General features: G+C 53.8%; 6 protein-coding genes and 1 non-coding gene across 16 annotated transcripts in view; 1 reads left to right on the top strand and 6 right to left on the bottom strand.

Annotated features, from left to right (window-relative positions):
• The window catches only part of IL12RB1 (interleukin 12 receptor subunit beta 1), a 15,289-nt gene extending 697 nt beyond the window's left edge, over nt 1-14,592 (top strand). Inside the window, exons 2-16 of the mRNA XM_036032564.1 lie at nt 248-310; nt 1,190-1,316; nt 1,732-1,904; nt 3,333-3,472; nt 6,232-6,265; nt 6,774-6,902; nt 7,653-7,735; nt 8,591-8,828; nt 10,102-10,269; nt 10,971-11,108; nt 11,461-11,616; nt 11,965-12,099; nt 12,934-13,045; nt 13,351-13,432; nt 14,141-14,592. Of these exons, the coding sequence (XP_035888457.1) occupies nt 248-310; nt 1,190-1,316; nt 1,732-1,904; nt 3,333-3,472; nt 6,232-6,265; nt 6,774-6,902; nt 7,653-7,735; nt 8,591-8,828; nt 10,102-10,269; nt 10,971-11,108; nt 11,461-11,616; nt 11,965-12,099; nt 12,934-13,045; nt 13,351-13,432; nt 14,141-14,479 (2,117 nt within the window). The 3' untranslated portion in view covers nt 14,480-14,592. The remainder of the gene's footprint in view (nt 1-247; nt 311-1,189; nt 1,317-1,731; nt 1,905-3,332; nt 3,473-6,231; nt 6,266-6,773; nt 6,903-7,652; nt 7,736-8,590; nt 8,829-10,101; nt 10,270-10,970; nt 11,109-11,460; nt 11,617-11,964; nt 12,100-12,933; nt 13,046-13,350; nt 13,433-14,140) is intronic.
• A 25,134-nt stretch (nt 14,593-39,726) lies between these two features.
• Nucleotides 39,727-46,520, bottom strand: ARRDC2 (arrestin domain containing 2). Of its 2 annotated transcripts, XM_036032562.1 has the most exons (9): nt 46,030-46,112; nt 43,238-43,550; nt 43,079-43,145; nt 42,719-42,866; nt 42,123-42,225; nt 41,768-42,024; nt 41,458-41,620; nt 41,030-41,184; nt 39,727-40,800 (listed from the first exon to the last, which is right to left on the bottom strand). In XM_036032562.1, exons 2-9 carry the CDS (start codon nt 43,509-43,511, stop codon nt 40,747-40,749), a joined length of 1,221 nt encoding a protein of 406 aa, XP_035888455.1. In that variant the 5' UTR covers nt 43,512-43,550; nt 46,030-46,112; the 3' UTR covers nt 39,727-40,746. The 2 variants fall into 2 exon arrangements, with proteins under 2 accessions (XP_035888455.1, XP_035888456.1); XM_036032563.1 differs by lacking the exon at nt 43,238-43,550 and having other exon boundaries at nt 46,030-46,520.
• A 380-nt stretch (nt 46,521-46,900) lies between these two features.
• On the bottom strand, nt 46,901-74,368 carry KCNN1 (potassium calcium-activated channel subfamily N member 1). 5 transcript variants are annotated; one of them, XR_003685092.2, is made up of 10 exons: nt 70,521-70,713; nt 65,774-66,256; nt 64,957-65,052; nt 62,151-62,569; nt 59,101-59,242; nt 56,927-57,037; nt 56,461-56,563; nt 51,988-51,996; nt 51,557-51,626; nt 46,901-48,634 (listed from the first exon to the last, which is right to left on the bottom strand). XR_003685092.2 is itself a non-coding variant. In XM_028520341.2 (10 exons), the coding sequence occupies exons 2-10, from the start codon at nt 66,173-66,175 to the stop codon at nt 48,386-48,388; spliced, it is 1,626 nt and encodes a 541-aa protein (XP_028376142.1). In that variant the 5' UTR covers nt 66,176-66,256; nt 74,304-74,368; the 3' UTR covers nt 46,901-48,385. The 5 variants fall into 5 exon arrangements, 3 of the variants coding, with proteins under 3 accessions (XP_028376142.1, XP_035888453.1, XP_035888454.1); XM_028520341.2 differs by lacking the exon at nt 70,521-70,713 and adding an exon at nt 74,304-74,368 and having other exon boundaries at nt 56,436-56,563; XM_036032560.1 differs by having other exon boundaries at nt 56,436-56,563.
• Nucleotides 74,369-82,697: 8,329 nt separating this feature from the next.
• Nucleotides 82,698-90,414, bottom strand: CCDC124 (coiled-coil domain containing 124). 2 transcript variants are annotated; one of them, XM_028519638.2, is made up of 5 exons: nt 90,259-90,414; nt 86,191-86,360; nt 83,944-84,128; nt 83,345-83,464; nt 82,698-83,153 (listed from the first exon to the last, which is right to left on the bottom strand). In XM_028519638.2, the coding sequence occupies exons 2-5, from the start codon at nt 86,347-86,349 to the stop codon at nt 82,946-82,948; spliced, it is 672 nt and encodes a 223-aa protein (XP_028375439.1). In that variant the 5' UTR covers nt 86,350-86,360; nt 90,259-90,414; the 3' UTR covers nt 82,698-82,945. The 2 variants fall into 2 exon arrangements, with proteins under 2 accessions (XP_028375439.1, XP_028375440.1); XM_028519639.2 differs by having other exon boundaries at nt 83,345-83,459; nt 83,939-84,128; nt 90,259-90,413.
• A 16,527-nt stretch (nt 90,415-106,941) lies between these two features.
• SLC5A5 (solute carrier family 5 member 5) lies at nt 106,942-118,332 on the bottom strand. 4 transcript variants are annotated; one of them, XM_036032556.1, is made up of 16 exons: nt 117,612-118,332; nt 116,804-116,869; nt 116,525-116,576; nt 116,264-116,331; nt 115,231-115,385; nt 114,634-114,774; nt 114,422-114,551; nt 113,438-113,526; nt 112,620-112,732; nt 112,476-112,546; nt 111,970-112,056; nt 111,683-111,882; nt 109,837-109,955; nt 109,065-109,180; nt 107,762-107,967; nt 106,942-107,277 (listed from the first exon to the last, which is right to left on the bottom strand). In XM_036032556.1, exons 1-15 carry the CDS (start codon nt 117,966-117,968, stop codon nt 107,800-107,802), a joined length of 1,932 nt encoding a protein of 643 aa, XP_035888449.1. In that variant the 5' UTR covers nt 117,969-118,332; the 3' UTR covers nt 106,942-107,277; nt 107,762-107,799. The 4 variants fall into 4 exon arrangements, with proteins under 4 accessions (XP_035888449.1, XP_035888450.1, XP_035888451.1 ...); XM_036032557.1 differs by having other exon boundaries at nt 106,942-107,171; XM_036032558.1 differs by having other exon boundaries at nt 107,762-107,886; nt 117,612-117,968.
• A 4,675-nt stretch (nt 118,333-123,007) lies between these two features.
• RPL18A (ribosomal protein L18a) lies at nt 123,008-126,501 on the bottom strand. Its single transcript, XM_028519714.2, has 5 exons — nt 126,387-126,501; nt 124,928-125,107; nt 124,215-124,344; nt 123,325-123,434; nt 123,008-123,166 (listed from the first exon to the last, which is right to left on the bottom strand). Exons 1-5 carry the CDS (start codon nt 126,402-126,404, stop codon nt 123,074-123,076), a joined length of 531 nt encoding a protein of 176 aa, XP_028375515.1. The 5' UTR covers nt 126,405-126,501; the 3' UTR covers nt 123,008-123,073.
• LOC114504391 lies at nt 123,532-123,663 on the bottom strand. The gene has a single exon (XR_003685166.1). It is a non-coding gene; the product is annotated as a small nucleolar RNA SNORA68 (small nucleolar RNA).
• Nucleotides 126,502-137,544: the final 11,043 nt, after the last annotated feature.

Genomic DNA, 137,544 nt, shown 5'->3' with positions numbered 1-137,544 from the left:
CAGAGGACCCTGGATTTCTCTGGAGGAACAGCCTGAGAAGTTGATGGGTGGATGGGTTGGAGGGTAGGGAGTCAGATGGATGGATGGATGGATAGAAGGATGGGAGGATGAGTGGGAGGGAGGGTGGGTACATAGATGGAAAAGTGGGTAAGAGGGTGGATGGCCACTAGGCCGGCCCCCAGGCTGAGCCCCTCTCCCCATGCAGTGCCAGGTCAGCACTGTCATCATCTCTTTGTTGCCTTCACAGCTGAATCCTGTGGTACCACCAGGTGCTGTTTTCAGGACCCGCCCTATCCGAACGCAGACTCAGGTTGGGCAGTTTCCCATTGGGGTCCTGCCGGGCTCTGTCCACGGAATCCCTAGCAGCCCCTTCCTCAGCTCCCTCCTGCCCAGCCAAAGGACTCTGGCCCACTGGGGTCTCGGGAGCTCCTACCTGACAGTCTGCCGCATGAGCTCCCCAAGCTTGGATGTCTTGAAGCAGTTACATTCTCTGAGCCTCGCCTCCTCCCTAACGGGGTTGCAGGGCTGATGTCTGCATCTTTTCAGACCTGTCAGCATGTGGGGCTAAGCAGCTGCTAAATATTTTGAATTTTTAATCCCTCTACCCTGGCAGACATTGCCAGGACACTTAGGCTTATAATGCACCTTACTTAGATCCTGCCACTGAGCAGGTGCATCATCCATTCTTTTGCTTGAGAAATATTTATTGAGCACTTACTATGTGCACATGCAGTCCTAGTCATGAGGGAATCAGCTGCAAGCCCAGCTGTCCTCCTGGGGTCACAGCCTTGTGCAGGAGGTAGACAACAGATCAATAAATGCTTATATTGCTTACAATGATGTGCGCAGAGCAGGCTGAGGGATGGAGAGGGAGGGGCTGCTTTTGGTTGGCTGGTTGTGGAGGAGGTGACAGGGAAGGAAAATCTGGAATGTCAAGATCTAAGGAAGAGGGCACAGCACGTGCAAAGGCCCTGAGGTGGGAGTGAGCCTGCTGTGTTTGTGGGTCCACGAGGAGGCTGGAGCAGGGAGAGCAGGGGTGGTGGCGGGGGACAGGTGGGAAGGGCACCGAAGGGTGCCAGGAGCCGTTCAGACTGTGGAAGTGCCGAATTACATAGCGTCACAAAGATTTGCCCTGAAGGTGCCAGCACAGCGACCCCTCCTCTACTCTGGTCTGCTCTCAAACCTCCAGGATCTCCTCCAGCCTCAGCCTCAGGCCCCAGGGACCTGAACTGCTACCGGATATTTGGGGCTGGTTACGAATGCTCCTGGGAGTATGAGGGTCCCATGGCTGGGGTCAGCCACTTCCTGAGGTGCTGGTGAGGACCACTCCCCAAGACCCCAAACCCTCACCTACCATCCTGCCCTTGGCCCTGACCCGGTGCCCCTGCCTTTCACTGTATGATTGCAGCCCAGGGCTGGTCCCTGTCTCTCCCTGGGCATCAGTTTCCCCTGTGAGCAGGGAGGGTGGAGGCTCTGTCGTGAGGGGGCAGGTGGGTGGGCGCCCTGACCGGGCAGCAATCAGGGCTCCGCTAGTCCTTCCTTCATCCTCACCGGGCCCTCGATCCCAGGCTGACCCCCGAGGAAGCCCCAGGCTGGGGAGGGGAGTTGGGCGGGGGGGGGGGGGGTGCAGAGGGAGATGAAGGGAGGTGCTGCACACTGTCTGCTGTGGCTGAGTCACTTCTGGAGTCCACTCGGACCCCGGAGTCAGCACCAACACCCTCTTTCCTGCAGCCTCAGTCCCGGGCGCTGCTGCTACTTCTCCGCGGGCTCGGCCACCAAGCTGCAGTTCTCTGACCAGGATGGCATACCCGTGCTCTCCGACGTCACTCTCTGGGTGGAATCCCGGACCACCAACAGGACGGAGAAGTCGCCCAAGCTTACCCTGAAGCTACACTATAGCTCTGGTCAGCACCCTGTTCTCCTCCTCCTCCTCCTCACTGCCCTTCCCTCAGACCCAGAGATGCGTCTGATCACCAGGCCTAGACCTGGGGAGATTCTGGGCCCCTGGCAAGGGGCTTGAAAATTCCAGCCATTCATGCGGCAAACATTGCGTGTGACTCGGCAGAGACAGGCACGGCTCCCTTCCCCATGCCCACTGCTGGACACTCAGGTGTCCCTGGTTTCTCCCTGACGCTGTAATGGTGCCGGGCCCTGCTGCTTTTTCCAGCTGTTTTTATGAGTCAACAACATGCATTTAGCATATAGTTTTCAAGCTGCTACTGTGTGCCACACTGAGCCATAGGGACCCTGGGCAAGGCCAGCGGAAGTTGGAGGTTGCATCCCAGTGCTTGGGACTAGGACGAGGTGAGCCAGGCAGCATTTAAATTTTAAGGAGCCGCCAAAAAACCCCTCAGTTAGTTAATAGAAACAACATTGTAACACAGTATTTTTAAAAATCAAAAATAGCCCTGGCTGGTGTGGCTCGGTGGATTGAGCGCTGGCCTGTGAACTGAAAGGTCTCTGGTTTGATTCCCAGTCAGGGCACATGCCTGGGGTGCAGGCCAGGTCCCCAGCTAGGGGTGTGTGAGAGGCAACCAACCGGTTGATATTTCTCTCCCTCTTTTTCTCCCTGCCTTCCCCTTCTCTCTAAAAATAAATAAATAAAATCCTTTTTTAAAAATTACATGTAAAAAATCCATGACAAATAAAATATCAAAATTTTAAGTACAGACAGGATCCCACCCCCCTATTTGTACAACTGTGCCTCACTCACCTCGCCCCAGCTCTGGCCCCGCCTCTGCCTTCGCAGAGCCCGGGTTCAAGTGGGGGCCCCGGGCCAGGTGGGGCCACTGCACGTGAGGAGATGCCGCTGAGAGGTCGAGGGAGGCCTCCAGCTCAGCTGCGTTCTGAAGGGTAAAATGAATCCAGCGGGAAGAAAGGCGGGATGCGTGTCCCGGTGGAGGCGTGCGTGCCGCCGCAGGTTCAAAGGCCCTGAGGTAGAACTGGGTATGACAAGATGATAGAGGTCAGGCTCCTTGAAGCAGGTCTCAGAAATTAGTTTTCCTAGTAGTCCTCCAGAAAAATAGAACCTATCAGTTGTCCTCTGGTCGGCAGCTGGCACAAGTGGCTGTCTCTTCACACCCTTGTCAGCAACGGGTGTTAATATTCTAGCGGTCTCTTCACTAACAGGACCCTGTGTATACATTCTGACTCTTTGACCCGTGGAACCCCAGACTTGGGTGGGAACTGCGAGGGCGTCCCTGATTCACATGTGGGGGAGTTGGTGAGCTACCCTGGGCTGGGTAAGGCATGGGCAGAGTTTCTGGAATTTTTGGAACCAACCACTCACACCAATGCCGCTTCCCCTCTCCAACCTCCTCCTCTGCTTCCAGTTCAGTACGACCCTCCACCAGGAGACATCCAGGTGTCGGGGGGAGCAGGGCAGCTGTACATGAAGTGGGAGACTCCAGCCGGCCAGGAAGGTGCCGAGGTCCAGTTCCGGCGCCGGACACCTCGCAGCCCGTGGAAGTTGGTGAGTTTGTTCCTCAGGTCAGGGGTGGGCACAGGCCTCTCCCAGGGCACTTTCTCCCCTAAATCAGTGTCACCACCCCTACATCTGCTACCCGTCCCGCCTGGCCTCACTCTTGCCCCCATCAAGCCTCTGAGGTCTCTCTGACATGCAGCTCTGACTGTGACCTCCCTGTTCACACACCCTCCGTGGCTCCCTGTTGCCCCCAGAAGGGCACCCTTGTCCTCAGCCAGACCTCACTTGCCTCGTGCTTCCTCTGGTGCCCTCCTGAACAGCCACGATTCTCCGCCCATGCCCTGGATCTCCAGCCTCCTTGCCTTTGTGCATGAAGTTCCCTCCACCTGCTTGCCCCCTCTCCATGTGAGCACATGTGAGTCCAGCCCACCCTCAGAATCCAGCTCAAGGGCCACCTCTTCCAGGAAGCTGTTCTTCCACCCATTCCTTCCTTCCTTTTTTTTTAAAAAAAAATAACATATAGCCCTGGCTAGTGTGTTTCAGTGGATTGATTGCCAGACTGAGAAGCAAAGAGGCGCTGGTTTGATTCCTGGTCAGGGCACATGCCAGGGTTGTGGGCCAGGTCCCCAGTAGAGGGCGTTCAAGAGGCAACACACATTGATGTTTCTCTCCCTGTCTTTCTCTCTCCCTTTCCCTCTCTCTAAAAATAAATAAATAAAATCATTTAAAAATTAATATAAATTGACATACAGCCTTATATTAGTTTTAGGAGTATAACATAATTCAATATTTGTGCATATTGCAGAATGATCACCACAATAAGTCTAGTTACCTTGCGACACCGCACATAATTACAGATGTTCTGTTTCCCGTGGTGAGACCTTTTAAGGTTTACTCTCTTAGCAACTTCCAAGCATGCAGTGCAGTATTATTGTCCGTAGTCACCATGCTGTGCACTGCATCCCCATAACTTATTTTATAACTGGAAGTTTGTAGCTTTTGACCACCTTTAACCATTTTGCCCCTCATCCCCAACTCCCTGCCTCTGGCAACCACTGATCTGTTCTTGGTATCCATGAATTCAGTTTTCTGGTTTTGTTTTAGATTCCACATAGAAGTGAGATCATACGGTATTTGTCTTTCTCTAACTTACCTCACTTCTTAGTACAGAGCTCTCAAGTCTCAACCCTGTTGTTACAAGTGGCAAGATTTCCTTCTCTCTCTCTCTCTTTTTTTTTTTGTGGCTGAATAACATCCCATTTTTCACACACATACCACATTTTCTCTTACCATTCATCCATTCAGTGGTTTCCATGTCTTGGTTACTGCGAATAATGCTGCAATGAACATAGAGGTGCATATGGATTTTTGAGTTAGTGTTTTGTTTTCTTCAGATAAATAGCCAGAAGTAGAATTGCTGGATCATATGATAGTTCTATTTTTAATTTAAAGCTTTTTTCTATTTATTGATTTTTAGAAAGAGAGAGGAAGTGGTGAGGTGGGGGTGGGGGGGAGAGAGCCAGAGAAACATTGACTTGTTGTTCCACTTGCTTACGCATTCACTGGCGGATCCTTGTAGGTGCCCTGACTGGCAACCTGGGTGTATGGAGACGATGCTCCAACCACCTGAGATACCTATCCAGGGCTATTTTTAATTCTTTGATGAACTTCCACACTGCTTTCCATCACGGCTGCTTTAGCTCACAGCCCCACCAGCGGCACACAACCATCCCTGATGCCCACACCCTCACCAGCGGTTGTTACCTCTTATCTCTTCGGTGACACTCATTTTAACAGGTGTGAGGTGGTGTCCAGTGTGGTTTTGATCTGTATGTCCCTCGTGATTGGTGGTATTGGGCACACTTGCATGTAGCTGTTGGCCATCTGTATGTCTTCTTTGTACCTTCACTCACTCTTTGGCTCCTGCCTATCCCCTGCTCTGCACTCCCGCTGCTCCAGCCAGACCAGCCTGTGCCTGCCAGAAGCCTCAGCCCAGACCCAGCTGCCAAGGAGCCTCCGGCCTGAGGGAGACAGAGGCCCCCAGCCTGAGCGTTGCGGCCGGTCTCCTTCTCCCTCTGGCTGGGCACACTCGAGGGCAGGGAGTTGCCTCAGCTTCAGCCCCATCTTCCCCCCAAATGTGTGCCCCACGCTGAGCCTCAGTCTCCCCACTGGGTGGCCAGGTTTGGATCAGTCAGCAGCAGGTGACATGGGGCCCTGATGGGCAGGGACCTCTCTGTGTTTCGTGTCCAGCCCTCTAAGCACATTCTGCAGCAGACCCCCTCAGGTCGCTTTGTAGGTGAGGAAGCCGAGGCGCAGGGTGTCAGGGACCTCTTAGGGTGACACGGGGAGGGGGCAGGGCTCTCCTGATGCCCAGCACTGAGGGCTGACCGGCTTTGCCTCCTAAAATAATCTTCCAGGAAATTATAAATTGTGTCTCCTAAAAGAATTCTTTTAAAAATGTTTAATCTCAGAATAATCTTAGGTTTTCAGAAAATTTACGAAGAAATACAAAGAGCTCCCACAGAGCTTTGCCTGGTTCCCCTCTTGCTAACGCCTTCGCCCCTGACTGGGATGCACGGAGCACCTTGCCCCGGACTGCACTCCAGAGGGGGTTGGGTGTTACCCATATTCTAAGGATGTCTTCCTTTTGCTCTTAGGTCTAGTCCAGGGTTCCACATCGCACTCAGAAAATAATATTTTTAGATAAAATGCTAATAAAAAAGAATAATATTTTTACTTATAATATTAGAACTAATATTTTTCAATGCCAAAATGTCAGACAACAGATAAATGTGGTTTCATTCCAGGGTGACTGTGGACATCGGGGAGATGCTGGCTTCGGTGAGAACAGCAACAGCAGCAGCAACAGCTGCAACACATTAGCGTGAATCAAGTCCCTACTATGTGCCAGGCCAGGGCTAAGTGCTTTGTGCACCTGTTGGACTGCCCTGTGGTTCTGTATTGGACTATTTCCATTTGAGAAATGAGGAAACAAAGACTGGCGGGTGGCAGGGTGAGAGCCCAGCAGCCAAAGTCACATTTCAAGGGGTGACCCTGTTGGGACTTGAACCAGGGACAGTGAAAGAAGTAGATCATCCTGGAAGCCCAAAGAGGACAGGCCCTGGCCTGTTCCTGCCATGTCCTTGGGGCCTGACACACAGTTGGCTCTCAGTAACAATACTATATAGTATAATTGTGTAGTTGCATGTATACAATTGGCACCCAGTATGTGCATGTACACCGTTGGCATTCCGTAAGTGCACAATGGATAAGTGACCAGCGCCATGCCCCCAGCACCCCCGGGTGTGGGACAGCCCCTTGGCCTGACATTTGCCCTGTTTTCCCCCAGAGTCATGCTTCTGCCCGCTGGAGGTAAACGAAACCCAGGAATTCCAGCTAAGGCGGCGGCGGCAGCTTGGGCCAGGGGCCCCGGGAGGTCCCTGGAGCAGCTGGAGCAGCCCCGTGTGTGTCCCTTCTGGTGAGAGTGCCCAGAACCACAGGAATAAGGGCAGGAATAATGGCAGGCACTAGAAATATGGCAGTGGGTATCAGAACTAAGGCGGCAAGTGTTAGCAACAAGGTGACAGGCTTTCGAAATAAGGCAGCAGGAGAAATTGGTGAAAATTATTAACAAGTGGAACTTTAGAGATTGTGGTGAATCCATAATCTAAAAAGAAAACATCTGTCAGTCTTCCTCTCCTTCCAATTCGTTTGGTCGGTTTTGTTCTTTTAAAGTAGCACAAGGAGCTGACAGGTGGAGGTGGCTGTGTCAGGAAGATATTTTCCCAAATCACACAGGAAGCTGGAGCCTGGGCAGCTGGGGAGTGGACATGTGGCCCTGGGGCAGGGGTGGGGGGGCAGCAATGAGGTGACTGTCAACATTTGTCACCAGCACCACCAGCTGAGGTCCCCTCCTGTCCAGTGGCACATCTCCTGGGAAATAACTCTGAGTTGTTTTCAAATTTGTCCTCAAATTGGAAAAGAACACATAACATAAAATGCACCATTTTACACATTTTTAAGCGTCTAGTTCTATTGTATTAAGTACATTTGCGTTGCGGAATATATCTCTATGTTTTCAGATTTGGAAAGGTATTTAAGAACCCATGGGATCCTGTGTTTCATGGGAGGGGAGAAAAAGGTCCCAGGCCCCCGTCCAAGGTCTGCAGGGGGCTGTGAGAAAGGGCAACACCCCCTTCAGTGCCACTGTCTTGTTGTCTCATGGCAGAAACCCCCCCACAGCCCAAGGTGTTGTTCTTGGTGGAGCCACTTGGCCGGGATGGGCGGAGGCGCGTGACCCGGAAGGGGCAGGTAAGGAGGGCTGTCGCAGGGCTGCGTGTACAGTGGCCCGGGGAGAAAAAGACAAAAGACTGGGGATAAGGGGCAGTGTGCAAGTGGAAGATGGAGGGAGACAAGACACGGAGGTGGTAGGAACTGGGAGGACCATGGGTTTAACTCTGAAGATACTGGGGAGCCATGGAAGGTATGTAAGCAGAGGAGAGACTTGGCTGGACTCAGGTGCTCTCTGGCTCCCTCTGGTGGCCACCAGGGGAATATATTGCGGGGGGGCTCTAGTGGACGCTGGAAGGCCTGGGAGGGGTCAATAGTGTTGGTCTGGACGGAAGATGATTTAAGTCTCTGAATCAACCCATTTAGTACAGTCTAATTAGCCCCATTTTACAGAGAAGGAAACTGAGGCACAGAGCGAAAATCTTTTGCTTGGGTCAGGGGCAAAAACCATGACAAATTTCACCATTACTGGCTCAACGCAGTCCCCAGCGGGCCATCACAATAAGCCTACAGAGAAGTTCCTTTGTTTCCAGGGTTTCCTCTCATTTTGATTCCTTTTCTTAGGAAAAATTTCCAGAGTTGAGGTCACTGGGTCCAAAAATGGAAACTTTTACCCTGGCTGTCAGCGGGCTTTGCCTAATTACTCTCCCCACCAAAAAACAAAACAAAACACAACCCCAACACACACTGGATGTGAATGTCAGTCTCCCAGCAGCCTTGCTAGCATCAGGGTTTATTGCTTTTCAAATGTCTGGCACATGTCGTAGGCTGTGGGCTGCGGATGAGCCTGTGTTCATGGGCTGTGCCCTGACGTCAGCCCACGAGGACAGTGAACGTGTCCAGGTCCCAACAAGCCGTCTCTCCCGCCCACGACAGCTACCTCAGCTCCAGCTCCCAGAAGGCTGCCGTGGGCCTCAGTCTGGCGCGAGAGTGACCTACCGCCTGCACCTGCACATGCTGTCCTGTCCCTGTAAGGCCCAGGCCACCAAGACCCTGAGCCTGAGGACAACATTCAACCTCTCAGGCGCTGCCTACGACCTGGCTGTCATCTCTGAGAATCGCTTCGGCCCCGGCCCCAACCAGTCGTGGCACATTCCTGCCCACACACACACAGGTGGCTCCCAGGGCGGGGGTGGGGGGTGGGGGCTGCCGAGGCGGGGCCCTGGGACCTGGGCATCTCTCAGCTAGACTAGGGTGAGGTTGGTGAGGCTCAAATTTCTAAGAGGGTGTCTAATTTAGGGCTGTGCCAAACAGTCATCAAGATACATAATGTTATAATGCAATATTTTTTAAAATTCTCACCAGCTAACTACAGTTCGGGCCAACTGTCTCTTCTGTAAATAAAGTTTTTGGGGACAAGGGCTGGAGGATCAGGGTGTGGTGAGTGAGTCAAGGTCATGCAAGTACAGGGTTGATGCTCTGTTCATTTAAAGATTTTATTGTTATTTATTTTTAGAGAGAGGGGAAGGGAAAGAGAAAGACAGGGGGAGAAACATCAATGTGTGGTTGTCTCTCACGCACTCCCTACTGGGCTGCAACCCAGGCACGTGCTCTGACTGGGAATTGAACTGGCAACCCTTTGGTTCAAAGGCCAGTGTTCAATCCAGAGTCACACCAGGCAGGGCTCTACTTTCATTTAAAATCTTGATAGTCTCTTCAATTTTTTTTATATATATGTGTGTGTATGTGTGTGTATAAAATTACATATATTTTATATAAATTACTATATAGTATTTAAAATAAGTTATATATTTATTATATATAATATATGTTTATACACGAATATGGTTTGGGCCACGCCTCCCTGTGTATCCTTGGGCTGGTGGCTCCCTCTCTGGGCCTCAGCTGCTAGATCACTGGGGTGATCGTGGTTTCACTGTGTAGCAGAGTGGTGTCTGCGCAGCATGGGGCACTGGTCTGGGGCCCAGAATCGGTGCCTGGAAGCAGCCCCCACCTCACCTCTCTGAGGTTGCTGCAGACGCCCTTAATCCAGGGAGTGGGAGAGTTGCACCCAGGGGACTCAGTGGGTGGGTGTGTCCTGGGCCTCTGAGCTCCGGTCACACCCAACCCACCGCTGAAGCAGGAGATGCCCCCCCCACCCCCCACTGGTGCAGGGAGTGTCAGTCCAGGGAGCAACGATGGGGGTGTCCTGGCAAGGAACCCTTGGGCAGGCTGTGGGAGGACTCAACTCATTTAAACAGCCTCTTTGTCCCCTCTGTGCCCAGTCTCCTACCTGGCCACTGCCACTGTGGGGAGACAGAGATACTGACACGCTGGGCCTTGTGGGGGACAGCTGGGCCAGAGGGTGGGGAGGGGCAGCAGAAGCCTCGGTAAGGGTGGGGGTGGACCAAAGCAGCTGTCCTGACCTGCCTCCTGTCTTCTTCCAGAACCAGGAGCTCTGAATTTCAGTGCTGGAGCCAATGGGACCACTATGAGTTGGCCGGGCTGGGCCCCAGGCCTGACGTACTGCATTGAGTGGCAGCCCCAGGACCAGAATGCGAGTGCTGCCACCTGCGCCCTGACTGCACCCAAAGACCAGGATCCTGCTGGAACTGGTACCATGATGGCAGCGGCCGCTGCCTGCCTCTGCAGCCTCCCTTAGAGCTCCGCCAGCTCAGACCTGCAGGGACTGTACACGTAGGGTGTCTGAGGCCCAGAGAGGTCTTGCCACTTGCTTGAATCACGCAGACCGGGGAACAGGCTGAGACTCACCCCTCACACACACGCATGCTGGAGCCTCCTGCTGGGAACCTGGAGTGTCAGGGCTCAGCCCTGGGCGGATGGCACCCAGGCGGGTAATGAGTCTCACATTCCATGGTGTTTCTTAAACATTCACCCTCATCGAGGAAGGTGGCAGGTAGCAAGATGTGCTGGTGGCAAATTAATGAGGCTTCTGGAGGGAAAGATTGGGCGCCAAGTAGCCCGGGCAGCTTTCACTCTCCTGCTCCAGCTCCTGCCCTGGGCCCGGTCGAGGCCCCGGGAAGCCTTAGCTTTGACCTGTCCCTCCAAGAGCTCTGCCTGGGAAGAAAGAGCTGGATATGGATACCCCGCCCATGGAGTGATGGCTGGGCTGGAGGGTTATGAGTGGGTTGAGGGGCACAGGGAGGGGATCCTAGAGGAGGGGACACTGGTGCAAGGGCTTTGAAGTATGAGCAGGAGTGCTCTAGGCATTCCTTGCTGATGGCACAGCCAATGCAAAGGTGCTAAGATGGGAACACAAACTATTCACTGGCCTGGTCCTTGCTAATCCTTCCAGCAACCCACCTCTGGAGCCGAGTGTCTGGGGCACTGGAGCAGAAGGTGTGTTACCGCATCGCCATTTTTGCCTCTGCACAGCCGAACAAGCCCAACTCATGGTCCTCGGTTTTGTCTACCTACCACTTTGGGGACAATGGTGAGTGGCCCAGACTTGCCGGGTGGTCTCCCTGGAATACTCCTCAGTGGCCGTGGGAGTCAGGAGGAAGCAGTAAGTGTTATTTTAGAGCAACCTACTGCACGTTGGGTCCTGGCCACAGGTTGGGCATGTAGAGTGAGCTCAGTCCACCCTTAAGACACCCTGAGGGGCGTTGCCCATTTTATAGATGAGAAGTGAGGGGAGGCTCGGGGAAGGGAGGTGACAGCACGTGAGTGGTGGGGCCAGGAGTTCTGAGGCAAGGTTACCTGGACAGTACTGGGCTGGACGTGTTTGGCTAGATGTGCTTGGCTAGCGCCCTTGGAGTTGACCATGGCAACGACTCTGGTTGCAGCCTCAGTGATTGGGGTCCCCCAGCACGTGTTGGTGAAGACGCTCAGCCCAGACTCGGTGTCGGTGGACTGGACGCCGTCTCTGCTGAGCACCTGCCCCGGCGTCCTAAAGAAGTACGTCGTACGCTGGTGGGACGAGGACAGCAACCAGGTGTCTGGTACGTGGGGTGGCACAGGTCTGCCGGGGGCCAAAGGAGTCTGGGCTTGAGACCTGCCTTGCTGGGTGACCCTGGCCCCTCACTGTCCCTCTCTGGGCCTTGGTTACCCATAACCCAAGACAACTGGAGTCAAGGGTTTTGACCACCCCTTCTAAACCCGAGAGGACCTGGTGGGCCCTGGCAGAGCGCACACGACATGCCAGGTGTGTGGATGGCAAGCCCTCGCTCGTGTCAGCAACTCCACTCCCATGGTGTGACGCCCAGCTGTGGGGGCCGGGGACATCCCACGGCCTGAGCCCAGCCTGGGAGTAAAGGGGTCTGTGGACGCTTGGTTGCCTCCCCATGCAGAGCTGCCCGTGAACCCCACAGAGACCCAGGTCACCCTTGGGGGCCTGCGGGCCGGCGCAGCGTACAGCGTGCAGGTGCGAGCAGACACGGAGACACTGAGGGGTGCCTGGAGCCAGCCCCGGCACTTCCATGCGGGCTCAGGTATTCACCCAGCATGCGCTGCCCCTCCTGCCTGAGCCTGAAAGCATCCGTGCATCGCCTTCAGGAGAAAGGCCCAGCCTGACCTGCTCCCACCTCCTCCACCAACCTCATCCTGCACCTTCTCCTTTGAACCTTCTCTCACACCCCTGTGGCCTTACCTCTGCCAGGAATGTTGGTTCTCCCTGTTTTCAAACTCCTATTCATCCTTCAAATCTTAGCGTGAAAGCTTCCTCCTCGAGCAAGCCTTCTGTGCTTCCCTCTGGGCACCCTCCAGCTGTGACTGCCCCTCTTCCCCACAGAATACCTTGGGAATGGGTGGGGTGTCTGTGTCTGGCTCTGCCTCCCCCAGCTGGTGCCTCCTGGAGAGAAAGAGGGAGCAGGGGGACTGTTTATCGAGGAAATGAATGAATGCGTGTGCACGAATGACTGTTTCTCATCACAAAGTTAAGGAGGTGGGCTCCGTTGTCTTGAGGTGTGTGGCTGTGAGGCATCTGAAGACTCAGTGGTCCCTGTTCCTGCTGTGCTTCCTGCCTGTTGTCCTTGCAGTGAAATCAGGAACCAACAGTCAGGCTAGGTGTGGTGGGGCGGCTCTGGGTCTAGGGCAGCTACAGAGTCCTGAGCGCTTCCTGTGTGCCAGGCTTCTCAGTCCCATGGGTCAGGTGGGTCCCCCAGTCCTCCAGTTCACAGATGAGGAAACTGAGGCACAGTCGGGGCCCGTGGTGTGCCAGGGTGAACAGGGAGTCGATGGAGGGCCTGGCCCACCCAGCTCCCTCCCTGACCACAGGCAGGAGGTATCCCTCCCCCAACCCAAGCTCTCCTACTCCCAAGAAATCCAACCCAAGCTTCAGGAGGCATCTGACTTGGCCATCATCCTCACGTCTCTGGGGAGCTTCCTGAGCATTCTCCTCCTGGGTGTCCTAGGGTACTTCGGCCTGAACAGGTAACTCATCACCTCTCCCTGACATGAGCCCCCAACAACAGCTACAGTAACAGCAATAACAATAGTAAAAACCACTCACATCTAGTAGGGATTTGTGCTAAGGTAGTCAGGGCATCCAGCAGTGGGGGCTGAGCTGGGATGTGACCCCGGGGCTACAGTCTCCTGTACTGCCTTTCCCAGCACACATCCTCACTCCCTTTACAACCTGGTGAAGATAAAAAAAAAAAAGAAGAAGAAGAAGAACCACGAAACAGTAAGAATAGCCTGAAGCACTGCTCCTCTGACTGGCTCCCCTCCCCCTCCAGGGCCTTGCCGCACCTGTGCCCGCCCCTGCCCACACCATGCGCCAGCACTGCAGTGGAGTTCCCAGGCAGCCAAGGGAAGCAGGTAAGGGCTCTATGTATAATTCCAAGCCCTGATTATTGGGTCCACACTCTGGGCCAGGGCTCTGCTGAGTATTCTACCCTAACTCATTAAAGCAGAGGCTCAAAAAAACCTATCCTATTTTAATGAACTATAGAAATTATCCCTGAAAGTATAGTCTTAAAACCTGTCCTGTTTTATAGATGGGCAAGCAGAGGCCCAAAGAGAAACTTCCTGTGGGCCATTTCCTAGCAGCAGAAACAACTTAAAGTGTCTTTAAAAGGGAAACTGATAGGAAAAACCAAAAAACCCAAGGTGGTGGGCTTCAGGCATGGCTGGATCCAGGAACTACAGATCCATGTTTCTGTGCTGCTGTCCTCCCTACAGGATTCTCTTTCAGGCAGGTTCAGCCTTCCCCTATGGAAGAGAATGTCCATTTCCCCCATTAACTAGAGCAAAATTCTCAGGGTCACATGCCCATTCCTGGGCCTATGGCAGGATTCAAGGGGCTGGGGTGCTCCAGTTGGTGGGGCCAGGGTCACATGCCTAATCCCATTAGCTAGAGAAAAGCAGGTGCAATTTCCCAAAGAGAAATGGAGGTCCTTCCAGTGGATCCTCACATTGGTCTCAAGATGTTAGAGAATTTAGCTAGTAGGGACCAGGTCCACCCCATCCTTACGTAAATGGGAAATAGGGCCCTGCCCACAGTCTCACCCTGTCCTTCCTCTCCAGGCCTGGCAGTGGACCAGCACGGCAGACTTCCTGCAGGAGGAGGAAGAGTCCCTGAAAGAGGCCCTGGTGGTGACCATGCCCTGCGAAAAAGACGACAAGGCTGACTTGGATGCACCCAGCCCTCCCAAGGCCAAGACAGAGCTGCCTCAGGACGCCCCCGAGCCAGCCCCAGACACAGAGCTGCCCTTGGAAGACAGGAGACAGGTGCAAGGACATCCTGAGGCAGGGGCCCTGGGGCCCAGTGGGCAGGACAGGCTGGAGGGCAGCCCTGTCCAGGCATCTGAACTGTCCCTGCTCCTGGGAGAACAAATGCAGAGCCCCAGGCACGATGGCACTTGACACAGGGGCCTGGAGGCCTGAGGGAAAAGCAGGACTGTCTACCTCATCTTATAGACGGGAAGACTGATGTTGAAATCACAGCAGCTGGTTAGTAAATGCTTATTGCATCCCCAGCCTGTTTCATTCAGATACTCGCATGATGCCTGAGGTGCATCACTGTCCTATTTCACTAGTTTACAGATGTGACCACTGAGGCACAGAGAGGGCCGTGGCTCTCCTGCAGCCACACAGCATGGGCAGGAGTCAAACTCCAGCCAAGGGACCCATACCCCATTTCCAGATTCTGCCACCACTGCTCTCTCCCTAGTCCTGTGAGGGGAGCCCTAAGAACCCCATGAAACAGAAGCTGCTACACGAGACCAGGCCTGACCTCAGTGGGGCAGGGACAGGGACAGGCACTGTCACTGGCCTGTTTGGGCGGGATAATACACTGGCCGGTGGCCTAAAGGAGCCTAAACTGAGCCCAGGGCCCTGTGCTGGGCATCCTGTCCCAGGAGCCCAGGAGCACTGCATGGGGAGTCTGGACTCTCAGCACCCCTCCCCTGCTCCCCCCGCCCACCATGCAGGGTCTCCAGGCTCAGAGGGTCTAGGTGAGGGGAAAGGAAGGGGGCCTCTAACCTTCTGGGGGAGATGAAGGCAGTTTTCTGGCTTCAGTCTCCACCCTGTAAGATGGGAGTGGTGATGACATGGACCTCGCAGAGCTGTTGGGGGCGTCTAAGCCTCAATACACGAGCCTTCCCTTGGGTGTCTTTCCCCTGGCTGAAGCCTGAATTTCTGCTCAAAATCCCCAAATAGGAATCCAAGAATTCATTTAGTCATTCATTCATTCATTTCACATGCATCTATTAATCTTTCTTTCTGGGTTCTCCCAAAGCACTCAGTCGGGAGGAGACACAGCTGGATGATCACTCTTCAAAGTCAGGACTGGGCAGGGTGAGGGATGGCCCAAGGGGGACTGGAACAAAACAGGAACCTTGGTTCACCCCAGTACCTGCCCCTGCCCTTCCAGGAGCTGGTCGGCCCTCAGACCCCGGCTCAGGCCAGGCCCTGGAGTCTCTCCCTCCTCCTCACAACCAAAGAGCCTCAGGAAGCCCAGTGCCTCGGGCTCTTGTGCACACTCTGGACTCGCAGTTTCCAGACCCTTCCCGGCCCTACCTCCCCCTCAATTTTGAGTTGTCGCACATTCCCATATGGCCAGCAGGTGGCAGTAGCAGCCCATGTCTCCCCTGCCAGGGCTGGCCCGCCCCTCTCCTCGCCTCTCCCACGGAGTTTACAAAACAAATTTTCAGGTTTAATTAAAAAACGAGGTCGGGGGGGGGGGGGCAGAGATTAAAACTCAGAACCACTGAGTTTTATGGCGAAGCGAGATGAGGTCAGTGGGTGAGGGAGGTCAGACACCCGGTAAGACTGCGAGGCAAGAGGTTTAGGCCTTGCCCGTTTGGGGGAAGGGGGTTCAGTTTCCTATCTATGCGTCTAGGTGGGGCTCCAGCCTGAGGAGGTGGCCCAGACAGTGGTACGGCCAGATGGACAGACAGGAGAGGATGCTGGGTCAACAGCTTCATCCCCTCCATTGCCACCCCCCACAGTGGAGCCTTCGGGGAGCTCCATGCCCCTGTGTCCACAGTGCCAGTCTTGGGCCCACCCAGTAGCACAGGACCCAGTTTGGCAGAAAACTTACCCCCAGGCACAACTGTCTGGAGCCGAGGAGTAGGAGTTAGACCTGTGTCAAGCACTGCCTAGAACTTGCTGACGTGGATGGGAAAAGGGACACCATACTTCCATAGGGGAAAGGCTGAGCTTTCCCTGGAGAGAAGCCTGCAGGGAGGACGGCAGTACGGAAAAATGGATCCTTAGTCCCTGGAGCTAGCCATGCCTGAAGCCTACAGCCCTAACATTTCTTTTTTAAATCAGGTTCCCTTTTTGTTGAAGCCACTTTGAGTTCTGTTTCTCCTGTGAAGATATGAGCCACAGGAGATTCCTCCCTGTGCATCTGCTTGCCTGTCTGTGTGATAGGAAGGAGTTCAGAGCACTGGCTGGAGCCCCTAACTCAATGGGTTGGGCAACCCTGCTTAGCAGAGTCCTGGCCCAATGCTTACGGAGTGTCTGCCCTGGGCTCCTCTGAGTGGTGATCCTTCAGCTCCTCCCAGTAACTCCAGGAGTCAAGACTGTGGTAGACAACATCTCCTAGCTTCATTCATTCATTGATTCAGGAAGTCAATGTTGAGCACCTACTGTATACCAAGTCTTGTCTTGCATAGTTCCCATCATGAGGGGCTCCTGGTCCGGTGTAGAACACAGATGTTAATCTAATCATCATGCAGAGTTAAAATAAACCTTAGAAGAGTGACAAGTTAAAGCATGAAGAATGGGGGTGAAGGAAGACTTCCTGGAGGAGGTGGCACTAGGGTCAAGACGGTGAAGAGAGGCCGGAAGTGCAAAATCAAAGGTCCTGAGATAGGTGTGGCTGATAAAAATGTGTGAGAGGAGGAGATAGAGGTCACAGCTCAAGGGTGGTGGGGGAGGGGTGCTAAGGGTTTACTCTTAGGCCAAGGGTGGGAATGTCCTGGAGCAATGGAGTAGAGACCAGATTTGTGACTTGTCCATATTCTTCCTGCTGTGGTTCATTCCGAAGCAGCTGACTCAGCTTTGCTGGCCTTGGTGTTCTGGCTGTAAAATGGGTAAGGAGAACACAGCAGACCCTTACCCCCTTCTCACCTCCTCTGCTCTCTCTCTGTCTGTCTGGGCTGACTCCCTTTCATCACGGTTCCCACTGGGAGCCAGGAAGCTTGTCCCCATCAGGGAGACAGGCTGCCCTAGTCTACCTCCCAGACACCTCCCCACTCCGTCTCTCTGGTGGCTTCTGGGTTTGGTCAGGAAGAGAGGTTGTCTCTGCCACTGCCCTCGAGCTGGGACGGGGCTGGGCGTCAGAGGCCTCTGGGGCGGTGGGCTATGGGAGGTGACCTAGAGCAGCCCTGGCCTGTCCTCTCACACTTGGTGGCCTGCATCCCCCAGGTGCCAGGAATGCTCTGCCCTCAACTGGGAGCCTTTGCCCATTCCTCCTTTTTTTTTTTTTTTTTAATATATATATTCACACACCACACAAATCATCCTTTTAAAATAAACACCTCAGTGGCACTTAGCACATTCACGATGTTGCACAACCAGCATCTCCATCTAGTTCTAGAACATTCCATCACCCCAAAGGAGACCCCAATCCCATGAGCAGTCACTCCCCCTCCGGCTGCCCCTGACAACCACCAGTCTGCATTCTGTCTCTAGGACCCAGAGACAGCTATTCCGGAACAGACAGCCATTCTGTTCCAGCCATTTCATACACATGGAACCACACACTGTGGACCCTCTGTGTCTTATTTTGTGAAAGAAACGCGGCAGGATGTTCTCCAGGCTTGTCCATGTTGCAGCATGTGCCAGAGCCCCATTCCTCGTGTGGCTGAGTGGCATTCCACTGTGTAGATGTGTTGCTGTGTGTTTATCCGTCATCGGTTGATAGGCATTTGGGTTATTTCCACCTTTAGGCGAGTGTGACCAGTGCTGCTGTGAACACGGTGTACAAGTTTTGGGGTGAATGGGGTTTTGTTTCTGTTGGTCTGTACCTAGGAGTGGATTGCTGGGTCGTGTGGTGAATATTAGTTTAACTCATTAGGGAACCGCCAGGTTTTTCCGAAGCAGCTGCACGTATACATTCGTGCCGTCGGCTGTGGACAAGGGAATTCCCGTCCACAGCCGTCCTCGTCAATGCCCCGGTTGCCCGTTTGCTCAGAGTCTAGCCATTGTGGTGCGAGCGAGGCAGGTGCTGCTGTGGTTCGATTTCCCTGATGACTGATGGGGTGCTGGGCGTGTTGGTGTGGTTTGATCTGCATGCCCCTGACGGCTAATGACTTGAGCACCTTTCCAGGTGCACACCTGCCATTTGCATATTCTCTGGATAAATGTCTATTAGAATCCTTTGCTCACTTTTCATTGGGTTATATATCTCTTTATTGAGTTATAAGAGCTCTTTATTCTAGATAATAGTTCCTTGTTGGATACATGATTTGCAAATATTTTTTCCCATTCTGTGGTTGTCTTTTCATTCCCTTAAGAGTGTCTTTTGCCCTGGCTGGTGTGGCTCAGTGGATTGAGTGCTGGCCTGCGAACCAAAGGGTCATGGGTTCGATTTCCAGTCAGAGCACGTGCCTGGGTTTCGGACCAGGTCTCCAGAGGAGGGTGCATAAGAGAAAACCACACCTTGATGTTTCCGTCCCTCTCTTTCTCCTCCCCTTCCTCTCTCTCTAAAAATAAATAAATAAAATCTTTTTTTAAAAAAGCGTCTTCCGTCGTAGAAATGTTGTAAGTTTGATGGAGTCTGATTTATGTGTTTTTCTCTGGTCACTTGTCCTTTTGGTGTTATAGCTAAGAATTCTGGTCTCTGCAGGCACCTGTCCCTGTCCTTCTGTCAACCACATGCCCCCCAGCTGGCCCTGAACCGTTCCCACTGAGGTTGGGGTGACTGCCTCCAACTCCGTCCTGCCACTCAGAGGTTCTAGGGCAGCCACAAGCAGCCTCCATCAATGTTTAATAACGGAGAACACAGGAGCTTGGCAGGGACCAGGGAAACCACACCTGGAGCCGTCTGCCCCTTGGCTGCCATCAGCGATGGGCCTCCAATGGCTACAAGTAGGGGCCACACCCTCACAGGGCCCCACTTTCCAGGTGGGGAAACCGAGGCACAGGGTGGCAGTGGGGGTGAAGTTAGGGAGGTAGGAGGGGACCTCCTCGGTCTGGATTGGGATGGAGGTTGCCGTCCCCACCCTGGCTGGGAGCCGCTCCTGGTTCCGGTTCAGTCCTGGGCCGACCCTGCTTGCTCCTGTTCCGGCAGGCGGTTCCTGCTGAAACCAAAACACCCGAGAGGAGGGAAGGAAAACCCTCCCCTAGGCGGCCGAGGCTAGGGGTGGGGGAGGTGTGTGGAGGGCAGGTTTGTCTCTGCAAGTCATCCTGTGCTCAGGGCTGAGGGACTGGGGAGGTCACAGCAAGTTGACAAGTGTCTAGCAGCTTTGGGGCGGGTCCTGGCTCTGCCTTCAGGCAGCCGTGCAGTTTCCGAGATTCGGTTTCCTTGTGGGGGAAATGAGGGTAACTGACCCTCCTTGAGGGTTGTGAGAGGTGAGAGGGAGCCAGGCCCCGGGGTGTGCCACCCTAGGAAGCCGTGGTTAATATTATCCATGATATGAGAGCCATGGTTTGTTCAGGGGGACAGTCATTCCACTTAGGGCCTCCCTGGTCCAGCCTGCCAGGATCTGGTCCTGCACCCTCAGATTTGCTAGGGTAGGGCCTGGGTCTCCCTTAAGTGACCCCCTCCCTGTCCTGTCTTTCTCTCTGTCTCTCTGTCTCTCTCTGTCTTTGTCCTTCTGTCTCTCCCAGTCCCTCTGTGTGTGTCTCTGTCTCATCTTTCTCCCCATCTCTCTTTGTCTCTCTGTCTTTCTCTGTGTCTCTGTTTCTCACTGCCTCTGTCTCTCCCTCAGCCCTGCTCCCAGACTAGACCCCCGCCAGCCAGGTCAGCTGAGGCCTGGCCAATGTCCTCGGGCCAGGCCTCCTGCAACAAACCCAGTTTCGAATCTGCCCCCAGCCTCCCCTGTGGAGCCAGTTCCTGGTCTCTTGGGACCCTCACTTGCTGCCTAGAGAACCTTTCCAACCCTGGAAGCCCAGCAGCTCAACACCCAGTCTTGAGACACAGGCCCCCCCAACTCTACAGCTTTGAGATGGGGAAACCGAGGCCTGTATAAGGAAGACCCGTCCCTGGTCGCCCTGGTCCAGCTGCCAAACTCTGAGGTTCTCGGCTCCCTTCCCGCCTCCTGCCCCTGAGCAGTCAGTGCAGATGTTTCTGCAAGGGCGGGCTGGGCAGTGACAGCCCCTCAGCCTGGAGTCGCTTTCCCAGCGGCCAGTCTGGCAGTGGGCCCGGCCGTGTCCCAGTGGTATTGGTGGCTGTCTGCTACCAGCCGGAAACCAGGACCGGCGGGTGAGGTCCAAGGCAGGGCCAAGGAGACGCTGGGGTCAGGAAGTCCCACAGTATCCCCACCCTCCCTGCCTCTTATCATGGCCTGGGGCCAAGGGGCAGAGAGGGAGCCTCAGGGATTCTCCCACTGAGGGTCCCTTCTTGAGAAAGCCTCCCACACTCCTGGGGACCCCCAGCGCTGCGTGCCTCCCTCTGCCCTGGCCTTGACTCCGCAGAACCCCCCAGCTGAGACACCAACCCGCAGAAGGCAGGCCCTGAAAGCGACAGGGAACAGAATCAACAAATGAACTTACAAATGCATGACATGCAAAAATGTAAGGTCATAAAAACCCAAACCAGAATTCTTCACTTGCCTGGAGGCTCCGTCCCCACCCCCCTCTGAGGCTGGAGACTGAGCAGTGCATTCCAGGGTGGGACATTCAATGGCCTGAGTCCCCCCAGGCACAGCACAGGCCGTGAGCCTGATATTCAGGGCTCTAATCCCTCCTCTACCATCTGCCGACCTGGATGACTGCTTTATCTCCCCAAGCCTCAGTTTTCCCATCTGTACAACAGGCATGGCACCCGTGTCTCAGGATTGCTAGGGATGTAAATGATTCTGTGTGAAACCAGGTCATGCCTATTGTCAACTGTGAGTGGTAAGCCTCCTCCGTCCGACAGGGATTGAAATTACAAAGATAAAATAATAGAGAGGGACAGAAGGACAGAGGCTGCGTCAGGGGAAAGCTGATGGCCCTGGGGACTCGGGGGTGGTGGGGGCCTGAGGCTCCCTCCCTGATCTTGGCCATCTTGGCCACCTGTTCCTTTTAGCCTCCCCTTGACCCAGATCCCCAGAGCCTCCGTTTTCCCTGTGAAATAGGACCAAATGGGTGTCCTTGACTCTCTTCTGCCTTCCGGCCCCGTCCACCAGTGAAATTGTTTCCAAATCCAACCCCCTTTTATCACCTGGCCCAGCCCCGTCACCCTCCCTGGTCTCCTTGCTTCTGTTCTCAGCCCGCAGACTCTTCTCTCCACGGTGGCTGCAGTCGGACTCGTCCTTCCCCTCTGCAGAGCCGCTGTGGCCCCCACCTCCATCAGGGTGAAAGCCAGAGTCCTCCCCTCGGCCACAGGCTCTGCTGGTCTTGCTGCCCCTGCTTCCTCCCCCGCCCCTTGCTCTGCTCAGGCCTCCTTGAAGCTCCTTGAACCAGTCAGACACTCTCCTGCCGCAGGGCCTTTGCACAGGCTGTGACTCTTCCCCGAGCCTTTTCCACCAAATGCCCAGACAGCTCTCCCACCTCCTTCAAGTCTCAGCTCAGATGTCCCCCCTGCCCACCAGCCCTTTCTCCCTCTCCTGCCATCAGGGGTCTATATTTTGTCCTAAGCAGTGTCAAATCAATGTACTCAACACGATCACACTGATAATAAGAGTCATTTACCAGGTGCCTCCTGGGCCTGGGGCTGGGGACACAACTGGGGACAGTTGAGATACACCTCTGCTGTTGTGGGGGTTGTGGTCTGGGGTGGGGAGGGAGTCAGACAGTGTGAATAACATGGGGCACATGGCCAGATGCGGGGGGTGTCTTTCTAGACATGCAGCCACTGAAGGCCTCCTGGAAGAGGTGGAGTGGGGCCGAGGCCCTGAGGAGGCAGCAGAGGGAGATAAGGTAGGTGGGCTGCAGGGCTGGACCTCGTGGGGCCTTGGGGGGCCCTGGGGAGAGCCTTGGTCTTCACCTTAAGAGCAGTAGGTCAGCCCTGGCTGGTGTGGCCCAGTGGATTGAGTGCCGGTCTGAGAACCAAAGGGTTGCCTATTTGATTCCCGGTCGGGGCACATGCCTGGGCTACAGGCCAGGTCACCGGTGGAGGGCGTGTGAGAGGCAACCACACACAGATGTTTCTGTCCCTCTCTCTCTCCCTTCCCCTTTGTCAAAAATGAATAAATGGAATCATTAAGAAAAATAAATAAATAGTAGTAGGTCACCTGGGATGCTCTCAAGAAGGGCGATCAGGTTCGATATGTATCTCTCAAAGGAAAGACGTGACCCCATGTGGCCAGTCTGGGGGCTGTGTGCTTCCCACCAGTTCCTGGGTGGGGAAACGGAGGCTCAGAGAACTGAAGTCACTGACACAGCCAGGAGCCTGTGACTTTCTCCCCCCACTCCCATGTGGCCCAGTTACAGATGGGGAAACTGAGGTAGAGTTTTCTCAGGTATCACCAGGTGCTGTCTCTCCTCAGGTCCCCTTGGGATGGAGTCAGACCTCCTCCACCCGCCCTCTGTGACTCCCGGTCACGTGTCCCGTGTTATCCACACTGTGCAGGGTGTCCCTCCCTCGCTGAGGGACTTTCTCACAGGGAGGAAATAGCAGAGCCAGTTTCGCAAGCCGGTGACCAAAGCCACAGGCCCTGGTTTCAGTTTGCAAATAGCATCTGCCTCCAACTGCCTGCCGCAGCCGGTTTGCTGGGCCGCTGTCCGAGGCTGGTTGTATCGTAAGAGGAACTGGCCAAGATCCTGCTGTCTGGGCTGGGGGGGCACCTAAGCCCGGGGGCACACGGGATCTGGGGCAAGAAGTGCCCTTGTCCTGACTCAGCCTTGTCACTTCTGTCCACAGTTGGTGCTTACTTCATGCTTTGCTGAAGTAGCACATTTGATTCTCCCAGTGGGCATACATTATGCACCTATTATGTGCTAGTTTGCATACCAGGTTGCATCCCTCATTTAATCATCCCAATAGTCCTATTAGTCAATAAGTGAGTTTTCCTGGGGCTGCTGTAAAAATGACTGTAACCTGGTACTTAAAACAACAAAAAAGGCCTGGCTGGTGTGGCTCAGTGGATCGAGTGCTGGCCTAAGAACCAAAGGATTGCTGGTTCAATTCCCAGTCAGGGCACAGGCCTGGGTTGTGGGCCAGGTCCCCAGTAGGGGGCACACGAGAGGCAACCACACAGGGATGTTTCTCTCCCTCTTTCTCCCTCCGTCCCCCTCTCTAAAAATAAATAAATAAAATCTTTAATTAAAACAACAAGTTCTCTCTTCTAGTTCAGGGGGCCAGAAGCCTGGAATCAAGGTGCTGGCTCCCTGAGGCTCTGAGGGAGAGTGTGTCCCAGGCCGCTCTCCCAGTTTCTAGGGGCTGCTGGCAACCCTGGGCTTGTAGCCACACAACTCCGACCTCCGCCTCTGTCTCCAAATGGCCTCCTTCCTGTCTTTCTTCATCTCCTTTGCTCCCCCTTATGTTGTAAGAATAGCTGTCACTGGACTTAGGGTCACCATACTCCTGGATGATCTTTTCTCAAGATCTGTAGCCAGTTACACCTGCTGTGACCCTTTAAGCTCATGTTCTAAGTTTCCGGGCAGGCGTATCTCTGAGGGGCCACAGTGCAGCCCTCCCCTGGCAGATGTTATCAGCTCTACTTTCCAGGCCAGGAAACAGAGGCACCGAGAGGTCAAGTAACCGATCTGGAGGACTAGGACCTGGACCCCGGCCGTCCGGAGCCTGGACACCGCTCCAGCTGTGTGCCGGGTCCCTGGGACGCAGAGGGGAGACCAGAGCGGCAGCATCAGGGATGCTCCATGGGTTAGAGTGTGACCTTAGGATCCAGGGTCCCCCTGCAGAGGGCTGCGTGGTGTCCTCCAAAAGACATGTCCACCTGAACCTGTGACCATGACCTTATTTGGAAACAGGGTCTTTGCAGGTAAAGATCTTGAGGTAAGATCCTCACGGATGCAGAGCCCTACGTCCCTGACAAGTTCCATTAAGAGAAAGGAAAGGGAGAGCGAGACTCAGGAGACGGCCAGGTGACGGAGGCCGGGGTGGAGTGGCTGCACTACAGCCAGACACACTAAGATTCCCCAGAAGCCGGAGGAGGCTCCTGGCACGGACTCTCCCTCAGAGCCTCCGGAAGGAGCCGGCCCTGTTTACACCATGATCTCAGACTTCTGGCCTCCAGAGCTGCAAGAGAATAAACTTTTGTTGTTTTGAGGCACCCAGTTTGTGGAACATTGTTTTTGGGGCCCCCAGGACACTTCTGCACTTTTCCCATCCCAGACGATGGCCGCTCTGCCCTCCCACGGCGCCCCAGCCGCACGGGGCGGCGCCTGCTTGCCGCGCTCTGGCCACGAGGAGGAGGCCGTTCATTTCTCTTTTGGGTATTTCAGGGGGTGTGGGCCGTGGACTCTGATGCGATCAGAAACCCCAGACGCTTTTCTGAAGCGCAGAAACTGTCCGCCCGTCCCCAGGCTGTGTGAATTTCTTGTGACTCTGTGACTTGGAAAACACTGGTGTTGTTGGCTTTTGTAGCTTTTGCCAATCAAATGGCATCTGATTGGGGTTTCGATCTGTATCTCCCTCATTTCTAATTAAAGCTAGACATCTCGCCACACGCACTTCCTTCTCTGGGGTCTTCACAATGAGTTAGAGGAGCTCTTTATATATGCTCGATACAATTCCTCCATCAGTCTAGTATATTGCAAATACCTTCCCCTAGTTTTTGTTTTTTTAGTTTGTTTTTGTGTCTTTCCATAGTTTGTAACTTGCCTTTAACTTTCAAGGTGACTTTTGATGAACAAAAAGTCCTAATTTTAGTATCTGCAGATTGATCAATGTTTCCTTATACAGATAACACACACCTCTTTGCCCTTGTCCGGGATCTTGTTGTCTGACCCCCGGACTGCCTGCGATGTCTACCGAGACATCCAAGCTTTATTTTATGCTATTTTTGCATGTAACCCCTTCACCCATTTGAAACTGAGTTTTGTGGATGACATGACACAGTTTCCAATTTCATTGTTTCAAGGTGGACTCTCGCTTCCCAGACCCTTTTATGGAACGGTCTCCCGTCCCCACCGCTGGGGCAGGCCCTCTGCATCCAGGGCCAGACTCCTTACCTGCATCCGTGTCTGGAGGCATTTCATTCCTGCCCACTGGTCTGTGAGTCCGTCCCTGTGCCAGCATCCCTCTTACTCAATGACAGGCTTTGTAATGGGTGCCGGTATCCGGTAGGACAGGTGACACCACCCTACTCTGCAGAAGTGTCTTGACTTTCACAACCCCCTGCTCTTCCGTGTAAATTTTGGGATCTTTTATCAAGTGAGTCATTTTATTAAGAAAAAAAAAACAACCTTCTTGTAACTTCGGGATTGTGTAAAGACATCAGATGGGGAGGCTCAGCATCTCTCAGTCTCCACCCGCCTGTCCACGCATACAGCACCTGCACCACCTCCGTGCTCCCCGAGTATCTCCAAATACAGCTGTGTCTGGGCTCAGAGCTCCCCCTGGCTCGTTCCTTCCCCCTTCTCCATGCAGTGGAGCCTCCACCTGATCTTTGGTTTCAGCAGCTCCTTCTTTTCCCATCGGTGCCTTATTCCGCCGTGAGGTTTTTCCTGAGGTTTTCAGATGCTCTCACTTCCACACAGCTTCCACCTCCCCCTGCCTGTTTGGGGCCATGTGTCAAGTTCGATTTAAGCTCCTGGCCTATCTGTCCTCCTATTCCTGCTTCTGATAGAAGCTGTGGGCCAGTGATTTTTCCTGGTGAAGTGATGTATTTCTCCAGATCTGATCACTTGGCCCATTTCCACAGGGACATCAATGACAAGGCCAGTCCCAGTCCCCGGTCTCGGGGAATGGAGTGAGACCCCGGTTGCCCTAAAACCTCAGGCTACCACTTTTCTCACCCCGAGTTCCAGCTTCCCCCAGCATCTCCAGGGAAGGCGGCCCCTGTGTACCAGTTCCCCTCCCAGAGGTGAGAAGGGGTGGCCCCTGCTCTGGTCATTCCAACCTGGGTGCCAGCAGGTGTGGGGGATACAGTGCATTCCCACAACGGCATGGGGTGCCAGGAGCAGAATTCCCAGCCACCTCCTCGAGGCCGCTGGCACCTTCTCAGGCCCCAGACATTCTCGGAGTTTTCTTGGGATTCCCCATTCTGGGCCGGCCTCCAGAAGGAGCTGAGATTTTCCTTCATTCTGGACACCCGGGCCTGGGATCAGCCCCGGGTGCCCAGAGGTCATTTTAAAACACTGCGTGTCATGGAAAATTTCAAATGTGCCTTGCAGTCGAGAACACACAGTGATTGGTGGACTGTCCCCAATGCTCAGGACCCAGGTGGCACTGGCCTTGTTTCCACAACACCCTTCCTCTTTGACCTTATTAGGTTCTTGCTAACCCCAGGGTCAACCCAGGGTCAACCGAGACCCAAGTTGCTCCTCACAGGACAAGCCAGCTCCAAGACCCAAACCACCTCTGAGGCCCATAGGGCAGTGAGGTCTCCTTTATTCCTCAACACCCCTTCCCCAGCCTTTAGGGTCCTGCGTGTTCCTTCCCATCCTCAGGGTCCCACTGGTGTCATGGTCTTCGAAGCTGCAGGTTGGCTGTTCTGGGCCTTGGTTTCCCCACCAGTATGCAAGACAGGACTCTGTCTGAATGGGGGCCAGAAGGGAGTCCGTGGCCAGATTTGGGGGTTGGGACTGGCAGCCCAGGAATCTCTCTCTGCCTCCCCACCGCCTGTGCTCTCCTGTTGTCTCCCTATCTCCCTGTCCCTCTCTCTGTGTCTGTCTCCTTCTCTGTCTCTGCACTGTCCTTCTGTTTCCTTCTCCTCCCTGTCTCTGTCTCTCTCCTGTTTCTCTCCCTTTCTCTGTGTGTGTGTGTGTCTCTCTCTGTCTCTCCGCTTTTCTCTGTGCCTCCCTCTGTCTCCCACCGTCTGTCCCACAGGTCGACTGGGTCTCCTGTCTGGCCTTCGCACCGACCTCTAGGCCTCCAGCCTGAGCGGGCTGAACCACCTTGGAACGTCTGGAGAACGGTCGATGCACCTGACATTCAGACGAGGCCTGGGCTCCTCGACCCTGTTCACCCCCACCCCCCTGCCCGAGGGCCATATTGCTCCCCAAAGTGGTGTTCCCAGGTCCTCTTGCTGGGCCATAAGTGTCCCCATTGGCCACCCTGAGTCCAACGTCTATAACCAAGGACTATAGGATGTCAAGACACTGGCCTGGGTTTTTCACCACCACCAAGGTTGTTCTAGAACAGTAACCGCAGGCCTGGACCTTGGCCAAGAGGCAGCCACGCACTGAAGCCTGGCCTGGACAGTGCTCCTAGGGTGGCCCTGTAAGTCAACAACCCCAGCATTTTAACTGGAGTAAAACAAACAAACACAGCTGAGAGTCAAAAGATACCAAATCAACCTCAGGATTTACTTATTCCAGTGCGATAGCACCTCCGGTTCTACCAGGTCCCTACCCCAGGCCTCAGCAGGGGGTAGTCACCCCCATGTACAGACAGGGAAACTGAGGCAGTGCCTGCATGCGAAGCTGGGACAGCTATAATACCTCCACTTCTAAATTGACTGCTTTTACCTTTTTTCTTTGTTTATATAATGCTTTATATATTAATATTTATAAAAATGTTTATCCTCACCCAAGGATATGTTTATTGATCTGAGAGAGAGAGGAAAGGAGACAGACAGACAGAGAAACATCAGTGTGAGAGAGTAACATCGATCCGTGGCCTCCTGTACGGGCCCTGATGGGGGATCGAACCTGCAACCTAGTATGTGCCCTGACCTGGGAGCGAACCCACTATCTTTTGGTGTACGGGACGACGCTCCAACCAGCTGAGCCACCTACCCAAGGCAATATTTACACAATTTAAAATGTAGATGTGTTTTCTTTTGAAGTGAGAAAAAGAACATTTACGGGCAGTCTGGACGTCAGGGTATAGAGTGTGAGATCCCTTTTCATCTCTCCAGAGCTACGGTCAGAGCAGGAGGCTCTAAAACAGAAGACTATGTACAAAGCATGTAGGTTTTGCTCTTATGTTGCCTTTTTCCCACAGGCTCAAAATAAAATATCAAGGAACAATGATGTCAAACAGGTATGCTGCAAGAATTTTTAAAACATGCAATACCTGACTATTTAGTCAGGGGCTCTGACCTCTTTTCCCTTAGACTGTCAAATTAAAAAAAAATGACAACAGCCAACACAACAATTGCAGTCTGGTGTGAATGAATCAAAAGTATATCTAATTTTTTAAATCAGCTCGGCAAAAAATATATTTCTTGCTGTGCCGCAGAATTTTAGTAATTAGTTTATGTGTGCCAAGAGATAGAAAAGTAAGGTTGAAAATCGCTGTCCTAGAACTCTCTTTGTTCCTTTATCCTCACCAAAGGACATTTTTTAAATTGCCTTTAGAGAGAGAGGAAGGGAGAGAAAGAGAGAGAGAAACATTGACTGGTTGCCCTCTCATGTGTGCCCTGACTGGAAGTCAAACCTGCCACCTTTCGGTTTATGGGATGAGCTCCAACCAGCTGAGCCACACGGGCCAGGGCTGGAACTCTTTTAAGGTCAGGTCGTTGGGGGTGCAACTCACATCCAGTAGAGTAAGTACATTTGGATGCATTCGGACAAATGCACCCAGTCCCAGAATTATCAGCCCAGATCTAATGCTTCCATGGTCCAGGAAGTCCCCCCAGGCCCCTGTGCAGCCTGCGCTCCCTCACCCCAAGTCTGCAGTGATCGGCACTGGAGAGCCTGCTTGTCTTTGCCGACCAGGTACAGCAAGCCACACATTCTATGGGCAGGGAGCTGGGACTCCACCTTCCCCCCAGGGGCCTGGGGACAGATGGTCATAGTGCCATTGACAGGTAGCGCTACAGTGGTCAGGGAGAAGTGGGCCAGTAGGTTCAGCGGCCCCCTGAATGGCCCTGGACACTGGGCTCCATGTCACCTCAAAAGTGAAAGGATGGTGGGTATTTTTATAGACGAAATGTTTGTGCCTCCCTGAATTTCATAACCTGAACTCCCGATCCCAGCGTGGTGGTGTTCGGAGGTGGGCCTCTGGGGCGGGATGAGGCCATGAGGGTGAAGCCCCAGGAGGGGATTAGGGCCCCAGCAGAGAGACCCCAGAGAGCGCCCTGGCCCTGCCTGTTGGGTGGAGACGTAGCGAGAGGACGGTCACCTGGCCTGCAGGGCCTGGCCCTCGACGCCCAGCCCCCAGAACTGAGAAGCAAACGTCTGTTGGTTAGGCCACGCAGCCTTCGGTATTTTCGTCACGGTGGCCTGAACCGAGACCCCCCCCCCCCCCCCCGCATCCTGGGGCCACCGCAAGTCCTCAATCAGCAGCTGCACTTCCCTGACCTCAGTTTCCCTAAGATGCTTACGGAACCAGCCTGTGAGGCTTTCGTGGCATTTCAGTCGGAGCTCTCCCAGCAGGTCTCGCTGGGCACTCTCGGGCATCAGTGGCCATTATCACGTGGTTGCTCCTGTGCCCACCCCAGCCCTGGCTCTCGGCCCGAGAGTTTCCAGCCGGGCGTCCCAAAGCTCTCCTCTCTGCCTCCTGACGCAGCCGCCCGGAGCCTGCAGCCACGCTTCCTGCCTTCTGCTCCGAATGCCTGAGCTGGCCACGGCACCACGGCCTGGAGGGTGCACTGGGCAGGCAGGCAACTTGGGAAATTCCGGCGCAGAAGTGGTGCAAGGTGCTGTTTGCCTGGCTCCCCGCCTGGGCCAGGGATGTGCGAGGGGGCTTTCATCCTGCCCCTGCAGGCGACGGCAGACGCCTCGACTGCCTGACTCGCCGGGCGACCCTGGCCGTCCAGACTCAGCCTCGTCAGCTCCCTGCTGGGGCCCCCAAACTATCCAAGGGAGCTGGGGTGGCACAGAGATGGCCCCTGAAACCATGTTCCCTCCCACCCCGGGACCGTTGCATGTGCTGCGCCCTCAGTCTGGTGCTTGCTGACCCTCTTTGCACCTACAAATCTCCTCTTCCAGGTCTCTGACAGATGTCACCTGCTCCAGAAAGCCCTCCAGGACCCCATGCAGGGGTCCTAGCACTGGCTGTCCACCTTTGGCAGGTCTTGTCCAAGTTATAATTTTGTATTTATGGTGATACTGGACGAATATCCAGTATTCAAGGGAGACTATCCATCTCCCTTGCTGATGGGGAGCTGTGGGCAGGCAGGGGCAGAGGGCCCTGGCTCACAGTAAGTATTCAATAAAGAGTGGTAGCGTTAGCCATTGAATTCAATAACTATTTATTGAATCCCGTCTTTCATTCATTCAGCAGCTCTTGACTGAGCTGTGTAGGCCCCGGCTGGGCTCTGGGTGCTGGGGACATGCTGTGATGAAGGCACCTGGCCTCCTGCCCTCCTGTGGGGTCTCTGTTACCCCGAGGTTCTTGCTGATGTTCCAGTGAAATTCCTGAATGACGCTGCCGTTCTTGTCACACCAGCCCTGTGCCTGTTCACCAGAGACAGATGGTGCGTCTGTGCGCCAATCGTCAGACCTCACATGGACCCAGTTTCCCCAGCCTGGCGGAGGCGAGGCTGATGCACCTCAGGGCTACGAGTCACCAGGTACTTTCTCTGAGTCTGGTCGGGGTCCCCTCAGGATCTGCACAGGCTGCTGCGGGGGGCTTCATCCTAGGCCAGGTCAGAATTAGCAAATAGACACCTAGGCTCCCAGCTAACTTTAAATATCATGTAATCAACCAATACGTTTTTTAAGCATAAGTATATCCCAAATGTTGCATGAGCTATACTAAAACAATTTTTCCCCTGAAATTCAAAGATAACTGAGTATCTTGTATTTTGTCTGGCAACCCTAATATGTCATCATGCCCACTTTACAGATAAGGAAGCGGAGGCCCAGAGAGGTTAACTGATGTGCCCCGGGTGGCACAGCCGGGATGAGCACAGGGAGGAGAGAAGCCAGCCCAGGGGACCCAATGCCTTTAGCACTCAACTTCTGCCTTTGAATCGCCTAAGACTGAGTATGGGGGTCCCAAGTGAGCAACAGCCCCACGCTGCCTCAGTCAGGAGCCCCTTTCTCCTTCCCACCCCGGTGCTGGAGGCTGCCTTGGGGTGGGGGTGGGGCAGGTTCCAGGACCAGGGCCCCTGGGAACACCTGCAGGGGGTGCGCCCCATGGGCCTTCTGGACTCTGGCACCTGGCAGCAGGGTGGCTGGTCCCCTGTAAACAGCTGATCTCATGTCACTGTAAACAGCTGGTGTCTAAAGCTGTCACAGTGCCCAAGTCTAGGTGTGACTGCCCTGCGACTCGATACCCCGCCACCTGATACTCGGTAAACAGCACTCGGAGAACAGGGAGCAGCGGCCTGCCCGGCGGTGAGGTGTGGGGCCAGGGGCCATCCGACTCCCGCCCAGGTCCTGACCCTCGGCAGTCAATGCCCGCTTTGTTCGGATGCTAAAAATAAACATCAGTCCAGCTACCTGTTACTTGTCAGCGGCCCCTCTTAGTCATCATCCTGCCCTGATACCTCTCGGCTGGTGAGCTGGAAGGTCTTAACAGTGTTCCGATTCTTTGTAACCACGAATCCCGATACAGTTACCTCAGCCAGGGGCGGCCAAGTACAGCTCCATTCGTGACCTAGAAATGGCTCTTACACTTTTAAAGGACTGAGAAAACACCAGGAGACAATATATTGTGCCACAGGAAGCCACGTGAAACAGTTCAGCATCCACAAATAACGTGTCTCTGGGATCCAGTCACACCTGCTCACTTGTGCGTTGTTCGGGGCTGTTTCCAAGTGGGCAGAGCTGAATAGCTGCATGGCTGGTGAAGCCCCCAAAGTTAATGATGTGGCTGCTTATAAAAAAAGTTTGCTGATTCCTGTTCTAAGGTCTCGGGCAGTCCCCATCCCCTGCACCATCAGCACCCTACCGGTGATCGGTGGTCCTTGGCGTTCATACACGGTGCAAACAGCGAGTCCTTTGACTTTGTAAGAGTCACATTCAGTCCCATATGCTGACATGCTTGGTGCAGTGACTATTTGGTCTCCGACAGCAGTTAATATGTTTTGAGACTGTGTGAACAGCCAATACCGGGAAACCAACCAAGGCAAGACGCAAAGGATAACAGAATTGGGCAGAAGGGAATGGAAGGAGAGAGGAAGGAACTCTGAGCCCCAGAGATGGACTTTCCTCCCAAAGGTGACGGCCGGAGTGGGAGAGGGGCATAAATACAGGGGCAGAGTCTCTTGTGACCTTGGACTCCCGTCCATGCTGTGAGATGAGGTGGCCAGAATTCGGGCCTGTCTGGGCCTGGAGTCTGGAAGAACTGGTGCTCGGGTTGTGATGGAGCGTTTCATGGGAGAGGCCAGTGCACCGGGGACGGAACAGCGCCTCCCGTCCTCCTACCGCTGTCCCCAGCACCGAGCAGGCTCCGGGGAGGGAGAGAGCACGGATTTGGGGGCCAGGGGTGGGGTCGGGACGCTCTGCTGCGTCGGGAGGACGTGCTCTGGGTTCCTGCAGTCTCACTGAGTCCTGCGGCTCCAACCTCCTCCCCCAAGCTCCCATTACTGAGGGAGGCAGAGGACAGCAGTGAACCCACAAATACATTCTAATTAGGGGTTCTAGAAGCTCCAGGGAAGAGCTGAGAGAGGAAATGGGGCAGCTTTGGTCAGGGAGGCCGATGGGCCTCTGAGGAGAGGGCGTTTGGACTTGGACCTGCAGGAGGGACGGAGGCCTTGTGGGGAGGGAGGGACTGTCTGGGCAGGAGGAGCGGCACGTGCAAAGGCCCTGAGGTGGGATGGAGGCTGTGGGGCTGGGCCGCGTGGGGCCTCACAGACTTCGGGGAGGCTGTGTGAGGGTCTGAGCCTTGTTTCACGGCCCCCGTGGCGGCCCTGGGTTGGGGCGCTGAGACACCCACCAGAAACTTCCACTTCACTGCTTGGACCTTAGAATGTCTCTGGTCCATTCCACAGGTAAAGCAGCCTGATATGGAGCTGATGTGAGCTGAGGCCGGAAGGGCCACTGGCCTGGGCAGGGAGGTTCCCAGAACACATGGGCCTCATGGGCCACATGGATCAAGTGAAATGTCTCGTCTGCCCTTCTAAACCACAGAGCTTGGCAGGTCCTGAGTGCGATATACCAGCAGGAGGCATCTGCTGGGGATTAAACCTGGCAAGGGAACCAGGGCCAGCTCCAGAACCTCAGCATGTGGGAAGCATGGTCTCCTGTTTCCAGCTGGGTGTTGCTGGGCTCCTGAGAGGCCTCAGTCCTGGCAGCCAGAAACAGATGTCCTCAGCCTGTGGGGTCAGGACTGGGTCAGAGGACAAGGGGTATTGGAGCTGAGGTTTTGAAGGAGGAGTAGAAGTTTGCCAGTATGAGAAAGGCGTGCGGGAACGTGACATGTAGGAGGCCCCAGTTTGGCTTCATTTGGCCTCCAAGGCTGAGTGACCCTTGACTGTTCCTGACCTTCAAGTGTTTCTTCCACTTGATGGGACAAGACAAATTGTCAGGGATCAGAGCAGTCCATGTTTGAATGCAGGTTTTTCCACTTCCTGAGTGACTCTGGGCAGGTGAGGCCACACCAAAATTTGTCCCAGGTTACAGGAGAATAAACTGAGACTTATGGAGGGAGGCCACCCATCTTAGGGTTCAGACAGAAGTGGTCACAGACAGAGCTGTGGTCCAGACTAGGGGCAGGGAAGGGGCCAAGGATCAGGGGGCAGGCGAGTCATGCAAGGCTATTATCCTGAGGCCTGAGAGAGGGAGAAGAGGGGAGGGAAAAGCAGCCTGGCCAGGGAGCATAGCAGGTGCAAAGGCCCTGAGGTAGGAACCTGTTTGGCAGCCTTCAGGGACAGCACAGAGGCAGTGGGCTGGAGGCTGATGAGAGAGGAGCAGACGGACCGATGGAAGGACAGGAGAATGGGGCCATCTCAGGGGCCATGGTGGGTTTGCAGCAGGGGAGAGATGGAATTTACAGTGGCCACAGGCAGCTGAATCAGGGTGGACCTGGGGACTCGGAGGCCTGGGGATGGCCGCTCGGGCTCCCATCGGCCAGCACCTGGCAGCACACACCAGCCCGTCAGCACAGGCCTGAACAGTGGACCAGCACATGGCACCGTCTGCCGGTGACAGACGCCCACGCCAACACCTACCCGGACGGGCTGCGCACGGAGCAGCACATGACTGGTTCCCACACCGGCTGAGATGCTCGACCCCCGGGCGAGGTACGTGGGACTCGTGTGCACACACCTCTGGGTGGCTCCGCCAGCCAGCGGGGCTGACACGGAAACACAAAGGCACACATTGTTGGCACCATGTCTTTCCAGGCCGCCAGCAAACAGCGCCCCACCCCCGACCCACGCCGGGAGGAGGCTCAGGAAGCTCTGCTGGGGGCTCCCTCGAGAGCTAGCTTCCTGTTTTCAAAGCGGCTGGGAACTGCTGACAGAATGTTCTGGAGGCCTGCTCCTCCCCACTGCCTCAGTGCCCCACCCCCCATCCAGGGCCACAAACCTTGCCCCCTCTCTGTGCTCAGCACTGACCCTGTCCTACAGTGAGGCCACTTTCCAGAAGAGGAAACTGAGGCCCAGAGAGGTGTTGCCAGAAGCCCAGGGTCACACAGGAAGGAAGAGGTGGTGCCCGGAGTCCAGGCCCGGGGCTCTAATCTGCCTCCCCCAGGAGCACCGTGCGGAGGTCAGGGATTTGCGGAGTGGGATGGCCCCTCTGGCCTGCACTGTGGCTCCCAAGCTCCAGGGGTCACCCTCAGCAGCCACAGGCTTTCCTGACTGGTGGGTGCAACCTCCCCCATTCACCATCCCCCACCCCCGTGCATCTGACACAGGAGGGCTGCCTACGTCACAAGCATTAATGGAGTGTCAGCCGCAAACAAAACAGACTCAGTCCCACCCTTCGGGGCTGGTGGCCAGGGTGAGGAACACCCAGCCTCCGAGGAAAATAAACAGACACGGCTGCAACTGCCCCCTCTGTGCTCCCACCCAGCCAGCTCTGTCTCGCCTGCTGTGGTTGCACAGGCTATTCCCTCTGCCTGGAATGCCTAGCTCCCTGGTGAACTCCTCTTCATCCATCAAAGCCCCAACCCCAATGTCTTCTCCTCTTGGAAGCCGTTCTAGGACCCACCAGTCCTTATCCCCATGACTCCATGGGGCTGGATGTATCTGCATTCCACAATAATGTCCTAGGGACTCTGCTCTGCTGTCCTTGTCATGGTGGCAAGATGGCCTGTATCATTGCCTCCAGGCCTATCATCACCATCAGGGAGCCCCCAAACTCTCCGGATGATTGACTCAGCCGGAGTCCCATGGCCATCCCTGAGCCAGTCCCTGCATCTCTGGTGACAAAAGGCTCTAATTGACCAGCTTTGGACGCATGTCCACATCTGAAGCTGGGAAGTGGACCTGCCCCCCTTTGCTCACTAAAGGGGGAGAGTAGATACCCCCAAGACTTGGAGGTCCCTGCCTGCCCCATCCTGGCTGGGGGGCCTTGGGCGAGTCACCGGCTCCCAGACTGTTTTCTCCCCCCCGTGTGTCTGGCTCAGCGGGGCTGAGGTGCTGGAGCACAGAGGGGTCCTGCCCTCCCCCACATGCTGTGGGGGCTGGGCCCAGTTTACCCCTCGGCCCCCTCCTTCACTGTTGCCCTCTGTGAGTCCCCCTCAGTGTGGCCCGCACTGGTGTCCACCTACTGAGTTGCCAGCTCCTCCTGGGTCCCTTGCCCAGCCTGGTGGTTTCTGGGGACTTTCCTGGCCTTCCCTGAACCTGAACATCAAAAACAAGGTGGGAAGATGAGGACCGAGGCCGTGTTGACAGGCCTGCGCACGCCCTGGCACAGGTTCCATCCCACGTCCTTTCCCTCCTGTAACAGGGAGGCCCCGACCGCTTCTACTGGAGTGGGGCCTGCTGCTCGTGAGCAGCCTGCAGACCCTCAGCCGGGCCTGTGGGCGCCCAGAGCTGAGGTAAGCACGGTCATTACTGCTGCACCTGCTTTGACAGGTGTTAGCCTGCGTGATGCACATGTGCCCGAGCTCCCTGGCCCGTTTCTGTGTCTCTGCCTACATGTGTGTATGTGTGTGTGTTTCTGTATGTGTGTGCACCAGGGTTGCCCTGCTTGCGGAGCCCTGCGGACCTAGGAGACAGAGAGACCCAACCCCTTGTTGGAAAAGGTGCACCTGGTGGAGGAAACTCCGTGGGCAAAGGTGGGAGGGCTGGGAGATTGTCGGGTGCAGGCAACAGCAGGAGGCTGCAGGGAACAGTACAGGGGTGTAGGGAACAGCAGGGGCACCAGAGCAGGCAGCCTGAGGGGGAGGAGGAGCCGTGTGAGAGAGCCTGGGCAGCTTCGGTAGAGCTGAGCTTTCGGAGGAAGTGATGTCAGTTCTGAACTATTCACTGAACACCTACTCTGGGTGCCCAGAGCTGGGGACACAGAGGGACTCCAGGGTGCCAGAAACCATGATGACAAACAAGTAAATACATAACTGTGGGGGCAGGGGAAGATCAGGAAGCACAATGCATCAGGCAGGGGCAGGGGATCCCAGGGGTGCTCTGACCTAGAGACAAGAAGGGTGTCCTGAGGAGGTGATGAAGGAGAGAAGGTCCTGGGCAGATCTGGGGAGAGGAAGCCCCAGGTGAAAGGCAGGTGCAAAGGCCCTGAGGTGGGGATAAGCTGGCAGAGGGGCCCCATTCAGGAAGATCTAAGCCCGGAGCAAGGAGGGGAGGCATCAGGAGGCAGCCCTGGTGGGAGAGCAGGGCCACCAGGACAGGCTGTCCTGTAACTGGAGTCCAGCAGGAACTTGTCCCCCCTCTTGTCCACACTCAGCACAACCTCCTCAGGACAGAATGTGCTGGGAGGAGAGGCTGGTGGTGGCTTGTGTCTGGTGGCTGGAGCGGGGTAGCAGGAGGATTCCTGAACAATGGCCAGACTAGGCCTCCTGCCAGCGAGGGCGGGAAAACAAGCAGTAGACGCCCTGCCTCCTTGTCACCCCGAGACCTGGGCCAGGCCCAGCCAGGGAAGAAGACAGAGATGGTGAAAGTGTCAGGGACTGACAGAGACAGAGAGATGGTGACCAAGAGAGAAGGCGAGCCGGAGCCCGAGCCAGAGAGGCAGTGAGTGGGAGAGACACAGACAGCAGTGAGAGATGCTGACGGGCTCTCCGGCTGGATGCCCGGTCTGACAGGGCGGGGGCCCTGGGAGCGAGTGCAAGGCAGCGATGCTCCCCCCCTACCAGAAACCGTGTGCACCGGAGCAGGGAGGGAGTCCCCTCCAGTCACTCACCAGCGACCCCCTTCACACCCGCTATGTACTGGGGGCAGGCACACAGCCCTAATCCAGCCCTGCCCTCAAAGGCTCAGACAAACAAGTGAATGTCTAAATAGGAATGCCAGAGACTGATGAGGGCTATGAAGACCATAGGACAGCAAGGTGGGAGAGCGAGTGAAAGGGGGGTGGTTGGCAACTTTAGCCAGGAGGTTGGTGCACCCCTGAAAAGATGAGGCTGGGGATGAAGGGGAACCAGCCTTAGGGACGGGCCTTCAGCACAGGGAGCCATATGCACACGTGCAAAGGCTCTGTGGTGGGAACCAGCCTGGGCTGCTGGAACAGCAGCCCAGGCTGGAAAAGGAGCTGGAAGAAGCAGGTGGGAGGTCTTAGGAGCCTGGGGAGGGTGAGATTGTATCTTAGGAGAAGAATATTTGGCAACTGTCCTCTATGCCCTATGGGCCCCTCACCGTGTTCAGGGAGTTCCCTGGACTCTGGACGGCCTGTGCCAGCTGCATCTGGTTGTCATTGACCTGAACCAGGAATCCATTTCTTTCAGGGACCAGGTTCCCGGGGCCACAGATGCGGGAGTCCCGGGGCCCTGGGGCAGCTTGCCCCCTCATGCCTGCCGGGGGGAGCCGTTGGGGAGCTGCACCATGTCGCTGTTGCAGCATACACCCTGGGCTCATCTCAGTCCGGGGAGCTGAGGTGCTGCATCTTGCACACCCTGGAAAACAGGGAACTCATCCTCTCCTGAGGCTGACTGTGCCGTGGACACCTCTTCTCTGGTCTCAGTCCTGGGGACCTCCCAGTCTGCCCCACACAGAACCAGATGCCAGGTCAGCTGCCCAGAGCAGACGCTGCTGGACAGGGAGTGTTGGGTGCATCCCAGAAGCAGGGGCAGCTAGAAATCAGAGCCCAGACTCTGACCAGGGAAGGGGGCGATGGAGGCTGTGGAAGTGTCCCAGAGTCTCAGTTGGGGAAACTGAGGCTCAGAAGCAAGTGCCCTGCCCATGATCACACAGAGAGCAAAAGCTCAGTCCAGATCTCCCAGTGTCCACTCCCTAGGTTACCCCCTCACCCTAAGTCCTCATCCCTGCCCCTCAACCCCGCCAATGGCCATCCTGAGCTGCCAGTTAATTTTCATAGCACAGCCTAGGGTTCAGACCAGGGTTTTAATTGGGCCTCGCCCCAAGGGGCAGGGGGGCCTCAGAGTCAGAGGTGAAGCCTGAGCAGCTGGAGCTGAGGGAGCAGCAAGTGGGGCATCACATGGGCTGTGGGGCACAGCCTTCGAAATTCCAGGGGCCATTCTGAATGGCGGCTCTGTCAGTCCTTGCTGTGGGGCCCTGGGCTGTGGGCTGTGGGACCCTGGGTGAGCCCCCTCACTCTGTTGGACTCTCTTCCCCCACCACCCGAGCTGCCTCAACTCCCAGTGAGCATTGCAACAAACCCCGTATGTGCTGGTCCACCCACGCCTAATCACACGTGGAGCCAAAACGTGGGAAGGACTCGAGTGCCCAGAAACTCAAAGGGCCGCCAGCTGGGGAATGGATGCGCAAAACGCAGTCCGTCCACAGTGCCACCTCACACTCAGCTGCGAAGCGGAGTGAGGCACTGACACAGGCTGCCGCGGGGATGAGCCGTGACAACAGGCCCAGCGACAGCAGTCGGATCCACAAGGCCCCGAGGTGTGTGACCTCAGGGTGTACAACACCCAGAACAGCCAAGTCCCTAGAGACAGACAGCAGATCCGCAGGTGCCAGTGGCTGGTAGATAGGGGTGGGGGTCACTGCTCTCGGGGATGGGGTCTCCCTTTGGGGTGATGGCATGTTCTGGAACTAGGCAAAGGTAATGGTTGCACATTGTGAATGTGCTAAACACTACAGAAGTGTTTACTTTAAAATGGTTCATTTCATGGTATGTGGATTGTACCTCCGTGAAAACAAACAAAAAGCCCAGACTCAGAGTCAGGATCCCCCCGCAACACAGAGCCCCGTCCAGCCCGGGTCCCTGCTCTCCCCTTGCCGAGGACGGGGGCGGGGGGGGGGGGGCACTATTCCTCCTCCCAGCACCTGCCACTGCCCAGGGGGAGGGGTGGGGGTGGGGGTGGGCTCCAACCAGAGCTCAGCCTCCCTATGTGTCCCTGGGCCTCAGTTTTCTCTTCTGGACAATGGGCCCCTCGTCCCTCTTTGGCCTGGAATTCCCGGGATGGTGGTCAAGGCCACTCCCCCTTCCTGGGCAGCTGGGGAAAGAGAAACCAATAACCCTAGTCTCTTCCTCCACAATTTTATTTTTTAAAAATTGTACAAAACAGAACAATTTAAGGCTTATCAGAAATGCTGAGACCCAAGCCAGACACAGGGGTCTCCAGAGGCACACTGGCCCTGCTGTGTCACCCCGGGGTGACCTCTGTCCCCAAGGTCTGGTTGAATGCTCTGCTGTCATTATCTTGAAATTCTTAATACTCCTGAACAAAGACTCCACGTTTTCATTTGCAAATGAGGTAGCAGGTCTTGTCTGTCCTGCTCTGAACCTGGGTTTGCAGGCCATACAGCTCCGAGTCCACAGCACTGGGAGAGGCCCCCAGGCAGTCCCTGCCTGGGGCAGGGATCTCCAGCTTTCCCAGGCTTCAAAGGCTGGAGCCGCTGCCCCTGCAACCCACAGGCCCCGCCTAGCTCCCCTGACTTGCTCCCCTGACGCCTCCTTCCTGGGCCCTCTCACCTGCCGGACCCTCCCGTGTGACCTCAGCCGAGGCATTTGCCCTTTGAGCCCCATTCTAAGATGAAGGGGCAGTCTCCAAACATCATTCAGCTCTGACCTTCTCTGACTTCTCCCTCTTGCTTGCCTGTCTGCTGAGCTCTTATTCATGTGCCAAAGCCTTAGCTAAGACACCCTTTCCTCCAGGAAGCCTGCTCTGCTTCCTCTCTGGACTCTTCTGGGTCTTCCTCTGGTCCCATGAGACTGGACGTATTTATGTCTGGCTGTGTCTCTCCCAGGCTGGAGACTCCTGGGGGAACCCCAGCCCCTGCCCACAGGCCGGCACAGACAGTTTGAACAGTCACTTGGACCTGCACCAGGCATTTGATGCCTTAGAAAGACCAGATAAGTCAGATGCCAGACTGGCCCTTCCTCTGTCCTGTGTGAACAGCCCTATCCTGTTTCAAGACTTGGTTTCCCAGCTCCGGTGCCGTTGGGCTGGCCTGTTCTGGATCCAGCCACTCCCACGTCCACGGTGGCTGGAAGCACAGGTGCCATGCAACCTTGTCCCTCGAGATACCCACTTCCACTCAGCAGGTCATGCAGCGTGGCCTCATGGCTTCCGAGGGGGGGTTTGGATCCTCCTGAGGAAAACGAACCCGTCAAGCCTCAGGGGGCACAGGAGGCTCAGATGCACCCATCCCTGCCCTGATAGTCTCCAACCCCTCAAGCCGCCTGGGGCTCACAGCTGGTTCAGGCCCTGAACATATGTATAGGAGTTTCATCGACATTTTAAGCTCCTGTGTCTCCCGCCCCCATCTCAGCTCCCAGGGCCTGGAAAGGTATGGGGCCTTCTTGGACCCCCAAGCTCACCTCAGAGTACAGGGGCGGCGGGCGGTAGCGGAACTCTTGGATATAGGTGAAGAAGGGGCCCTCAAGGCTCATGTCGGACTCCTGAGGTGGTGGGAAGGGGCTCTGCCCCACAGCTGCCACACCGTCTGCCACCACCTCTGAATACTCCGGAGGGGCTGGAAGGGACAGCGGAGAGGGTGAGGGCGGTCAGGGGAGGGAGCCCTGGAACTGGCAACAATGGCCAGGAGCCTGCTTGTGCCGGTTTTGGGCTGCTAGGCTGTGTGCCCTCAGGCTGGGATTCTTGGGGGAACTGTGGTTGCCAACGTGATCATTTCTGGGTGCTATTACAGATGGGGGCATCAAGGTTGCGGAGGGCATGTTGGCTTGGCATCTGCCTCTCTACCCACCCACCCACTCACCCCTCAGGGTCAGCAGGACGGGGCCCTCACCCTCAGGCTGCTCTGGCAGGGCCCCCAGCCCCCAGTCTAGCAGGAAGCCGGTGTGGCTGCCCACGCTGGACGAGCGGCTGCCAAAAGGATGCAGGGGGACAGTGCCGATGACCAGCGGCAGCTCCAGGAGCAGCTTGGACGTGCCCGGGATGTCCACGCAGACCTGAAGGAAAGAACCACAATGGAGGGTGCCCAGGCAGCCTCGCCACAGCTGCCCCCCACAGAAGGAGGCCCTTCCTGTGCCGAGAGGCCCCAGCTCCAGCCTTGAGGCAGAGCAGATGCAGCCCCCCTGCCTCCTGTGATGCTCTACCTTGAGGGTGTAGTCCACATGCAGCACGCGGCAGTGCAGGATGGAAGGGCCCACAGGAGGTATCCGGAGCGCCCGGCCCTGCCACAGTGCTCGCCGCCCGGGGCCCACAGGCTCGCCCAGGAGACTGGCCACCACTGCATGCTTCTGCTTTCGGGCGCCTCGGGCCATGAAGGTCTGAGTCTGGACCACGACTGCTCGAGGCAGCACCGGGCGCGTGGAGCTGTTGTCAATCTCAGCGAACACGGGGATCACCTCGCCTGTAATGGGGGATGGCAAGGCCTCAGTTCCCCACCTGCAGCCCCGACACTGCCCCCTCCCACCCCCCGCCCACAATACAGCTGCTCACGCCTGCTACCTGGTGTGTAGCCCTTGCGGTCGATCTTGGCTGAGAGGGAGACCAGGCCACGGTTACTGTACCAGGATCGGGCAACTTTCTCCCGAGCTCCTGCCTGAGGCGCCTGACAGGGTGGAGGAAAAGGACATAAATAGGTCACTTCGTGGAACTTTCAAACCATCCCCAGCTGAGGGAACCTCTGTGGTAGGGCCCAGTTTCCTGGTTTCTTTTTAACAATCTAGGAAATATTTGTAAAATGGACCCAGGGATATGACCCATCTCATGAAGCTGAAAGTGAAATGAGCAAGCCAGTGCTTAGTGTGTAGTTAGCGCTCAGCAAGGAATTATTAGTTTGCACTGTGGCCGTGCCCTTTCTCACAGTCAAGGCATCTGAGGTTCAGAGAGGGTGAGACACTTGCCTTGAGCCGCAGAGCACCGGTGCGGCTGGATTCGCTCCAGGCTACACTGACGCCACAGACATTCCTTTGTCTGCCTCCCTCCCTGCCAGGGCCCAACTGTGACCTGAGCTTTGTGACATTTGTGAAGAGGATAAGGAGCCAGGCCCCTGTTCCCGGGTACTACATCCCACCCCCCCCCAGGGGCAGCCAGCCACACACCAGCAGGGCAGGCGTGTTGATGTCCACGGGCTCGATAACAGTAAACACCTTCCTTGCCCTGCGGGCAGGAACCCAGGGCCGGTGCAGGGTGGCCTTGATGCAGTATCGGACACTGCCGTGTTTGCCCTCGAATGACGTCACCAGTGTCCTAGGAGTCGAAGGAAGGGGCTTCAGCAGGTGAGGCATAGAGACTAGCAGGTTGGGGATTCCCAAAGACTTAGGGGGCTTGAGAGACACAGAGACACTCCTGAGGGCCTCCCAGTGGAGACAGCCTTGGGCTCAGAGGTCCCCAGATACCTAAAGTAGAGCCCCAAACCTGGGGGCATACTTCCCCCAAATCCAGCACCCCAGATGACTTACGGAGGCAGCTGAAAGCTGAATGGGAACTCGTGGCGCCCAGCAGACAATGTGGTGGTCTCTCCCGTATCTGCAAGTAGGAGAAAGAGGGGGCGGCTCAGTGGCTGAGTAGGGCTCCCAGGGCGCGCAACACGTGCGCCCAGCAGGGATCCCTGGTCGTACCTGGCGCGAGAAGCGTGGCATGGTGGCTCAGGACATCCACGCGCTCGCTGTAACTCTGTGTGTACGCGGTGCTCGAGCCCGAACTGCGTGACTCGGTCCAATGCACGTGGGCGCGGCCCCGCGCGCGTAGCCTCAGGGCTCCCACGCGCGCCTGGCCCGCCAGCTCCAGCAGCACCCGGCCGGCTACGACCTGGCCGCCGCTGAACACGGGATTAGCGCCCGCGCTCGTGTCGTCCAGAAGCACAACGAACACCTTCACCTTGTCGAAAAGCATCGCGCCGGGGATGCAAACCCTAGACACGCGGACCCTGGCCTAGAATCCCTGACACGGCGGAGCCAAGGGCGACGACACAGCCTCAGAAAGCAAACACACCCAGCGCGCGCAGGAGCATTCAGAAAGGGGCGAGATTTTTCAGAGCCTTTGCTGGCGCCACTTTTATACGGTGGGGCGGGGCGAAGCGCGACACCGGCCCGCCCTGGGAAAGAATACGCCAATTGAGCGGCGAGAGGCGTGGCTCCGTCCAGACAAGTAACAAAATAAACTCCCAGACTTCCAGCCGGCTTGCCTCCACCCTCATGGACTCTGGGGTGAAATTGAGGAATTGGGGGCCAGAATGGATTTGCCCCGGATTTCGAGGATAAAGAGAGGAAACTGAGGCCAGAAAGCGGGGTCGGAGCTTGAGGTCACTCAAAAAGACCATTCGGTCCTTTAGCTTAATCATCAACCAGCCACTACTTGCAGACGTGACTCAGGGCACGTCCTACTCGAGTTGGAGGGGCGTGGCCTGGCCCCAATGGGGCACTGGAGGCCTAGGTCACCGGGTCTCAGTTTTCCCCCCTGTTCAATGGTGAGGAAGAAGGAAGTCAGTGGGGCCTCCCCCAACCCCACACCTGCTGCCCGCTTCCTCTGATTCGAAGCCCGCTCAACTGGATTATCCGGGACTAGTGACAACCTCTTGGAGCCTGAGTCCCCACGTGCACAATGCCGGAAGAAACTCAGCTCGCACTTCAGAGTTCTGCAGGAATCTCGGTGCCGTCCCTGCTGGACCACCCTCCCAGAGCCTTCTTCCCGGATTACCAACCGCTCTCCACCCTTTGCCACTAGGTTGCGCCTAAAGCTCTTTAGCCCGAGGTGTTCCTATCAACCAACATTTCTTTTCCAACTTCCAGCTCCTGGCAAATGCCTACACTTGACCTCTAGGCCTAGCCTTTGTGCCCACTTCAGGCACCTCCAGCCTTGACCCCCCTCAGACACAGTGGAGTGCAGGAAAGGCTCCAGGCACCCCTGGAGTCCAGGGCTGCAGTGTGACTTCGGGGCAGGAATGACCCCTCTCTGGGCCTCAGTTTCTCCAAGGAACAGTACTTTGGGTTTCAAAGGCAGTTGCCTCCTCCCAATCTACGGGGCATCTGCGCCCTCTGGTGGCAGAGAGATGCACTGCTGCTGGAACCCATGCCTACCTTGGCCATCCCTTTTGAGTCTGGCTCAGGACACCCAGGGACATCCCCTCAAGGCAACCGCACCCCCGGTGGGAGATGGCCATAACCAAACCTGTCAGCTCGTGGTAGCGGTTAGAACAGGCCCAGAGGGAGGGGCAGAGGCTATCAACTCTGGGGCTGAAATAAGGGGTTGGGACCCTCTGTCAGAGCCAACTGTGGCCAAGAGAGAAGACAGGAGGCCACAAGCCAGGAGGATGTAGGGGACGAGGTGACTCTGAAGGGACAGGAAGGCTCATAATGAGCAAACATTTCCCTCAGTGCATTTCACAGATGGGAGATGGACAGAGTCACACAGCACATCCGAAAACTTCATCCCTCCAGTGTCTTGAGGAAGCCACCAGCAAGTGGGAACAGAGGGACAGTAGGATGAGACCAACTCCAAATTCGCTGGAGCTGCAGGGGAAGGGAAGTTCCTCTGGGGCCCCTTCCGGCCACACCCCATCGCCACTACACCTCGGTTTCTACAGCTGGTCAGGCTAGAGTCCTTTGAACCTGTAGGCTGTTAGGACAAGGCTGCAAGGCCAAGTCTGAGCTGTCTCCTGCTGTGGGTATTTTGCAGATGGGTATAAGGGAGGAGGTGGAAGGGCCCCCAAAGAGACCCATGTCCTCCTCCGCTCTTTCTGTGGTCCCTGTTCTGCTCCTGTCTGGCCATCTGAGGGTGGGGAACTGAGGTTTGCCACCACATAAGACTCCCAGCCTAATCTGATCTCACCCCAAGTCTCCTCCACCTCACCTGCAAACACCACCAGAACCCCCAAGCCAGGGAAGAACCCTTCGATTCAAGCACTGCGGGCTAAACTGAGGAAGGTTGCACTGGCTGAGCAAGACAGGGGACTTCTTTGGAAATCAGGGACCCCAGACCGGGGCTAACAGGGATCCTGGGGTCCAGAGAGGAGGATCTAGGATCTCCCGTTTCCACCCAGGGATTCCCCCAGACAAAGGATCCCCATCGCACCACTACGCAGCCTCTAAATCCAGGACGTCTGGGCTCTGGAGTGGAGGTGCCCAGACCCTGGGAGGGGTTCCCGAGAAAGAGGGTTTTGGAGTGAGTAGGTGGGTGGATGTCCCAGTGGGAGCGTTCAGACCCTGGCAGACCCTGGGAAGGAGGTCCCCACTTCTTGAGAAGGGTTACCCGATCACACGGCCTCTAAGTCGAAAGGCTCGAGGCTCTGGAGAGAGCAGCACAGACTTGCGGAGAGGGGCGCGCAGGCCTGGGGGCTGGGCACCCGGTGTGTGTGGGGCGCGGGGCGGGGGGCGGCGATCCCAGCTATGGGGAGGGAGAGTGAGCGGCTCACCTCGGAGTAGCAGCCGCCGCCGCCGCAAGTACGTCTCTGCGGCCGCGAAGTGGCTGGAAACTGCGTTGACACCCACGCTTCGGCCCTCGAGCCACTGCGCCGCCGCCCCGCCGCGGGCGACCACCTCCAGCGCTCTCACACGCAGTGGCGCCGCCGCCTCCAGCAGCACCCGGCCGCACAGTCGCTCCCCGCCGCGGTACGAACCGCCACGCGCCAGCTCCAGCCTGAAGCTGCTCAAGCACCCCAGACGCATGGTGCGGGCCAGAGTGCGCCGCGGGGACGGTGCACCCGGCGTGGGGCGGGCCCAGGCCTGCGGCCACAACACGGGTCTCTCGGGTCTCAGCCCTCTTCCTCGCCGCCCCTGGCGTCCCGGTGCTTTCTCCCGCCCAAGCGAACTTGTTGCAGGCGCCTCAGGCCCCGCGCTGACTTCCTGGTCCTCCGGTCCGCCCCCTTGAGGAGCCGGGGCCGCCGTGGACGTGCGTTCCGCTAGCCCGCCCCGTTGACTTTGTCACACACCCCCACCCCGCGCCCCACAGCACCAGACGGGCCCTATTTTTTCAGGGTCGGCGCAGATGAGTCACAGGCGGCCCGGGGCGGATGTGGCTGGCGCTGAGAGGAGGCAGCCACGGGACTGTACGGTGTGGTCTCATTCGTACGCCACTCAGCACTTTTGGCCCTGGGCGCTGCCCCAGCCTTTCTCCCTCCTCCCGCCCCTGCCACCTACAGGTTGTTCCCCAAACACACCAGACTCAAGCCTTGCTTCTTGGCCTTTGCACTAGCTGTCCAGCGCTAGGAACGCCCTTCCCCAGATCCGGCCCCCCCCCACCCACACCGCCAAACCCCATGCCCAAATGTGGCCTCCTCAGAGTCCCCTAGTCATGCTCTGGCCTTGTTTATTTCCTTATGGCTCTGCTCAGTGTGCTCATGGCGGTTATTTGTTTACTGTGGCTCCTCTATCAGACTGGGTGTGCTCAAGGCTGGGCAGTGTGCCCTGTTCTCATCACTGGATCTTACAGGTGAGGAAACAGAGGCCCCCAGAGGGGCAGCCACTGCCAAAGGCACCCGATGGTGGGATGTCACAACTTGAAACCCAGGTCTGACGGCAGCCCACTGGTACCTCTCCACACCCTTCTCTCTAGCTACCAACCTATCTCTTTGAGCCAGGTGGCCCATGGCCTTATCAGAGGCTGCCAGGACCTGGGCTCTCTGGTGGGCACCCGTTAGCCTCCCCAGGGGTCAGTGTCCCCCCCTCCACCCCTATCAGAGCTCGGCATCTGCCAAGGGCCCACCACCCCTGCCTGACCCCAGCACCCTGAGCCCAAGGCCTGGAGGGACCTTTCCAATTCTACTTGTGTCCTGAACCTTCCCTTCCAGCCCACACCAGATGGGCCACTTCAACCCCAGGAGTGTGCCACACCTTCCCCAACTCACACCAGCCCCCATGAAGTGTCCTCCACCAAGTTCCGGCTCTTCGTGGTGGCCTATGGGTCCCCAAGTTTGAGTCCTGGCTCAATGTCCCCACCTCATTCTGTAGCCCCAAGCAGGTGGCTTCACTTCTCTGAGCCTCAGTTTCCCATTCTACCCTGGTCAGGTTCTGGTGAAGAGTCAGAGTGATAATTTACATCATACCACATTCCCTATATATAGCAGGTGCTCCACACATGTCCAGTGAAGGCTGAATAGCCCTCCTTGCCCATGTCAGCTCCCTCGCTGGACTATGCTTTGCTGGCACTTGGCCCACAGTGGGTGCTCCAGCAAAGTCAGCTGGCCAAAAGGAAGGGTGTCTGATTATCCAATGCCTCTTATGGGGGCTGGGCCATGTCCTCTGTGGTCACTCTGTCAGTGCCAGGTGGGGTTGGTGCAGATGTCCTTGGAGAGGTGTCCTGACCAAGCTCAGTCTTGGGAGACTACCAGGTTAGGAAGGTGATGGAGACAGGCTCGCCTTGACTCCCATGTCTATTCTGGGACCCCAGGCCAGGTGTCCATGTCCCATGTTGTGATTTCAAGTGTCTCCCAGCCACACACAACAGGCAGCAATTGGATGGGTCCTGCTTTATTCAGAACTGGCAAGGACCCCTCTCCCTGCTGTTCTGAGCCCACAGGGGGCCTGGGGACAGTCAGGGGGCTGGGAGACCAGAGGAGACTCCAGGCTCCCCAACCTCCAGTCAGGGAGGAAGCAGGCAGCAGCCGCCCCTGCCCAGACAGTCTGGGTGGGATAGGCCCCGGGCCACTCAGCCCAACTCAGTTCTGGCTCCTAGTACTCCAAGAGGCGCAACTGGACAGGGCTTCCTGGATGCTGAGGAGGTGGCGGCCACACGATGGCCAAGATTGTGGGGTCTGGTGGTAGGTGGGGCTGTCATCCGCAGTCTGAAGAGGCCACAGGTGGCCACCGGCACGGAGAGCTCCGGACTGCCTGGTCTGGTGGGCCAGACTGGGGAGGCAAGGGCGGTGGGGGCAGGCATATGGCTTGGGTGATGAGGCTAGGCAAGGCCTGCAGGGAGGTGCCCAGCGCATCCAGGCGGCTTTCCAGTGCAGCCAGGCGGGCCTCAAGGTCCTCGTGCTGGGCGTGCAGTTCAGACATGAGGTCGTACATGGCATTCTGGGTCTGCCGGAGACAGAGAGGTGGGACAGAGAAGAGGCTGAGTAAGACAGGAAGGGACAGGTGCAGAGAGAGACAGCTGCAACTGTGAGGACACCCCCAGCCCTGCAGGTCTCCTGCTGGACCCCAGGGAATAGTAGGAGAGGAGGTGAGGGGACAGACAGGTCTTAAATGCCAGGCTGGGACCAGGAGACCTGGGAAAGGCTGAAAGATGTCCTGGGGAGGGGTGGCTGTGACCATAGCTTCCCTGAGGGGTTGAACTGGCCACATGGCACATTAGACTAGGGATGGGACAGGGGTCTGGAGGGAGAGGTGACTTTCCAAAGGATCTGACTCAGTCACAGACCTGGGAACATGACAGCCACAATCACTGTTATGGTAGGCAACAGAGCGTCCCCACCACTTCGACAGCTCCCCACAACGCAGTCAGCAAGGGCTGGGTCTGCCACTGTCCAGGTGGACCCTGGTTGGAGCTAGAAGAGGAGGTTGGCCACGCAGGGAAAACTGCATGCAGACCGCACTTTCGCCATCAGGTGGCGCTCGAACATTGCTCGGAGTCTTGAACTCCAGCTCCGCAGAGACGAGACACCCTAGGCAAACTGCAGCTCACCACCCTTCCCAGGCTTAGGAAGGGAGGATTGAAGGGGCAGTTCCGGCTGTGGGGCGTGGGCGGGAACACCCTTCAACCCCTCACTCCGCGGGAGACAGGATGAGGCACCTATTACAGTAAGTGCAGACTTTCCCAGACTCCCCGTGCTTTTGCCTCTCTCCGTGTACCCCATCCTTTCTTCTGTTACTGTTAGGCTGACCGCACTCCAGGGCTGGAGGGACCAACACCTCTGAAACCCTTCCAGGGCCACGGACCTTCACCCCAGCCTGCCTCACGCAACCCCAGTCCCTGGGGCCAGAGGGCGATATCTGGAGGCAGTCAGGCCTGGGATGGTTCATTTTGGCCCTCTCTGAGGTTTTTAAAAAATTGTTTTAAACTGAGGATATACATTTTATTTTTGTCAGAGAGATAGATACAAATTAAACCAACAACCTTGGAAAGGAGAGCATAAATATTTAAGATAGGAAACCATCTTAACCTTGTTTAATTTAAAAAGTCACAAACCCCCTGGCTGGCATAGCTCAGTGGATTGAGAGTGGGCTGCGAACCAAAGTGTCACAGGTTCAATTTCCAGTCAGGGTACATGCCTGGGTTGCAGGCCATGACCCCCAGCAACCACACATTGATGTTTTTCTCTGTCTCTCTTTCTCCCTCCCTTCCCTCTCTAAAAAATAAACAAATAAAATCTTTTTTAAAAAGTCACAAACCCATGTAAATACGAGTATAATCCAATTTAATTAAAGACTGATTCAAGGAAACTTTTGTGAAAAACATTTTGACAGGGGTGTACCACGGTGGTTACAAGGCTTAAATAACTTAAAAATTCAAATTTCAGCCCTGGCTAGTGTGGCTCAGTGGATTGAGCGCCAGCCTGTGAACCAAAGGGTCGTGGCTTAGATTCCCAGTCAGGGCAGATGCCTGGGCTGCGAGCTAGGTTTCCAGTAGGGGGGCATTCAAGAGGCAACCACACATGGATGTTTCTCTCCCTCTCTTTCTCCCTCCCTTCCCCTCTCTCTAAAAATAAATAAATAAACTCTTTAAAACAAATTCAAATTTCAACAATTTATGCTAAAGAAGTATAATATGGATAATTCAAATTATAATTCCTAGTACCTTTTTCCAAGGTATTTTATATTTATAGATACAATCTCATATGACATCAAATTAGTTGGCCAACAATTTTAATATGTTCTTAGGGTTATGTTCTAGTTTGTACTATCAATTGAATTATTTCTTCAGGATTCTAGAACTTTTTTTCCTCTGTAATGTTCCCTTTCAAATTCAATTTATATAGGTTAATATTAAATTAGTTTGCAATCTCTTGAAATGAGAAAGTGAGTCCAAAATCAGGTGGGTATAAGAAGTGAAATAGAATAGGACTTAATATCTTCTAAAGATATTATTAAATTGGCCTCACACTGATGATTGATCAGGGGGTGAGACCAAGAAGCAAAGCTCACACACGAACTATTTTTATGAAATACACATCATTGGTCAGGAGCAAGGTCAGAATAGTGTGAAAACACTAAGAGCTCACCTAACTGAAGTAGGTGGGTGGAGCCCTGGCTGGGTGGCTCAGGTGGCGAGCGTGTCTGGCCTGGCATGGCAAGGTTGTAGGTTCCATCCCTGCTCAGAGCACACACAGGAGCCCACAACTGAATGTGTAAATAAGTGGAACAACTAATCCATGTTTCTCTCTCTTTCTCAAGTCAATCAATAGAATTTTTTAAATAAAATAAAATTGGGTCAGTTGACACATCTTTTAATGGATGAATAAAAACTGGGAAAGAGGGTAGGACTTGCTATTAGAACCAACAGATCCATTTATAACACAGACTGATCTTACCAAGCTCATGCAATCAACTCCAATTTCCTGAAAGGTGTTTAATTGCTGTACAAATTAGCTTTCTGTTGATGCTGTAATTTGAATTTATATCCATAGCAAAAATGCCACATCATCAATTTTGCCCACTAATTATATACTCTTTTTAAAGCTGTTTTCTTAGATACTAATTTTTAAACTGTAACTACTGCCCATGTTAAAAGCAGCCTTCCCACAGAGGCGGAGATTCCCAGAGGCCTTCTCACATCCGCAGCTTCCGGTCTCGGTGGAACCTTGCAGACAGGGCTGGTGTTCCCCGGTGGTTTATCCCACCTGAACTGTGCCCCTTGCCTGTGTCGCCTGCCTGCCTACTGTGAACACCAATGCTGTCCTTCCCTCAGCAGAAGCTGCATCCTGTCCCTTACTGAATGTCCTGGTGACCCACCCAGCCCAGACTGTCCAGGGGAGCCGCCCCACCTGGCCCCACCATGCTCACCTTAGCCAGGTCTGCAAGCGTGTTGGCCTGATCGTTCAGCTTCCCCTGCTCGATCTTCACACTTCGGAGCCTGGGGACGGGTGCATGGGTGGGGTTGGATGGAGGCAGCATCAGCAGCAGTGAGGGAGGTCCTTCATGCACCTGCCCCACCCCCCAGGGGTTGCCATGTGGGACATGCAGGGGGGAGATGAGGTAGGATTTGGGGGGCAGCAGGGCCTGGAAGGCAGCTCAGCTACCACCCACGGTGCCCACTGTCTGGACACATCCACATGCCCGACTCAGGATGTCCCAGTAACTTGGACTCCCAGGTCCAGGTGAAGCCCACACTGGTCTGCAGGGTGGACATAAGCTCGGCCTCCCCCAGGAACTGCCCCAGGTATGCACCCTGACCCATGACCCCCATGCACCTCTGACCCTCGGAAGAGACTTACTTCTGAGCTCTGCAGGACCCGGCGGAGCAGAAAAAAATTACAAGGCAATTTTAACCTCAGCACTGCAGGGCAGCTCATGCCCAATGCTGCACGCCTCCCACATGCCAACCCCAGGCACCAGCTGGGGGCCTAGACAGCCGGGGCTGTCGCCCCTGCTCTGGGAAGGGGCTCAGCCTCTGAGAGGGCAGTGTCAGCCCCTCAGAGGCACGTCTGTCCTCTGCTCCCTCCCTTGAGTGGTGCCCACCCAGCCCTGGCCTGGACGAATGTCACTGCTTTTGCTCTGCAACCCCATTGCCCACCAACCTATGCCAGGTGCCTAGTCCAGAGGGGACATTCAGTCCTGAAAACTGTACCTATGATGTCTCCTAAGGGGGAAAGTGAGGCTTAGGGGGGCAAAGCCATGGCCTTGATAGCACCCCAGTGGGATCTGAACTTGTGCCTACCGCAGCTTCCATGCCCTTGGCCTCCTACAGCTGCCCTAGGGGGTGGGGACCAGCCTGTGTGTGTCCTCGCCCTTGCTCTCCATGCCTTCTGTAGCTAAACTGGCCCAGGGAGATAGTTCCAGGTAGGACTGTCTCCCTCACTGGTTCAAACTCAACCCACGTGTGCCCACATGTGACAGATACTCAGGATGGCCTTGGGGCCCTCCATGCTGGATGCTGTCAGGGTCCCCGAGACCCAGCCCTCCATCTGAAGAAATAGGTGTGGGTACAGGCGCCCTCAAACTCCATCTGAAGAAATAGGTGTGGGTACAGGCACCCTCAAACTCCATCTGGAGAAATAGGTGTGGGTACAGGCACCCTCAAACCCCAGAAGTCTGCTGGGGAGCCCTGACATGGCTTCTCTATAAACTCTGTTATATGGGGTGGATGGTGTCTCCCAGAAAAGATGTATTTAAATCCTAATCCCAGGACCTCAGAATGTGACCTTATTTAACCAGGTTAAGATAAGTCATTAGGATGAGTCTGAACTCACTATGACTGGCGTCTTTATGAAGAGGGCGACACTGGGACACAGACATGCACAGAGGGCGGGCATGATGACACAGGAAGCACACCACATGAAAACAGAGAAGTGGAGTGATGTGCCCACAAGCCCAGGGATGCCTGTGGCTGCCAGAAGCAAGCAGAGAGGCCTGGTGCGGACCTCCCCCGCCCACCACCAGCACCTTCGAAGGGAGCATGGCCCTGCTGGTGCTGATTGTGGCCTTCTGGCCTCCAGGACAGTGGTCATAAAGTCTGTAGTTTCAAACCACCCACTTGGTGGTATTTGTGGCACAGCAGGCCTAGGAAACACACACCCTCCCCAAGTGCAGGCTGTGCTGCCCAATCCGCCTTCTCTGAGACCATTCCTTCCTTTCCACTGGCTGCACACACAGCACTCCAGTCGTGGGGCCAGGGCTGCATCAGGTCCGCAGCCCAGGCCTCCTGGCACTGTGCTCGTCCCCCCTCCCTGCCTTTCCTCAGCCTTGGGCACTCCTTGGTGTGCCTGCTCGCCTCTCAGTTTCCTCCTCAGATCCCACCCACCCTTCAGGCCCTAGTTCAGACTTGCTCGATTTCATTGCCTGCGCTTACAGGACCACTGTTTTCCTGGGGGGAGGATGTAGGAGGGTCTAAGCGGGGATGACACAGTCCTGCCCGAACAGACGGGCACAGGGAACTTGCAGAGCAGGTGCCTCCTCCCCAGACCCGGCTCTCCTCAATTCTCACACTCCTCCTTTCCTTGAAGAACTTTCTGGAGCATCCCATGGGGGAAGGTGCAGGGCAGGGCCGTGTCTGTGTCCCCTGTGTCTCACACACCGGCTGGTGCAGGAAATGCTTGTGGAATGATAAAATGACCATATTGCAGGTGTCGGTAACAACAATGCTGGTTCCTATATTCGAAAAATACTATGTGGTAGTCAGGCACGAGCGAGTCACCTGGTCACCCCACATGCGTTGGATCCACACCCCACTGCTGGAGAAGAGGCACGTCACCATCATCGCCACTTTACAGAGAAGATATGGGGAGCAGTGTGTTCACTAGCAGACCCCACTGTTAGGTGGAAGAGGCCAGGCTGAGACCCAGTGGTCATTTAACAAGTGTGGAAGAGCCAGTGAGGAGCGCTCCCAGCCTCAGGGCCTCCGGGTCTTGTGAGGAGGTAGGACTAACACCTGGGCACAGTGAGGTTGAGGAAATGAGGTACCAGTTCCTCTCCCTGGTTTTCAGGTGACGGTGGAAGCAGAGGCAGAGGGCAGGGGTTGGGGCGGGTGGATGCCATGTGTTATCAAGTGATTGTTCCAGGCCGGGGACCCTGCCGGGCACTCACTCTGCACTCATCTCACTTGGCCCTCTGCCTGGGTCCTGGGAAGTGGGGGCTGCTACCATTACATACCAGCCCAGTTATAATGGCAAACACAGTAGGTGTAAGCAGACTAAACTCTCTAGCTAAAAGGTTGGGCCTGGCTGGTGTGGCTCAGTGGATTGAGCACCTGGGCTGTGAACCAAAGGGTCTCTGGTCCGATTCCCAGTCAGGACACATGCCTGGGTAGTGGGCCAGGTCCCCAGTAGGGGGCGTTCAAGAGGCAAGCACACATTGATGTTTCCCTCTCTTTCTCCTTCCCTTCTCCTCTCTCTAAAAAATTTAATAAATAAAATCTTTAAAAAAAACACAAAGTTGGTAAGCAGCATAAGGAAACTTCTGGGGTAATGGCTCTGTTCCTTATCTTCACTGCGTTGATAGTTTTATGGGTGTGCACATATGTTAATGTGCATCAAACTGCACACTGTAAACAGGTGTGGTTGATTGTATGTTGATTACACCTCAATAAAGCTGCTTTTTACAAAGAGACAAAAATGATTAAACAGAATTGAAAAATGAAAGTCCAGCTGGCTGAGCTGCTTCTCCCATGGCCTGGCCTCTCCCCTGGGAAAGGGTCATTCTCCTTTACCTTCGGACACCCCAGGAGCTGGGCTGCCCCTCCTTGCAGCCTCTGTACCCCACCACTCACACCGCTGTCCCTGTGCTGCCTCTCGGTGGCGTGCCCCTCGGCCAACGCGGCTGCCTTCCTGCCGCACTGGCCCAGGCCCTAACACTGTCCATCTCGCCCTCTAGCTCGTCAGCCCCTGAGTCTGGCCGGGAAGCTCCTGGGACGGGGACCGTCTGGCTCACTCACGCAGGAGAGCCCACTTGTGAGGGGGTTCCCTCAATATGAGAGGTGGGATCTCTCTTCGGGGAGGCTGATTCTGAAAAGTACCTAAAAACACGATTTTACTATTTTAAATCAGGTAGCATGTGCCTCAGTTGTAATTTGAGTGCTTCACCCCCACAGGACTTGGAGCTGTTTAAACCCTCGACGAGTGCTGCTCCATCCATCCCCCGTGTGGCCGCTGGGCCCTGGGAATGTGGCTGGCCCAAATAAAGACGAGCTGTCAGTGTAAAATAGATGACGGACTTTGGAGATTTAGTACAAAAAACTTTCTAAAGTATCTCATTAATGATTTTATATCTTAATCACATGTTACAATGAGAATAATTTGGATATACTAAATGAGCGTATTAAATTTATTTCACTTCTTTGCTTTTTAGAGAATGTGACTACTAATAAGTTTAAAATTGTAAATGAAGTTCACATGATATTTCTAGTGGACAGTAATTGGCATATCGTAGCTTGTGAACCAGATTTGGCCAGATGCCTGATTTGGACAATGAAGTTCTTATGGGAGCACAGACACACCCATGCAGCTCTACTGCCTTCCTGTTACACCAGGAGAGCAGAGTAGGTACAGAGACCATCTGGTCCACGAAGCCTGAAATATTTACTATCTGGCCCTTTAAGAAAAAGTTGCCCACTCTGTCTGCACATTGGACTCCCTTGAGGACCTTAAGCTTAAATCCAGACTGCACCCCAGACTGTACTGTCGATGGTGTTGAGTGTGGCCTATAGGATTTTAAAAAGCTCCTTGGGTGACTCCAATGAATAGCCAGGGATGAGAACTACTTAATTAAGTAATTCTCAGGACAAAGGGACAAAAGAGGAAATTAAGTAATTTCTAACTGTGCCACATGAGTCTCTGGATCAAGCCACACATTTAATTCTGAGCTTCCTGGCAGCCAAAGCAAAAAGGGGAAATTGCCTCAGTATCTAAGGGATAAAATAATTTGGCTATTCCAGAGAATAAAACACCCTTCCTACCATTTATATTGGATGGGCAGCATGACTTATAAAGGTGATTTCCCTGGATGAGTGCTGGGCCCATCACATGTCTGCCTCTGACGGTCCCACTGTCACAGCCAACAGAAGCTACAGGCCCCAGTCCACTGACCACCCAGCATGGGAGGGACCATGACGAGGCCATGCTGAACTGTCTGGCCTGACCTTGGGCCTCCTCCCTAGGGGGTTGGGGGATCACGCTGCCTCCGCCCCAGGCGGATACAGAAACGTGAGCGGGAAGGGTGCTGGACTTACTGATGGATGGCTTGGAGGAACTTACGCTGGTGTTTCCGAACCCGGGCGTGGTCTGGCTTCTTCACCAGCCTGGTGTGTTTGTAGATGAGCCACGTCTCCCTGAGAACGTTAGCAGCGGCGTTTTTAACCTGGGGCCAGAGAAAGAACAGTTCTCCATTTTATACATGGGGATACCGAGGCACCAAGAGGTCAAACTGCCAAGGCTGGCTTGTAAGCTGCACTTGGCTGCCTGGCCCCAGAATTCCTGCCTCTCACCGCATGGCCCACAGCTGGGCTGTGCCTGGGCTGTGGACACCTGTGGCCATTGCCATGTCTCTGTGCACAGCTTAGGGATGTTCTCATAAGTGGCAGAGCCTGGTACAGTCTGGGAATGCACAGGGCATTGGTGACTTGTGGGCACACGGGTGTGCCTGGAATGTGCAGAAGTGGGGGGTGGTCTGGCCTTGTCCATCAGGAGGGGAGGTGGCCATGACGGGGGCTGGCATCCTTACCCGCTTGGTGAGCTGTGTGTCCATCATGAAGTTGTGCACGTGTTTCTCTGCCTTGGTGAGCTCCAGTTTCCGGGCCACCACAGCCACCACGAGTGCCGTACAGCCAGCCCCCTGCACAAGGAGGGTGGCAGGCACATCAGCATTCTGCTCTCTGTGGCACAGAACTCACTGACTCCCAGCCCCACTCGCTTTACCCATCACATGTCTGGGAAGCATGTCCCACAGATTAGTTTATCCCAACAACCCTGGGAGGTAGGACCACTCTTATCTCTATTGGTTAGAGGGGAGAAACTGAAGCTCAGAGATAAGAAAGGGACAAGAAACAGCAGGGTCTGCAGGCATGTTCAGGGCCAGTGTCCATGGAGGTGGGAGGATGTAGAATCTGTCAGGGCCGTGGGACCTGGGCGTGAGGGATGGAGACAGGGCTGACACGTCACTGAGCAGGAACAGGGATCAGCTGACAGGAAGTGTGAGGGAAGGGCCAGCCAGAAGCCCCCAGTGGGGCATATGCGGAAGGGAAGAGGCAAAGCACAAGTCCCAGGAGGCAGGGGGAAGTGGGGGGAAGGATGTTTCCTCATGTGGGCTCCCTGGTCGGTGCATCCACCCTCCCCAGGATGCCCCAAATGGCAGGCAAACCCAGGTTAGAAAAGGAGGTCAGAGAGGACTCGATTGTCCACTTGGGGGATACTTGGAGGGAGAGAGGCAGGAGTGAGGTCCCGAGGAAGACGAAGGGCAGACAGGTGAGGCAGGGCAGCAGAAAATGACACAGGAGGGAGAAATGGAGGAAGAAGGAAGATTCTGTGACCAAGAAGTGTGGTGCAGGGAGCCTGAGACACATAGGAAATGTCGTCAGCCTCAGGAGTGACCAAGAAGTAGGTGGCAGGGGATGGTGATGGAGCCAGAAGGTGGCTTCCCGCCTGTGCTGGAGGTCGTCTCTGGTGCTTCGCCAGACAGCTGCTTCCTCCCACGGCTGCTGAGCACAGGATGGAACGAGGGACAAACCCCGGCTTGGGCTCTGGTGGCTAGGGTGGGGGGTTCAGCTGGTTAATAGTTCAGTTTTCTTTAGGGATGGAGAAAACATTAATGGGAGGAGTGGACAAGGGCCAGGGACACTGTCAAAGTGTCCTGGTTGGGTCTGGAAGCCAACGTGCCCAGGCTGGTGGGGTGGGCACAAAGTCACCCTCTGAGCAAACCCTGCTGAAGGTTCCTGATCAGGACAAGGATCTTAGAAGGGCCCACAAGCCTGTTCTTAGGAAAAGCCCTTTTGATCGGGGGCAAAGCAACATGCTCGAAACCTGCACGAGGACTACTATAAGGCAAGGAAAAAGCACAGGTGACAAGTCTGCACAACAGCACTGACCCCATGTTGAGCAAAATATGCTGGGCTCAGAGCAGGACCCAGTGGCATGCCTTGAAGTTCAAGAACAGGGAAACACCAGGTAGTAAGACAGTGGAAGAGGATGAGTCCTTGGGGCCATGACCGGGAGGGGACACACGTGGACACAGATGGAAGAGGAGAAAGCAAACGGAGCAGCTAAAAGAGACCCAAGTGGGGCCATGTGCGCATGTGCTGGGGTGAGGGCTGGGAGCAGCTGCAGGCTGGACTTGAAACTGACGTTCTGGTAGGAGCCGCATCCCAGAGGAGGGAACACGGACTTCCCATTTCACTGGGGGCTTTCTGGACCAAAAGCCCTCATCTTATCCATGTTCTTATTTGTTTGTGAAGTTCAATTGCTGTGGGAGGGGTGATTGACTGTGGATGATCTTTTTTTTTTTTCTTCCACTGTCACAAAATCATATAGGCAATTGTGCATGATGCCACATCACAGGTGAGGGGCCCTGTCAGCTTAGCCAGGAGAAAGGTGGCCCTGGCAGGGGAGGCAGGAGGAAGTGGACTCCTAGCTGTGTCTAAACGGGGGGGAATGAGAGGCAAAGAGGAACAGAGCTACTGGGCTTCGCTTCAGCAGATGGTGACAACTGGGGAATGTCTACGTGCGATGCAGGGGGCTGGGCTGAGCCCCTGCGTGATGGCTCCTCCTTCTGTGGGAGGAAAGGAAATGGTGCTGGGGATGGCGTCATGATTTTGCAAGAACAAATGTTCGCCTCTGACAGCACAGCTGGTGATGGGGTGAACTCCCTGTTGGCGGGGGGTGTGCAAGGGCCCCAGCTCTTACCATGATGCCGGTGAGCAGGCACACTCCTTTCCCGCAGTAGGTGTGCGGCACCATGTCTCCGTAGCCAATGGAGAGGAAGGTGATGGAGATAAGCCACATGGCCCCCAGGAAGTTGCTGGTCACTTCCTGTTTATCGTGGTACCTGGGGAGAGCAGGGAGGGCTGGTCAGCCCACAGGGTCCTTCCTCCATCATCACACCCCCGGGGCAGCGCCTTGACCGCAGGGAGCTGGTCACTCCGGGGGCTCCGAGTGATAAAAGTGCAATTTCAGGGCAGTGGCTGGCTCCTGGGGCAGACCCTACAGGGCAGAGGGCACCCACATCATCCTTCCCAGCCTCCCGTTCACCTTCCTTCCTTTGCCTGACCCCCGAGCTGCTGCTCCAGACTTCTGCCCACTGGCCTTGGTCACAGGACAAAGAGGGGTCCAGGTGAGGGTATGCCACATGTGACCATGCATGTCCACATGACACCCTTCCCAAAGGCAGACATACAGACAGACACTGACACGGGTGGCCATGGGTACCAGAAGTGGCAGGGAGTGGAGGTGAGGATTCAGGTCAGACACCAGGAAGAACTTCCCCAGCCAGCAACGCCCTGAGGAGGGAGGAGGGCTACCAGGGGAGACAGGAGGGTGAAGGGTCATGCTCCAGGACTTGGGAAAAGAAGGGGCATCAATATGTAAAGGGCAGCACCAATCACCCCAATCCCAGGCCTGGGGTTGACCTGGGGGTAAGGAGGGAGAGGGCAGCTCTGTTAGCATGGGGAAGAGGTTTGGGGCTAAACTTTTGGTGGGGTGGGAGGGATAGGCCCAAAGGCCTTGCAAAGGACACTATTTTGTCCCCATCACAGCCTGGGCTGGGACCCTGACCACACAGGCTATGCACAAGTTCTGCCCATGGTCAGCCGAGGCTGGGGGTCCAAGGGGCTGCTTCTCGGTGTGTGGCAGCAGCTTGAGGTTCTGCTCTAGTCCAGCCCAGCCTGCAGAGCCCCTTTCAGCTTGGGGGGACCCCTTTCCAACTGCCCCCTCCTTTTCGGGCCTCAGGCCATCTGAACCCCACAACAATGGGTGAAGACCTCCCCTGAAGAAGTTCAAGGTGGGAGGTCAACCAAGGGGGCACGAAGGAGGTGGGATCCCAGCTGGGGTGGGGCCAGAGCTCGGGGAAGGCTGATCTGGGCAGATGGGGCTGGGGCCAGGGGCCCAAGGTGGGGAGGAGATGGAAGGGGACCCCCTGTCGGGGCAGGACGGATGGAGGCCTCCTCAGCAGGTCTGGTGTTCGGGAGTCTCTGCCCCACCTCAGGGCTTCCGGGCTTCCTGCTGGGTGCAGAGGACCAGAAACGGACCCCCACGTTTCACTGAGGTAACTGAGCCCCAAGCTGCCTTGGCCTCCATCTCTTGAGAGACCAGTGCCCCGCAGCTCAGGAGGCAGGAGGGAGGGGGCCCCCCAGCCACGGGTGAGTGCTACAGGACCACCCAGGGCCAGGGAGTGGGGGCATGCGGGAGATGGGGTGGGGTGGGGTGGGACAGAGCCACAGAGGCACAGCAAGGCAGGCAAGGGGGCTTCAAGCAGCAATATGGGCTCAGAATTTAGGATTGGCTGCTCCCCACCCTGCCCCATTCCCCACCCCCACCCTGGGACGCCTGAAATGACCCAGCCTGGACCTCAGGGATGCCTGAGGAGGGAGGCCCCTCTCTTGCTCCCCAGACCCTGATCCTGAGCCCACCCTGATGGGGCTGGGCATGGGCTGTGGGAACTGGCATCAGGGCATATCACGAGTCCAAGGAGACCCCCTGGGACCCCCCCATGGTGAACTTCAATGACAAAAAGAGCTGGGCCTTCAGCCCTGTGAGCCCCATGTCAGACTGAGGTGGAGACTGTGGGGCAGGGGGACTTGAAGGGGTGAGGACTGGGGTCTTGGGGGGCAAGTCTAGTTCAGGGACCCCCCCCAAGGAAGCCCAATCATAGCACCTCTCAACACACATCCCTCTCCAGGGCCTTCCCCAACTAGGCACAAGTCAAGAGACCCCTCCCAGGCAGGTATCCCCGGGCCCAGAGCAGCCCAGCAGAGGCCCTCCCTCAGGGGACAACCAGAAAGAGACACTTGGGAATGTCCCTTTCCTCCCAAGAGCCTCATTTTCCTCGTCTGTAAGTTGGGTTGATGGCCTGCCACCTTCCAGGGCTGTTCAGAACCAACCCCAAGCGGGGTTCTTAAAGACTGGGCCAGCTTTCCTTCACCTCAGACTCCAGAACCCTGGGTCAGGTGCCCAAACAAAATGCTAGAGATAAGCCCTTTCCCTCTACATGCCTTGGAGACAGAGTCCCCCAAGGACACCAGGCAGACAGAACCTGAGAAAGGCCTGCCTCCCACTGTCCTGGTCCGGGCTCAGCCCTACCTGCCAGCCCTGTGCAGCCAGGAGCTCTCCCCATGCCCCACGGCTCCTCCGGGTTCTGGCCACCCTGCCTCACTCCCCCTTCCCTCCCCTCTCGGCAGCTAATCTTAAATTCCTGGTGGGCAGCACGGTGGCAGCAGCTCCACACACACAGCTCGGCCAAGGGTGGGACTCACATGTTTTCCCTACAGTCCAGCAGGGCGGGCAGAGGGGAGAAGGAGAGCAAGTTAAATTGTGGGGAGAGAGGGGCATCTAGGGGGCATCTAGGGGGCATGTCTGTTCCTGCTGCCTCCACTGCCTGGGCCAGAGGTCAGAGGTCAGCTGCCCGCAGAGTGGAGGGGCTGGGAGGAGGAGCATGAGTCCCCTGGGGGCAGGTTGGAGGGAGGGGGCTGGGGTCCCAGAGGGGTGTGGGTCAGACTAGGGTTAGTTGGGAACACAAGGTTGGAGCCCCAGGGTTATAGGACCAGGAACTGGGCAGGTGGGGAGAGATCGAGGGGAGGAAAGAGATGGCTGGTGGAGCCCTGGGTCACTAAAATCCTTGGTGGGCATGGGGGTCACTGGGGTCAGGGGGACAGAAGCAATGGCTGAGGGGGCACTCAGTCACTGTGATCATGGGTGGGCATGGAGGTCAGCGGGTCAGGGGCTGGGGGGTCAAGGCACACCTCTCGCAGACGCGCACGGTCCAGGCAGCAATGATCCAGGAGGAGATGCTGAAGACCAGCAGCACGGTGCCCGGGCAGATGGTCATGAGCGTCTTCATGACGAAGCGTGTGTTGAAGGTTATCTTGTTGAGCGCCCCGATGCTGCGGGATGAGGCGTCCGTGAAGATCTTGCTGTGCAGCAGCATGACACGGCCCAGCAGGTAGAGGCGCAGGAACATGGGGACGGACAGCAGCACGTCTACGTCCGCCTCAGCCGCGGCCGGCGCGTAGGTGAAGGCCAGCCGCGCCGTCCACGTGAAGCGGTAGTGGCCAGGCACCGGGTGGATGGCACACACGGCCAGCTCCAGAGAAATGAGGAGGATGCGCTCGCAGGTCATGGCAATGCGCCAGTCGTCCGCCCCATTGTCCACCATGAACAGCTGCGGAGGGCAGGTGGGAGGCGGTGGGTCTCAGACCTGCATCCCGGCTGTCCGGTAAGACCCAAGCTGCAATCCCTCCCACTCGACTCTTATGGGAAACACGACCTCACAGGCACAACTCCTGAGATCTCAGGGTTGGCCACACTTCAAACTAAACATGGGGCCAGTGGTCCCCACAAAGTTAAACACAGAGTGACGAATGACCCAGCAATCCCAATCCTAGGTGGGATATGCAGCAAGGGAAATGAAAACAGACGGCAAACAGACCCTTGCATGTGCACGGCCACAGCAGCACTGTTCAGGGCTAAGTGGAAATGGCCCAAGTGCCCACCAGAGGGTGAGTGGATGAACACCGCAGTGCGGTCCAGCCGCACAACGGCAGTCACTCAGCCATGAAGAGGAGTGAAGCACCGACACACGCTACAACTCAGATGAACCTTGCACGTGGCATGCCCACTGAGAGAAACCAGACAAAAAGGCTGCTACCTGGCCTGGGGCGGGGGGGTGGGGGGGCACCTCACTGGCCTGGAAGGTGGAGCTCTGAGCCAAGAGAATTATTCCTGAGCCTCCAGCTCTCATGGGATCTGCCTCGCCAGCTCTGAGACCTGCTGAGGACCCATCCCCCTTCTCTTCTTTCAGATCCTGACTTTTGCAAGGAGAAGGACTACCCTGTGCTGGTGCTACTGATGTGTTTGGAAAGACAGTGACTTGTCTGGGTCGCAGCTGGAGAGACCTTACCTCAGTCTCGCCCGGATCTCACTTCCATGACATTCACCTAAGACTTTGGACTTAGAGCTGATGCTGAAATGAGCTAAGACTTTGGGGGTTAGTGGGATGGAGTGAATGTATTTTGCATGGAAGAAGGACAAGGATTCGGGGGATGGACCAGACGGTGGGTTGTTATGGACTGAATTGTATTCCCTCAAAATTCATATGTTGAAGCCCTAACTCTCAATACAACTGTGTTTGGGGGCAGGGCCTTTAAAGAGGTAATTAAGATCAATGACATCATGAGGATAGTTCCCTAATTCTACAGGACCCGTGTGGACATGAAGAGGAAGAGACACCAGGCATGCACGCCCACAGGGGAGAGGCCGTGTGAGGGCACAGCAAGGAAGCGGCTGCCTGCAAGTCTAGGAGGGAGGCCTCACTGCAGCCAGCCCTGCCAGCCCCACGTCTTGGATTTGCAGCCTCCAGAACTGGGAGAGAAAACAGGTCTGTCCTTTAAGTCACTCAGCTGTGCAACTTTGCAGAAGCACTAGCAAACTCATACAGTGCTTCCTTCCTTTTTTATAGCTGAATAACAAATAAATGAATAATATAGAAATGCAGTAATACATTAATACTACAATGAATAACAATTCTACTGTATGAACAGACCACATTTTGTTTATCTGTATACCCATCACATGGACGGCACGGCTGGCCTGCACCTGCACGCCGGCCGTGGCTGAGGCGCGAAGACATGCTGCCATCGGTCCCCACGTTCCTGCGCCTCTACCTGCTGGGCCGGTAGACATCTGGGTCCCTTCCACACTTTGGCTACTGTGAACAGGGCTGCTGTGAATATCTGCACACAAGTTTTTACATGGATGTGTTTGTTTCTTTGGGGCCTCTACCCAGGAGTAGAATTGCTGGGTCATATGGTAACTGTATGACTGTTTGAGGAACTGCCAGACTATTGTCCCCAGTGGCTGTACCCTCACAACTGCTTCCTTTCGGCTCAGGTCCCCCTAGCCACATCCAGGGCCCCTCCTGTGTGCCAAGCCCCAGGTGTCCCCACAGATGTCTACACACAGAGCAACCCAGGCATGATTTTCCTTACACGCATCTCCTGCCACACTGTCAGTGGTCAGAGGCCAGAGGTGAGGAGCCAGATCTGACAACCTTTGGTGTCCCCAGGACCTGGCACCAGACCCAGGACATGTCTGCCCTGTGTGAGTACACCCGCCCCACACGCCCTGACCTGGACTCGAGCCTAGCCTGGCTTTGATTAATCCCGCCCCCAAAGAACAAACTCCTGGCATGTAATAAGTCTTTCAACTGTGGGGCCCTACTGAATACAAAAGGAGGTTGCTGCTTCAAACGCTAGCTCCCACTGCAGTAAAATCTCAGCAGACCCCAGGGCTTCACGTGCCCCATGTGCCTAGCAGCTCATCCTCCCCACCCCGTGTTCTCAGTGACCATTTCTTTCTCAAATGACAAAAATTAAAGCACAAACATGCATTCCGGGGAACTTGAGAGTGGTCTAAACGATGTGTCTTCACAGGAATCTTTCTACAAGTAGACTATTGGTCCTTTTATGTTTAGGGGGCTGGGCTTCCAGGTGGCCGGTGTGGGGGCTCTGGGGCAGGGAGAGGGGGTACCCCAGCGTGGCTGGCACTGACCTGGATCTCCCGGGCATGGTAGAGGACAACCAGACCCAGCAGGATGACTGTGGAGAGGCTGATGAGGCATTTGAGTGCAAACGAGTACAGGGACTCCTGCGCAGAGAGAGAGCACACAGCAGGACGATGCGGGGGTTGTGGGGGCAACCGTCTGACTCCCACACCTGGGCACTTCACTCAGAAGGTGACGCCCCTGTCCTTACTCCTTTGGCCTGGGCTGACAGTAAGACGGGTCCAGGACTTTAGAGTTCGGAAGGTCTGGTTGCAGGCAGACAGAGAACTTCATTGTTTCTAAGGCCTGCCCTCCTCAAGGCCCGGCGTGTCACACTCGTAAGGCTTCGTCTCACAGGGTGCGGCACACTTTAGGAGCTGACACAGCCCTGGTCGCTCTCTGTCCTCGCACACCCTTGGGCCGCACCAGTGGGCCCACAATTGGGCTCGTAACCTGGCCCCAGTGGCAGGGTGGGTGAAGCTCTTTCCCTGCTCCCCTCCCAGGCCTCGTCTGGGGCTCCCCCAGCCCCAGCCTGTCCCAGGAGGCAGCCCTCTCCCCATCTTCAGCCAGGGTGTAGGCAGGAGACTGGACTGGACTGGAGCCTTTGCTCCCACCTGCAGCCTTCCTGCCACCCCCAGGAGATGGGCTCCCCACCTCCCATCTCTAGGATCCTCTCTACCCCCCCATCCTCCTCTCCTGGGGCCAATGGGCCTGACCCTGTGCCTGAGGGATGGCAGGGAGCCAGATGTGCCGGGGGTGGGGGGGGCCTCTGTGGGGTGTCAGGTGGGCTTTTCCTGAGGTGCCAGTGGGAAAGGCCATACCTACCTTGGTGTAGACCCCCCAGGACAGCTCCGTCTCCGTCACCATGACAACGATGCCAAACATGCCAAAGATGAGGGCATAGTCGCTGAGCCGCTTCCGCTTCTCGAAGAGTGCCCGTCGGTGGCCCAGGCGGTGGCCCACGTTGGGGGGCTTCCCGGAGCCCCTCTGCCCACTTGCCTCCTCCTCCTCCTCATCTTCCTCCTCCTCCTGGTCCTGGGGCTGGCCCCGGGGGCTGCCAGGTGAAAGCTGGCCTGGTTCGCTTTTGGCAACCACCACCTGGAGGCCTGGGCTATGTGGGGGCTGTAGGGGGCGGCTGGCCTCAGGGTCCGGAGGGTCTCGGGTCAGGGCCCCCGGCCTGCTTCCCAGCGGCCACCCCCCACAGCCATTGTGGCTGCGGTTGTTCATGACTATGTGGGTGCCGGGGTTGGACTCACTGCAGGCCACCTGGGGCCCGGCATGGCTCAGTGGCTGGGCTCCCGCGCTGACCTGCAAGGGCATGGGGGACATGGTCATGCCAACTGACCAGAGGGCCAGGGACCATTACCGACACTCCAGAACATTCTGAGGCTTGGGAAGCCATGAACCCAAAGCAGCTGACACAAGGGTTGCCATCCCAGAAATATCCAAGTCAGCTTCTGTCCCCACCCCCAACTAAAACTCTCCCATGGCCCCCAGTGTCATTGCACAAAAAGCAGACGCCTCCCTGAGGCCAGGAGGCCCTCTGTGGTCCAAGTCCTGACCCTGTACCCTGCTCAGTCTCCACAGAACCACTCCTTTGCAGTCGCACCGGCCTCCCCGTGAACAGTCCCAGCCAGCTTATTCCTGCCTCGGGGCCTGTCCACATGCTGTGGCCTTTGCCTGGGAAGCCCTGCTGCCAATCTTTTCCCACTGACGTCTTAGGCCTCCAGGCACAAAGATGGTGGCTAGCACACAGCCAATACTCAGCAAACACCTCTGTGTGCCTCGAGATGGAATCTTCCGGCAGGTTTGTCTGGGAGGACTAGAGCCCATGTAGGTGTGCGGTTGGGCGGCAATTCCCATCAGCGCTCGTCTCCGGCTGACTGTCAGGACCTTGGACAATTCAATCTCATCCTACTGAGCCTCCAGTTCCTTCCCTCCAAAACCTTAACACACTTACACGGGTGCAGGATATGGCTGAGGGGACATTAGCTACTGAGGCTGGGCCTATAGCTCCCTCCTGCCTGGGTGGACGGAGGTCTGTGGCCTCCAGACAGATTCCGGGACCGGTGTGGCAAACTAGGACTTAGCTCTAATATTCCAGAATTGAATCTATACAGCCTGTGAGACATGCTCAGCCTGGCCCTGTGACCCCAGGCCAGCCTCAGATTCCCTACCAAGACAAAGAGCAGACTGATTGCCCAACATCCTCGGGTTCTGCTCTGGCACAGGGCTGTATCGTGGGGGTCACTGCAAGAGGAGGGACCTCAATGACCCTGTCTGGAGTTGGGCCTGCTGGGTTCTGACCTGCCAGGCCCACCCCAGCTTACTCTTTCAACCTGGCATGCCACCCGCTGTCACTCTGCCAACATTTATTAAACATCTGTTACACACCAGGCTCTGTCCCTCACACAAGTTTTCTCCTGGATCCTTGCAATACCTCTAAGAAGAGGGTCCCGGGATCTGGCCAGTTTAACAGCTGGTAAAACTGAGGCACCAGGCTGTGAAGGGACTATCTCCTTACAGGGCACATTCTGGACCAGGCTGCCCGGCTGGGCTTCTCCCAACGAGCCTGGCCACAGCAGGTGGTGGGCCTTTGGAAAGGCCAAGCCGGCATGAACTGGGGGCCTGGGAGGGGGAGCTGTGTGCACAGATGGGACATCTCCCCAGCCCCAACACTGTGCTCTGGGAGTGTGAGGTGCTCTGTGCTCAGGGGGTGACATCAGGACACGCCAAGATGGGTCATGCTGCTGTGCGGGACATGGGCGACCTTTGTCAGAGCATCCACCGCAGGCCTCACAGGCCCACTGTGTCCTTGTCTGGCAACCCCCAGACTGGGTCTGTCCTGCTCACGTGTGTGCAGATGCTGGTGACAGCACAGGGGAGTGCAGGAAACATCCCTGCGATGGTGAGCGACCTCATGAGTCATAGAGCATGTTCCCCCCTCCCCACTCCCACCCATTGCATTAACCAGGCCATGGCCACCCTCGGCCCGACACTTCAGTCTATAAGGCTTAGCCTCCTGCAGGCCGGGCACTTCACAGTTTGTAAGGCTGACCTTGGCCCTGCTGTCTGCCTGTCTCTTTCTCTCCTCACAGACACTTGGGTGCTGCTCCCCTCCTGGGCTGGAGCCCCTGCCCAGCACCCTAAGGCCTACTGGCTGCCAGGCAGGTCTGGGAGTTTGTCAGCACAGCAGCCCCAGGCCCTCCCCTCACCTGGGAGACCAGGAAACCCCAGGCTCCTCTCCCACCATTCCTCCTGAAAGTGCCGGCCCTTGCCAGGGGCTTTGGGCACACAGGCAGGAGAGGTGGGTGGCCTGGCAGACAGGACCAGGAGGGGATGGGAGCCCAGCAGACGACCTTCGGAAACGCACCAGTAAAGATGCAGTTTGGGGATGTGACTCAGCCACTGGACACACAAGCCAAATTCAGCCGTTTGTCGGCCATGCTCCTCCTAGCCTGGCAGCCAAGTCCTAAGGTGCCCTGGGCAGGATGAGGATGGGGGAGTGGGGACAGGAGGCAGGTAGCTTCCTTGAGAACAGGGGGGTGGAGGGCATTGCTGGTACCTGTCATGTTAACTTGTACCTACTGCTTATTGTGGGTGAAGTCCTTTATCAGCATTATCACATTGAATCTCCACTGCCACTCGGCGAGGCAGGTGGTGTCCCTGATCCCATCTGATAGGCAGGAGACAAAGCTCAGAGAGTTTCAATACCTTGCTCAAGGTCACACAGTCAGGAAGGGCAGGGACTAAATCAGTGCCAACTGGGGGTGGGTGGCAGGATCTGCCTGGTTCTCTCTTGACGAGCCACCATCTAGAGAGGGAGCCAGCCTGGCCCTGCCCTTGAGGGGCCCCAGAGTGTAGGACACAGGCATTGGTGGGTACCCTCCTATGAGCTCCATGGAAACAGAATGAGAGTGGTCTGCCTGAAATCCCACAGGAGGGGGCAGCCCTTTTCTAAAGACTGAGTGGGACCAGAGCGACCTGGGGACTAGAGACCTCTTCCCTTCCCAGGTATACGTTCCCCTCACCCACAGCAACCTGGATATAAGCTGGGGTCCCTGAGATCCTCAGAGGTTCCCAAAGAATCAGCCCCTCTGAAATCCCAGCCAAGGTTTGGGTATCCACGAAACGATGTGTTTAAAGGGGTCAAGTCTCCCAAATTCTCTAAGGAACTTCTATAAATGATGAGGAACACCCTATAGGCTGCATTTGGTTTTGAGGGACCCTCAAATGGCCAAAATTGTTCAATGTGTCTGGAGCGTGAGACCTCTGTTCCCTGAGGCCAGGATAGGGCGATGAGCAGAGCCCCTCTTCCACACCGTCCCAGGACAACTGTGGGAACCTTGTGGGACAAGTGGGGCAGGGGGCACCCAGGAGGGCTCTTGAGGAGCTAAGGAAGGTTGTTTGCAGGTGGCAGGGAGCAGGGCACTCTCCCGCCCAAAAGGAAGACAAAACAAAACCCAACCAGACTCCAATGGCCCTCGAAAGAGCCTGTTTACAAATGACACGTTGGTTGTAGTGGTTACCCAGAGGGACCCTCCAGCATCCCAGTCAGGACAAAGTCACCTCTTCAGCTGCCTCTTCAGTAAAGGGGCATCTTGGTGCCCATACAGCAGGAGACCAGATCTCATGTGGAAAATCTTAGCATGCGGACATGAGTACACCTGCCATGGTGTAACTGCCCAGCACCAAGCTCTGTCCTGCAGAGGTGGACCAGGAGAAGGTGCTCCCTGTCCCCTCAGTCCCCAAGGCAGAGTCCCATGCAGGGCAAAATGCTGGAGGTAGGGCAAAAACACAGTGCTCCCAAGAACCACAGCCGGAGCAGCACATGGTGAAACTTTCCAGGATGTACAGACAAGTCATGGGTTTTATGTCCCTGTGGAGGGTGGGGAAGGACACATTCCAACACTCTTGGGGCCCTAACTCTGCAGGGTGGACAGGATTCACTAGCCCTCCTGCCCATGGGCTGCCAAGCACGGTGCAGTAAGGTGCTGGCTGACTGCCTGATCCCCCAGGCGTTGCCCCCATTGCCACCCATCAGGAAGCTGCCAGCAGTCAGCGGCCAGCAGAGTGCAGCTAGCCTGCCCTGCCCTACCCAGGCTGCCTCCATCAGCGCCCTCCACACCGCTCCATCTCCATCAGCTTCTCCCACCTGGCTCTGGCTTCCAGCACTCACATCTAGTGCTGCTCTCCAGGTCAGCGGGTAGTGCCCTGTGCGGGGTACCCCATCTCTGTCTAAGGAGATCTGGGCTTCCTGACCCCTATCGGGGTGCCCCTGACCGCTTGACCCAGGGGCCAGTAGTGCGGGTCTCCTTCCTCCCATTCCCAAGTCAGTCCCGGGTCACTGCCTCCAACCTGAGAGCTCCCCCCACCGCATCTATGGAGTTTGGAGACTCACCCCACAAAGAGAACCCAGTACCCTCCCCCTCCGGGATGTGGGTCTGAGACTCCTCACTTAGCCTGGCAGTGCAGAGGCACACATCCGCTTCTTTGAGTCCCCTGCCTCAAACCGCGTCCCCTCCCGGACGTGCCTCCTTCCCCAGGCGCCCCTTTCCATCCTATCCCGTACCTGAGGGGCTCGGTTCGGGCGGACGTACAAGGCTGGAGGTGACAGGGTCCCATACGGCCAAGGATCGATAGGACGGGGCCGGGGTCGCGGTGGGGGCGGGGAGGGGCAGCGGGACGCTGGGCCCGACGGAGGCGGGGCAGGGGGAGGTGGCGGTGGCGGGAGCATCCCCCGCCGCCCTGTGCACCTCCAGGGCGGGGGTGGGGGGGGGGGCGAGCGCCCGCCCGGCCGGGAGAGGAGGGGGCAGTGCGACGCGGGCGGGGCGAACGATTGGCTGAGCCTGGTTGGCCCCGCCCCCGGCGACCCCGCAAGCCCCGCCTACATTTAAAGATCCCTCATTCCGGGTGCCCCATACTACTCCCCCCCACCCCGCCCCGCAGCTCTAGGCGGGTCCAAAACTCACCCTTTTGCCCCGCGTGACAGAGAGGACATTAGTCAAGCCACGACACCCGTCCTTGACAGTCCTAGCCACCCCTTCCCAAAATAAAGTCCCCCAAACTCCAGGTACCCCTCAACCTTTGTGTTCCATGCATACTTGCTGACGGGACAAGTTTGCAAAGCGACAGGACACCTTTCCTCCACCCCGCCTCCCCGAAGTGACCTTTTCACACGTCTGCTCCGTGTGGGGGAGCCTTGGGGTAGGAAAGCTGGATGTTGGCAAATGGTGAGTGCCTAATAATTGGGCGAGAGAGCTTCCAGGCGTCCAGGGTGTGTCTGCTGCAAGGCCACCTTCTTTGGGACTGTGCCCTGCCTCAGTCCTAAACCCCTAAAACAATGCCAGGATGGTGGGTCAGCAGGAGACTATTTCGGGGGTCCTCAAAACTGTGCCCTTTTCCCCTGGCACCAAGGAGGCTATCCTTGGGCAATTCATTCGTTCAACGTTAATGGCAGCTGGGGAGAATCTTGAGGATCAGGAGGTGGAGGACCCTTTGCTCCTCCTCCTCCCCCTCCCAGGTGGTCTCACTACCTCTGCCTAACTCTGTTCCCACTTGGCTGAGAGTGACTGAGTCCAGCTCTGTCCCCCAGCCTGGGGGCTGCGAAGGCAGCAGCTCCTCCATCTGTTTTCTTCCTGGCCTCAGTTTTTTTCCAGGTCAGGATCTGCTTTGTTTCCTCTGTGGCCCAGAAAATATCTGGGCAGAATGAATGAGTGAGCAGATGACAGCTTGGGCAGGGGGCAGTCCCAAGAGGGGGTCATACTGGTAAGGCTGAGGAGGGGCAGGTGACAGCCTTGGGTTTGGCACTCCTGTCCCCTCCTCTCAAGAGCCTGTTCTTCATGCTAGCCTGCTGGGAACATCCTGAGGAAGGTCTGGCTGTCGTGACGTCGCCCAGGGTTGTGATAGTTGAGAAGTGGAGGCCTGGGGGCCACCCATTGCCTGCAGTGTCCACAAGGGCACCAGGAGTGGGGTTGTGGTGACTCTACAGGGGTCATTCTGAGCCTGCAATGTCCTTCCTGTATCCCCCCATCCACTCCCCACTCCCACCCAGGCCTCCCATCTCCCCTCAGCCATTCCACCTCCAGGGCTTTGTGCTGTCTGTTCCCCTGCCTGGGCTGCTGGGAGCTCTTTCTAAAACACCAGTGAAGCCACCCACATCCCCCTTGGGGTCTAGCACACAACCCTGTGCCACATTCAATGCCCTGGCCCACATACAGGCCCCTGCCCCATGACAAGCATTCAGACCGTGCCCACTCACAGGCTAACTCTGAACTGCACAGGCTGCTGTAAGGACCCTGCAGCAGCTGACACTTTCTGAATTCAAGTCCAACATGCAAACAGCCAAAAATTCACAAAAACACCAGCTACCACCCCCAGAGGCCTCTTCAGGACTCCCCTAGGAAAGACCCCTTTTATTCTCTGGGCTTACCTGCCCTGAGGGATCAGGGACCCCCTTCAAGGGCTGAACTTAGGATGGTCGAATTGGTGACCCATCATGTTCTGCCCAAGTCTGCCCACTGCCTGCTGCCTGCTTGGACCTCAGCTCCCGGAGACAAGGCTGGCAGTGGTGGACAGAAGTTGGGGATGGATGTAGATGAGGCAGTGGGTGGGGGCCACCTGAGTCTCCATTCCAGACAGAACTCCTCAGCCCATGGTTGGGAGGGAGTACGGCTGGGTACCCCAGGATTCATGTCCCCAGGAAATAGCCTACAGACTGGGCAGAGGAGAGGCTAGTGGCTGAACAGGGAGCCCCTCCTCCAAAGTGTGGGTGCAGGAGAGCTGGGAGAGCTTCACAGGTGCTGAGGGATCCAGAGGCAGCCGCCTGAGCAGGGGTGACCTGGTCACCCTCTGCCAACACCTGCAGCTGTGCATCCACAGCAGTATCAGCCCATCCTGGCCCTAACTGGTGGCTACCTGGACAAAGGCTGAGTCCCCTGTGAATGTGGGATGGGAGAGCGGAGAACATATCCACTCATTCATTCATTCATTCATTCACTCACATAGCCACCAAGCCCCTTGTATGAGTCTAATGCTGGGGACACCCAGTCTCAGACAGATACAAACTTGTCCATCTTGGAGCTGAACTTCTAGAAGAAGGGAATGACCTCCAAATTAAGGACCAATCAGAATTTTAGATAAAGCAAAAGTATTGGAAAAAGATTCAATGAAGTTGAGAAAACTAGGAATGGGGATGGAAAGACTTTAACTAGGGTGGTCAGGGGAGGCCTCTTGGAAGAGGAAGCATTTAAAAGTGCCCAAGAGCTGCCTTGGAAGAGCTGGGAGATGGGCACCCTGGCAGAGGGCACTTCGAGGGCATAGGCCCTGCAGTGGGACCAGGGAGGGCATTCAGGGGGAAGAGAAGGAGACGAGTGGGACCAGGAAGGGGTAAATGGAGTGCGGTGTCAGAGTGGGTGGGAGTCACATCAGCAGGGCTGTGTGAGGGAGGACTCTGAGCAGAGAAATCGTGGAGGGTTAAGCCCCCTAGGGTCCTGGGAGAGGGTGGGGCAGGGTGGGGAACAGGCAAGCGTCCCAGAGGGCTAGTTCCTGGGCTTTCCAGATTCGGGGACTTGGAGAATCTTCCTTCATTCTATCAGCATTTATTGAGTGCCTTCTGTATACAAAGCTTGTACCACTGAGGTAGGGATACTTCAGTAACAAAAGCACAAAAAGACCCAAACTACGGTTTCAGGCCAGTGGGCAAGAAAAGATCTTAAGGACAACTGGTCCTTGCAGATGCTTCACAGAGGAAATGAGGCAAGGGAGAGGTTGGGAGGGGCTGCACCTGGCACCCGCTGGTTCTCCCCACTGACAGCCCACTGAGCCCTCAGTCCCTGCTCTGGAGGAGGTGGTGGGAGCCTGGCGGTGACAGGCAGGCAGGAAACCAGCTCTGTCACAAACACAGAGCCCCCTCAAAGTTTCCAAGGTCGAGGAGTCCCTGCCATAGCCGTGGGGCCCTGTTCTGGGCTGTCTTGTCCATTCAGGGAAAGAAAGAGCAAAGGAGCTGCCCCCTAAAAGCTGTCTCCAGGGAGTGAGGCCACAGGAACTGGGGGGGAAGACTTTGGGGGTCAGGTCTTTCCAACCTGGTTCAGCTCCCCCTCTGGCTGTGTGACCCTGGACAGGTCATCTAGCCTCTCTGAGCAGATTCCCCACCACCAGTGATCAGAGAAAGTAGACAGTGATTCTATGGGGGGCTCTAGAAAGCAGTCATTGTCGTTGTTGTCGTCATCATCATCTTATTATTAGTAGTAGTATTACTTCAAAGGTTGGCTCTTTTTTCTAAGTCACCATTTTTCTATCCAGTCCCTGGGCCACTCCTACCCCCAAAGGTGATCTGAGTCTGGGATCCACTCACCCTGGGGTGCAGGGGTCTCCCTGATGAGCCACCACCAAAGGACCCGTCTCTTTCAGTCCCGCTGGGTTACCACTTGGCTGGCGGGGGGCTGTGGCTGCCCTTCTTTTCCCTTTGACCTGTAAGGACCAGACATGGGTACAGGGTGAAGGCAGGGCCCCAGGAGGGCAGGGTGCAAACAGCTCCCACATCGCAATGGCCTTTACAGCAGACACACACTCTGAGAATTCTAAGTGACATTGTAAGTTTTAAGGCAACTGAGGTTGGTGGCACTGCCCATCCAGAGGGGCCCTGTTTCCTCCCTCGGGATGCTCAGTGAGTCCCTGCATATACCTTTCCCCATGCCAGGCCCCTCCCTGGAGGCCCCACCTTCTCCCATTGGACACTGCACTCTGAAGGCCCTCTCTGCCTTTCCCCATACTGTTCCCTGTCCTCCTCCCCATTCCTTCCTCATGGGGAAGCATGGGTGGGTCAGGTTGGAGCGAGCTGGTATGAGGATGGAGGTGTCGACCAGCTCTATTCTTGGCCACCCCCAAATCTTTCCCCTGTCCACTGCTGTTCTGTGGCCTGTAGCTCCCTCTGGCATACTCCCTCTGTCTGTACAGGATGGCCTTCCAAGTCTCCAGATGGGCACCCAGTACCCATCCTGAAGGAGAGGGCAGAAGGGGGCACAGAGCAGCCCCATGATGGGAAGCTATAGGGGCACACAGCAAAGCCACAGAATGGGATTAATGGGGAAACACAGTTGGCTGTGAATGTTCCACCTGCCCTTTTTCTTGCCAGGGGTCTGGGGTGGGGCCAATGGCCACCCGCATGGCTCAGGGGTTGCCGCCAGTCCAGCTAGGTGGAACTTGGAGCTGACTCTGACCCTGAGAGGGCAGGGGGCCAAGGTCATCCATTGGACAGGTGCATCAAAGTGAAGATTATTCCACCAGCTTATGGTGCTCTGGCTCACCCATCTGGGAGACTCCCTGCCCCCTGGATTTCTTTTGTGGTTGGGCAGCCTGAGGATGGGGTTGGAGGTATTAGGAGGAACTAGAGACCTGGGAGTCTAGAGGAGGGAGCCAGGCAGGGGCTTCTCCACTCAGTCCTGTCTGAGGCTCCAGCAAGGTGTAGAGACTTGTGGGGAGAGGAATCCTGTAACACTCCCCCCCGCCCCCCGCCAATTCTGGGGCTCCAGACAGGGTCCTCACACCTGCATTTAAATGAAGGGAGCAGAAAACCCTAATGCTGATACCAGGCTGTGCTCTGGGGTTAGTGAGTCAGCCACAAACCCAGCTCAGCCCCTGCCCCTCTGGGTGACCTTGGGTAAGTGCTAACCCTCTTTGGGCCTTGGCCCATCTCCCTGTCCGTGGGGGTTTTAGAAAGGGAGGGGGAAGAAGCTTAGGGAAGAGACTGAGCATAAAGCTCCCAAGCACAAAAGGCTGGCAGGTGGGGAATTCCCAACCGCTCTGCCTGGAGCGGGGAATCCCACCACACTGGGGGGGGAGAGAGAGAGCAATGATTGGGGTGGGGAGCTGAAAGGGGGCAATGGGGCCAGTCCTTCCCTCTCCCACGAAGGCCCCAACTGAAGGCTGTGAGGGAGGTCCTCAAGTCCTCACCTTCAACATCGTGGGAGATATTTCTGCATCTCAAATTGCAGGAACAGGAGTCCCCTCCTCACAGGGATATGGGGCATCTGGAGCTCACTCGGGTTTGGTGTTTGGGAATATGGAAGGGGTTTCTTTCTCTCCCACAGGTCCCCCTTTGAATTCCCCAAGTTGGGCATGCCCCCCACTACTGATATGCCCACCACAGACAAGGGGAACTCTGCTGGGATCTCCACCCCACGACCCCCAGAACACCCGGAACACCCCCTCCCACTGCCTACTCACTGTCTGGAGACAGCCGCTGCAGCCGGAGCCCCGCGCCTGGCCCGAGCTCCAAGGCAAGTGCACAGCAGGGCAAGGGCGTGCGAGCCAGAGGGTGTGTGCGCCGCCGCAGAGCGCCCCCTCCCCGCGGTCCTGGCCCCGCCCCACCACCCCGCGCAGGGAGAAGCCACAGCTTGACCCCCTCCCTACCATACTGCTTTGTGGGGATCCCCCTCTGAATCTCCAGCAAGTCCCCTCCCCACAGGAACGTGCCTGCCAGCCTCAGAGAACGCTCCAAGAGCTGGAGGGATCCTCTGCCTCCTCTGGACCAAAGCCCTCCTTCCGCAGATGGGGAACTGAGATCCAGAGAGGGGGTGCCCCCGACCAGGGCCCGGCACCCCAGCAGCACAGATTACTGCTGCCCTCCTCACTCTGGGGACTGCTTTCCAGTGCCCGGAAAGAACTGGAGCCAAGGAGGGAGGGGAAGGCAATTACGCACCCAGCCCCACCCTGAGCAGGCTCTGCTGCCTGGGGACGGGGTTCCAGTGGGAACCTGAAGGCGTTGGACAGCTGGTGACATTGCCCAGGATCAAATCACCCAACAAAGGTGGGGACAACTCAGGTGGGCAGAAAACAAACCACAGAAAACTTCTCTATGCCATTGTTGGGCCACAACATCTCTTCTCTCATTATTGGGGTACCCTGCTGATCGTGAATGGCAGGGGCATGGGCAGCCGGTTGTGAAGGTCACCCTGCCAAATTAGAATATTGCAGCTCCCACGTTCTGGGTCGCAAGAAGATGGGGCAGGGAGAGCCCAGGGTTCAGCCCCTGCGATGGCCTTGGTCCTGCTTAGGCTGCTCTGTTTCACTTCAGCAACTGGACAGCGCCCACCTCTGGGGTACTTCCCGCTCTAGGGAGTCTGTGGGGCTGCTGGCTACGTTTTGCTGTTGTCCTCCAGCTCCTCACCCCCAAGAAGCGAGGTGCCCTCCAGACCATAGAGTTCTCCCCAGGTTTTCCTCTGACCCTGCCCAATCTTTCTCTGACCCCCACCCACCTTTTGCCTTGGCCTGAAGAGAGGGGAGTTTCCTCTTGGGAGCAAGAAGGCTTCTACAAGCCTCCATCTTTTTGTTGTGGTTTCCCCTTTCCTTCCATTCATTCAAAATAGCCCTCCCCCTCCAAACCACTTCCCCAACCAATATGGAGCAATTTGAAAATGGTAATGCACTCCCTGGGCATGGTCCTGCGGCTGGGATTCCAAAGCCGGGATTCCTTGGTGAAGGCGGAGCTGAAGGACTGGGACCTCCAGAGGGGGGTGGGGGGCCACTGGGAACACATCCCCTCCCATTGTGTGTGTGTGAGACATGCTCAGAGGGTGCTGCCACTGTGACCATGACCATGACCATCTATAGAGGGAAAAAGAACAAAGCGGGGCGGGGGGTGTGGGTCTGCAGTGTGGAGACAGAAATGGAGACGGCTGCGTGTACTATTGATACTCCCCCAGCACCTCCGTGGGGGTGACTACCGCCCCATGTGGATAGGCTGAAGCCCATGCTTAGTCGGACATCGTTATGAACAATAGGGAGTTGGCAATCAGAGAGTACACATTTTGAGGGGTCCCCCACCCTTGAACCCCCACAATTGCCTCGTGTAGCCCCCAGAAGTCTCCTCCCAATCCTGCACCTATTGTCCCCACTGCCTCCCCACAGTCCCTTCTCCATGATGCAGCCACAAAATCCTGTCCTCAGTCATGTGACTAGTCAGGTCCCTACCCTACATAACCGACTCTCCTCCTTGAACCAAGAGGACCCTGAATTGCCTGCTCCTGTAAGTCCCATGTAGTGTGGCTCTCCCTCCCACACTAGGGCTCCAGCTGTCTCCCTGGACCATTCACTATGCTCTGGCCACGCCCAGCATCTGTCCTAACCCACCGTTTCAGGGCCTTTGCGTCTGCTGCTCCTTCTGCTAGAATTGTCCTTCTCTGGCTCTCCTCACACCCTATTGTGTTTCAGAGTGTGGTCCAATGTCACCTCCTGTCGAGTCATCTCTTCTCTGTGCACATCACCCTAGTTTATTGTCCTCAATCCCTGGTGTGGCCTATTCACTTATTCGCCTTCTTGGGGAGAGAATGTGGGACCCAATGCAACATGGACCTGGCTGATGAGAGGAGGGGGCCACTCTTGACTCAGCACTACTCCAGAAGCTACCCAGCTCCAAATAAAGGGACAGCACCACCCAGCTGGTTACTCTGGAAGGCATTTCTAGGACATGAGAAAAAGATCCAGACCCTGCTTCTGCAGGAGTGTTGCCTAGGACATCAAAACTGAAAACACCCAGGTTCCCAACAGAGGGACCACTTAGCACATTTCCAGAATAATATGCCACTGGGTGATAATCTACAGGGACCAAGTTCCCAGACTGTTGAGTGGACAAGCAACTGTTGAAGTGTTCCCACGGCCAGTATGATTAGCAAAGATGGGGGTGGGGAGCCACTGGAGATTGTCCAGGGCTAGGGATCCTCAGGAGCTGAACTTCCCCATTATTAGTTTTCCCACAAAGTTTTATTATCTTATACTTTTAAAACCAAAGGTAAAGATAAAAGGAAAATTGCTTTGTTGGAGGGTACAAAGGCCCACAGAGGGTATGTGCGCCCATGAGACAGGAAACACGTTGTTTATTGTTCCTGATGAGGAATCAAACACTTGCCTCCACAAAATTAACCTTAAATGTTTTTCAAGCACCTACTAAATGTTATATACCCAGAAACTGAGAGTGAGCTGGAGGGTGGGGATTCCCGGTGGCAGTCACTGATTAGGGAGCTCTGGAGGTTTCCGGAGGTGATGGCAATTAGGATGAATGGAGACCTATCACCTCAGCAGGGACAAGCCCATGGTGGAGGGTGAGGGTTAGGGGAGAGAGAAGGCCCCTAAAGGTGCCTTTGAGTGCCATGCCTTTGCACATTTCAGTGCTTGGCCAGGACTGGACCTCATGCTGGCGTTGAAGGCCAGGGGCGTGAGATGGCATAGGGAATGGGGTCCGGGTGGGACCCACCCAGCATGTAGGGTTGTAGGGAACCAGGAGGTGAGAGACAAAAGCATCATCTGCAAGGTCCCCATGGCTTTCAGAAAGGCTCAAAGGACACGAGTGTGGGGGGAGGGAGGAGAAGAAAGCGGGCAGGGTGGGGGGGTGCCCAACCAAGATTAGGGCTGCTAGATAAAATACTGGACATGGAATGGGACCTACTTAAAATGACATTCATTGTTTATGTCAAAGTCAAGTTTAACTGGGCGTCCTCTATTTATTTTTCTAAATATGTAAACCCTAGGCCGGAATCTTATAGGGTTTGCTGAGGTGGGGGTGGGGTTCCCGAAGGTATCCATCCTCTCCCAGTCTCCCATCACTCCCAGAACACACATCCTCCATCCCCCGTGCCACTTTCATAATAGCTTCTCTTTGTCCTCACACTGTCCGTCTTCCTTAACTGCTCCCCAAAGCCCCCTCCTCTCCCTCTTCCTTTGTTGTCCGCCTCCTACTATGCTCGCCCCCCAGCTCCTCCTCCTCCTGCACCCCTCTCCCTATCATCCCTACCCTGCATGTTTCTCCACCCACCCCATCCCGCCCGGAACCCAGCCCTTCCTGCGCAGCCCCTCCTGCACAACCCCTCCCTCCTCACTCGCCCTTCCCCCGACGCCCACCCTCTCCTCTCCTCCCTGCATCTTCTCCAGTGGATTCCCCGGCGCAAGACAGGGAACCCCGGCCCAAGCAAGAAGCTTCACGCAAGCGCAGAGCCGTCCGGCTTCCCCGCAGCCGCTGCCGCCGCCACCTCCGCACTGCGGCCCGCGAGCCGGTTGCCAAGGCGACGGCTAGCGCCCTAGCGGGAACCCAGGGAAGACCCCGCTCTCGCTTCCTCCCCCGCCACCTCCTCAGCGAACCCCACTCCGGTTTGAGCCGGTTTCCCCGCCCCGCCCTCTGTGCGCACTGCGGCGGCAGAGGATTCCCTGGCCCACCAGCGGGGGCTGACGCATGCGCGCTGGACGCGGCATTCCCTCCTAGCGACCCGCTCACAACGGGAAAGCCCTGAAGCGTGGAAAAAAAAAAAAAAGGACACCCCCGCGCAAGCGCAGAGAGCGCTTGGCGGCCCCGCTGCCCCGCCCGGTCGTCCTGGCTATACGCGCAGGGAGGTCTGGGAGCACACGGAACTCCCAACTCACGCCCCCTCCCACGCATTGCGGTGAAGCCGGGGATTCCCTGCTGCCTGTGCGCACGCGCGCGGGCCGGGATTTCGCTGGGGGCAGGGTCGGAGAGAGATGGGGTTTTTCTGTGAAAGGGAGCAGACGTTATCATCAACATCTTTTGCTTCTGAAGACTGACGGCGGTCCCTTCAATTTCTGTCCTTAATTTTATCTTTACTCTCCAGCCTACCGGCTCTCCCACTATGGGTCCCCAGCAGAGCTTGTCATGGGCAGCTCCCCAGCTTCGACACTGGATACTACTCGTCCTCCCTTTGTAACACAACCACCAGAGCTCCCCATATCCCTGGGGTGAAGCCCCATCCCTCAGCCTGACGGGCGTCTTTCCTGGGATTAATCACCATTGGTCCCTGATTTTCCCTCATCCCAGGCCCCCAAACACCAATGTCACCACGTAGGAGGCTCCCTTGCCAAGCCCTTCTTGAGGCTATGGCCTTCCCAGGCACCATCTTGTTGATTCTCGAGATAGTTTAAGAGTAGCTACTGTTTTTAGTCACATGTTGTACAGGAATTAACAGGCTCAAACCCACTAAGGCCCTGGCCTAAGCCCCAGAAGAGGCACAGGCCTCTATTTGTGGGGAGCCATCTGGGCTCCCCAACTGGCTTTTGGCAGACACCATTACCTCTGATTCATGGCCCCACCACCACCCTGCTGTCTCCCCAACAGCCCTGGGTACTTCGTATGTCCCAGACAGATGACTTAGTTTTCATATCTGTAAAAAGGACCATTATCTCAAGGGGCTGTCTCCAGGGCTCCCTGGTAGGGACTGTCTTAATTGACACCCCTGCAGGGCTCCTTCGCTCCATCTTACTTCCCTAACCCACACTGGAATCCTTCACATGCCCTGTAGTTCTTGTCTCAGAGTTGGTTCCTGGGGGTCCCCAAACGAAGCCAATGCTCTATGTTGGTTAGTTTTTACACCAGCTGGCATTGTTTCAGGCACCCTCCATAAGGCACTTCAGCTATACCCAATTAGTGTGTACTGCCTCTCTTGAACAGAAGAGTTGTGACCTCCAGGCCTTTGCACGTTTGACTCCTTTCGCCTTTTTTGTCCCTTGCCTGGGCAGAGAACTCCTTGCATCCATTTTCCAATGCCCTCCCTCATGAAGCCTTCTACTTCCTTACCTCTGGGCAGAGCCTGGCCTGCTTTGGCCCAGCCCTGACTCCACACAGTTGGGGATGTCTGTGAGGATCTGCACCTGAGACTTGAGGCTAGCCTTCTTTCTAGGGTACCAACAAGGCAAAGGCCCTGAAGAGGAACAAGTCTTCAAGGTTGAAGAAGCTGAGAACAAAGAGGCAGGAGGGGCTGGAGCTGAGAGGAGGGTGGAGAGATGAGGGTTGGGGCTGGCTGGGTGGCCAGCCCAGTTGGTTGGAGTGTGGAGTGTTGCCCTATATACCAAAAGGTTGTGGGTTTGAGCCCAGTCAGGGTGTGTGCATGCAGGAGGCAACCAATTGTTCCCCCCCCTTCCTCTCTCTCTCAAATCAATAAATATATCCTTGGGTAAGGATTAAAAAAAGTGCAAGGAATGGGTGGGAAGCCTCGGGGGCAGTCTTGTGGGTACAGGGAGGGAGTTACTTGAGTGGGAGCCCCAGCAGTGACCTGGTAAATGCTTACACCCTGCTTCCTACACGTCGGCCCATCTCCCAGCTGCCCTCCCTCTCTGTGGACCCCTGAAGGGTGACTAAGCACTTGGAAGCAGGAACCAGGTTCAGATCTTACCCAGCCCCTCCCAGCCCCGTGTCCTCCCAAAAGATGTTCATTGCTACCAGGATCCACCTGCTGCTCCAGCCCCCAGACCTTGGCCTGTGATGGAAACTGACTCATCTCCCGCTAAGGCCTACTCTGAAGAAATCCTCCACTGGGAAGCCTGCCCAGGACCCCACCCAGATGCCCCCGTGTTGGAACAAGAGCAGAGCAGCCACCATTTCCTGACCCCAAGCACAGCATGTGACCTGGCCACTGACTCTGAACCAGGCTCTCAGGACACCAACAAATCACCTCCATTCTCCCAATTCATTCTCCTGAATGACCTGGAGCCGATGCCTCAAGCTCTCTGTGTCACACCTTTGCAGGAGCCTGTCAAGACTCAGGAATGGTGGTACGGGTTCCTTACTGGACAAGTGGCTTGGCCAGGAGGTGGCATCCCAGGAGACAGCCACGGCTCTCTGGTGGTTTGCTGCAACAGGGCCCCACTGGGAGCTCTTGTCATCTCTGGCTGTAGCCCATATATCCTCCTCACTCCAGCCCTCAACTCTCCACCACCCACCCATCTGCCCCTGGTGACTACAAGTGCACACTTTGCCTCACGACCACCTTTATTGGGCACGCAACCAGGGAATGCACACTGGAAGGAGGTGTTACTCAGAGCAGGGACCTTTGGTGGGAGGCATGGCTGATGATGCCAATTAGCCTCCAGGACATGTGCTGGCTTGGACCCCTCTGTAACTCTGGGAGCTGATCAGGTGAGAGGGAATGCAGGCTCACGACCCTGACCGGCGGTGGGGCGGCTCCCCCAGTTCCTGGGGCGGTTCCCCCAGTTCGGGGCTCACTTGGGGTTGTTGAAGGGCACGGTCCGCTGGTTCATGGGGTTGTCTGGTGAGCGCAGCCACTCCTTCTTGAGCAGCTGCTTCAGCTGCGACAGCCGCATATTGGGGTTCTCTTGCTTGAGCCGAGGCAGGTTCTCCTCCTCAAAGGCGGTGAAGGCAGCCCGCATGCGACGCTCCGGATGCCTGTCTGCAGCCTCCTCCCCCACACTGCAGAACACTGGACTTCAGCGGGTCTGGAGCGCGGCCCTGCCCCCTGACGCTCAGGTCTGGTCCCAGAGGCTCAATCCCCACCCGGACTAACCCCACAACATCGCCAAAGTCCAAGCCCCACCCTAGAGGCTCAAGCCCCTCCCTGAAGTCCAAGCCCCACCCCAAAGGTTCAGGCCCCCTCCCACTACCTGAGCACAGCAATGGCGTCCTCAATGGTGCGTGCCTCCACGCTGCCCTCCTCCAGTATGCGGCGGTTCACGTTTTCCTCCAGCGGCACCTCCAGGTGGCTCTTGGCTTTCTCAGCTGGGGATTGGTAACCAGTCGGGTGACAGAGTTATATGCAGATATACAGATACAGTGGAGGAACAAGCGAGAGAACAATGGCATAAAACACAACTCGAGCTGGGAAGCCCTCGTAGAACTGACCTACAGGGTGGTCCTACCCTCTCTGCGCGCAGTTCACTGCCCTCCTAACTTCCCGGGAGCTGGGCACGCAGGGAAGACTCACATTGAGGCTGCTGTCTCCTCAGCCTGGGGTACCGCCCAGGCATTCCAGGGTAGGAGGGGGGTGAGGGAGGCACAAGCTGAGATCGGGTGCAGAGCGAAGTACACTAGTGTGTGCCTCTGCTGACTGTGCTAGGCTGCCGCCCACCCACCCTTCACCAGGCAGAGCCCAGGCAGCATCTCCGGGGATGAGAAAGGGCGTCTAGACTCAGACCGGACGCAGTCCTCTGCCTGTTCTTTAGTGGGCAAGAGGGCGGCTCAAAGGGGCACTGCCCCACCTTGCTCTGGGGCTTCCTTGTGCTGATGGTCTCGCCGGAGCGTCTCTTCAATCTGAGCGCGGGTGACTTTGCTGGGCACGGCCACTCGGGGGGCCTTGCCGCCCTTGAGCTTCGAGTCCTCCTCCTCCAGCAGGCGCTGGGTCTCCTTTTTGCGCTCCAGCTGCTCCAGGCGCCGCTTCTCCTTCTCCTCCTGGGGGGATGGGTCGGTCAGGGGTGGCCCACCCTACCGCCATGGGGTCCAAGTTTTCATCTCAAACAATGTGGACTGAGGCCCTGCTGAGTGCCAGATCCATGCTGGGTGCAGGGGACACTGCTGGGAGCAGGAGGGCCAACCCACAGGATGATGGGAACGATGGGGAGCCTTGGCCAACACAGGTGGGTGGGTGGCTCTGGAAAGAAAAAGTGATGCCTGGGCCAGAGGAGGAGCGCTGGGGGACAGGAGAGTGGTGAAAATGGCAGGTATGCAGGTATATAGGCTCTGGGGGCAGGAAGTGGGGAAGCACAGAGGCAGATGGGACTGAAATGGGGACTGGAAGCAGGGAGGGAGAAGGGGCGGGGAAACAGCTCAGGAGCCTCAAGGGCATGGAGAGCAGTTTATATTGGATTCCAAAGGTGACAGGAGCCGAAGAGGGTTTGGATCCATTTGGCAGCTAGGGCAGGAGTTCTGCCCTTTTGGGTCAGACCTTGGAGGAGGCACTGTCCCTAGTCCAGCATCATGGGCAGGGACTCACCCCACTTTGATTCCCCAGGGAAACCCAGATGCCAGTGGGATGAGGGGACATCTGGCCTACAGGATTTGTCCTTGGCCACTGCCCCTCCACCACTCCAGGGGACAGAGCGAGGCTCTCCTTCACGTATAGTGTAGTGGGGCTGTTGGCTGGGCTCTGCACTGCACGCGCCCCTGCTTGCCTATCCAGTGCCTGCAACTCTCCCTCCTGCCTCCCATGCTTCCGGGATTGTGACACTCCTGTGGCTTTCCTAGGAGAGGGCCCATGCACCCGAGGACACCCACTGAGCCTCCATCCTGGCTGCATGGCACAAGTGTGTGGGTAGGTTTAAAGGTCAAGGGTATTCCAGGATAGCTTCTGGGTACCCACTTCTGTGCTCAGGCACCTCAGGCAGGGCCACTGTGGTCTGTGCCTCAGTTTCCTGGTCTGGAGGATGGGGATGACCCCAAGGCCCAAAACAAGGGTCTGGGGCAGACTCTCGGGGCCCGGACTATCAACAGGTCCCTGGCTTTTCTGTCTGGATAATGGATCTTTAGCAGACATTGATTTTCCTTTTGGGTTTTCAACTTTCCTATGTTGTCAAAATGTTGACAATCAAAAAGGAAGTCTAAAGCCCTCCACAAATACAGTGCGGCATGGCAAGGGGGATGGGGAGGGAACCAGTGACATTCAATGTCCACTGACAAGGCGGAATCCAGTCCCTCACAGAAAGATGATGGGAAAGCTCTCGCAAGGGCCCAGGCAACCATGATCTGGGCGTGCAGGGATGCTCACGTCCACTGCTATTTTCCATAGCGTTTGTCAGTTTTCCAACAGAGGAAACCCCATTCTTGGCCCTGAGTCACCAGCGCATCCATCCCCCAGGGCTCTGGGCAGGTCTGACCAGCTCAGGGACCTGGAACCTCTACTACATGTCTCTGGCACCACCTACTGGGCGGAACATGTCAGCACCAGCCCTCAAACATTCCCTGACACCAATTAAGCACCCCTTGTTTTATAAATTCCTGGGAAATCCTGCAGGCCCCAGGTCAGCAGGTGAGAAATGGAGACATCCCAGCATTTCCTAGCCTTGGTTCTGCTGATATCTGAGCTGGCTCATTCTTTGCTGGGGGCTCATCCTGAGCACTGTGGGGTGATGAGCAGCATGCCTGACCTTGACCCACTGGACATCAGGAATACCCTCCACCAACCAGTTGTGACAGCCAAATATGTGTCCTGACATTGCCAAATGTCTCTGGGTGCAGAATCACTCCCAGGTGAGAACTGCGAGTGTAACCTGACCCTGGCGTCACATGGAGAGGAACAAGCCCATGGAAGGCAGTATCTGCCTTGCTGTTCCCCCAACGTGCCAAGTCCTGGCCACTCCAGGGCCTTTGTATGAGCCATTGTCACTGCCTCCCTTCCTGCCCTTGCTCCAGGTCTAGTGCCTCCCTGCCCTTCAGGCCAGAGCCTCCGAGGCCTCCAGCCACCTTCTACCGACACGGTCTGCCTCACTCACAGGCACAGCAGCCCAGGGCCCCCCACCTTGCGCTGCTCCTTCCTCATGACGTGTTTGTCTTCATCCTTCCAGTAGGCATCTTCCAGCTCCTTGTGCCTCCGGGCATCAGCTGCTGCCTTGGCCTCAGCCCTCCGTGCCCGGGCTGCTGCCGACTTGGTGTTCTCACCCTGGAACTTCTTGGGCATCCCTCAGCAGGCTGTGGGAGGAGGATGGGGACCAATGAGTGGGAGACATCCACCCCCAGGACCCCCAGACTCACTCCTGGGCATCCAGGACCCCCTTGGAACCTCAATGCTCTTGTCAGTAAAATAAGGACTCAGCCCTGACTAGTGTGGCTCAGTGGATTGAGTGCCAGCCTGGGAACCAAAGGGTGGCCGGCTAGATTCCCAGTCAGACCTGGGTTGTGGGCCAGGTCTGCAGACTGGGGGTGTGCAAGAGGCGACCAATTGTATCTCTCACACATCAGTGTCTCTCTCCCTTTCTCCACCACCCCCCTTCCCATCTCTAAAAATAAGTGAGTATCTTAAAAAGAAAAAAAACCCGAGGGCTCAGACTTTGTGATTTCTTTTTAAAAATGTACTGAGGTGAAATGCAACCATCACCTCTATCTAGTTTCAGAACATTTCTATCACCCCAACTGCCCCTCCCCCAGCCCCTGGCAACCAATAATCTGCCTTCTGTCTCTGTGGAGTTACCCATTCTGGACATTTCATGTAGACGGAATCATACATGTGGCCTTTTGTATCTGGATGATATTTTTGAGGTCCATCCTCAGGTATCATGTCTTAGTGCTCTGTTCCTTTTATGGCTGAGTAATATTCCGTTGTATGGATGGACCACATTTTTTCTATCTACCCACTGATAGACATCTGGGGTGTCTCCACGTTTTAGCTCTTATAAGTCATGCCGCTGTGGGCCTGCAGGCCAGTCTGTATGTGGCCCCTCCCACTCTTTCACCTCTGAGGCCTCAGTTCCTGGGTCTCGCACCCTGAGGCTGAGTCCCCCACACCCTGGGTAAGAAGCTGCCATGAACTACAGTGACCCTGCCAGGGCTCACATGGCTGCGAGACGCTGTAACAATCATGAAGCTGCCGTCCAGCAGGCACCTGGTCTGTGCAGGTCCTGCGCTGGGCACTAGGGAAATAACAATGCACCCTGATGGCAGGCGCCACCTTCCCTGTGCCCGGTCCTCCACTAAGCACTTTATATGGACCGAGTCAGTGAACACCCCACACCGTAAATGTGGGGACTGTCCTTATCCCCATTCTAAGATGGGGAAGCTGAAGTACCTAGCCAGATCCCCATTTACAAATGAAAAATCTGAGGCTTTGAGAGGTTCAGTGACAGGCTTAGGGCCACACGGGAGGGGTTAGCAGAGGGGCCCAGGTTCCAACCCAGGCCCAGCCCCTTGGTCTCAACTCTGTATTCTTAACCACTAATCCACACCAGGGTCCTGGCTGACCCCTCAGGGAACAGCAATGCAGATCAGGACCCCTAAGCTACTGGGGCCCCTCCCTTGAAACAGAAGGGTGGTCCTTCCAGGCTGAGACGGGGAAGTAAACCCATTAGGAAGAACAGGACAGACTGGGGATTGGTGGACCCAGGAGACTTGGGATTGAGTCCTGGCTCTGTAACTGCAGCTCACATGCTCCCTTCAAGCCAGTTTCCTTATTTGAGATGGGATGATTTTAGTCTCTCCCCACACTAAACCCAGCATTCGTTCCTGGTCATCTACAACAGAAGCCCCCTCCCAGATTCCCTAGGAGAGAACCAAGAAGTGGGGGTCACTGTTTGAGTTACAGATGAAAAAATTCCTCATCCCCTACTCCTTTCCATTTTCCCCTCAATCATTCAGCAACAGCCACACCAGTCTCCTTGCTGTTTCACACATACCAAGCAGCTTCCTGCCTCAGGGCCTTTGTACTTGCTGTGCTCTCCACCTGGCTGCTCGTTGCTCGTCTTTTTACCCAGTTAACTCCTATTTAAATCTCAGGACTCAACTCAGCTATTGCTGCCTCCAAGAAGCCTTCCCGGAGATACCCCTGACTCTCAGACCACAAACTGGAGGCCCTTGTCTGCATTGCTTTATGTTCATTTATATGACTGGCAAATGTCCCTCCTCCCCACTAGGCTGGGGGCTCCTGGGGGCAGTACTGGGACAGCCTTGGTCACTGCTGTGCCTCAGTGCCCTCATTCATTTCCTCAATAATTTTTTTCTTTTTTCTCTCAATAAATGTTTTGAACGAATGAATGAACAAGTATTGATTTCCAGGGTTCTCCCAGTATTTACTTCATGATGTTGTGTCCAAACTCAGCTTCTCACTGTTCTTTCCACTCACCTCCCCCTCCAGCTTCTGAGCCTCTGCTCTTGCTATGTCCTCACCTGATACACCCTCTCTGGTCCCCTCCTCTGGTAAAAACCCTGCCCACGCACAGGAATTCTGCCCCAGCATCTCCTTCTCCTGTGCACCTGCCCACAATTCCCATCTCCAACCCAAGGCTTGACAAGGCTCTTTTGACCACCTCTTCAGGCTCGGAGCCTAGGACTGAATGTTTGTGTCCCTCCAAAATTCCAGCATTGAAGCCCTAACCCTCAGTGTGACTGTATTTGGAGAAAGGACCACTAAGGAGGTGCTAAAGAATAAATGAGGTCATTCCCTGGCTGGTGTGGCTCAGTGGATAGAATGCCAGCCTGTGAACCAAAGGGTCATTGGTTTGATTCCCAGTCAGGGCACATGCCTGGGTTGCGGGCCAGGTCCCCAGTAGGGGATGCGCTAGAGGCAGCCACACACTGATGTTTCTCTCCCTCTCTTTCTCCTTCCCTTCCCCTCTCTCTAAAAATAAATAAATAAATAACCTTAAAAAAAGATTAAATGAGGTCATAGAGTGGGGTCCTAATCCAATAGGGCTGGTGCCCCTATAAGAGCAAAAGACACCAGAGCTTGCTCTTTTCACCATGTGAGAGCACAATGAGAAGGTGGCCATCTGCAAGTCAGGAAGAGCCCGCACCAGGAGCCCAACTGACTGACACCTTGATCTTAGGCTTCCCGTCTCCAGAACTGTGAGCATATGTGATGTCTAAGCTGCCCAGTCTGTGGTATTTTGTCCTGGCAGTTGGAGCAGACTAAGACAGACAGCTTCTCTTCTCTAGTAAACAGTCACTCACTTCGTCATTCTGCAAACATGCACCCAGCACCTAATACAAGTGGGAGGCTGGAAGAGGAGGTGGGGCCCATGGGCTTCCGGCCCACATGGGACTCCCAGGCTGTCTAGAGAATAAACAATGGGTTACAACTCAAGATCAGAGCTGTGGTAGGAATCTGCAGGGTGCTGGAGAAGCTTGGAGGGGTCTTCTGATCCAGTGAGAAGGCAGAGGGCTGCTGGGTCAAAGGACTTCCTGGATGAGACACCTAAGAAACCGCCTAAAGGAGAGGAAAAACCTGAGCCCTTCAAGAAAGTGGGGGAGGCAGACTGGGAAAAGTGATTTGTACTTAGGGTGATGGGGAGGGTGCAGAGGGTGTTAGAGCCTGGAGGGGCAGATCTGCGGGTGTGAACCCTCTGGGGTTGGTGAGGAAGTGAACTCAGGGGTGGGAGTGTGACAGAAGCAGGGAACTCAAGCAGTGTCTGAGAGGCTCTGGGTGGACCCGGGGTACACTTAGGTAGGAATCCAAACCCACATGGTTGTTTGGATGCGAAAGTAAGAGAATAAACGAAGCTCAAGGCTTTCTCCTCCAAGAAGCCCTCCCGCCCTCCCTTCTGGGCTCCAACCGTCCATCGTCCCTCTTCCCAGCCCTGATCCCACTGCAAGAAGCCGGGAGCGTCCGTGGAAGCTCTGTCATCCCCAAGCCTGGAGGCCGCTCAGAGGCAGGGCCAGTGCTGAGTGCCCTCGAACAAGGCGCTATCCCTCTGGGTCTCAGTCGCGCGCTCAAGGAAATGGGCACAGCCCCCTCGGGGGGCCGTGCGCAGGAAATACCCGTCTCCGAGCATCCCACCTCCAGCCCTCCCGAGGGATGGTCCCAGACCGAGCTGCCCGCGGGCCCACCCGCACCCCGCCCCCCGAACCCCGGCTCCGCCCGCGCCGAGGCAGCTCCTACCTCCTTTCCCCAGCGCCTGCCGGTCGCGTCTTCTTGACGTCACCGCCGGACTTGTGGGCTGAGCTCCCGGTAGCGCGTGCTGATTACGTCCCTGCGCTGTAGCCATCTGGGTAAAGGACATGCTGGCCCGGTCTCCCCAAGTAAAGGTCATCATCCATCTATTTTTTTGTTCAGGAAGCGTATATTTTATAAAATGTCATCATCGGTACTCACTTTAGATATTCGCGAGCCAGGAGGGGCGGGTAGAGACAATGTAGAATCTCGCCTTTACCATTATGGCCACTGCCTGGAGGAAAAATGGCATCCAGATCGTCACACATGGTCCGTCGGCGTCAGCTGGAAGTTGCCCGGCCGCCAGGGCGCGCCAGAGCCCATGGTTCTCGCGCAGCCGGTAGATCTAGGACTCGCGGAGGAATCCTGTTGAGTCCTTTGGCATCACTTCACCCATTTTCAGCGTTCTACTGGCCCACATTCTCTGCCCCCCGTTTGTGAAGCTGGGGAAGGGAGGAACAGAAAAATAAACACCTCGCCGTCCAGCGGGAGAAACTGAGACTCAGTGAGGCCAGGAATTGAATTTGGCTAAAATGTAACTGCGACTTGCTCAAATCCCTCGCGGGCCCTTTCCTCCTGGATTTGTCTCCTCCCCTACCTCCTTGTAATACTACTTATTTTATTATTCTATTAAACAGGTTTGGGGGTCATTTGTCCTAGGGGTCTGAGAGTGGTTGGTAACACTGGTCCTGGCTGTGGGGAGAAGCAGAGTGTGGACTTGAGGGGCAGTACGCAAGAGTCTGAGTTTACCACACAGTCCGATTCCCAGTGACACTGCTGGGACCTAAGACCGTGGACCTCCCCTGCGCTAAAGCCTCGCATGAATACCCACTGTCCTGCGCCTTCCACCTCCCTACCTCTTCTCCCTCCTCTTTCCCATTTTCCTTTAGCTCCAGCCACACCAGCCTCCTTTCTCCAAACTGCCAGGCATTGCCCTGCTTCAAGGAATTCACCTTCGCTGTTCCCTCTGCCCTGCCATTCCCCGCCCCCCCCCCCCATGCCCCTAATATTTCCCCTGGCCAACTCCTTCATTTCTTACAGGCCTTGCCCCAAATATCCCTTCCTGAGAAAGACCTTCCTAACCCCCTGAGGTGTTGGTGTTCCATCCCCAGCCCTCTTTTTTTATTTCCATCATAACATCAACTTGCTTTATCCATTGGTGACATGTTTGTTTTCTGTCTTTCTCATGGCTGTGATGTCTGCAGGATGGAGCCTGTGCACCTGGAATGGTGTTTGTCGCCAAGAAGGGGCTTAGTTTAAACATTTATTGTCATTCACTATTGGGGGTGGGAGGAGGTGTGGAGATGCCAAAAGCAATACCTAGTTAACCTTCCACTGGATGAGAGTCAGGTTTGACGCGGACACTGGCCCACAGTGTCCACGGCGGTATGAACAAGAGGAGACAAATTCACATGGACTACCAAGTCCTGTGGAGTAAAAGGAACTGCACAGCCACTCTCTCAAGGGGAGAGCATGCCAACCCTTGCCTTGATAGGCTTTTACTGGCTTTCTAATAGCACACATCAAAGGAGGTTTTTATTCATTATGCTTAGGTTTGCTTTAGGTAATTTCTTTTTACAGATAGCAATGGAAGAGATGTTACTGATTACTTCTTACAGATTAACAAGGAAAAAAATGTTGCAAATGCAAGGGAATGATAAGAGTAATGGGTCTGGTTACACTTCAGTCCTTGGGAGAATTAGCACAGACTTCAGGAAGTTACTTTAAAGATATGCAGCAAGCGTTTTCTGCCTGAACTCAAGGTGAGAGAGTTTTAGCCAAGAACAAGTCACAAAGCAGCCTAGGTATAGTGCAGGCCTGATTTCCCACTGGAGAACTTCTTCACGGGTGTGGTCCTGCGTGCTGATTCATCCCCCCCACACTGGTTTTCCATGTGGGTGCTGAGCTACATTTCCACGTCTCGTGAAGCAGTTCCCTACACAGGTTTAAAAAATAAATTTAAACAAATTTTTAAAGGCTTGTCACTCTTTCCTGGGGGCAGGGATCCTGTTAGTTAATACTGACATAACTGAAGGCTGTAGGTCAAGGGAATGATTCTGGAACAAGCTAAGTCTCCTGCAAGGTGACTGCTGCCTCCTCCCAGGCACCTCTGCTGTGGGCACAGCACCCAGTCCTGAGGACTCTTGACTTCTGTTGGTCTGACACTCTACAGCTCTCAGTTGCTCATGTTCTCAAGTGAGCGTTGAGGGTCTGCTGCACACCTGTGCTGAAAACAAAGTGGCAAATGAGACAGGATCCATGGTCTCCTGGAGCTCACAGGAAGTTGAATAAAACATTATGATCCCACCCATGACCAGATAATGTGCTCCATGTTGAGAGCAGGATAAGGACACTAGTAGGCTTGGTAATCAAAGAGGTCTTCTCAGAGAAGAGGGAAGTAAAGAAAGGGAAGTAAGGATGGTCCAGGCAGAGAGAACAGCATGTGCACAAGTTGGGGGGTGCAAAAGTTGGGGGGTGGAACAAGAGGCAACCACACATTGATGTTTCCCTCTCTTTCCCTACCCCTCTGTCTAAAAATAAATAAGTAAAATCTTTTTTAAAAAGCAGAGAGCTTTCTGTAGCTTCGAGCAGTAGCAATGAGGAATATGAGGAGCCCACCACTGCCGGCTGTGACGACGGTGAAGGAGGCAGAGCTCTTCCTCCCACCCGGCAGCTGGATTCTCCCAGCAACCAGAATGAACCACCCTGCTGACATCTTAATCCCTGCTGACACAGGGAAATCAAACTAAGTCTCTTGTTTCAAGGCACCAAGTTGTGGAATTATGTTACAGGATAATATAATAAAAACTAACACAGTAGATCTCATTATAGGCCCTTTGATTAGGTACATTTCTGTTACTTAATCTCAAACATCTTGTGTCAGCTGGATCTCAGGTCAACAAATGACATTCTGCAGATGTCATCACAACCCTACCAGCAAGCCCACCCCATCAACAGTGGAAACGAATATTGGGGTTCTCCTTGCCATAATAACCACCATGTTACCCTTAAAGACACCCCCGCCTGCTTTCCAGGAGCTGTTTAACTCCATTCAGAAAATCTCTGAAGGGACCAGTGATTGGCTCACTCCTGCTGCTGTAAACAATACTGTGTTCCCATTTGAGTCTGTGCCTTTCTACGGCACTGCTTCTCACAAGGACAGGGGTTCTGCTCTGCAAGTCCCACAGGCCCATCAAAATTAACTGGCCAGTATTGGCTCCCTCATAGCCATGAGGCAGCATAGTAAGAAGCTAGGGAAATTCCTTGACAAGTAAAATAAGGGAAACAGACAAAATAATTAAACAAGGCCAAACAATTAGAGCAATTTACAGCCAGCTAATGAAGCACAAGGTTTTATCTTCCCTAACCAAAGACACTTAGCAGCAAATGGTTTACACATTCCAGATCATCCTGGAGCACACTGGCCTCAGGCCAGGTCCCTCTTCAGTAATGTTCTTTTAAAATAAAACTCGCCATTCCCAGTCCATGGGGACATCACTGTGACTCTTCCATCGGGCTTTGCCATAGAGTTAGCCAAACATACCTTTGCAATAGTTAAGGGACACTAGACCAGTCGGGTTATGATGGATAGACAGTAGAGCTACATACACTGTATCCTATGTCATCCAGAAAGATTTCTTGGCTGATTCAAAGCTAGCTTTCTTTGACTCTAAATGGATCAGAGAAGCGCTACATATGATATGTGTTGCCTTTACGGTTCTGAGAAGCCTACCAAGCATTCGACTTCTTGTTTTAGGTTGTCTAAGAAGTTACATTCAGAGATACACCCTTTGCTGTGGAGTGACTACCTCAGAATTTCCAAGTCCACTAGGTTCCCAGTTACTCCACTAATATGGCAGATATGAGAGGTATCTGGTGATAACATAATAATTCATTCTTTTTTAAAAAATATTTTTAGATTTATTTTTAGAGAGAAGGGAAGGGAGGGACAAAGAGAGGGAGAGAAACATCATTGTGCCAGAGAGAAACAATTGTCTCTCACACACCACCAAATGGGGACCTGGCCTACAACCCAGACATGTGCCCCCACTGGTAACTGAACTGGCGACTGGTGACCTTTCAGTTCTCAAACCAGTGCTCAATCCACTGAGCCATACCAGCCAGGGCTTCACTCTTCTTTTCTTTTTTAAAATATTTTATTTATTTATTTTTAGAGTGAGGGTAAAGGAAGGAGAAAGAGAGGGAGAGAAACATCAATGTGTGATTGCCTCTGCCACGCCCCGACTGGGGACCTGGCCCACAGCCCTGGCATGTGCCCTGGCTGGGAATCGAACAGGCAACCCTTTGGTTCGCAGCCCGCACTCAGTCCACTCACTGAGGTATTATTTTCTTTTTCTTTTTAAAAAAGATTTTATTTATTTACCTTTAGAGAGAGGAGAAGGGAGAAAGGGAGAGAAACATCAATGCGTGGTTGCCTCTTGCACAGACCCAACTGAGGATGTGGCCCACACCCAGGCATATGCCCTTGACTGGGAACTGAACCAGTGGCCTTTCGGTTTGCAGGCCAGCATTCCATCCACTGAGACACACCAGACAAGGCTTCACCCTATTTTCAAAGCCCATCTGTTTCATCCTTCAAAAATAATTAATGTGAAAGGAATATTTATTTTTTTGGTTAAATATTTTACATGGTAGAAAAATTTTCTTGAATACCGTCCCCCAAGAAAAATAACTAACCAGAAATAACCCTGACCCTGAATCAACATATTGAAGGACATACCTGAAAAGCTAATGAATATTCTGTTAAAACTCTCCCCCAGGATTCCACTAGCCAAAAAAAGATAAAAACCCTCAAGACGAAAGGCCATGGCAGGCCTGCCCTAGAGCACACTCACACCTTGTACCCCTGCTCTCCTGTCCCTGAACTCTGTGGCATGGCCCCCAGTCTGCTGCCTCCCTGTCGGTAGACTCCTGCTCACATTACCACCTCAGCTCCGCCTCCTGCCTCCCACCCCCGACCCTGGTCTGTGGAAAAATTGTCCTCCAAGAAACTGGTCCCCGGACCAAGAGGGTTGAGGACCTCTGCGTCTAAGGGACCCCATAAGACTTGCAACCAGGGAACAGTGGCCAGTGGCAACTTGTCCCAGGCTAACCCCTGAACCTGTCTCCAAGGCCCCTTTTTTCTGACTCTCCAGTGAGTTCACTTCTGTCACTGTGACTTTTATTACTCAGTGAGCCAAAGCAGCCCCACCTAGGCTCTCTCCTGTTACTTCTTCCATCCTAAGCCCTTCCTTTGTTTCGTTGTCCCCAACTTTAATAACACACTCTCAACATCACATGGTCACATGCTATGAGATCTTTCCTACATGAAGTCAAGAACCCCACACCACCAGCAGACCCAAGGCAAACCCTCTCCAAGCAGGTCTGGCCCAGTAACAGCCAGACGTGGCGGGGGGGCGTCAGCGCCACAGCAAACACTTCCTGCTACACTCTCTAGTCCTGCAGACCAAGCAGACAAGTCTGTGACGAGTGAAAAAGGAAAAAGCCACTGGGTCTCCAGCACAGACCCCCACCTGGATTTGGGCACGTTTTCCTCGCCTGGATTTAGTTACCTAGGCTCCTGTCTTTGGCACTAGTGAGGGGAAGTGTTCGGAAGATCCCCAGTGATCCTCCACATCCCAGTATTCATGTCTTTGTGTGATTCCCTCCCCTTGAACTTGGGCTGAACCTATCAACTCACTTTTAATGACTACTACAGAAATGATAAGACAGAACTTCTAAGATTAGATCTAAAAGACTATGGTTTCCTACCCCCCAACTTCCCAGTTTCCTTTGCAGGTAGGGGTGGTTGTATCTGTGGTATGCTGTGGATTTGTTTTTTAGATTTTATGTATTTATAGAGAGAGGGGAAAGGAGGGAGAAAGAGAGGGAGAGAAACATTGATGTGTGAGAAAAACATCCATTTGGTTGTCTCAACTGGGGACTGGGCCCATGCCCCAGGCATGTGCCCTGACTGGAAATCGAACCAGCGACCCTTTGGTTTGCAGGGCTTGCAGGGCAGCGCTCAGTCCACCAAGCCACACCAGCCAGGGCTAGTTCTGGATTTCTTGTTACATAAAACAAATATGTCTGTGTATTTAAGCTTAAAAAAATAAAGGACTGTGGCCTGCCTCTCTTAGGTAGTCTTCCCTCTTGGGTCACTTAGGTTGATGGAAGGCAGCTGACTTATCATGAGGCAGAGAGAACATGGATTTGGATACTTCATCCTTGGCTGACCCTTGAGCTGATCACAGCTCTGGCCAAAACCTCAACCGAGGCCTCAAAAGACCCATTAAGCCACATGTACCCAGCTAAACCACTCCGGATTCTTGACATATAGAAACTATAAGATAAATGTTTGTTGTTTTCAGCTGCTAGGTTTTGGGGTCATTTCTTATGCAGCAGTACGTAGCTAATATAGGCCCTATTATAAGGACTAATAATGAGTTTGTTTCTGGGAGTGGCTACAGTGCAGCTGGCCGGTGTCTGGCCAAAGTCTGGAACTCTACTGCAGAGCCAGGACCCAACAACCGCAACCAAAGAGCAGGAGGGTCTAACTCCATCTGACAATGCTTTCTAGACGGCCACCTGCTTGGCAGTGTTGCAAACATTTGGAAGCCTCCAGATACCAATCAAATAGGTGTCCCATTTAGTTTTGCTAATTTTAGAGCCATGGCTGTCCAATTCAGTTTTCAGAAAAGCAAGTTTGGGGAGATTAAAAATTCCCTAGAATGGCCGCTGGTGCTCTAAATTACTTTTTATTAAATTTGTCCATTTAGTGAGAAATGCACCTGAAGAGGGATGGCCGGTTTTGAACATAAAACTGGCCAGGGTCCCTGAAGGGGACACTTAGATGACCTGAGTCCCTCTTCTCAGAGGTTTCTCTAGAGAGCAAAAGAAAAAGTCCACGTACCTCCAATAGAACAGTGTTTTCCAAAGGACTGTGTCCAAAGAATAAAAGAGTACTTCCCAAAAGGACAAAGCCCTTAGAAAACCAAGAGCAGATCCCAAATAAAGTTGGAGAGCTCAAAATGCAAAGAGAACAGAGCATGAATAAAGGACAAAACTTACCCTCAGCCCTGGCTGGTGTGGCTCAGCAGCTTGAGTGTCATCCCACAAAGTGAAAGGTCACACGTTCAGTTGCTGGTCAGGGCTCAGGCCTGGGTTGTGAGCCTGGTACCCCACTGGGGCATGCGCAAGGGGCAGCCAGTCATTATTTTGCTCACACGTCGATCTTTCTCTCCCTGTTTTTCTCCCCACCCCTTCCCCATGTCTCTAAAAATAAATAAATAAAATCTTTAAAATTGAAAATTTGCCCTGGCTGGAGTGGCTGAACGGGTTGAGTGCTGGCCTGTGAACCAAGGGTCAACGGTTTGATTCCCAGTCAGGGCAGGTGCCTGGATTGCAGGCCAGCTCCCCATTAGGGGGCTCACAAGAGGCAACCACACAATGGTGTTTCCCTCTCTCCTTCCCTTCCCCTCTCTCTAAAAATAAATAAATAAAATCTTTAAAAAATAAAAATAAAAATTTATTGATTGATTTGACAGAGAGGAAGGGAGAGGGAGAGAAAAAGAGAGAGAGAGAGAGAAGATCAATTTGTTATTCTACGTATTGATGTATTCATTGGTTGATTTTTGTATGTGCCCTGACCAGAGAAGTTGATTTTTATATGTGCCTGGACCAGGGATCGAACCCACAACCTTGGTGTATTAGGACAATGCTCTTACCAACTGAGCTACCCAGCCAGTATGAATGGGGTTATTTTTAACAAAAGTCCATTGGAGGTAAATGAGAGTTTAGAGTGGTGATGTTTTCTCATTGGCTAAGTACGGAAATTTTCCTTCCTTCTGGTGAAGTAGAAAAACAGTATCCCCTTACAAACTGCATCTCTTCCTGCTGAGGTCCCTAATTGACTGTTCTTCTGTTTGGGCCTGCGCATGACAGGGAATAACACTGCCCGTGGGCTCCCCCTTCTGACCTCCCAACTCCATATTATTTTACTTAAAAATATTTAATTAATTATGCTATTACAGTTGTCCCGATTTCCCCCCTTCGCCCAGCACCCCCCCACCTATCCTGCTCCCTCACGCAATTCCCCCCCACCGTTGTTCATGTCCATGGGTCATGTGTTTACGTCCTTTGGCTACTCCATTTCCTGTACTGTACCTTACATCCCCCTGGCTAACCCCCTCACCTCTTCACCCATTCCCCCACACCCTCCTCCCACCTGGCAACCATCAAAATGGTCTCTGTATCCATGATTCTGTCTCTGTTCTTTTTGTTTGCTTAGTTTGTTTTTTAGATTCAATTGTTGATAGATTTGGGTTTTTTCCATTTTATTGTTCATAGTTTTGATCTTCTTTTTCTTAAATAAGTCCCTTTAACATTTTTTAATTGAAAATATTTTATTATTGTTCAATTACAGTTGTCCGTATTTTCTCCTCACCCCTCTCTGTCCCCCTTTAACATTTTATGTGATAATGGTTTGGTGATGATGAACTCCTTTAGTTTTTTTCTTGTCTGGGAAGCTCTTTATCTGCTCCTCGATTCTAAATGATAGCTTTGCTGGGTAGAGCAATCTTGGCTCTAAGTCCCTGATTTTCATGACTTTGACTATTTCTTGCCAATCCCTTCTGGCCTGCAAAGTTTGTTTGGAGAAATAAACTGATAGTCTTATGAGAACTCCCCTGTAGGTAACTAACTTCTTTTATCTTGCTGCTTTTAAGATTCTCTCTTTATCTTTAATCTTTGGCATTTTAATTATGATGTAACTTGGAGTGGGCCTCTGCATCTATTTTGTTTTGGACTCTCTGTGCTTCCTGGACTTGAGTGTCTATTTCCTTCACCAAATCAGGGAAGTTTTCTTTAATCATTTTTTCAAATAGATTTCCAATTTCTTACTCTTTCTCTTCTCCTTTTGGCACCCTTATGATGTGAATGTTGAACCTCTTGAAGTTGTCCCAGAGGCAGCTTATACTATCCTCATGTTTTTGAACTCTTTTTTTTTCTCATTGTTCTGATTGGTTGTTTTTTGCTTCCTTATGTCCCATATCATTGATTTGATTCTCGGCTTCATCTACTCTACTGTTGTTTCCCTGTAAATTGTCCTTTATTTCAATTAGTGTATCCATTTCTGACTAGATCTTTTTTACGCTGTTGAAGTCCTCACCGAGTTCCTTGAGCAATCTTAGAACCAGTGTTTTGAACTTTATACCTGTAAATTGCTTATCTCCATTTCACTTAACTATTTTTCTGGAGTTTTGATCTGCTCTTTCGTCTGGGCCATGTTTCTTTGTATCCTATTTTGGCAGCCCCCCTGTGTTTGTTTCTATGTATTAGGCAGAGCTGCTTTTACCCCATGTCTTGGTTGTGTGGCCTAATGTAGTAGGTGTCCTGTAGTGTCCAGTGGCACAGCCTCCCCTTTCACCCAAGCTGGGTACTCCAGGTGCACACTTCATGTGGGCTGAGTACAGCCTGCTCTTGTAGTTGAGCCTTGGTTGCTGTCGGCAGATCAATGGGAGGGATTTACCCAGGCCAGTCGGTTGCAAGGACTGGCCGAGACCACTTACCACCAGCCTCCTCCCTCTGTGGGGGATCAGCTGTGCAGGGGCAGGATGGTGGTGTTCCAACGTGGTTTGTGACTATCCACTGGATGCACGGGTCCTGGGGTCTCCAGGGTATTGCAGGTCAAGTTCAGCTCTCACCTGTGTTTTTCCCAGGGCCCAGCCTGAGCTACAAAGCAATCTGAGATGGCTGCAACTTGTGCTGGGTTTAGAGATTTCCAGGCAAAGCCAAGCTGTGAATGTAAGCTGGCTGATGCTAGTGCTGGGCCTCGGGCTTACTGATTCCTGCTATTACTTGTTTGATAGGATTTAGGAAGTTGTGAAGCATGAGCCAGGACCAGCCATTCATATGGAAAAGCAGCTTGGGTGGGCCAGTAAACTGGGTGAGGGGAGTCTCTGGGGATCTCCAAGGCCAGTCAAACAGTGTTAACTAGGTTGATGGAGTCTCAGATATGGCACCAGCTTGCTGGCTATGTGGGGGGAGGGTTTAGAAAAGGGACAATGGCCTCTGTTCACTTTGATGCCAGACACTTCAGTTTCTCCCTGCATGCCTCTGGGGCCTTTCAAGCTGCTATTCCGGTGCTGGAGCTTAGAGGCAGTGAGCCTGAGTAGGTGAGTCTGTGTGTGGGTTCTCTGAGAGGAAGTTTTGGGGGTCTAGGATTTTCTTCCACTGACTCAATCCCCATTGGTTTTTGCAGCCAGAAGTTGTGGGGACTTACCTTCCTGACACTGGAACCCTGGGCTGGGGGGTCTGGTGTGGGGCTCAGACTCCTTCACTCCCGAGATATCCTGCCTGAGATTTTAAAAAAGATTTTATTTATTTACTTTTAGAGAGAGGGGGAAGGAGGGAGAAAGAGAGGGAGAGAAACATCAATGTGTGGTTGCCTCTCACGCACCCTCTGCTGGGGACCTGGCCCACAACCCAGGCATGTGCCCTGACTGGGAATCAAACTAGCAACCCTTTGCTTCGCAGTCTGGCACTCAATCCACTGAGCCACACCAGCCAGGGTTCCCTCCCAAACATTTATTCACATGGGTGTGGGACCAGCCTGTTCCACGTCTGTGCCCCTCCTACCAGTCTGGATGGATATGGTTTCTTTAATTTCATATTTGTCAGATGTCCATTCAACTCAATTTCTGATGGTTCTGAGTGATGGTTGTTCTATATTTTAGTTGTATTTTGATGTGGTTGTGCGAAGAGGTGAGCCATGTCTGCCCACAGCACCATCTCAAACAGAAGTACCCTGAACTCCATTTTAAAACGAGGTTTCCTGCCATGGCTGGTGTGGCTCAGTAAACTGAGCACCGACCTATAAACCAAAGGGTCGCTGGTTCGATTCCCAGTCAGGGTACATGCCTGGGTTCTGGGCCAGGTCCCCAGTAGGGAGTGCATGAAAGGCAACCACATATTGATGTTTCTCTCCCTCTCTTCCTCCCTTCCCTTCTCTCTAAAAAGAAATAAATAAAATATTTTTAAATGAGGTTTCCCATTATTAATTTTCACACACTTTAACCACGTTAATTGCACAGTTAAACAGCATTAAGTACATTCACACTGTTGTGCAAACATCCCAATCACCCATTCATAGAACTTCATCTTCCAAACTGAAAATTTGTCCCCATTAAACACTGACTTCCCATCCTCCTCCCCCAGCACCTGGTACCCACCATCCTACTTTCTGTCTTGATGCATCTGACTCCCCTAGGGACCTCATATAAGTGGAATCATACAGTATTTGTTCTTTTGTGACCACTTATTACACTCAGCATAATGTCCTCAAGCGTCACTCATGCTGTAACAGGTGTCAGAATCTCCTTCCTTTTTAAGGCTGAACAATGTCCCGCTGTGTGAATACACACATTTCGTTCCCATTCATCTGTCAGTGAACACTGGGTTGCTTCCACCTTTTGGCTATTTTGAGTAATGCCACTATGAAGATAGGTGTGCACAAATCTTTTCAATATTTGCTTTAAATTCTTTTGGGCATCATCCCAGAAATGTATTGCTGGAGCATATGGTAGTTCTGTGTTTAATTTTCTGAGGAACTCCCTTACCATTTTCCATAATGGCTGGAAGTCTTTTTTCGTTAGTTAGTTAGTTTGTTTGTTAATTATTGTTTATTGAGGTGAAATTCACTTGGCATTAAATTAACCAATTAAACGCACTATCCAGTCATTTAATACATTTGCTATGTTGTGCAGCCATCACATCTACCTAGTTCCAAAACATTCCCACCACCTCAAAGGGAAGCCCCATCCCCATTAGTCACTCCCCACCCACCTCTCCCAACCCCTGGCCACCACCAATCCACTTTCTGTCTCTGTGGATTTCCTTGTTCTGGACATTTCATATAAATGGAATCGCACACTATGTCACCTTCCGTGTCTGGCTTCTTTCACTGAGCACGATGGCTTCAAGGTTCGTCCACGCCGCAGCCCGTGCCAGCGCTTCATTGGTTTCTGCGGTGAAGGCTGGAGGACCTGAGTCTATGGCCCGCGCGCTCAGAGTGGTGCATGCTCTCCCGCTGTAGGACTCTCGGCCCTGAGTCTCAGGCTTGGAGAGAAGCCGCGTGCCCCATACGTGCACCCCTCCTCTGCCCCAGCTGTGGGCTCTGACCCTGACTAAAGGGCATTGGGCCTCTGCACTTGTCTTGTCTTGAAAACAAATGTTTGAGCAAGGACTGAATTCAGCAAACACCCTGCACCTTCGTGCAGATGTGACGGCGGCCAGGTGGGCTGGGGTGGGGACCCGATATTAATGTGTGATTGGGGGTGTGTCCCCTGGGGACACAAAGCCACTGTTTGCTTTCTGGGGTGGACACTTTTCCCCAGTAGATGCAATCTGTGGGCTCCCTGCGGTCCTTGCACACTTCAGGTGTGTTTTCACTTTGCCCGTTAATGGCCAACCTGGGTGCCCCTTTCCCTACATCAAACATGGGCCTCCACCAGCAACCCCGCCTGGCGGGGGACCCTCAGAGCCTGCAGTCGCCCTGGTAAGGCCTCCTGTCAAGGTCAGTGCTTTTATAGCACCCAGAACCATCCACGTCCTCAAACACACACCCATTTTCATGGACAGGGAACCGAAACAAGAGTGACAGAGCTGCCCACGGTTAGCTGGTGAACAGCAAGGACAGAACTTGAACTCTGCTCCACCAGGCTTTAAGTCCTCATCTCATTGGGTGTGGGGATGAGGAGGGGAGGGGGAGAAAGGAGCAGAGAACCAGAGTTGGCTTCATGTTACCAGATTGATTTTGTTCTGAGGGCAATAGGGAGCTATGGAGGGGATGAGAACTGTTGGGGGAGGCTGGATGTTAGATCCCTTGGTAGTGGAGGGAGGGCGGGGTAGAGGCCAGAGCACTGAGAGGGGAGACAGAAGGGCTGACTCAGTCTGAAGGAACAGCACCGGGGACCATGGGTGCTGAAAGTGGACGAGAGGGAGGCTTGTCCCGGTGTTTGCTTTCATTCACACCTCCCCATGCCCTAACACCGTTGAGTCCACACACCCCCAATAATACGACACAAGCCCCCTTTTCAGATACTCTTTGCCAGAGCTACCTGGACCCCATAAAGCGTGACTGACCCGAATTGGGTTTTCTTTTAAGGATTTTATTTATTTTTAGAGAAAGGGAAAGGGAGAGAGAAGGAGAGGGAGAGACAGATCAATGTGTGAGAGATACAACCATTGGTTGCCTCTCACACACCCCCAGGTGGGGACCCGGCCCACAACCCATGTGCCCTGACTGGTAATCAAATCCTTGACCTTTCAGTTCATAGGCTGGCACTCAATCCACTGAACAGCACCAGCCAGGGCCCTAATTGTTTTATGAGCCTTTATCCTCAGGACTAGAAAATTACTGGAAGCGCCCTGAAGGCACAGAGGCTCTGGGACTTACGAAACAGGACGAACCAGACCCCAGCGACTGGACCCTGCACCCACAGATAACCCTAAGACAACATGGAGACAAGGTGCAGCCTGTGCAAGACCAGCCGAAATGTCCTGCTCCGCAGCCGCCCCGTCACCCAGTGTGAGCCCAAAGCCCCAGCCCTCGGGGCTGGGCTGGTGCACATCTGCACACCCGGCCCTTCCCCTCTCTTGGGAAAGGGAAATAAAAACTTTGCTCTCTGCATTTTCTTCTCTTTGTGAATTCTTTCACAGCCCAAGTTGCCAATGACCCTAACACCCAATACCGTTCATCTCTCCCCCATGATTGTGTTGATGTTTTTCTTGATTTCATAATACATGGGATCTGTGGGGGGCTGTAGATTCTCATAACAAGCCTTCCAGAACAATCTGACTCTTTAAACTTAATACTGTGTGATAAAAAGTAACAAGAAAAGCCACATTTTAAAAAATCAAAAGATGAATAAGATTTATGATTACCACCCAGGAAACATTTCTATGATTTACTCTTGATGAAACAAATGAAATTTCAGAGCAATATGAGTAATTTTTTTAAAGAAAAAGAAAATCTTTACCTCTCTAGATTTTTTTTCATGCTGTGGGGCCTCTGAGTTGCTGAGGCAACCACGGGTTTGACCCACTCTTTGCAGGGTCCACTGCCAGGTCAGGATTTGGAGAAAGTAATGTGGACGGCGCAGAGAGGGGCAGTGACTAGTTGGGGGTTGCATAACTTTTCGCCAGGATTCTATACTGGTGGATGGAAGGGTGCTGGGTGAGCTGCCTCTCTGGGGAGCTGCTGGTTCAGGGGAACCCCAGATCCTAGCCCCAGTCTGAGACCTGAGACCTGGCTTCAAGGAGGACAGGTGTGTCTGGAGCCAGCAGAGCCTGAAGCTGACACGAGTGGTGGAGGAGGACATTGGGGCCTACCAATGGAAACTTACCTTCTCCCTGCCAAGTCCTGTGTTTTCCTCAGTCTGGCTCCTTGACAACTCTCCCACAGTGTCAGAAGGAACAAGAATGTGTGGCCTCTGACTTGGCTTCAGCTGCAAATTCCAAGATCAGCAGGGTAGACTGAACAAGTCCATGGCCCTGGGGGCTGTGCGTGAGGGGAGCTGTGTGGCTGGCCCCTCCCCCCAGGAGGAGCATGAGTCAACAAGGCTGGGGGATGGTGTGTAGAGGATGAGTGGAATAAGAAGGTGAGCAGGCTGCCCAGTGTGCAGGGTGGGCCTGCAGAGTCACCTAGAGGAGGAGGAGCTCTGGGAAGGAAGGAGGAGGAGAGCTGCTGAGTTGAAATCACCTGCCTGAGCTCCTACAGAGTTCTGAGCACTGTGCAGACCCTCCCCCATGCCCTGGGGAATCAGCTCAGCTATGGGGTAAGGACAGGCAAGGAAAGGGTGAGGAGCCTGGGCACATGCAAAAATACTAAATATCAACAAATCGAGTTCACCTGTGCTTTAAAGGACACTATACAGGGGGCATGCAGGATTTATTCCAAGGAGACAGGGAAAGTTTAGCATGAGAAAACCTCCTTTACTCAATGAGAACATAAAAGGAGAAAAATATCAAATGATTATCTCATTGTGCTGGAAAATATCAAATAACGTTCAGCAACCACTCCAGAATTTTAAGTTCTTAGTAAATGGGGAATAAGAAGAAATTAGTCTCATCAAAGACTGTGATTAAAAATAAACTATCTGCATTGTGTGGGATGGTGAAACAAGAGATAAAATATTTCAAGATGAGGCAGGGATGCCCACAATTATAACTAATATCCAATGCTTAATATTCAAGTGCTGGCCAATGCAATAAAATAAGAAAAATAATTGAGACCAGCCCTGACTGGTATTGCCCAGTAGGTGGGGCATCGTTCTTCAAACTGAAAGGTCACTGGTTTGATTCCCAGTCAGGTCACATGCCTGGGCTGCAGACCAGGTTCTAGTTGGAAATGTGCAAGACACAACTGGTCCATGTTTCTCTTTCACATTGATGTTTCTCTCTCTCTTTCTCTTCCTCTCACTCTAAAATCAATAAACATATCCTCAGATAAGGATTTTTTAAAAATGTCTACTTTTAAAATTTCCATCAACATAGTATTGGAAGTTCCAGCCAAAGTAATTAGGCTTGAAAAACAATTTAAGGATATCCAAATTTGATGGCCAGTGTCGGAACAAGCTGGACAACAGAGATTTTCATAACACTATTCAGACCTGTTTTAATTAAAAAAAAAAGAACTGTGTGTTAGAACTTACGAATTGTTTATTTCTGGAATTTTCCATGTAATGTTTTCAGACCTCTGTTGACTGAAGCCTTGGAAAGTGAAACTGTGAATAAGGGGGCAACTACTGTATTAGTTTCCTGTTGCTGCTATAGCTTAAAACCAATACAAATGTATTCTTTCACCTGTTGGAGGTATGTGGGGGAGGGATTAAAAAATGTATTCTCTCACAGTCCTGGAGGCCAGAGGTTCTAAATGAAGGGGTCAGCAGGGCCATGCTCCCTCTGAAGGCTCTAGGGGGGATCCTTTCTTGCCTCTTTTAGTTTCTGGTGACCACGGCGTTCTGAGGTTTGTGGCAGCATCACCCCGATCTCTGCCTCCATGTCCAATGGCTTTCTCCCTATGTGTCTATGTCTCTGTGTCTCTCCTCTTCTTCTTATAAGGATGCAGTCATTGTATTCAGGGACCATCCTAGTCTAGTATGACATCGTAATTTAACTAAGCACACCTGCCAAGACCTTATTTCTAAATAAGCTCACATTCTGAGGTTCAAAGTGGACATAAATTCTGAGTGGACTCTATTGAACCCAGTACAGGGCCCCTGACTTCCGAGTGAGCAGGGGCCCATGGGAGCCATGGCAGGTATGTGGGCAGAGGCAAGTGCAGCCACCTTTCACGATCACAGAGACTACAGGGGCTGGTACGGGGACATCGTGGAGGCTGTCCAGGTGCACAGGGCAGCAAGGAGGCAGTGCTTGAGGCAGAAGGGGAGAGAAGCCACGTGTCTGGGAGCACAGTACAATGTGCCCTGGTGTGGGAGTGGCCACCTCACTACAATGATTTAAATACTCAAGTTTATTCACTCACAGGCCTGGGCAAGAGACACAGAGATACGCACTCAGATCTGACTGAGAGATCTGAGGTCAGAAGAATTTTTCAGAGAACACAGGACATCAAGCCTCAGAGTCCATTTATTTGATATGTGTGGATGAAGTTTCCAGGCAAGAGTCAGGGATGTGCACTTGCCCAGCCTGTCGGACCGGGCCCACCAGTGATGTGTCTACAGCCCAGCGCCAGTGTTGAGCAGCGCCCAGGCCTGTCACTGCCGGACAGGACTTGCTGGGTGACCTCAGGCAACCTCGCTGAGCCTCAGGTTCTTCCTCTGCAGAGTGGGTTCACAGTCCTTAACAGATGAGATGGGGAAAGTGTCCAGGCACAGGAGGAAAGCTGAAATGTTCTTTCTCCTTCCTCCTCCCTTCCAGCTCCCAAGGTCAGAGGCTGTGTAACATCTACCCTTCAAAGGGGGAAAACAGGGAGGGGGAGGAGGAAAAGCTGGTGTCCAACTCTCAGTGCATCTCTGGCTTGTTCTGTGGCCTTGGCCAAACTCCTGCCCCTCTCCATTTCTCAGGTTCTCAGCCTGTGAAATGAGGTACAAGGGGCTGGGCTTGAGAACCTCCAAAATCCTCACTAAGGCACCTCCCAGAAAGAGCCAGGGTCTTTCTCAGACCCTGATGTTAGAACTGGAGGTTTCCCATGTTGCCCAGAGGGGACTCCAACATCTTTTTTATTGTAGGTATGGAAAAATCCAGTGTAATTTTTGGGGAGCTGGCAGCAGTGCAGCATCTAAGGCTAGCAGATGGCTGGAACAGGGGGCTGGATAAAGTGACCTCCCCAAGGCAGGGCTTTGCCTCTCCCCATAGGGTGGGGACATACAGCCCTGATGACTCCCACCAGAGCCTGAGGCCCTTGTCCCCTGGCCTGAGATTGGCATACCCTGAGGTTCTATTCCTGGCGGTCAGTCCTGAGCTGGCTCAGAGGTCTGTCTCCCGAAGGTCATGACCATCCTCACATCCACTGCCAGGGGTCCTGAAGCCAGAGCTGGCTCCATTCACCTCCTCCTGCCCCAGGAAGAGCAGATGATCCTCACTGGTGGGCAAGAAGTCAGGAGGTCTCTTGGTTCTGGGGGGGTCCTCAGCCCCCTGAGGGGAGAAAAGAAGAAAGACCTCTTCAGAGACCCCATTTCTGTGTCAGCTCATCTCCTAGAAGGGGACCCCGAGGGCCTGGGAGGATGGCACGCTGGCAGGGTTGCACAATGACCTCTTATCTGGTGCATCAGCCAGTCCCTGCTGCCTCCAAAATCTCCATCCACCTCTCCTCCCCATGAACGTGTCACCTACAGTCCAGCCTCCCTTCTCTCTCTGACTCTCTGCCTGCTCTCCTTCAAGAAAATAAACACTTCCCCACCGCAGCTGGAGGGAGCTTTAAAACATTTCAGCCAAACCCATTCCCTCCCCAGTACCCACCTTGTCAAGTCTGCTCCAGCCTCAGGGCCTGACACCTGCTGTGCCCTCTGCAGAGGCTGCCTTTCCTCCCCTGGCTCCTCTTCTCACTCTGGGCTCTGTCAATGTCTCCTCTTGTAGGAGGCCACCCCATCCCAGTTTTATTGTCTTCCTAACACTCACCCCCTGCCAAGATCCTACTCATTATTCAGTTTAGCTTTTATCTGCTCCTGCTAGACAGTGGGCTTGGACCCCAGCCCAAAGCAGAGCTAGGTACATAGCAAGTGCTTAATAAATGAGGAAATGAACAAGGGAATCCAAACCAGGGGCAGGCCTGAACCAGACCCCTCAGGGACAGTGTCTCCCAAACTCAAGGCATTCACATAGCAACCACAAGACTTTGAATGAAGTCAGTCTACCCCATCACGTTTCTTACGTAAGATCATCTCTGCATTGACTCACTTTGGAATTAAGGGATTTTACTTTCAGGAGAGACTTTATATCAATACCCTAAAGGCAAACCAGTTTCATCTGCCACAGGTTAGAAGTCAGTGTGAAAACAGATACAATGAAAATGAAAATTATGAATTTCTGCTTAGTCTTTGTTACAGGGGATAACAGAAAGTGTTGAAGATACATCAGCTCCCAGCTGAGTCTTCCTCCTGGAGGTGACCAAAGGCTGAGAAAGGCAGTGACTCACCATGTCATTCCCTTGAGTTAGGCCACAGTCAGAGTACCCGAAGCTACTCCGCTGCCCTTCCCCCCACTCTCTCTGGGAGACCAGCCCTGAGACTGACCTTCACCAAGCTGTCATCCAGGGTGGCCACTTCTTCCTTGGGAGCTACTGATGCTGTCTGCCATGTGAGGTCCCACCACAGCAGACCAGGACGCAGGGCACTGTGCTTGGTCGGGCCTGGCATCAGAGAGAATTGGGGTCATTTAGTGAGGGGCGGCGGGAACTGGGAAGGGAAGGGAGTGCTCTGGTGAGTTCCAGATCTGAGTGGCCCACTGGGGAACCCTGGAAAGCCTCTGCCCCTCTCTGGGCTTCAGTTTTCTCATCTATACATGAGTGGATGGCCAGGAGGGTCCAGTGTGTGGTTCTGTTCCCGGCACAGAGACAGACTCAGTAAGGGCTTGGAAATGTAAAATGTAGACTCAGAAAATGAAAACAGGTACTGTTATTACTATTGATTTCTCCTGATCTCTTTCCACTTCTTGACAGGGTTCAGAGTTCCCTGAGGGGTGTGCAGTGGCCAAGGCCCTGATGGGAAGATGTTTCAGCACCAGGGACAGCACCTCGCAGCCCCACCCCACATTCTCTAGCAGGGACTTAGTCTTTGGGAGAAGGGAGACAGGTTGTCTCAGTTTCTGCCTTTGCAAAATAGGACAAGCCCTGCAAGGTGCAGGGTTGTCCTGAAAGTGACACAGCGTAAAGGGTGCAGCTGTGTCCAGTACACAGTGACTGCTTAGCCACTGGGAGTATCCTTCCTCTTCGTCCTGCCCAGTGGGTACTGGAGGTAGAGGGAAGGACAGGGTGCTTCCCCTGAGGAGGCCACAAGCCCTGCTCACCTGTCAGGTAGCTCACGAGGGCTCCACACAGCACGGTGCTCAGTGTGCCCAGGGCACCATAATAAAGATAGGAAATAGCGTAGAAGCTGTCAGCCAAGGCGGGTCGGCCAGGGTCCATTCTGGAGTCCATTTTGGGGATGGGAGAAAGGAGCATGAGGCTAAAAGCCACTCTCAATCCACTCTTTTCTTGTCATCTCTCCTGCCATGGCATAGCTGAGTCCTCCATTGTTGGCCACGCAGACGTGCGCAGTGGGCGATCCTCCCTCTGTCCCGACACCCTGCCCCACCCCCAGGCACTCTCCCCCCACACACAGCCAGAGGGAGTCTTCCTGACATGCAACTCAGGTCACCTCCTGCCTCTGCCCCTCGCCCTCCATGGCTCCCTGTTGTTCTCAGCAGAAAACCAAATTAAATTCTGAGAAGAAAACATAGGTGTGGCCCTGACTGGTGTGGCTCAGTGGACTGAGTGCAAGCTGCAAACCAAAGGGTCACCAGTTTGACTCCCAATCAGGGCACAAGCCTGGGTTGCAGGCCAGGCCCCCAGTGGGGGCCAGGTGAGAGGCAAACACACAGTGATGCTTCTCTCTCTCCCTTTATCCCTCTCTTCCCCTCTCTCCAAAATAAATAAAATCTTTAAAAAAATAGGTGTGAACCTTTATGACTTTGGATTTGGCAATCATTACTTAGATATAACATCAAAAGTGTAAGCAACCAAAGAAAACACAGAGAAATTGGACTTCAGCAAAATTAAAAATTCTTGTGCTTCAAAGGACACTATGAAGAGCATGAAAAGACAACATGCAGAATGGGGACAGGAGGAGCTGTGACTTCAGAGGGGGAGAGGATGATGCAGCGTGCAGGTGACGGGCTACTGAGCCGTACACCTGAAACCTATATAGCTCATTAACCAATGCTTCCCCAATAAATTCAGTTAGAAAACCTAACATTAACACACACACACACACACACACACACACACACAAAGACAACCCATCGAATGGGAGAAAATATTTGCAAATCATACACCTGATAAGGGTCTAGTATCCAGAGTACTTGAAAGACACAAAGGTATAAAGAACATGTAAATTACAACTCAACAATAAAAAGACCCAATTTTAAAATGGGTAAAGGATTTCAAACAGGCATTTCCCCAAAGAGGTTGTACATATAGGACAAAAAGCACGTGAAAAGACGTTCAAATCATTTGTCATTAGAGAAACGCAAATCAAAACCAGGCCATAATGAGGTACCATCTCACATCCACGGGATGGCTGGAATTATTTTTAAGGGAAAATGACAAGCATTGGCGAGGATGTGGAGAAATTGAAACTCCCTCCACGGCTCCTGGGAATGTAAAACGGTGGGCAGCTGTGGGAGGCCGTCTGGCGGTTCCTCAGAAAGTTAAACCTAGAATCGCCACACGACCCAGCAATTCCACTCCTAGATATAGACCAAGAGAAATAAAAACATATGCCCACACCAAACTTGTACATAAATGGTTATAGCAGCGCTATTCACAACCAGCAAAAAACTAGAAACAACCGTTAGGGAAACCTATTCAGTTTCCCTAATGAGTGGACAAACAAAATGTGGTCAGTCTCCACAAGGAAATATTACTCAGCCACAAAGGGGAATAAAAACCAGGCCAAATTCCTCTGGCTGGACCTCATCCCCTGTCCTTTCTGCCCCCGCGCAACCCACCCCAGTCTCACCACCGTCAGGGCACTAACTTGAACCTGGCTGGGAACACCCTTCCCTCACCTATTCCCAGGCCCCTCCCTTCCTTCTCATTTGGGACTAGGTTTAGGGGTCCCTTCCTGACCGCATTCTCCCACGCCAGGCTCACCTGGGGGCCCCACTGGAGGCATTGGCGGTGGGTAGCGGGCCCAGGATGCCAGAGGCAGAGGCGTTGGCTGAGGGCTCCACACAGCCGGCGGCTGAGGACGGCAGGACCCCCATGGACTTCGCTGTAGGCGGGTACAGAGTGGCGCCCACGGACACCCACAGTGACAAGGTCAAGCCAGCCAACAGCCCTGAGAGGACGCCCTGAGGGTGGAACCGGAGTCAGCTGACCCAGGAGTCCGGCCAGCCCCTCCCCCAACCCCAGCCCCTCTGCCTCCCGCCCCCATTCACCGGTGTGTTGCAGGCGGGGAGGAACATGCCCAGAGTGAAGGCTCCGAGGAGGGGGCCGCTGAGGACGCCCATGACAGTGAAGGAGCCCTGGGGAGGGGGCGGCGGTGTGACTGACGGCGCGGGTGGGGGTGTGACTGAGGGTAGAGCTGCCCCACTTCTCTGGGCCTCAGTTTACCCTCTGGGAAAGCAAAACCTGAGGAATCTTACTGCAGGCCTGTGTGCCTCAGTTTCCCTAAAGGGGAGGGGACACCCTGTTGCTCTCTCTCTCCCTTGGTTGGAGGCAAAGGTGCCCATTCTCTCCCCTAACCGATGAGATCCCACAGTCAGGCCTCTCCTCCTGCCCCCAGGCCACCCCCTACCTCCTCTCCCCTTCACCATGGTGGCTGCAGGAAGTACCCAGCCCCTGGTGAGACGGAACCCAGAGTGTATGACCCTCCCCAATCTCAGTGCAAGGCGGAAGATGCCCCACCTCTGGGAGACGGAGCGCAGGTGGGGAGGGGGCTCACCTGGAGGACTCCATCCCCGACCAGTGAGGACAGAGCTGCAATGGCCAGACAGGCCGAGCCATATACGAGCGCTGTAGCAACGGGGATGGCACCGTCAGTGAGGAGGGGCTGCCCTGGCCCCCCACCCGGATCCCCTCAACTCACAGAGCCCCTTGGAGATGACCATGAGTCTCCGGGGTGCCAGGTTGGGCAACCGCAGTTTGATGATGTCCTCCACAGTGACTGCGGCCATGGCATTGATGCTGGTGGATGCCGTGCTGGGGGGCACAAGGCAGGGGGTTTTGTGTGGCCAGGCCACATCCAGAGACTGGCCACACCATCTGACCTGCCAGGACCCTGTCTGGCCCAAGGGCAGAGGTGTGGGTGATAAGACTCCCCCAAGAGTGGAGGAGATGTCCACCCCCACCCCCACTCCACAGACTTGAGACTGCCCCCCGGGAGTAGGGATACCCACAACCAGGGACATGAATGACACAAGTTCTTGTCACAGAGCAATAATGGGGTGCAGAGAACGGCCCCAGGGGACCCAGGTCACAGCAGGAGCAGGCCTGTGACCAGAAGTCATGGCAGATTTGAAACCACCAGAATGTGGGGCCCCTGTGGGCAGGAGTGAGAGTCCACTTGGTCATGGCTGGGCCCCAGGATTTATAACCCATTTAAAACATAGCAGGTGCTCAATAAACGCTTGTTTGGGGAAGAAGGATTGAGAAAAGGAAGGAAAGGGGGGAGGGAGCTAGATGGGAGGCCAGGTGCTGGGAAGAGGAAGACCCCACAGCAGGGGTCCTGTGCCCAGGATGTGCTCTGTGCCAGAGCCCGCCCCAGCAGCCTGCTGGGGACCAAGCAGGAACTGAAAATGGTAGACATATCCAGAGCATTCTATCCTGAAGGGGGGGAGGGCTGATAGGGACAACGAGGCCCCGAGGGGCTGGGATATGGCTGGATGAGCAAGCAGGGCCACTCACCTGAGGGTGCCACTGTAGGCACAGGCTAGAAAGAGCCCAGGGACTCCAGGCAGGTCCTCGAAGATGTCCAGCACAAGCAGGGGCATGTACTGAGGGGAAGGGGAGGGATGAGCCTCCAGCACAGGAGACCCAGAGGCTGAGGCCTATGTTGCCCTCACCCTGCACGTCCCCAGCACCCAGTGCAGACTGGGAGCACAGAGGGCACTTAGTGTGTGCACCTGTGGTTCTCACTGAGCCCCACTATGTGCAGAGCCCTGGGGTCCAGTAGGCAGGTTCCTGTGTTATCCCTACTCTACTGATGAGGACAGTGAGGCTGAGAATTGCAGCCCTGCCTGAGAGATGTGACCCCTGCAGTAAGGCGGTTGGGACTCTGACCCAGGGGAGGGCAGCAGATGCAACAGCCTTGCAGCCTCTGCCCGCTCTGAGCCCCACGGCTAGAGCTCCAGCTGGGGTGTGACTGGCCATGAGTCCGAGCCCTGGCGCTGCCCTTGACTTGCCTGCAGACCTTCGGCAGTTGCCTCCTACCCTTCCAGCCTCAGTTTGCTTAACTGTAAAGTGGGCACCATGACAGCTTTGGCCTCATCAAATGTTGAAGGATTTGGTGAGAAACTAACGGCCTGGGAAGGGAACAGCATGAGGCTTGGGACATGGGAGCTGGTCATTATTGTTAAGATTAACACCATCACTTTGTGCCCGACCACAATCCCATCTCCTCCTCAATACTCATCAGGGAGTCTACAACTCTAGATCTGTTTGTGCCCCTCCCCTGCCCACACCCACCATGGCTCCCCGTTGCCTCCCAGTCTCATCTTCCCCACTCCTCCCAGGTCCTCCTCTGAACCAAGCTCTCTCCTGCCTCTGGACATTTGCCAGGGCTGCTCTCTCTGCTGGGAAAGCTTTTCCACCATCACCTCCAGACATTCATCTATAGTTTCTAAGCAGGGATGGGGGCAGGAGCGGCCCAGGAGCCTGGACCAAACTCACCTGGTCTGGGGCAGAAATGCGCCCTGAGAGGAGGGGGTCGCAGTCCATATAGACCGCGAACATGACGATGCCACAGCAAGCGGCACTGGACACGATCAGGAACAGGCCCAGCTGGTTGATGAGTAGGGCCCTGTGGGGAGGGGTGGCCTCAGGCTGGGATGGGGGGCAGCACATCCTAGAGGTTCCCACTCTGCCCCCCCCCAAACACTCACAGTTTGGCCTGCTTCTCTGTGCGGCAGGCCACATAGCGCTGCACCTGTGCTTGGTTCACGCCGTACATTGAGAGCCACATCAGTGTGCCGCCCACCACAAAAGTCCAGAATGTGTACCGACTCCGTGGGTCTGGGTCAAAGCTGGATGACGGCAGGGCAAGTCAGTTATGTGGGGATGCCACACTGACTTCACACTCCCAAGGGCCCCAAATGGCTATTCTCTGAATAGGGGACATTTGGGTTGGGTTTTGAAGTGTGAGTAGGAGTTTGCCAGATTGAACATTCATTTATTTGTTTACTGAGTCATTTGTCATGTGTTTCAAAACCATTCTTTCTGTGCCCAGCTGGGACCTCAGAAAGCCTTCAGTTCCCAGTCTGGCCTGAGGCAGGGTGGATGCAGTAGGGCACGGGTGTGGGCCAGATAGAGGGATGAGGGATAGAGGAATACAGAGAGGGAAAGCCAGGGTATATCTATGGGGAGTTTGGGGAGGGGATCAGGGAGGGCTTCTTGGAGTGGGAGGCATTGGCTGGCTCCTCCCAGGGCAGAGGGATGCTGGCTTCATCATCTTGCAGTATCCCCTCTACACTTTCACTCACTCCATCAGGTTGATCCGGGAGTGGTTCCGGGCGAGCTCCAGCACCTGCCTAGGCCCTCCCACAAGCACGGCCCCGCGGGCCAGGACAACCCAGAACCCGGCCAGCATCACCACCACCTGGAACACGTCAGTCCAGATCACAGCCTTCATGCCGCCCTGCAGGATGCAACAAACAGGAAGGGGGCAGGGTCGGACAGGGACCTGCCTGGGCCTGCAGGACAGGACGGAGTGGGGCAAAGAGGGGTGACATGGGAGACCTGGCTGGAGCCAGTCTGGCCTGGCCTCCAGCAATAGTAGGATCAGTGCCCCTCTCTGCCTCAGTTTCCTTACCAGTAAAATGGAGTTAATAGCAGTACCCTCCTTATAGTGATGTTGGGAGAATTAAATTAGTTAATATAAGGAAATATTTGGAATGTACACATGCAAGTGTTCAGTGAGTGAGTGAGTGAGTGATGGCTGTATTGTTACTGCTACCATTGTTATTAGTTGTTGTTTTTACCCTTCCAGCTTTCATGGTTTCACCTTCCCATGGCAGCCCCTGGATTTTCTTTTGGAGAAGCCTCTTCTCCCCTCACAGGCTGTTGGGCAAGGCCAGCCCCGCTCCCAGCTCCAGGAACGGCCAGTTAGAATATCCCAGCCCCCCACGCTTCTGCTCATCCCGCACACCAGACCAGAGGCAGCCAAACAGAGCCCTCCTGCGCATTAGCGAGTCCACCCTGAAAACAGGAACTCACTTTCTGCCCAAAGGGGTGTGTGCATGGAGTTGATGGAACCCCTAGAGATGGGAGAAGTACCCAGAGGACACTGTTGTAGCCCCTGGATCTAGCCAGGCCTGAAGTTTCATTATCCCTGGACTCTAACCAATAAACCTTTCAAATACTCTTTCATTATAAAGATGAGGAAATAGGACCAGCTAGGACCAGGCTTTCTGGGGAGGAAGGAAAGGTAGGGTATGGACGGTCAGCCCAGGGTCTCCCCAACCCAGCAGGCATGGAGCCCCCACGTGGAGTGGCGGGGGGTGGGGTGCAGCTCACCACAGTGGTGTAGAAGGTGCAGATGGCTCCAGTGGACAGGAGCGACGCCCAGATGTCCAGCCCAGTCACTGTGCAAGGAGATCCCCCACATTAGCTGCTGAGTGGGGTGCAAACTTGGCCTCATGTCTCGGGCTCTCTTCTCTCCAGGAGGAGTCTTCCCTCCCAAGTGTCTCCTGGGGCAGCCCCTGCCCTCTCCTCTGGTGCAGCCTGTAAGCCTTTGCCCCCTCCCAGACACCCTCCACTGGTCTCCCAGAGTCAAACCTTGGTTCAGGATGAGTGCAGGGGCATAGATCACGATGCCAGTGTATAGCACCTGCAGGTGGGAAGGAGTGGTAGGGTGGTGGTGCTGCTGACCAGGTGAGGAGGGAATCCGGGGATAGGGGAAAGAGGGTGTTAGCCTAGGAGAGCAGGTGGGTTGGCAAGGCCATGCAGGTGGGGGCGGGACCCACAGGGCTGGGATCCTGAGAGATGGGGGAGGGTTATAGCCTGGGCAGATGAAGGCAGGATCCTGAGGGAGTGGGCAGGGCCCAGGCCACTCACTGTGGCCACCAGGTACTGCAGGGCCCCAAAGAACCGCACAGCTCGGCTGAAGCGCAGCTCCAGGTACTGCAAGGAGGAGTCAAGACTCATGGTCACCTGGACAGATCCTGCCCAGTGGTTTGAGACCTCTGGTTTCTTTCACCCTCCCCCTTGGCTTCTGCCATCCCTCCAGAGGCCAGCTTTGCTCTCTTGCACTCTTGTCTGTGGGAGCCTCTAACTGCACACACTCTGACCTGTCTGCACACACATGTGCACATGCACCACCCCCATGCCTGTGCGCAGGGCCTGTGCCCAAGAGGACTGAGCCGTCAACTGTGTACATGGCCCCCTCTTACTCGTGTCTGAACTGTTGGTAATCAACTGCTTATAGTTGGGATTTTAATCACTTTATCCACACACTGAAGGAAGGTCCTGTAATTAGCAGGGTTGGACGTTTGGGAATGGTAGCAGAGGCCTGCCCCTTGTGGAAGATGAGAAAGAGGGGAAGTTGAGACTGGAATCTCAAGCCTGCAGCCCCCTGGGGGCAGGTGTGTGTTTGTCCACTCAGTAGCGCAGGCTTGGCTCCTCCCCCTGCGGGCTTTCACAAGAAGAGAACCAGGATACCTGCTCTTCTTCCTCCTTCCTGCCCCTCGGCCCCACGGCCTGGGAGTTTTTCCCAGAAACCTGCTCACTTATATGCCTTGGGAGGAGGGGCACAAAAGCACGGAGGGGTTTGTGTCCTACACAGCAGTTCAAAGCCCCGCCACCACGTCCCCTCATCCCTGCGTCCCTAGCCAGGCAAGTCCAGCTTCCTGCCTCTGTCCGGTACCTGGTAGGTGCTGGTGAGGCCCAGGCGGTAGAAGACTGGCAGGTAGAAGGCGGCGGTCAGTAGGGAGTTGAGCAACTGGCCCATGCACATCCAGAGGAACTTGAGGCCGTAGCGGTAGGCCTCAGCGGGTACCCCCAGCACCTGTACGGCCGACATGAAGCTGGCAGCCAGCGAGAGGCCAACGGGCAGGGCGGCCAGGCGCCGACCCCCTGTGAAAAAGTCTTCAGCGCTGCGCTGCCGGCTCCGCACCACTCCCACCCACAGCCCGATGCCCGTGGACACGAGGAGCATGAGCGCGAAGACCCCATAGTCCCAGGCTCCAAATGTAGCCCGCGCCCCAGACCCGACGGCGGCCATGAAGTCCCAGTGCCAGAACCTAGTGCGACCCTCCCACACCGCGAGACCTGGCGGCGGCGGAGGCAAGGGCTTCCCAAAGGCGGCGGGATGCTCAGCCTCCGCAGCGAGGCGCACGCCTGTTCCCTTCTGTTCCCGGTGGCCCTCACTGCGGCCGTGTGCCCGCGTCTCTCCTCTCCGTCTATGTAATTGTCTCTGCTGTCTGTCTGTCCGTCTGCCTCACTTCCCTCTCTGTCCAGCTGCCCCGAGAAGCTGTGCGTCCGCCACCCAGGCTCTGTCCTTCTCCCTGAGAGCTGTGCTCAGCGCCGCTCAGCACCAACAGTGGGAGGTCTCGATGCAGCTTTGAGGGGCAACCCACGGTGGTGGTGGTGGCAGCGGGCTGGCGGCGAATTTATCGGGCTCACGCCCGGATCAGCAAAACTCCGCCCCGAGACCTGCCCGCACCCTTTCATCCCTGGACAGCGCCCAGCCCTCGAGCCGCTGCTGGGGGTGGAGACCTGAGGCTCAGTGTGGCGCTCTTCCCTGCCTACGGGGATGTTCAAGTCTCCTGTTGACTGATAGGGAAACGGGCTCGGAAACCGCACCTCGCTCACCCCAGGCCACACAGCTGGGAGCAGTGGCTTCAGCATTTAACCCCACTGTGCTGTGGAACCTTTAAGCTACGGGGAGCTCACTCTCCCACAGGACTGGGTTCACTTTCTCGGCTGCGGGGCCCTCTAAGGAAAACTCGCCCCGCTTGAGCCCCTTTTCCAACTGACCCCTCTTTCTCTAGAGCCTAGCGGGAGCGCATCACCAAACTCTACCTTCCAGCTAAGCCAATTGGAAGACATCGGGATTCAAGTCCTAAGCGTGTATGCACTGGAGGAAGTCCGCTTCTTTCCGGGCCTCAGTTTCCCTATCTGTCAGTAGGGATAAAAGAGCCCCTGCCTCGGAGGAATAAACTGAACTCGCATAACAGAAACCTGGCACAGACTAAGCACTTTTCATTCGTCTCTTCATTTATTCCTTGGTTCCTTACAGAGCATCTGCCCTGAGCCCGGCATACTGAACAACGAAGGTCATGGGAGGGGTTCTCAGTGGCCATGAACCCGAATAAAGGAGCACCTGACACGTGCCTATTACACAAACGAGGAGGCTGAGAAATCTGGAGGGGAAGTCCCTTCCTTGTCTGGGGTCGTGCCATCAAGGAACACAGACACCGTCATCTTGGGGTCCTTTGCTGAGGGACCTGGAGGGACTCTGGCCTCTGGAGGCTCTAACCTCTGGTTCGAGTTCTGGTTCGCGCTCAGGAAACTGGATGCCCTTCTCCTTAAGCGGCGGGATCTAAGAATCAGCAGATGGAATGCTACGGTACAGCCGTCTCCCCGTCCTCTGTCTCCCCCTGGCGGCCGCCTCTGGCCTACAGGTGCTGCCCCAGCTGAATCCAGTGTCACCAAGGCCCCACCCCACCACCACACACCCCACCCTCCACAGGTGTCCTCCTGGACTCTCTTCTCTCTATATATGCAATGTGCAGGGCAGGCCTGCCCCTTGCTAGAGCTGGGACACTGTGACTGTCACATGGGCATTTGCTGCCAGCTGGCTTGCACCCTCCGCTCACAGTTTTTCTTTCATCTCCATTATTTTTCTAGCTCCAGGCCAAGACATCCTCCTGGGAAACCTGGGAGCCCTGGTCAGGTAGCTCAGTTGGTTGGAGCCAGGCTTCCGGGTTCAATCCCCAGTCAGGGCACGTACAGGAAGCAATCAGTGAATGCATAGATGGGTGGAACAAACTGATGTTTCTCTCTCTCTCTCTCTCTTTCTCTCATCTTAATAAAAATGAAACTGAATGAAGGATTAAAGTTAAGCAACAAAAAACAAAAGCTGCTCGGAAAGGGGAAAATCTGGGCATAGATTCTTTCCTTTATGCATAGCCCCAAAAGCAAATGAAAACATATGCAAATCAATGCCAGGTCACACACACTGACACGGGCTGAGGCCTGTGCACTGAGCACTGAGCACCTACTGTGAGTAGGGCCCTGCCCCAGGCACTGGGGACCCAAGTAGATCCATTTGGCACACAGGATCAGGACACTGACCCAGCCAGCAGATGAATACCCTTCTCAGAAGCTGATGGATGACAGCGCTGGTCTGGGGGTGACCCTACGTGGCCCACCCCAGCCTCGGGGTGAGGAATTCTGGGGTGGCGAGTGGAGACTTACAAAAGAGTGAGCCAGACTGGGGAAGGTCCCTGAGGTGGGAAGGAGCTGGACAGAAAGGGCCACCGGGAACCTTGAGCCTTGGTGAGGTGTATGAGTTTGGGGAAACGCTGAAGAGTTTGCAGCACAGGAGGGGTCTAATGAGTGGGTCCTAGTGGGGTGGGTCTGACTCAGGAGCCAGGTGGAGGGTGGGCCAAGGAGGAAAGGCTATCTCTCCCCGAGGGCTCCCAGCCTTCGTCCAGGTGTGACACCTGGCACCTGGACATACCCAGGAATGGGCCCTGGGACGCCTCAGCACCCGTGGCAGTGGAAAGGTCCAGAGTTCCTGTTCTGTCATCTCTGTGCAGACCAGAGTGGTGTCAGCATTCCAAGTGTTACCCCGCTTCATGAGCCCCCACATGCAAGGCCCATCTCCTCCTAATTCCAGCCTTTTCTCTCTGGGTGGTCCTGGCACAATGCCCTCTGAAGACTGAGGACCCGGTCCAGTGGCCCTCACCTCCAGCCAGTGTCCCAACAGCTGCTCTGCGCAGAGCTTTGTGCGGAACTGCAGGTGGGTGGTCATGTGGTAGAGGAGCCTGTGGGCAAATTGGTACTTGGATGAGCAGATGGGAAGAGTGGATGAAGTTGGGGAGCCGGGCTTAGTATTCTCAGCTCAAGGCCCTTAATAATGGGATCGACCCCAGCCCTTGACTGGTCAGGGGAGAGCCCTCCCAACTGATTCCCAGGCTGTAATGTGGATGAGACCTCAGTGGGGCCCCAAGGCAGGGATGAAGTGCCCCTTGGGCCTTTGTGGGGCCCTGGACTTCACATTCCTGGTGGTTCATCCTGGACTGTCAACCTCCGGCTTATCTCAAGCTTCCCAAGAACTAAGGGATCACTGTTCACACTTTACATAGAAACTAGGACTTAAGTGACACCCATCCTCGCCCCTAGCCACCAGGGCCCACCCGAGGAGTGATATAGCAGCTAGTTAGGAACCCAAGCTCTTTTTCCACCTGTTGCTCGTGTGTGGCCCTTCAGGGCCAAGGATGATCTCTAGACACGGGTCATTGTGGCTATATTCTAACTGGATGGATACTTCCTAGAAATGACACATGTCCCAACTATTACATGGCCACCCCTAACTGCAAGGCACGCTGGAGAACTTCTCCTGGGTGTCATCCTATGGAGATCCTATTAGTAAAGGAGAGGCATATTTGGGGAAACTAGGGCTTTCCACCAGAAACATGATTAATGAAATCCACAAGGCAAATATTTGCAACATATATGGGGAGATTTTTCCCTACAGGATTTATAAAACCCCACATGATTTACAAACCAATAACCAGCAGCCCAGCAATGAGTGAAGGTCATACAAATTGTTTTAATGGGGGGAGGGAGAGAATTTCTACTTCACAAAATTAAAAGTGAATCCTAATGTGATTTTCTTCCCCCAGCCATCAAGTTAGCTAAGCCCAAGGCTGGAGAACACCAGGACCCCTTCTTACTGCTGTTGGGAAGAGCCCTAGATATAGACCCGTCTATGGGGGGTATTTTGGCAGCACCAAAACCAAACACCTGGCCCAGCTATTTTGCATTCCAACCCTGTATTGTGCAGACACAGGTGGAAGGATATTGACTGGCCATCACTGCCCTTTTCTGGGTCCCATAGGCTTGCAGAAACTCTGCTGGGGACAGTGACAGAGGTGGTTCCTGCCCTTAGTCTGGCAGGGAACAGAAAACCAAGTGCCATGAATAGACGTGTGGTTCAGAAAGGTTACTGAGGCCAACCCAGGGATGACCTGCGGAGAGCAGACCTGGCAGAGGGCACAAGTGCAAAGGCCCAGAGGTGAGGAATCAACTGTGTTGAACAACAGGCAAAGCAGGGGTGAGGGCCCCACTGAGGCTGCTTTCCTGTGAGAAGGGCTGGCTGTGCACAAGCTAAGCCCTGAGTATTTGGCCCCTCTAAGCACAGGTGGGTTTATGTTACTTTATTTTCTGGAAACCACCAGGGCAATCATGCACATTACCTTACTCCCTGCAGGGCAGTAGCTGTGTCCCTACCTAGAACCCAGGCCTGGTTGCCTCCTCCTGACCTTCTGTGCTTTGGCTCCTGCCCAGCCTGTGCCTAGTGCTTGCACTCCAAGCATGGTTGACTGAGTATATTGGTAGGTGGCCTGGACACCAATGCTCCAAGGGTCCAAAGTGACACACCTCAGCCTCCTGGTTGAGGGTTCAGACAGGGTGGCATTAGCTTCATGCCTAAACTTCCCACATCTTGAGTGGTATCCCGGAAACAGATGCCCTTAAACACCCCGGGCAGGATGAGGACAGGTTCGCTCAAGGGGCCCCCAAGATGAGAAGTAGAACTCAGCACAGCAGGCTTGTGTCCTCCTTGGCCACCACCTCGTGTCTCCTCTGAGGACCTAGGAACCAAGGACGAGGTTCTAGGCCAGAAGAGGGCCCACCCCAATTTTGACTCCCCCAGGGTCTAACTGCCACATCTTACCACCAGAATGATGGGGAGGAGTGGAGACCCATGTTTAATAAGGCAGGCGGGACAGATCTGAGGTCCAAACCTGTGGCCTATGATGTACCTCAAGCTCACGAAGGGCTCGATAAGGCTGAAAACTCTTCCCTCTTGCACTGGGCCTCCACCCGTGACAGCTTCTCACCAAAGCCCCAGGGAACTGAGTGGGCAGAACAGAGCTTGGGGGTGAGACCCTCACCATTTCTGGGACACTCCTTCAGGAGATTTCACTGTGTGGGCCCTTCTTGAGTAAGACCCCTCCCAGAGCAGAGAACTCAGTTTAGCTGCGCCCTGTTGAGTTCTGCAGGGTATGCAAAAAAAAAAAAACAAGTCAGTCTGAGCACTCCGGTTTTCCCCGAGGAGTTTATTTGGGTAGACCAATGGACAGGGAGGCCCTGCATCTAAAAGAAGGTATTGGGCCTCTTGGTGGTGAAGCGTGGCTTGTGCTGGCGACGAAGGACCCGGTGGGGCAGCGGGAACTTGATCTTGGAGTCCTATGACAAAGAGAGGCAGGTGAGGGAGGGGTAGAAGCCTCTTAACCTTATCCTTCCAAAGGTCTGCTGAGGTGCGGACAACCCCCACCAGGCTCCTGCGTCAAACCCAAGGCTGGGGGGAACCCACGTCAGCCCAGCAAGGGCCCCAGTGCACTCACATGGAACTGCTTGACTGCCGGCCGGCGGCACTTGCTGGCTGCGATCTCCTCCACCTTCATGATCTGGATCGAGTGGGCACGAGCACGATGCCGGGCCCCCATATCTCGGTCTGCAGGGAGCAGACAGAGTGAACATGTAGTAGGGTCTCTGGGTGTTTCCCCAAACTCCCATCAGATGCCTGCCTGGGGGCCTCATCTGGCCACCAAGAGTGTAGAACCTCCCAATTCACTTTGAGGGGCACAGCCACAGCCCCCAAAGGCGACGAGATCCACTTGCTGTCAGCACCTCTGTTTAAACTGCTGCTACGACAAACGGCAGTTCTTGGGTTTAGGTGCTTGGGCTTTGGCCCTGGCACATGGCCCACACTGGGAGTGCCTTGGGCCACTATATGTCCCAACACAGGACAGGGGCTGGACCCAGGTATGGGTGGGAATATCAGGTTGACCCCCAAAGGTTCACTTGCTGCCAGGTCCCAGAAAAAGATGTACCTGGGACACCCTCCCCATTCCTGCCCCCTAAGCAAACACCTCCCCTGCACCTAACATCACCACCCCTGGGGCAGCCTCCAAACACTCCCAAAAACTTCTTTCATTTGTCCCACCTCAGTCTGGGGAAGTGTCAGACTGAGGTGCAGATGTCTGTCAGTGTTGACTCTAAAAAAGAGAGGATCCACCCTGGCTGGTGGTTCAGTGGACTAAGTGCCAGCCTGTGAACCAAAGGGTCGCTGGTTTGATTCCCAGTCAGGGCACATGCCTGGGTTGTGGGCCATGTTTGAGGCAACCACACACTGATGTTTCTCTCCCTTCCCTCAATATAAATTAAAAAGAAAAAAGAAACCTTAAAAAAACAAATAAACAAAAGGACCCAGCTGTGGATCACAGTGACTTACAGCACTGGGTGACAGCGCCTGCGGTGGTCAGGTCCCGGTACTCCCGGTACATGTTGTGGGTCCCACTGCGGGAGTCATAGCGCAGCCAGATACCAAAGTTCTTCACCCGAAGTGGGGATTTTTCGAATACCTGCCAAGGAAAGGACTGGCTGAGGGCAGAGCAGTGAGCAGGTAATCACCTGGCCCCTACCCTCACTGAGCCAACACCTCTACCTTTGCTGCTCCAAGGACAGTCCCTGAACCTTCAGACATCTAAGAGAAACCTGCCGCCCGGAGATTTCCGCAGCATAAATGAGACAAGGAGAGCAGTCCAGGTTACTTCCCCTGTGGGGACCAGCACAGGTCCTGACGCCTCCCAAACACAATGCTTCAGGGACTAGTTGGCTGAAAACCAGCTGCCGCCCAGTGCAGCCTTACAGTGTAGAGTCCAGCACCCATTGTGGCAATGTGCCCAGGTGACAGCACCTCTCCCCCCTTCACCCGAGGCCAAGGGAAGGTGATAGCCTTAGCCAAGGTGTCCCAGCACACCCGCTATGCCACCCCAGGGTGGTGGGCTTTTTCTCATTAAGATCCCTGAGACACACCCATCCCCTCCCACCTATGACCCTGAACAGGACTAGGGTTCTGAAGGGTAGTAACTCTGTGGGGTCAAGGCTGCCCCATGGAAGGTGTGAACCCACTCCAGACCTCACCCTGTCTTGGACACCCCATACCTGCCCACAGTAGACGATTTCCCCTGAAGATTTTTTCATCTTCTTCAGCTGAGACACAAAGTACCAGAAGCGGGACTTGGCAACAACATGATTAGGTGCAAAGATGCGCATGCGGTAGAGGGGTGGTGTGTGGCACTTGGGGGTGGGCAGGCAGCGCCCCACCACCTTGTACTCTCGCAGCTGAAACAGAATCAGGGGTGAGGTAGGATGGGCACCCAGGCAATGCAGAGAAGTCTCACTCTCTTTCCCAAGCTTGGGGATGACCACCAGGGGACACAGGAGGAAAGAGTCCCATCCCCGAGCTTCCAGGTGGACTGTGGGTCATACCACACTCCAACCTTCCCCATAAAAGTAAAGGCTGCATGCCCTTTGCCCTAGCTTTGAAAAGCTGCGCAGGACTATCAACCTTACTGTCTGACCCACCCTTTCTCATTACATTTGTGGGAAAAGTGGAGACCTAGACCTGTAGTCTCAGGCTCAGAACAGCTAGGCAACCTCCTTCCTCCACAGCATCTCTGCAGGTCACAACATCTTGCCAAAGATCTCTTTCACTGTGAAGCTCAGAGACAGTGAGCAGCCTGGGATCTCACAGACCACTCCAAGCAGTACCAGAACTAGAATGCAGTTCCCTCTCTAGCCCTGGGCTCCCTGCACCGCTGCCATGGAACTTAGAGCTGCCCAATTTTTCCCAGATGCCCAAGGAGATTTGGACTCCCAAACTTCCCTGTTTACACGGATGCGATGCCTGCCAAATGCAAGCCCTGGGATACAGCACAAGACCCACCTACCCAAACGACTCGCCATCAGTTTACTAAGGCCAATAGCAGACAACCCCAAGTACCACAAACGCGGCTCTTAATCCAACATATTGGCCCCGCGGATCACCCGCTCTGAAAGGGACTGACACGGACCCTTTCCAGCGTAGATACTGAGTCTGGAGGCCTGTACATGATGCCTCCCGCCACGTTTTTCTGCAGGTCCTACTCTCCACTTCTGCATCACAGACCCTTCTGATTTTGCCCGACACTTGCCACAGTGGTAAAGCTCGCACTCTAGTTGTCAATTCGAGTTTGTAAACAGTTGCTACCTCTCACAGTCATACAAGGAAAAACGGGAACACTACTGCGTCCACCCACGTTCAATGTGCAATTCCGATTCGGAAGCTCGAGGAGCTCCGGTAACGGGAGCCTCCATACCGTGCAACGTGTCCCTTCCCCTAAAAAGGGTACCTGGCCTCCCTTACTCCGTGATTCCCAAGCCAAGCCGGATAAAGAATCGGCATCCCCACGCGGTACCCAGAGTGGCCGCCATGTTGGCTGCACCTCCGGGTGCTCGCACGCGGCCGCGCAAGGCCCAGCCGGGAGCGTGCACTCTCAACACAGCCTGTAACTGCCCTTGGGGCCCCCTATTCGGTCCTCGATAGGTTCCACAACCCCCTCCCCTGCTATGGAGACTTTACCGTGCCAGAGGCCTTCATAACCCCGTCTCTGTGTGCGCCACCACCTACGAAAGGAAGTTCCCACCCTCACGCAGCCGCTCACCAGGACTTCGTTTCCGGAAGTCCCGCCCTCTCGTAGCCGCGCATCCATTGGCTCTTCGCCTTGCGCTCAATTAGATCTGTTTCTTCGTTGGTTCCTGATACACCAACCTCTTTACAGTTCCCCCTCCCTTTGCAGCTAGACTACCTTCCCCAGAGGTGACGCGGATAGTTCTTCCTGTTGCGCTGCAGACGTACGGGAGCGTCGGCGTGCGCGGCGAGCGCGGCGAGCGCGTAGTGGTAATAAGCGCTGGGAAAGGACTCTGTGGCCGTTTGGAGCGTTTCTCTTCGAAAAGTAGCTTCTGTATAAATAGAACAGATCTCGGTGGACGCGGTGTTTATTATACGATTGTAGCATTTTTCTGGGAGGCGTGTTACGTAGGTCTCGAGCCACGGACCTGAGAGTTTTTATTTTAAAAGTGGAAGTAATGCTACTCTTCCTCCAAGAAAAGTGACAATAATTAGATGCGATAACCCACGTAAAAGCCAAGCACAGAGCAATTAACAAGAGCTAACATTAATTAAACGCTGGAATGCTAGTTGTAATCATTACTATGGGGATCTGGTTTGTGTTTCTATTAATAAATGGAAGTTTGTACCTTTTAAAAAAAGATCTTATTTTTAGAGAGAGGGAAAGGGAGGGAGAAGGAGAGGGAGAGAAACACCAATGTGGGGTTGCCTCTCGCACATTTCCAACTCGACCTTGCCGGCAACCCCGACACGTGCCCTGGCTGGGAATCGAACGGACAACCCCTTGGTTCACAGGCTGGCTCTCAGTCCACTGAACCACACCAGCCAGGGCTTGTTTGTGTTTCCTAGTAGCAGAGATTCAAACCCCATCTGCGTGCCTTCAGTACAGCTCCTGGGGCATCGTGGGGGTAGAGATGGGGTGGGGGCACTAGAACTGATCTAGGTGCAGATCCCACCTTTGAGGGACTCCGGCAAAAAGGCTGTCCTGGAGGGGAGACTCATGATGGAAAAGGAAAGAACCGCAAAGACCTCACGACTTCAGGCTGAGAAGAGGATAAATTGGAAGATTGATTTTAGGGAGGGGAGGAGGTTTTTGGAGGAGCTTACTACTGAGCCCAGTTAGTCTTTCTTTTTTTAAAAATTAAATAATTAATAGCTTCATTGACATACAGTTCACATATACAGTTAAGCCATTTAAATTGTACAATTCAGTGGTTTTTACTACGGTTTTTTCCGCAGACATATTCGTATATTCAGTATTAATATGTGCACAGTTGTGTAATCATCATCATAAAATTTAGAACATTTCCAGCATTCCCAAAAGAAACCCTCACCCTTAGCAGTCATTCTCCACTCCCTCCCCTTCCCAGCCCTAGGCAACTAGAAATCTACTTTCTACCTTTGTGGACATGCCTCTTCCAGACATTTTACATTATTGGAGTCTGACAAAGTGAGGCCTTTTGTGGTTGACTTCTTTCACTCAACGTTTTCAAGGTTCATTCCCATTATATCATGGCTCAGTACTTAATTTCTCATTACTGCTGAATAGTATTCCATTGTAGGGCTATACAATATCTTGTTTATCCAGTCATCAGTTGATGGACATTTGTATGGTTTCCATTTTTTGGCTATTGCAAATGATGAGATATTGACATTTGCATGCAAATCTTTGGCTCAATGTATGTTTTCATTTCCCTTGGGTGTGTAGCTAGGAGTGGAATTGCTGCGTCGTGTGGTAATTCTATGTTTAACCTTTTGAGGAACTGCCAGACCATTTGCCAAAATGTCTGCCTCATTTTACATGCCCTTCAGCAGTCTATGGAAGGTTCCAACTTCTCTATGTCCTCATCAACATTTTTTATTGTTTGTCTTTCTTTTTATTATAACCACCCTAGTGGGTGGGAATTGGTATCTTCTTGTGGTTTGATTTGCTTTTCCTTGATGACTGATAGTGTTGGGCACCTTTTCATGTGCTTATTGGCCATCTGTATATCTTTTTAAAAATTATTTCTCTCTTTTTCTCTCTTCCCCTCTCTCTAAAGATAAAAAAAACTAACGTTTTTCTTAATTTATTGATTTGAGAGATAGAGAAAGAAACATCAACTTGTTGTTCCACTTATTTATTGATTCGTTGGTTGACTCTTGTATGTGTCCTGATCAGGGATCAAACATGCAACTTTGGCGTATCCGGACGACACTCTAACCAACTGAGCTTCCCAGCCAGGGCCCTATAGATCTTTGGGAGAATGTCTATTCAAATTCTTTGCCTATTTTAAATGAGGTTTTTAAAAATTATTGAGTTGTAAGAGTTTTTTGTATATTCTATAGATATATAGTTTCTTATGTAATACATGGTTTGCAAACTTTTTTCATTCTGTGAATTATCTTTTCACTTTCTTTAAAAATAATTTTTAAAAAGTCCCCCTTTCACTTTCTCGATTGGGTTCTTTGAGACAGGGAATCCAACCAATGACCTTTTCGTTCTCAGACTGGTGTTCAATCCACTGAGACTGAGCCATACCAGCCAGGGCTAGATTCATAATTTTTAAAAAGATTTTATTTATTTATTTTTAGAGAGGGGGGAAGGGAGGGAGTAAGAGAGGGAGAGAAACATCAGTGTGCGGTTGCCTCTAGAGCACCCCTTACTGGGGACCTGGTCTGCAGCCCAGGTATGTGCCCTGGCTGGGAATCGAACTGGCAACCCTTTGGTTCACAGGCCAGCACTCAATGTACTGAGCCACACCGGCCAGTGCAAATTCTCTAATCTTGTTCTTTTTTAAGGTCAGCCCCTGGCTGGCATGCTTCAGTGAATTGAACGTCAACTTGCAAACCAAAAGATCACCTGTTTGATTCCTGGGCAAGTCACAGGCCTGGGTTGTGGGCCAGGTCCCCATTTGGGGGCGTGAGAGAGGCAACCAAGACGTTTCTCTCCCTTCCCCTCTATCTAAAAACAAATAAATTTTTTAAATCAAAAAAGGCTGTTATGGGTCCCTTGCATTTTCATATAAATTTTAGGATCACCTCATCAATTTCTGTAAAGAAGTCCCTGGGAGTTTGACAGGGATTGCATTGAATCTACAGATCAATTTGGGGAGGATTGTCGTTTTCACAGTATGACATCTGCCATTTTACTTTTGTTTTTCTATGTCTTACATCTCTTTTGTTCTTGTTTCTCTACTCTTCCTTTATTGCTTCCTATTGCACGGAGTCACTGTTCTCTAGTGTAACATTTTGATCCTTTGATGATTTTTTTCAATATATTTTTTCAGTTATTTCTATGCAGTTCCTCTAGGGCTAAACATACATTGTAACTTAAAATCTACTTTAGATTTATGCTGCCTTAATTTTAATGACATAGAAATGTGACTCCCATATAGCTCATTTCCTCCTCCCCTTTTGTGCAATTGTTGTTATTATTGTGCCGTTATTGTTACACATACCACATCTACATATGTTATAAACCCCAAGAGTGCACTGTTATAATTACTACTCCATACAATTGTATGTCTGTTGAAGAAGCAAAAAATGGAAGAGGACAAGTACATATTTATAGAGTTTGTTCTATTAATTTCCCCTTTCAAATTTCCAGTTCTCTTCATTAGTTTTCATGGATTAGAGTTACTGCCTGGTGTCATTTCCTTACTCCAATACAGCTTTGCTCCCTCCACTTCTTTTGTGCTGTTATCGTCAAATACATGTTATAAGCATGTAACTAATATGTAATTAAATACAAATTCAATAAAACAATGTAATTAATATGTATTTTTGTACAACTGCTTTTTGACAAAAGGGGAAGTGATGCATTTATGCTGTCTTTTATAATTACAGAGTTACCTTTATCCGTGGTTTTGCTCTGGCCCCTACCCTGCTCCAAACGTCAGGGTAGAGAGGACACCAACCAAACGGCACTGCCGGGAGGGTCCACTAGGTGGAAGCAGAGCCCTTGCCTGTCTCTGCCTGGCCTAGGCCCGTAGTCCGGCCCCTTTTGTGCGGCAGCCACAGGTTAGATTTGTGGTGCATCGATGCTCTGGCCCTCAGTTTCCCCACCTGTAAGATGAGGCTAATGATAGTTCCCAGAAGGTAGGATTGTTGTGAGAGTTATTTATTCATTTTAATTAATTAATTAATTAATTAATAGAGAGGAAGAGAGGGAGAGAAACATTGATTGCCTCTCCTACACACCTGACCCAGGACTGAACCTGCAACTCAGGCATGTGTTCTGACCAGGAATGGAACTGGCCACCTTTGCTTTTCTAGACAATGCCCAACCAACACCTAAACAACTGAGCCACAGTGGTCAGGGCCATTGTGAGATTTAAGTGGCCTATAATGGTTAGGACTGGGGAGGCAGGAGTGCTGCTCCTGCTGGTTGTGCCCCTCCCTTTGTGTGTGAACTCAGGGGTCTGGGTCCCAGTTTCCCCAGGCTGTGGAGCAAACAGCTAGCTGGTGGAAAGAGGTCCTGAAAAATTCAGGGCAGGGCCTGGGGCATAAATCAAGTACCCCAGAGGAGAGCAGGAGAGGGGCCAAAGGAGGGCCCCAGCCTCGAGGCCTGGCACTCCCATCTCCAAGGTCTGGGCCAGGGTGAGCAGTCCTGTAGCTGGAAAGTTTGGAGGGATGTGTGTGTTCTGCCTAAAGTCTGCTTAACAACATTTTTTAAAACACATTGTGGCTCCCTGTTGCACCCCTGACCCACCACCTTGCCCCAGTGCATCTCCCTTCCATCCCGGACCACAAGCCAAGCCTTCCTATTCTGCTCACCCCCTTTTCTGTCTTGCAGACTCCATCCTTTCAGGGGTCACCTGGCTGGAGTTCTGCTCCAGTCCCTTAGTCCCCCAAATGCCTCCAAGCCACCCACTCTCCTATACCCTACTTACCACCCCACCCAGACCCTGGTCTCCTTGCTCCAGTGGTCCCTGCTCCCAGCCCTCCCGAATGAGTTTATTCATTAATTTATTCCTTCCTTCAATAGCTACCTTGTGCCACCCTCTAGGAGCACAGCCCTGATCAGGACAACCAAAGACCCCAGCCTGGGGGAGCTAACGTACGAGTGGGGTAAATGAACAAAAACAAGATACCAGAAAAATATGCATCTGGGCAGAGTGATATGTGCTAGAGAGAAAAACAAAGTGAAGAAGCAGAGGCCTTCTGGGCTTCAAGCAGTGTCTCCCCTGCCGCAGCCAGAGGCCAGACCCCTTTCTCCTTTGCTCAGCCTAATGAGGGGGCTCCCAGGGCACTGTGAGAAGGGGGAGCAAAGCAAGCTGCAGCCTCTTTCTTCCTGTCACTTCACCTCCCAGCCTGTTTCCCGCTCTGTAAACGGGGATCATAGCATACACACCTCAGATTGTTTCAGAGGATCAAATGAACTGCTACATGTAAGAAGCTATGGTTGCCCTGACTGGCATGGTATGGTTGTCATCCTGCAAAGCGAAAAGGTCACCAGTTCGATTCCTGGTCAGGGCACATGCCTGGCTTGTGGGTCCAGCCCTATGAGAGGAAACTGATCTATGTTTCTGTCTCTCTCCCTTCCCCTCCCTCTAAAAAAATGAATAAATAGATCTTTAAAAAAAGATGAAGAAGCTGTAGTAGTCGTTTGGTGCACTGCTGAGTTTCTGATGTTATATCTGCTGTTGTCATTAACAATACGATGGTTTCGGTTCACGGTCAGCGTCCAAACAACAGCTCCACTAGTTCGCATTTTCTCTCCCATCTTGTGTGGTTACATATAGTTTCTTTTTTGATGAAACACTTACCCTTTAAATGCTGTTAACAAAAACAAAATTCAACAGGCATGAGGAAAACAAAATATATAAACTAAGCCTCCCTCTTTTGCTGATCATGGCTCCCCAGTACCCCTCCCCAGGGCCCACCAGAGGCACAATTGTTCATGTTTCGATGCAGACAGAGTCTATGTGGGGAAGTCCACACCAGCTGTCCTTTCTCCACAAACGGAGGCTTCCTGCCCAGGTGGATTTGCACCTTGCCTTTTCCTTCACAAAGCCTTCCCATGTTGTCAGCATTGCGTTGCCTTATTCTTTTGCACAGCCGCCTACCATTTCATGCTGAGAATGCCCATAGTTTATCCAGCGAGTCCCCTGTAGCTAGGCATTTAGGTCATTCCAGATGGTTGCTGTTACAAAGAAAGCTAAGGCGAATAAATAACCCTGTACAGGTGTCATTCCTGGAAGGTTCATTTGCTTAAAGGAGACTTGCGGGTCCCAGGGTAATTTCTGTAGTTCCCAACTCATCCACTCTAGAGCTGAGCCACTTCCACTCCTGACAGCAGCAAAGGAGAATCTGTTTCTACAGACCCTTGAGAAAATACTGAGTTCTCATACTTTTCATGTGTGTTTGACAGATGGAAAATGGCCCCTCGTTATTTCTTCCTTTCTCTCCTACCCATCATTTCAACTTTATTGACGTATAATTGGAGTACAGTAAATTGTACATTTAACTTTTTTAAAATTTATTTTTCAATTACAGTGGACATACAATATTATATTAGTTTCAGATGTACAATACAGTGATTAGGCAGTTATATAACTTACGAAGTGATCACCCTGATAAGTCTAGTACCCATCTGACACCATACGTAGTTATCACAATATTATTGACTGTACATATTCCCTATGCTGTACTTTACATCCCCATGACTATTTCTTTTTAACTGGCAATTGATACTTAATCCCTTTACCTTTTCCACCTAGCCTCAAACCCCCTCCCATTTGGCAAATTTAATTTGTTCGCTGTATCTATGAGTTTGTTTCTGTTTTGTTACTTTATTTATTGCTTTTTAGATTCCACATATAAGAAATTGCACATACTTTAAATGCAGCCCTGGCTGGTGTGGCTCAGTGGATTGAGTGCTGGCCTGCACCAAAGGCTCACTGGTTCAATTCCCAGTCAGGGCACATGCCTGGGTTGTGGGCCAGGTCCCCAGTTGGGGGTGCATGAGAGGCAACCACACATTGATGTTTCTCTCCCTCTCTTTCTCCCTTCCTTCCCCTCTCTCTAAAAAAATAAATACCTAAAATCTTTTAAAAAATAAAATAAATGCACATTGTATGCCATTTTGACACAGGTGTAAATCTGTGAAACCATGACTATGATCAACATAATCTGCATGTCCCAGAATTTTATGGTGCTTCCTTCACTCAGCATGATGATCCTGGCAGTGTTCCAGGCCGGCGTGCATTCCAATAGTTCATTCCCTTTTATTATTGAGTCTGTTCTGTGGTATGCCTGGACCGCAGGTTGCTTGACTTATTTTCAGTTTAGAACTATTACAAATAAAGCTACGACAAACATTCACTTACAAGTCATTGTATGGACACCTGCTGTAATTTCTCTAAATGCCTATGAGGGGAATGGCTCCACGCAGGGTAATTCTATGTTTAACTTTAAGAACCTGCAAAACTGTTTTCCACGGTGGCGGTGCCATTTTGCATTCCCACCAGCATTGCATCGCCAGCACGTTATTGCCTGTCTTCCTAATTTTGCCCAGTCTGGTGTGTGTGAGCGAGTAGTGGTTTGGACTTGTGTTTTCCTGATGGCTACTGACTCTAAGCATCTTTTCATGTGCTTGTTGGCCATTCATACGTCCTCTTCGCTGTAGGGTCTGTTCAAATCTCTGGCCCATTTTCTTATTGAATTTCTTGTATTTTATCATTGAGTTGTAACAGTTGTTTATATACTCTGAATATATGTATTTTGTTTATTTAATGTAAGCTTTGTGAATATTCTCTGCTGATCTATGCCTTGCCTTTCTGTTTTCTCTGTGGGACCTTTCGAAGAGCACAATGATGAAGTGTAATTATTAACTTTTTCTAACTAAGTAAACTTTGTCTGCTCCGACTTTGTCAAGATTTGCTGTTATGTTTTTTTTTTTTTCTAGAAGTCTTAGAGTTTTAGGTTTTACATTCAGGTCTGTGATCCATTGTGAGTTAATTTTGGGTTGGTGTTAGGTAAGGGTTAATGTTAGTTGTTTTCTGTATGATGGCCAGTTGCTCCAACACCATTACCTGAAAAGACTTTCCTTTCCTCCATTTCATTGCCTTAGTATCTGTGTCAAAAAACCAACAGGCCAGGACACCAAGGTTGCAGGCTGGATCTCCAGTCAGGGCACGCACGAGAAGCGCCCAGTGAATGCATAATTCAGTGGAACAGATCCATCGATTTCTCTCTCTCTCTCCCTCTTCCTGCCTCTCTCTAAAGTCAATTTAAAAAATCAAGTGGCTATGTTTATCTGGGTCCATTACTATCTATTCTGTTTTGTATCTTTTACCAACATCAAATTGTTTCAGTTACTGTATCTCTATGACAAGCCCAGAAATCAGGTAGAATAAGCCCCCTGACATTTATATTCCTTTTAAGAAATCACTTCGGTTATCCTAGGTCCTTTGCAATTTCATATACATTTTTAAAAGATTTTATTTATTTACTTTTAGACAGAGGGGAAGTGGAGGAGAAACAGAGGGAGAAAAACATAAATGTGTAGTTGCCTCTCTCACACCCCTCACTGGGGACCCAGCCCGAGACCCAGACATGTGCCCTGACTGGGAATCAAACCAGCAACCCTTTGTTTCTCAGGCCGGTGCTCAATCCACTGAGCCACACCAGCCAGGGCGCAATTTTGTATGAATTTTAAAGTTGGTGCCAGTTTCTTTCAAAAATCCTGCTGAATTTAGGTTGGGATTTCATTGATTATAGATCACTTTGGGGAGAAGTGACATCTTAACAGTGAGTCTTCTAACCCATGAACACGGGGTGTCTTGTTAATTTGTTCAGGTCTTCATGAATTTCTCTCAGCAATATCTGTAGTTCTTAGTGTAGAGATCTTAGCCTTATTTGTTAGATTTATCCCTAGGTATTTTATTTTATTTTTGCTGCTGAAAATGAGATTTTAAAAATATTTTCATTTTTAAATTGTTCAATGCTAGGTATCAGGATGGAGCTAAAGTAGGTTTACAGTTGTGAGTATGTGAAACAGTTTATTTTTGTATTGTTATTTATTAATTATTGTATTATTTTCTGTATGAACAACTGTAAACCTACTTTTGCCCCACACTGTATAAGAGCATATAGTGTATAAGAATTCAATAGAACTCTGTATTTTAACTTTTTAACCTGTGAACTTGCTAAATTCATTTACTCTAGTAAATGAATGTCCTTGGGTTTTTACACAAACCATGCGTCATCTGCAAATAGGCACAGTTTTCCTTCTTCCTTTTCAACCTTTAAGCCAGTTATTTATTTAGCCCTCTGGCAATGGCCTTGAACTCCAGAACAATGTTGAATGGAAGTTGTAAGAATGGATATCTTGTCTTGTTCCCAGTCTCACGACACAATTCAGCCTTTCACAGTAAGTGTTATAACACTGTAGATTCTTTTGGCAGATGCTCCTTATCAGTTCGAGGAAGTTCTCATGTATACCTGCTTTGCTAAATTGCTAAGAATTTTTTAAAAATCACGAATAGGTGTTGAATTTTGTCAAATCTCTCCTGCATCCATTGAAATGAATCATATGCTTTCCTGATACTTTTAATTTGCATTTCTTCTATTTGAGTGAGGCTTAGCATTTTTTTTTCTGGATTTAAGGGGCATTTGTGCTTCATTTTCTGTGATTTCTGGGTTCATAGCTTGCAGAGTTTCTGGCATTTTATTAATGCTTTCTCAGGGTTGCTTATATAATGAGGATATTTTTATCCATAATATAAACTCAACTTTTTACCTGTTTCCTTTGTTTACTCTTTGAGCTTTTTTGCCAGCAGAAAAATAGGGAGTTTGTATCGCTTGAGGTTTTTTTTTTAAGATTTAATTTATTTATCTTTAGAGAGAGGGGAAGGGAGGGAGAAAGGGGGGAGAGAAACATCGATCTGTGTATCTGAGAGATACACAGATACACTTCTCACATGCCTCCAGCTAGGGACCTGGCCCAAAATCCAGGCATGTGCCTTGACTGGAAATCGAACTGGTGACATTTCAGTTTGCAGGCCAGCATTCAACCCACTGAGCCACACCACCCAGAGCTTACTTTAGCTTTAATTTGCTCTCGGGCAAGTCCTGGGCCTTGCCTTCTGAGAAAGTCCTCATGGAGCCTGCATGTGTCTCTCTCTGGAGCTGAGGGCCACCTGTGTCTTCACTCTGTTCCCCTCCTGCTCATTTTCAAAATATTGTAGTGACCATCAGACCGGAGTTGCCAGGGGACTAAAGACTCCCTGTCGTTCCGGGACACAGGAGCCTCTGTTTCCTGGCAGTGGATAGTGTGTGTGCATTTGTCTCTACTGAAGCCACTCAGGAAGTGAAAGAAAAATACTAAGTCCCACATAGCACTTCCTGCCACAAAGCCTGCTGTGGCTCCCACGACGCTAAGGACAAAACCCACACCCCTTTCTCCCACCCACGAGGTCTCACTGCTGCCTCTAAATGAGTTTCTGCCACCCTGCCCTTCTCGGGAGCTCTCTGACCTTACCCAGCTTCCCAGCTGTACCCTCTGCTGGAATGCCCCACAATCCACATCGTTCATTGGCTAATCTTACCTGTCCATGGATTTTAGTATCAAAGTTGCTTCCTCCAGAAAGCCCTCCCAGATTCAGGGGGTCTCTCCTAGCAGCTTGCAGCTCTCACTGCAACAATCTATAGCTAATAGGTTTATTTATTGTCGTCTCCTCCAGGAGACCTTCAGTTTATGAGTCAGAGTGTGTCTGCTCTGTTCCCTGCTGTGTCCTCAGTACCCTGCACACAGGAGGTGCCCAATAAGTATCTGTAGATGATAGAATTAAAGTCAATGAAATATATACCCAAGTCATTTTTGGGCCAAGACTTTTGATGGGATTATAGAGATAAAGGAGTCTTCTAAAATCTCCCCCCCCCCCCAATTTTTTTTCCTTGTTTTAATCCTCACCCAAGGATATGTTTATCAATTTTAGAGAGAGGAAAAGAGAGAGAGAGAAACACCAGTGTGAGAGAGAAACATCAGTAGACAGGTCACCTCCCGTGCACACCCTGGCCAGGGGTCAAACCCTCAACCTAGGTGTGTACCCTGATTGGGAATCGAACCCACAGCATTTTGGTGTAGGAGATGACACTTCAACCAACTGAGCCACCCCACCAG

This window comes from Phyllostomus discolor, chromosome 8, assembly GCF_004126475.2.
Source record: "Phyllostomus discolor isolate MPI-MPIP mPhyDis1 chromosome 8, mPhyDis1.pri.v3, whole genome shotgun sequence".
In the NCBI taxonomy this organism is placed as follows: domain Eukaryota; kingdom Metazoa; phylum Chordata; class Mammalia; order Chiroptera; family Phyllostomidae; genus Phyllostomus; species Phyllostomus discolor.
This window is presented reverse-complemented; position numbering and strand designations above follow the sequence as displayed.

What these genes read in the sequence shown, in the direction of transcription:
- RPL18A (XM_028519714.2), bottom strand. An exon ending in AAATCGTCTACTGTGGGCAG is followed by an intron (nt 124,345 to 124,927) that starts GTATGGGGTGTC and finishes TTTCCTTGGCAG; the next exon opens with GTATTCGAAAAATCCCCACT. An exon ending in AGGCGCTGTCACCCAGTGCT is followed by an intron (nt 123,435 to 124,214) that starts GTAAGTCACTGT and finishes TGCTCCCTGCAG; the next exon opens with ACCGAGATATGGGGGCCCGG.
- ARRDC2 (XM_036032562.1), bottom strand. Translation starts at nt 43,511, where the DNA reads ATGCTTTTCGACAAGGTGAAGGTGTTCGTTGTGCTTCTGGACGACACG. An exon ending in TGCCACGCTTCTCGCGCCAG is followed by an intron (nt 43,146 to 43,237) that starts GTACGACCAGGG and finishes TCCTACTTGCAG; the next exon opens with ATACGGGAGAGACCACCACA. An exon ending in TTCAGCTTTCAGCTGCCTCC is followed by an intron (nt 42,867 to 43,078) that starts GTAAGTCATCTG and finishes TTCGACTCCTAG; the next exon opens with GACACTGGTGACGTCATTCG.
- SLC5A5 (XM_036032556.1), bottom strand. Translation starts at nt 117,968, where the DNA reads ATGGCCGCCGTCGGGTCTGGGGCGCGGGCTACATTTGGAGCCTGGGAC. An exon ending in TCCCCGCCTGCAACACACCG is followed by an intron (nt 111,883 to 111,969) that starts GTGAATGGGGGC and finishes TTCCACCCTCAG; the next exon opens with GGCGTCCTCTCAGGGCTGTT. An exon ending in CCTCGTGAGCTACCTGACAG is followed by an intron (nt 109,181 to 109,836) that starts GTGAGCAGGGCT and finishes CTCTGATGCCAG; the next exon opens with GCCCGACCAAGCACAGTGCC.
- CCDC124 (XM_028519638.2), bottom strand. Translation starts at nt 86,349, where the DNA reads ATGCCCAAGAAGTTCCAGGGTGAGAACACCAAGTCGGCAGCAGCCCGG. An exon ending in TGAGGAAGGAGCAGCGCAAG is followed by an intron (nt 84,129 to 86,190) that starts GTGGGGGGCCCT and finishes CCATCCCCCCAG; the next exon opens with GAGGAGAAGGAGAAGCGGCG. An exon ending in GACGCCATTGCTGTGCTCAG is followed by an intron (nt 83,154 to 83,344) that starts GTAGTGGGAGGG and finishes AGTGTTCTGCAG; the next exon opens with TGTGGGGGAGGAGGCTGCAG.
- KCNN1 (XM_036032560.1), bottom strand. Translation starts at nt 70,685, where the DNA reads ATGCTCCCGCCACCGCCACCTCCCCCTGCCCCGCCTCCGTCGGGCCCA. An exon ending in GCCTGCTCACCGGCATCATG is followed by an intron (nt 57,038 to 59,100) that starts GTAAGAGCTGGG and finishes CTCCTTGTGCAG; the next exon opens with GGGGCTGGCTGTACGGCACT. An exon ending in ACACACAGCTCACCAAGCGG is followed by an intron (nt 56,564 to 56,926) that starts GTAAGGATGCCA and finishes CTCTGGCCCCAG; the next exon opens with GTTAAAAACGCCGCTGCTAA.